Below are 144,179 nucleotides of genomic sequence, written 5' to 3' on the forward strand. Positions count from 1 at the left end.
AAGGCCCCCGCGCGGGCGGGGAGCCGCCAGCCCCACCACACCGACCCGCGCCACCGCCACAGCACCGCCGCCGCCCCGCGCAGCGCCCTCTGCAGGGCCATGGCGCCCGGGAGGAAGGGGCGGGGCTTCCCCACAGTCCTCACCGCGGTCCGGCGCGCCTTAGGCCCCCGCCCCTCCTGCCGCCGGGGCGCGGGGCTGTCCGCGGCGCTGCCGGTGCCCGGGAGCGCCCGCCGCCCGGCCGGTGGAGGGGGGAGGAGGGGAGGCGTGCGCTCGCTGCGCAGGCGCAGGCGCAGGCGCAGGCGCAGGCGTTAGCGGGCGGCGCGGCCGTTGCCAGGGGGACGCGGCGCAGGCTGCGGCGCCTCAGGCCGGGAAGCTGCTGAGGCGGCCGTGGGGGGGAGAGGAGGGCCGGCGCGGGGGGACAGGCGTACTTTCGAGAGCAGCGGGGAGAGGGATGTGGCGGCAGGGAAGGGAAGGGGGAGAAGTGCCGGTCCTGAGGGACGCGGCTCCGAGAGACTTCTCGGAGGGAAAAGAGGCGCCGGGGCCTGAGGCGCTTTGTCGTAGCCAAGGCAGGGTGAAGGCGAGGAAGGCGGCTCCCTCAGTTCTGTTTAGGGCATGATAGTTGCACACTGTTCTTGAGGGGAGAAATGCTCTGGAATTGTGGTGTAGGCTTTCACACCAGGTTAATTAAGCTTTGAAACGTTCCCGTGAGAGGGATAGTGTTTAGTGAAGCTGCGGAGAGGTTGAGTGATTTTCCTGAAGGCCCAGAAGTAACTTTTACCACACGGAATGAAGTGAGAGCCTTGTCTGCTTTTCTTTGTGGCTAACAGTGCTAGGAATTTGGGGGTGCCTTTGCTATATCAACTAAAACTCCCTTCAAATCTTCACTGTTAGCATTTCTGTTCCCTTTTTTCTTGTAATACTTTTTCTACTCTGCAGCTATTTAATACACATGAATATATCATTATATACTTTTTGTATGCACTGTAAAAATGCCTCTGTCAACATACATGCCTTTATTGGCGCTCACAAATAAGAAACTGAAAAACAGGACAATTTATTCAGAAGAGATTGAGAAGAGAAGTAGGTCTAGAAAAGCTGGAAACTTTTAATTGTTCCAAGGCTTTGAATAGAGGTTTTCTAGCCTTATCTCCTCTTATGAAACCAGTAAGTCCTCAAGTATCTAATGCCATGTGAAAATAGTTGTTTATTTGACATCTCTTATCAGTTCCTGTTTCAGTGATACAGTGGTCAACAGTCCCATTATGATCTCCAAAGCAAACTGTGGGAATTTATTTTGCTAATTCCCCTTTAAGTTTGCATTGAAGGTATCCTTAAATGAAAGAAATGAAACAGAATGACAACATTTTCCTGAAACATGAAAATAAATTTCAGACACTCTTGGCAATTGATTATGTACAGCGTCGCTGCAGTGTACTGAACAACAGATGACAGCATGGCTGAAATTGATGTTTTCAGCGTTGCTGTACCATAACAACTTTGTGTCTTGATAAATAAAGTATTACATGTCTAGAAAGTGCATCAGGTGCATTTTTTCTGAGCTAACACAGTTTTAGGTGATGCTATGGGCGTTTTTGGATAAGACATAGAAAAGGATTTTGGACCATTTGAAAACATTTCAAATTCCATTATATTTTTTCATAACTAGTAGCTCTGGTAGTCATTCTGAATCCCATGTGAGAAACTATATTGTTTATTCTTCAGGCTTTTTTGTCTCCTAAATAAACGAATACTATGCTATACCAGTTACAATTGAACATTAGAAGTAATGGTAATTGTATCAATTAACTCTAATGCTCACTTTTTGACTAGTGTAGCATAAAGTTCATTTTGTGACTAGAAAATATATTTGTGTGTTAAATTATTTTGATACAATACGTGAATTGTTATAAAATACTTGCACTATATTCACTTGTACTGTGCTGCTGTGACAAGAACGGTGGTATCACTAACATCTCAGCACAGGAAATTATATAAAACGTCGACTTTTAGTCTATTTTGACAATCCTAATGCATGCTACTTACAAGAAGAAGAATGATGCAAGTTAGCTTTTTTCATATGTAATATCGGATAACATTTTCTGCTAATATTGAAAAGCGTTCAGAAAATTCTGAGCATCAAAGATTAGAATAAGCATGCGAGAGATCTTTCTTCAGGCCTGTATTTCCAGTGCTGGTATTCCGGAGGGTTTGCCAGGTATCTATTTTGCAGGCTCTCCCGAGGAGACGGCAGAAAGCCCCTTCTCGCCTTTCCTGAACCGGTCGCTCTGCTGTCGGAGCCGCAGGGACCTAACGTCACTACGACGAGCAGCCGGGTGGCGGGAAGGGGGGCCGCACAGCGGCTGCTGCGCCACGGCAGCTCACCTGGCTGAAGCACCTCGCACCGAACCGGCTGCTCCCCAACTTCTGTTTTCAGTCCGACCGTCACTGCTGCCGCCCGCACCGGCCTGAACGGCACACGGCCGACACGGCTGACCGCTGGAAACAACCCCTCCACGGGCGCTCAGCCCCCTGAGGGCCGCCCCGCCCCGCCCCGCTCCCGTAAGGGCGGGCCGGCTGGCCCAGGGCGCCCCCTGGAGGCGGTGGCGGCGGCGCTCAGGCGTTCGCCGCGGCCAGCCCGGGCCCTGGCGGCTGGCGGCGGGGTCCTCGCGCGGCTGGCAGTGGGGCCGGGCCGCGGCGGAGCAGCAGCAGGAGCAGCGGCGGCGGCCGGCGGCGGCGGCGGCGCGGGGCGAAGATGGCGGACGTGCTGAGCGTGCTGCGGCAGTACAACACGCAGAAGAAGGAGATTGTGGTGAAGGGCGACGAGGTGATCTTCGGCGAGTTCTCCTGGCCCAAGAACGTCAAGACCAACTATGTCATCTGGGGGTGAGCGCCGGGGCGGCCCGGCCGTCGCCGGGAGGGGCCGGGCCGGGCCGGGCCGGCGGGGAGGAGAAGTTGCCCGAAGTTGGAGGAGCCGGGAGCGGCGCGGGGGGGTGGCGGCCTCGCTGCGGCCTCCCGGCAGGGCCCCGCGGCCCTGCCCGCCCCGCCGGGGGTCTCCGGGCTCGCTCCCTTCGCGGAGGGGTGCGTGGGGCCGCCCGGGAGCCCGCTCTGGCCGGGCGGTCTCGCCGCTGCCTTGGGCAAGGTGCCCGGGGCCCTGCTTGGCGACCTGCGAACCGACGCCCCCCGGGCACGGTGGGGGCCTGTCCCTGGCTCTCCCGCTGTCCCTGCGGCCCGGCGGGGCTGGAAGGTCCCAGCGGTGCCGGGACTTGCAGGCTCTCCTGAGGAGATGAGAGAAAGCTGCTTCTGGAAGTTTGTTTTCTTTTTGTTGGGTTGCTGAAGGTTATGTCTTTACCCCACTAGCTTCACTGGCTGGTTTCTCTTTTCACGAGGCTTGTCGCGTAAAGCCAGCGAGGGCTAAAGCACTCCTCCCTCTGCGGCCACCTGGGAGCTCTGTCAAACCGTGCGGGCGCTTTGTGCTCCTCGCTCAGCCTGCTTCTAGCAGAGGCCTTTTCCTGGGCTTGTCCTAATGCAGTCTGCTTCCTAGCTGTTCTTACTATAATAAACAAATGCTTCTCTTGTTTCAGTGGTAGAATTAGATAAAAGTCTTATTTTTTTAAAGTATTTAAGATTAGTTTTTTTACTTGTTGAGTTTTAGAGTTTCCTATGTATTGTTTACAATGCAAGAGAGTTCTCTTCTTCATTCTCCTTTCCCCTGTATTTAGAAGCCACCAAAGCTTTCTAACTAGAAGGATTTCAGTGAGTCTGTTCTAAACCGAAAGGAAAAGTAATGCCTTTCATTAAATATTACATCTGTTAAAGAGATTACATTATCCTGTGAAGCTTAGAAAAACAGAAGAAGATGTAGATTTTTCAAAACACTCGCAGTTCAGTCTGCGGCCTGGGATTTTTTTTTTTTTCTAAGCTTTCATAATTATGCTAAGACTCTTAGTATTGATTTAATATCCTGAATTTTATTGGGTGGGGAAGAAACCTACCCGTTTGTGTTAATTTTCTAGAAAAATTTTTGCATTTATTTTACTGATTTTATATTGCATGCAGTTTAAAACTATAAATGTGCAGTTTTATTACCTATTTCAAGTTTTCAGAAACTCATTTGAGATATATTTGCGCATCCTGGCTGAGTGAGGGGTGCTGGTATCTAGACTGAAGAGGAAGAAAAGTCTTTGCATAAGTAGATAGGTTTTAAAATTCTTGAAAAGTCTTAAATCTATTTTGTTAAGCAAGTATATTGACAGCTATCATATTTTCTTGCTTGAAGTTTTTCTGCTAAGCAGTAACAAGTAACAGCTAGCTAGACAGGCAAGTTTTGTTGGTACCCTGTAAAAAACAGAGAAACCGATATGCCAACTGAATTTTGCTGCCACCTATGAGAGTTTGAATTAGGCCTGGGCCCAATTAGGCCCGGAATCTTTAACAGAGGACAGAAGACAAAACCTGGAGGGGAAAAAAAAATCTTAATGTTTACCATGAATGTAAAACTGCCTTGAGGAGGGTTTGTGGGTGAGAGGAGAATGCACTGAGGAGAATGGAAGCAGTAGCATTATAATAGTTGTCTATGCCATCATCTGTAGTGATAGATCCATTATAGATTTGTTTTGGATTAAGTTAGCAAATCTTGGCCTAGGCCAGTAGCTTCTGAGCTTTCATGTAGGATCGTTACCAATTTTGTAGGATTGTTACCAATTTGCAGCACTTCTTGTGAACCACCATGCAACTATATCTGTCTAATCTTTAAATTGAAGACATTGCAAAAGTGAGACCAGTTCTGTAAGCCGCGCTCAGTAGCTTTGGGACCGCAGTTTAGGTGCCATTAATTTATGTAATTGCCATGCTTGTGCAGGAACATAGGAGGAACACCTTTAAAAAGCTTTTAAGATTCAAAACCTTTTCTATGCTGGTCACTCGACAGGATCTGAACTATGCTTGCAGTGAGCACTTGTTAACAGCTTCAGCTTTCGTGAAGCAAGGATGATTTCAGTCTTAGGTGTCTACAACATGGTTGCTGTATTTGCATCTCTACTAACAGCCTGGAGAGAGTAATCCAAGTCTGAATAGCAGTGGAGGCATTCTGTCCCTTCTGGAATTAGAAGTAGTTCCCCTAGATATTTAACACTGTTGCTCCTTGAGCAGTGAGGCTGGCAGAAGCCTGCACGGCTGCCAGAAGAGCTGTATTGCCCTGCACGGTCTTCTCACTGTGCTAGCACAAGTGTCAGCCACACAGTGAATCGGTCTGAGGAACTGAGCCAGGTTAAAATTAACCTAGAAAAAGAACCCAAAAATTTATTTTAATCCAGGTTAGTTCCTAGATTTAGTTCACAAAAAATAATTTTATGAACTCCTTTGCTGGTACAAGGAGAAGGCTAGACGGACCAAGATTAGATGTTTTCTTTGTTTTGATCTAGTGGTTGATCTGTAGCCGCTGAAGAAGGATTGTTTGTTTAGTTTTAAAACCAAAGAAAGAAAATCGGTCCAGCAAAGAAACTTACTTGCTTTGTTTACACAGTAGAGGGGTTTGTATGCGTAGAAGTTTTTAAATAGTAAGCAGCTGGTCATGGCTGTTGTAATTTGTATGATAGTCTGCATGTCTAGTCTTGTATTTTTGAAGATTACTGTTTCCCTTCATGGATGAGAGGTAGGCCTTTAGTACCAATATAAAATTTATACTTTGGAATATGAGAGGGGAAAAAAAGCAGTTAAACATGAATAAACTCCCAGTACCCATGGATTGAGGGTGAATGGATGAACTGGAAATAAGTATCTGGCGGTGTAACCAAGCAAGTGAAACTCTCTCTTGCATTACGCGTTTTCTTCATTTTTAAGTTGGAGTTTTATAAGTATTAAGAGTCATATCTCTTAATAAAATGAAAATATACTGAACTTTCAAGGCTGAAACTTCAGGAATCTAGTTTTTATAGGAAATAACTACTGAAATTAGTAGTAGGAGAAGCAAGAGTATTAGTTTTATTTTGCTACTTTGGATGTTTGTAAAATTGAGCAAAGCAAGCTACATTTCAGTCGGCTTGCTTCTAGTTCTTTGTTTATTAAGCAGGTTCTCGCTGTCTGAATCTGCAAAGGTTACAAATTGCTGCTGAAATGTCAGCTTAGACTGTTAAATTTTTCTCCTTGCTCTACAACTCCTTGCCGTCTGACACTTTCCCTGTAATATGCAGTATCTTATGTTATCCTCCTAATAAAACATCATCCTACAACCATAACAAGTGTAGGGACTTCTTGTGCATGTGGTTTAAGTGATGAAGTACCAGATGTGTACTGCTGGGCTTTGGCAATGCCTGTGGCTTTATAATACCCTGTTTTCATATTAATAGGGAACTGTTCAATATTCATTTTCTAAATTATGCCGCTTATTACTACAAAGTGTAAATAAACACTTGAATAGATGAATAGCTGGGCATTTATATAATGTTTAGTGAATAAGATACGCTTCAAAGAAATAATGACTTCCTCTGAAGAAGTGAGACTACCTAAAATGCCTATTTAAAGCAGAAATGTTAAATGCGTCCTGTGACATAGACTTTGCTTTGGAGTGCGTTCAATGTGAAGGAAGCTTTTTTTGCTACTCAATACCCTGAATGTTTTCACCACCTAATCAAAAGTAGCAGTGAACTGGTAAGATGCTCAAAAAATTCCTTGCTGAGGAATCTGGTTTTGTTGATTGTAATTGTTAAGCCAACTTTTGGATAATAGTTTCCTAGCAGTAAAGATACTATGCTTCTTCCCATGTCTGTTATCAACAAAATATAACCGCCCATGTGGAGACTAAGCTGTTGGAAGGAAGGGGCAGTGATAGAGAGATCCTTTATTCTACCAATCTCCCAGTATTTTAGGGCATTTTTCTCTCTGTGAATGAAGGTGTATTTGCTTTCTTAGGCAACATTATGAAAGTAATATTTTCGACCTTTCTTGTGGTAATCAGTTCTGAATAGGTTGTTGGACACTTTCAATATAGTTCATTTTAGTTTTGCTTAGAGGAACAGCAGTGCCATTGTCTCAGCAGTGTGGAGAAAATGGTCTCACACTTCTGTCACGTTTGGTTGGTGGTCCTGTAGCACTTGCGAGTTAAAGAAAGTTATGGTGGAGGAGTATTTTTATGATTTCCTCTTCCTTTCTCCAGTGAGCTTGCCACTTCTGTGTTAGGTGTTTCAATGCTGAGGGTGAGCTGTAAGAAAAGCCACTGAACCTAGAGGGGCAACTCTTTACTGTTCTAATGAAAATTCTTCTTTCTGAAGTTTCACACAGGTTTGGTCAAGCTTCTGTGACAATCATAAATTCTCCAGTTTTGACATGGTTTTCTGGTAGGCCGTCTTCCTCCGGCTTTGAGATGAGCCTGTTGGTTTGAGCTGCCTGGGATGGGGAAGGTGCCCTGTCCTGGCTGGAAGCCTGGTCTGCCAATTGATGTGCTTGTCAATTTCATGGTTGCACCCAGGACTATGAAACTGACAGAAATGTCAATTTCTCAGAGTAGTTGAAGTATTTAGGGAGCGCTTCTTGTTTTGGCGCTCCTGAGAGGCATTGCCTCCCCAGCAAAATCTTCTAGTAGCAGTATAAGGGGGATGGTGGGGAGGAGAGGGGAGTAGTTAAGTTTGATGCATATGGAGCAAACTTGAACTAGGATTTTTGTTTAGGATGTTTTTTTTAAGTTGCTGTTATGCAGCACAGATTCCTTTTTAGACTTAAATGGTACCTCTTTTCAAACAAGCCTTTTTGAAGCTGAGATTGAACTTGATGCTACTGCATCGCTAAGAAGTGATCTGACTTCAGTCTGTTGTTGCAGTTTTGTAGTCTGTTTTACTGATTTAGGGTGAAGTTAGTTTACAGTCACTCTTTGTCTCTTGCATCATTTTGAACCTTGTGCCCTGTAAAGTTCACTGAATTTGTATATCCTGAGTTCTTTACTGTGGTATCATTAGTGGTGCAAACTGTGTCCCATTATATCTGAAGAACATGCAATGCTATTTTTTTTCCATTTGCAGTTGAAATACATTCCTCTGCCTAGCTGAAATAAGAATGAATGTTTGAGATGTAATAGAATATGTCCTTTTGCGTTTCCATTTCTTTCCTGTTACGTTATACACCCACGCTGGCTCTTATTTCTGATTATGCTGTCCAGTTTTTTAATTTAGTTGGTGTAGAGGCTATAAGAACAAACAGTCAATACTTGTATTGGATAGCACAGTTGCTAATTCACTGGTTTGGCAGTAGCCTGATTATCATATTGGTGCCTGCTTTTTGAACTGTTATCCACAAGGAAGTGAGGATTTCACCAAATGAACATGTGTGGGTGAGGCAGAGATGTGGGGGTTAAATGTTAAAATCTTTGTTCCTTGATGTTACAGGACGGGGAAAGAGGGTCAGCCCAGGGAATACTACACTTTGGATTCTATCTTGTTCCTGCTCAATAATGTGCACCTTTCACATCCTGTTTATGTCCGTCGTGCTGCAGTAAGTAGACCATATGGTATTTTATTTTTCGTTTGTGATGAGTGAGGCGAGCATAGTTATTATCAGGAAATTGTGGTAGCCTTTAAGTGTCTGAATTTGGCTGGGGAAAGGGAAAAAGATACACAATGAAGTGTGTGTATGTGTATATGCATGTGTTGTGTGCATGTGCTCGTGTGTGTATACACATGTTAAAAATACAGTACTTTTTTGCAAGTTTGAGTGAGGTGAGCATAATTATTGTCAGGAAACGATGGTAGCATTTAACTGTCTGAATTTGGCTGAGGAGACAGAAAAAGATATACGATAAAGTGTGTATGTATTTGTGTGCATATGCTCACGTGTGTATGCATGTGTTAAAATACACTACTACTTATTTGCAAGTTTGAAATGAAGGAAGAAAAAGGCTGTCCTCCCTTTTAGTTTTATAGCAGACAGCATTTTTTTTGTTGTTTTGTATAGTTGAACATACACACACAGAAGCATGCAGGCTCTGAATGTAAACACTCTCTATGAAGTAATTGTATTTTTAAGCTGAGTAGCTATGGTTGCTTGGGAGGAAGGACACCTGTGTTCCTGTCTTGGTGTGAATGAATGGTTTTCAGTAAAAGTGAAACATCTTCAGCACGGGACACTGAGGAACTAACAGCCTAACATCAAATCTGCTTGCTGTCTTTTCAGACTGAAAACATTCCTGTGGTAAGAAGACCTGATAGAAAAGACCTGCTAGCGTACCTAAATGGGGAAACATGTGAGTAATGTTTTCTATTAACTTAAATGCGTAGTGCTTTTCATTGCTTCATATTTATGGGACATAGGAGGGTGGAGGAGGGGAAGAACAGTAAACAACAGTCACCTTGCAGCTTGACTGAACATATTGGGACTGCTCAAATGAAGCTAAGTTTTCTTTTATTTTTTAATTTTGTTCGCAACTTAACTGTTTTTATAGCACTTGGATAGGAGCTGCATTCCTATAGGCAGCTTTAGAACTGAACTGCTTATTTATTATTTATTAACATTTTGGGATTAATATAATCATGTGTTAGGATGCTCAGTGGGTTTTTTTTTGTTGTTTTTTTTTTACTTCCCTACAGATTGTGGGAAACTTTATCAATAAAACATTGATTTAGATACAGTAAGCATGTGTGACAAATTCTTCAGTGAAACAGAACATGTCAAATCGCTGCTTTTTCAGTATAGCAGTTTTTCCTGGTATTCTGTCATCTTAAAATAGAGAAAAGAGGTTTATCTGTGACCAGAGAAAGATAAATATAGCATACTGTTTTAAGTTGCTATGTTGTGTAGTTTTTCGTAGAATGTTTTAAAGTATGTTGGAATTTGAGATCATCTATAATAGGAGCAGTAAGCTGTTTTTATATTTTCAAGGGACCTCAGGTTGTCTTTCTTCCAAAAACTGGATGAACTAGTAGATCTTAATTCCAGATTGTAGATTATCTTTGTCGCTCTATTACCTTTTATGTGCTGTATACAGATCATAGAATCATTGACAAATTTGTTGGAAGGGACCACAGGAGGTCATCTGGTTCAAACCCCTTCTCAAAGCAGGGTCGAATGACCCAGAGCAGCCTGATCTAACGTCATACTAAGTTCTGAATATCTCCTCGTCCAATGTTTGACCAGCCTTGCTAAGAATTTTGTTTTCAAATACCTAGTTGGAATTTCCCTTGCTGTGGTCTACCTGCTGTCATTTATCCTTCTATACTTAAATAAAACTTTTTGTACTTAAATGAAATGTTGTGTTTGATTACAGCAACCTCATCAAGTATAGACAGAAGTGCTCCCCTTGAAATTGGTCTTCAGCGATCCACTCAAGGTACAGTTTAACTGAAAAAATAACCTTAAAGTATGTTTTATGAAAGCGTACTACAATCTTGTATTTTTAACCTCCTTTTTTTTCTTGTAGTTAAAAGAGCAGCAGATGAAATATTAGCAGAAGCAAAGAAACCAAGAATAGAGGTAATGACAGTAACTGTCATCAATACAAATTTTGGGTGGAGGGAATTGTATTATTTATCTGTTTTTGTAGCAGTTCAGCTTGGCTATCTATCCTCTAGGTGCACACATTATATCTGTTAGTGTGTACATGAACTGGAAAGAGTCTGAATTTAAGAATTTCATCCTCTGTTTTAAACTTGAGCATCTTAGTTGCTCGAAATTCTAACATGTTAAGTGTATGTCCTAATAGGAAAGGGAAAGCTTGGCCACATATGTCTGTAAGTACTTGTAAGTCAGGCTACGCTTGTGTACTACATATCATCTAGTTAGAAATCTGTCCATTAAGAACTGTGTGATTGGAATCTAAGTGTGATTTCATGACTGATTACTGTTATTTGCCATTCGTGACTTGGCATTGTAAACGAAATATTAGTCTTATCTCTGTCAGTGGATATGTCTCATTTATTTTACCAGTTACTTTAGTTTTTTTTGTAGTAGTATAAGAAACTATTGTCTTTGTGATTACTATTATCTGGTGCAGTGTCTTAGATAATTAGTTTCACAGTGTATTTGCACAAATATCTCTTAATAAAAGCAATGTGTCTTCTTGTTACACACGTTATTACTTAACTACAGCTATTTAAAAAAAAAAAAAAGACTTAATGCTTTTTTTCCTCTTTTTTTAAACTGTGTTCATCCAGTTAAGTCTCTTCTGTCACTTATTATAAATCTGTCTGTATACGTTTTTAGGGTAGTGAGGATTTGATCTTAGAAGAGGAGTTATTGAAAATACAGAAATTCTTTTTCCCATTGTTTATGCTAAGATGCAAGTGCGTAAGAACCATAAGAACTGTACATTCTTAATGGTACATGAGTGGGTGATTGCTATGAGATGACCTATTGATGATCTTAATTTCTCCATTACCCTCTATGCTTGTTATGCTAATATGTTTTGAAACTGCAGTTCTCCAACATCATGATTTGGAAAATCAAGAATTCTATGTGTGGTCATAATGTAATTATTATAATCTTTTGTTTCTTTACTGCTCTGCCAGCTCAGAGTCCCTATTTTTATAACCTGTCCAAAGATGATCTTATTGTAGAGATCTCAAGTCTCTCATGATGCATGAGCATGACTGGTTTTGCTGTGCTTCAGCCTCTTCAGAGAGCTTTTCAGCAATAAGAAAAACTTGATGCTGATTTAAATTTTGCTGAGGAGCAAAACAGATTGATCACAAGTCATCCCAGCACTAGGAAGCTGAAACGATGGCATAAAATCACGTCTTTCTCTACTGCTTTCTCTACTTACGTGTCTCAAACGCAGCTTGGGTAACCAGAGGCTTCCTTACTTGTGATTGCTTTTTAGGTACATTGGGGATGTCATTTGTGAAAGTTTTGCATTAAGATGTAACAGTTCTAAGCAATTCTTTTATTTAAAAAAATCCTTGATTAAATATCTAGGCAAGTGTGAGTGTCAGATAAGTTTACCTTAAATAGATGTATTGGTGTATGTAATTTTCCACAGAAATACATGCTTTAGTTGCCAACTTAGTCCTCTGGCTGTCTTTCTATTCTTTTGAATTGTTGTCTGAACAAGGCTTTTTAGAAGAGAATGGTAGTTTCCTTTTTATTATTCTAATTATACGTTGTGGTTCTTAGGAGGAAATTTCCAATAGCTGCACAGTTAACACTAGTGCATAGTTACAAAAATGCTTGGAAATAAAGACAGTCCTTGCTTATCCAAAAATTTAAACTCTGAATAGCCTTAATTCTGGTTTTATTTATTTTATTAAAAAGAGAATACTCAACAAATTAAACAGTACTGTTACTGCTAGGATGAAGAGTGTGTGCGTCTTGACAAGGAGCGGTTGGCAGCTCGATTGGAAGGACATAAAGAAGGTATCGTGCAAACCGAGCAGATCAGGTAGGAATACTTCTTTTTCCTATAGATAATACTTAAAGGGCTTGTAACAATTCTATTCAGGACGCCCGTTCTTATTTCTGTCGAGCAGCTCTCAGTAAAAGTGTCCCTCCCTAAGGTACTAGTACCAGTAGCTCTTGAAGAGGCAGTATTTTGTGCGACTGGTCAAACTACTGTTCCTGAGTGGAAGTTCAGAGCTCATAACATGGGATTATCTGTTTATCTTCAGAAGTGAGCAGACAGTTGTCTTTTTTTCCCCCTAATCTGCCATTTCTGCTTTCTTCTGCTATGGTGTTTGAGCAGTCCAATACAATGAGCAGAACTGCAAAGGGAAGCTGGTGATCTTGTGCTGTATTTCAAAGAAAAAAATCATGTCTTGACGAATTTGTCTTGTGTACAAAAGGGGGAAAACACTGTAAAAGCAGATTCAAGGATGATAGGACCTCTGTTTGATGCCTGCTCTCAGGAGCATGCATAGCTGAGGTTCTTGCTGAGCTTCTGAAGAGACAATAGGCTATTAGAAGATAACGTACAGTTATTGCCATAAGCAGTAATTAATATTTCAAGTGCTTCAAACTGGTCTCCTTTCCTTTTCCATTGTACTCATCTAGAATTCTGTAGAAAATGGCAACAGTCTTTTGGATCCTGTCTTCCTAAAGTCAGGCAGAGAAGTGAAATCCTAGCAAAACCTTGTTGATGCTAAGAATTTTAGGCTCAGTGGGTGCTTAGTAGGATACCAGATAGTTTATTGTCAGATACGTAAGTTCAGAAGTCTAAGATGAAGTTAGTTGCTTAACTCCCATTGTATTTCAACTCTCAGAACGTAAAATAGGAGTTGTACTTCTTGCAGTTAAGGTATATGAGTATGGATTAACTTTCTACTTTGTCTGTGTTGAATTTTGCGGATAACTAGTTTCTCAAGAATGCAGTTGGTCTATCAAGTGAAATTACCTGTGTACAAGAAATTCATGTTATAAATCCTTGTCTGTCCCTATATCAGGATTAAATTTATCAGTTAACTTTGTAGCAATTAATGTTGCCACGTTTTTATAGAATGCATAATTACACCTAAGCACGTGAAAAATTTATCTTTTGATTATCATCTTCCTGTCTGTCTCCTGTGTAGATGTATTTAAAAGCAAACTACAGAAAAAAAGAGATCTGATTGCCACACCTGACTAAAAATCAGAAGTATAACAATCTGTTCATTGTTATGTGTAAACTACTTTAATAATTTGAATGCTGGTTTGCAGCATCACTTTGGTTTTTTTGGAGTACCAGACAATGTGGCAGTGAGGATTACTGAATATAATTACTTTGTATTCTGTATTTATTGGGTTTTAGTACAGGATGTAAAAGACTACCTTTTAAAAGTGCAGAAAACATGGGCGCTGAGGTTGAGGTGTATGGATGTTGCTTTTGTTACTATATGTTTAGCAGCAACAAAAAGTTCCTTTTCCAGTAGATTAGCTGCAGAAATAGAGTGCTTCATAACCAGTGCTTGTTATATTAATTTTTCAAGGTGATCTCAAAAAAATCACGTAAAGCTGGATTAGATATGTGCAGTTATGTATGTCCAGTTCAGTCCTTTTTATTCTTCAGCTCACCTGGAAAACAGTAGGGTTCACTGGCAATCAAATTCTGCTGTGTGTACAATTAAAAGCAAATGCAAGTAAAGATATTGCAGTCTTGGACTGAGCCAACCACCTCAAATACAGCTTGATGAGGACAAAGTTACTACCATCTGTTGTTTGTTTGGCCTATATGCTCCGTTCTGGTAACACCAATCTTCCGAGTGGCCAAGTCCACATTGCAGAACTTCAGTGAGAAATTAGACTAATGTTTTGCATGCCTCGCAGCAACCAGAGTTTCATTGACCGGACACAAAGTGGTAATCCACTGTCAATAACAGAGAGCTCAAATTCAATTCACATTGTAAATGGAAGAATCCATCTTGGTGCTTTAAATTTGTAGTCTTCACTGCTGCTGTCTTCACAGCAGGGATTTTTTTTAAGTGCTGTATGGGGTCTTGTTACAGACCTGTATGGAGTCTTCTCTCAGAAAAATGGTTCTAATGTCCAAGTAATGTCAACTTATATGTAATTTTGAAGTAGATGTAAGGTGATTATGTTGTGATTTATGGTATAGTCATAAACTTTAAGCAGAAGGACCTGCACTGATTTTTTTCAGGAGAATCTCTTGTGCTATTATTCAGTCTCTTCTGCTATTTTTACTCATTTAGGTCCTTATCTGAAGCGATGTCTGTGGAAAAAATTGCTGCTATCAAAGCAAAAATCATGGCAAAGAAAAGATCTACTATCAAAACTGATCTGGATGATGACATAACCGCTCTTAAACAGCGAAGTTTTGTTGATGCTGAGGTGGATGTAACCAGAGATATCGTCAGCAGGGAGAGAGTGTGGAGGACAAGAACTACAATCTTGCAAAGCACAGGCAAGGTAATGTGCTAGTTATGAAATTATTTTTATGAAGCGAATAACAAACTATCTTCTTTTCTCATTTCTGTATCTCTAGCCTGGTAACTACAGACAGTTGGCGGGATTATGCTTGGGGTACTAGGTAAAGATAAGCTGAAAGCTTGTAGGCACAGTGACAAAAGAGTTGGTTCTTAGCTTGTTGCTGTATGCCTAAAATGCTTACTTCAGCCATTTAAAAGATATCAGATAATCACTTAATTCCTCTCAAACAAAGCTAGCTTAGCAGTTGGGAAGGCTATATGAAATAAATACCTCTAGGTTTAAAACAGACAGAAAAATCAGTGAAAAGAAGGGGATATAACAGGAGAAGTAGCAACAGGCAAGCACTGGAGAAAAGTCCTACAGTTACTAAGCTGTAGGAAACACTGAAGTAGGGAGAGAAAATGAATACAACTGGCAAGTGTTAGCCTAATGAAGCTTTTCTGTTTTTCTTCCTTCATGCTCCTTTTAATTCACGTCTTCAACTCTAGACTTGGTTATGTGCTATCCAGAACGTGGTTACAAGCACAAATGATGGCTTGCTTTCTTGAGTTCAGTTAGGCTTTTCCTATATTGTAGAGATATGTGGAACTAAATTTGTTAAGCAGTAAATATTTCTAATTTCTAATAGATTACAAATGTCCGTTTTCCAGAGTTTATTGTCAAATTGTGCCCTTTGCCTTTACTTCTTCTGTAAGTAGTACCACAGGAAAATGATGTTTGGAAGTAAATGAATTCCTAGTTTTTCCTTGTTGTATTTTTAGCAGTAGTTTACATAGCAGTCATTTTCACAACGTAGTCTTGTAGCTTTAGTGATGAAGTAAACATTCCTGAATTACAAAATTATTACTAGGGATGTGGCACCTATCTTTCTCTGCATGCAAAAGGAGAGCAACTGTTGTTGCTTTGAGTCCAAGAGGTTTGTAATGATCTGACTGCTAAACAGTTGATGATAATTGGTAAAAACCTTGAATGTCTTTATCATATGAAATGTTTATATTGTAGGAATCTGGGCGGCTTTTTTCTCCTGTAGTGAATCATTGATGGCATTCGTATGTCCACATGTCTCTAAGGGAGTCTTGCAAAGCCGGTAGGGAAAGAGTTTAATATTCTGTCCTGGGTTATCTTTGTAATAATCATGAGATGATCTAGTGTTTTAGGCAAAATCTAATGCGAGCCTCTTCAAGTAAACGGGAGAGAGGCGGAAGACAGGACATCAAGTTTGTTCTTGGACTCTAGCATGCAGTTACTTTGCCTGCTGCATTCCCCAGACTAGTCATAGTAGTGAGTATTTCTGTTCACACAGGAACTGTGGGAGCATCCATAATAGCATGCACAGGAATCATCAAATTTTAGTATTTCTGTTTTTGTATAAGAAACACTTGGCGTGTGGGGAAAAGATTCAGAAAAGCCTTTGTGAAGAGCCCACAGAAGCTGTTTGGAAACTCACATTTATTCTCTCGGGCAGATCACTTGCTTGCTTGCTTCTTGTCTCGTTTGAAGAACTTCAATCAAGGAAGCATGACATCCTTCGGCAAAAGCCGTTTTGACTTTTCTGTATGATGCTTGACTTGCTGATGCGCTTGCTAATTCTTTTTAGTTCTGCCTGGTGTGGATTTATCTGGAGTCTCTTGAATCCTCCTGGCATATGTTTAAAGACAATGTTGACTTCAGCAGTAAGTTGCATACCATGCAGTGTGTGACTGCTTCACGTCTGAGGCAGTCCTTTAGGACCACTGGGTGAATGGTGACAAACTGTGAGCACCCCCCCCCCCCAAATTGCTTCAGTCTCAGAGAGCTCCTCAAGCCCTCCGCTGCATAGAGAAAAGCCTCTGTGTGTGAACTTAACCAGACTTCTCTGTAGTAAACCCTCCTGCAAAAGGAAAACGCTAGGAAGGCCCCAGGACAAAAACCAGCAGCCTCACCAGCTTTCTGGCAGTTTTCCTCTCTTTCTGATGTATTTGGAAAGAGTACCAACTCCTTCAGTAAGATGATCCTCAGAATTCTGTTTAGCTGGCAGTGATCTAACTTTACATTTATGGAGTACTTACTATTTCTCTGTTTGGATACATTTTACAATTCTGAAGTTGGCTTTTTTCTTTGAATAGCCTTCTCTGCTTTATATAGCTGCCAAGATTGTGTTTTTGTTTTTGTTTTTTTTTAAGTCTTCACATTATCTGCCATTCTTTTTCAGATCTTTAGAAGTTTTCATGGTGCTTGCATTCTGCCCTTTTCAATGCTGCTTTTAATTTTCTTTTGATAAGCATCTTCATTGTTACATAGTTGCCCTTACTGAAGTTAAACAGTGGTGGATTTTTTCTGCAGCAGAGGGGGAAAAAAACCCACATGCAAAGTGTTGAATTTGAGTGCATTGATATTGTTGTTACAAAGTATTCAGGAGCTACATCTCAAAGTAGGTCCTAAGGAGTAAGAGATGCTTTTCCTTTTATGGCTTTTCTGGCCAGTTACTCCAAGAAGCAATTGCTTATGATAGCTAAATAATTAGTCTCCGCATCACTTCCCTTCTTGACTCTTACCCAGTCCTCAAGGTAACTGTAGTCTCTCACTGTTACCGTATTGTCGTCTTTGGAAATCTCTCTGAAATCTGTTTCTGTCCCTGTTAAGATTCGGTGGTTGGCAGTATAGCCCTAATACTTCAAGGATTTGGTATAGATTGCCATTCATTGTATTTACCTTCTTTGACTCTAAGCCTTCTGTAATGCATAGCTCAGCTCCTTTATCTGCATGACCCCCTCTACTACTCTTATATAGCTTGTACTCAGACATTGCAGTAATCCTTGGATATCTTTTTACTGGATTTCTGAGATCCCTATTGTTTTTAAAACCAGGCGTTTCAAAACCAGGTACCCATCCTTTTTGTTCTAAAATTTCTAGAACTAGTTTTTTTGTTGAGGCATTTTTCATAGTTTTCTATCTGATTGTTATGCATTTCTACCTTCTTTTGAAAATAGTGTCTGATTTAATCCCTAGTGAGTGAGTCATGCTGCACTATCTGTTTTAAGCATCTGTTGTCCTTCCCTAAGTAATCTTTAATGTAATCGTCTAGATTTTATGAATAAAGTGACATTTTTATATAATTGCTTTTCGCATCCAAATTCCATTTGTTTAGTCTAAGATTTCCCTTCCTATTGTAGTAGCTTCATTGTTTAGAAGTGATTTTAATTTCAGATTTGAGTAAAGGCGTGCAACATTGCTGTTTTGGTGAGTCAGTTGATAGTCTAGCCCGTTTATAATGTAGTCAGACTTCAAAATCTGTAGACGTGCTTAATACTAGAGCTGGTTCTGAATTCCCTTACCATTCTGTATTTTAACAGGCACAGTTGTTGGGGGCTTTAAGAAATTCATCTCTTATTTGACCACACTCTTCACACAGTCCAATTCACATGTTGATTTCCCAAATAAAAACAAAAATCAGGGTAAGGAAATCGCTGTCTTCAGACTTAATACAGCTGTAGATGCTGGAGAAGGAAGTAGTACAGGTATAGCAAGCAGAGTTTAGAGAAGAAAAAATGGAAATTACTTAGTATGTAAGTTGATATTTGGACAAGGCGTCTTGCTGCTGTACATGGCTCATTTTTCTGGTAGCCTTATTCTATATTTCATAAGCAAGCAGGTAATGAACAGTTAGTAGTTTAAGATGTTTATGTACACTCTGTTGGAAACGCATGAATGCGTTCTTGATATTGTAGTCATGCCATTGACTATGAAACGTCTTTCTAGAGTACAGTTTAAGTATGTCTTGTAAGATCTTATATATTTTAAATCAGTCTGAGCTGAAATGTCGTCTGGTGACGATATGTCAGAATTGACATTTACATTTATGAAACTGCAAATCTTAAGGGAGAATACTAGCAAAGACTTCTTCTGTAACTTCTTTATTGCAAGAACTTTTCTATATTGAAGTGGATATGTTCTCAGCTGAAGATTGAACCTATACATAGAATATTTACCATCAGAAGTGTTTAGTATATCGGAAGTGTTTAGTTCATCAGAGTATTAAATTTTGAATTGTTGCCTTGCAAGGATTTCCCTTCCTGACTATATGCATGTTTTAAAATAAATATCTGACCATTTCATAAATCAAACCATTGAATATTGAGGAAGAACCTTTATTTTGTGTTTAAACTGCAATTGATTTCTTCATTTCAGCTGTTTCCCTCTACCTTTCCATCTATCCATGGATGGAGTCGTCTTTTTTATAATCTCTCGTAGCAGGTTTCAGTAATCCTTTCTGGAGCGAGAACTTTTTTGTTCCTTCCCTGCTATAAATGTGCTCATAGCACTTGAATTCATCCTACAGGAACATGTGAAAGTAGTCTGAGTAGGAGTTTCAGCATTCATAGGAATATTTGCCAAAAGTCTTTTTGTCTCGGGGATTTCTGATGTACTCGGATTAAAAGCTCATCTTCCTGCATGCTCAGGAATATTTCTCAGATAAGCAGTGTGGTAACAGAAGAGACTGAGTTAGACATCTTTTATTTGTATGTGGAGAAATCTAGAACTGGAAACTTGGAAATGTTTATGACTCTTGAAAACTGCGCAGTGTTCTCATGGTATATTGTGTATCGAGCTTTTCTGATGCTTTTCTGAAATGTCTTTCATCTTTTTCTTTCTAGGGATTGTTGCTAAAACTTTTAACTAAATTTCAGGAAGCACTCATATGATGATTTCTTTGCAGGTGCAGGTATATCAGAATTAAATTTTCTTGAGTGAACTCTAACCCTATGTACAGGAGAAAAAGCATAATCCATGCGATCCAGCCTGTGGCAAGGCTGAAGAGTTACACCCCGCAACCTTTCCAGGTTGTTTCAGCTAATGAGCTGGAACAATCGCTGTGTGTGCTTTACATGTGTGAGTACAAAGACACACGTGTATGTGTCTGGGTATGTGCAGCAACTGCATGGGAGTTGTTCAGCTGCAGGATGTGTGGATCTCTTGGCCTCTTTTAAGGCATCTCCAAATCTGTTCTCTGCTGGCCTCCCTGAGCTTTTTGCAAGTCTTTCTAAGGTACAGCAAGGCACTAGGAGTTTTGAGTGACCCATAAGGTATCTTAAATTATTGTATGCCTGGACGTGTACCAGGAAGAAGATTGTTCATTTGGATCTATACAATAGATAATTGCTGGTATTTTATTATACTTACCTGTTCTAAATTGCCATTGTTGCCTGTAGGGAAATTTGCCCTTGTAAGGGGCTGAGCGAGAGCGCATCAGAGTAGAACCACAGAAATTAGATGTGGGAAATGTGAATTTGAGGTAAAAAAGAATTTGTAATGGAATTAGCTTTGTATAAGATTGAAGAATGATCAAATATGGGCTCCTTGTTCAGCTAACGCAATATTTATTTTAGTGTGTTACAGCTTGTTTCAGGATCACAGTTTTATCAAACTCATCCCTGTAGCTTAGTTTCATAACGCTTGAATTGTAAAAGGCTTATTTTTGTCAATATAAGATTGTTTCTTCATGTCCATATTACTTATTTGCTAGGTCTAGGTTGAAGCAAGTGTCTCATTTATTACTTCTTGATGCTTCCCTTCTGCAGACTGTCACGTTTGATTCTGTCTCAATCTGCGTAGTTAATCTTTTTCTTGAAATTTACTGTCCATGAAAATTAAGAGAGCATCCCAAGCTATAAGTTTTTAGGATTTCAAAAAAAGATTTCTTCTTTCATCTTTTCCCTTCTAATGAAGTAAGCCTGAGTGAAATAAAATGTTTATGTTCTGCCTTGCTCCTGGTATTTCTATATTCTCTTCAGAAGTACTTAGGTTAGGCTATGCAGCTGATATTTTTCTTAAACTTTATTTTGAAAGCTTAGGAATCTTCTTCTGTATTATAAAAAAAAATAGTGAACAACTCTTGTGGGGGAACCCTTCACTTTTCAGATGTAATATCTTGTTATTGTGGTTGTGTCATAATGTTCTATCTATCTATACTCATCTTTGGAAAAGAAGGTTGATATCCTGTGTATTGTGAAAAGGATGTTATGACAGAGGGATTTGGACTCGGACCTAACCTCACTGTTAGAGAACCTGACTGTGTGTTGTATGTATTAAATTCCATAATCTTGAAAATTCTTTTCTGCTTCTGGAAACCTTGCTTGTGCGCGTGGTGAGGAGAAGCTCAGAACTGAGTAAGATGATTGAAGTGATTACAGCTGACCTAGTTAGAGCGATTACTGCTTTCCCAGTATGTGGCCTTTACTGTGGATGTAACACACAATTGCAGACTTACCTAGTACAATGTCTTACTCTAAACTCCTTCAGACCGTTATTCCTCTATGGTTTTCTTTATTCCTGACATAGGTATTAAATTGCAGTACTCTCTGTTTTTTCCAAATGAATCCCATCTTTATGGTGGTCAATGTTTCTAATTGTGTTATGCCCTTTGTGTTATTTCCTGAAAAATATTACTACCACGGTTAGTGTTTACATACTTTATTTTTGAAAAGTTAAGGTCTTTTATTCATACCCATTTTAACAATAATGTATTTAAAATAAAAACTGCGAGAAAGCTTCTCTGAAGTTGCTTTCAGTTCTTATTTTTGTTCTGACATCTTCTGAGCCTTCTTGTCAGTGAAGTCATCTCTAAGGGGATTACAGCTTAGTTATAATTACAATTTCAGTGTTTTTAATATGTTTTTGTAAGTGGGAAAGATTTCACTTGATGTTTATAGCAAGATTGATATAGTATTTTAAACTAATCACTGACAGCTAAAAGCTCTGAGAGAAAATTTTGGAAGTTTCAAAGAAAGTTTTTGATTAAAAAAGCAATTTTATATATGGACTATAGATGGCAGAATTGTTCTATGTTTCTGAAATTCACAATAATGGTGAATTTACTAGCCAGACTGAAATGAGGAAGGTATGCCAAGTTAATTGAAACTGCTGTCCTCATTAGTGCTCTCAAATGGAACAAGCGTATGGTTTTAAAATGGCTGTGCACAAATGTAATGGACGGGTGTATCTTATGTTCCCAAACTCCACTTTATCCTATATTCTGTTACTTACTAAAACTGGAAGACTGCTATGTTACTGTTAGACAGTAGTGCTGTTTTGAATACAGGACATAGAGATGTGAGAGATCATGAAGTTTTTATTCATATCTAATAATCCTGTTTATTGTCTTGTAAATAGGTACCTCAAATTCACAGAAAGCTTGCAGAATAAAACATTATCTGAATGAAAGTTACAGGTCCGCTGTGATGTCACTTTACCATACTTGAGCACTTCTTCTGGGACTAAAAAAAAAAAAGCATACATTTTCATATCCTGCATTTATCGCAAAAATAAACTCAAACTTAGGGTTTTTTTGTATGCGGTGACCTTTCTTCAGCATATTATAACGTTGTTGCTCTTTCAGACTTCTCTATTAGCCTTTATTCTATTTCAAATTCTATTTCAAATTAAATATTTCAAATGTCTTTCATATAAATTCCTTTGCCGTAAAAACTTAGTGAATAAAATATAGTAATATGGAACAAATGAGGAGTGAAACTTACTGAAAGTATGTCCAGAAATATTTAGGGGCAGTAGCTGTATGTTTTTGGTGTAGTACAGTAGACTGTAGTATCACTTAACTTTTCTGACTGGAACATAAAGAAACGTTTCTTGATTCCCAGAGCAGCTTTTTCTGAAAGGTACTATCTGGGGTTTTTTTGGCTATTGTTTTGAATTTTTTCTTTGCACTTAGTTTTTTGCATGTGTCATAATCTGACAATTTGAAAATTTATTAATAAAACTGAATTTCTTACTAGGCCACGCGCTACTTCAGTTGTTTAGCTATGTACATTCTGGTACTCACGTGCCAATTTCTTATATTGCTACTGCCCTGAAAGCACAACTGAAAAGACCTCTTTATTTTGGCAGTCCTTTCTTAAATTTTGTGCGTTAATGTTTTCTGTTTCTAGCATATTGTTTCATGAATTACAGTAACATGTTACAGTAACATGTTATGTACAAGTCAAATGTGCGCGGAGAATAGTTTGAGAGGTGTCACGAGCTCTCTGCAAGGATACCCGTGCCATGCAGGGGCACGGCCTGAGTCAGTGCAGCTGAACATCTTCTCTTCTTTACGTGTTGCTCAGATCAAAAGAAGGAAGGAGATAGAGGTGCATGTCTGTGTAACTTGAAAAGGAATAGTAATTTGATCACAACGAGACTGTTCAGGATCATGTTTCCAGCTGTGGTGTGTAGTTTAAGAGCTCCTGTGTTAGGTGAAGAAAGATGCAGTGAACTTAATTTTTGTGAAACTTACTGGGTCAGAAATGATGGAGATTTTTATGGCCTGAATAAGAACGGTGCAGAAAGTATCAATAGCTCATGTAGCTGCACGATATGAAATGCAATGCTTTCAAACTATCTTCAGTTTAGAAGAACAAGGGGAATAGCAAATCTGCTTCAGTGTTGGTGAACAATTTATGAATTGAAGATCCTTTTAGTTAGTTAGAAATCAGGAGAGTGATGCCTTAAATAGAGGACTCGGGGATTTAAATGTGCACTTAAAATCTTTAAACTTACTTTACAATTTTGGTTCATGCTTTGATTGGTAAGTTCTTAATTCCTGCCATACTTCTGTGAGACCACCTGGATACTGTTGGCATATCTCACACCACGCAGCTTATAGGAATTACTGAAAATGAATGATGGGAACTTTGCGTTTCTGGTACAGCATCATGCCTTTCAGTTTGTCAGTGGCTGCAAGGGATTTCCCAGAACGTCTGAGCACAGCAAACGCCTATAAAGAAGCGTAGTAGGGCGCTTGGACAACGGACGATGTTTTTAGCGTTCTACAGCCCTTGACCATCCTGAGATGCAGGTCCAGCAAGAAATCCTTATTGTGAGCTCAAATAAGAGTCTGTAGGATCATTTCTAGGCTCTCTTGTCTCTGCAGTTGAAATACCCTTATGTAATATCTGGTACAAATTCTTTACATTTATAGGAATATTTTGAAGCTGGATAAGCAATGCTATGTGATGTTATATATTCACAATTTCATATGTCAGATTTCATATTGTATTTTTTTGTGGATAATTACAATAAAGTTTTTAAAAAAAAAAAAAAAAAGTTTTGCCAGCCGGATAAAGCTATGATTGTGACTAGAAGTCTTTGTTAGTGAGCCGTTAGGGTTATGGCTACTTACAGAAGTTAAAGATAGATTACAGAATAAAGATTGCAGTCTTTTAGAGCAAGCTATGCTCTATTTAAATAAAAGTAGTTTGACTGCAAAAGGAATCTTGTTAGTGATGCAACTTCACCAGCAGAGTAGGTTGGCTTTATTTGCTGTGGTGTTTCTCCTCAAACAACCTGGCGTTAATTTAACACCAGTGATAGTTACCACACTTCTGGTATGTTGATCACTGCGCTGGTGGGAGATAGAGCATCTGTGCCAGTAAATTTTGAAAATTAAAATACTGATGTTGCAGGCTTTCCTAAAGCAAACATTTCTTTCTTTTTTTTTTTTTTTCATAGCTCCTCCTCCTCTTGTTATCCTCTTTTGGCTACCATCCTTTTCCCTTACAATTTGCATCTGGTACATGAGTGGTCTTTTAAGGGGAATGAATGAGGATGGGAGGAAGAAGCTATCAGTGTAATCTTTTTTTCTTTTTTTTTTTTTTTAATAGTCTAATTAGATAGTTGCTGAAACATTGCCTCTCTTTTCCAAGGTCATGAATTATTATTAGGAGCAGTCATGGTTGGAATCAATAGAGAGAGCTTTCATAGGAATAGCAGTACTTCAGGGAGAGAAAAACAAAAATTGATGAAATTGCCCTTAAATACTAAGGATTTTCTAAAGCATTGTTTTTAAAGCACGTTCAAATTCCTTAAAGATTTAATGCAGCAAGACATAGCTTTTTTTTTTTCTGCTCTATGCCCCAAACCAGAAGATTTTGGTAATAAAAATATTGCATTTTGTAATAAGTTTAACTAAATTTAGGGCAGAAGCTAGGGGATGTTCACAGTTTGACCTCTTTAGAGATGAACAGTGAAAATTTAGTGTTTTTTTCCCATCCATTAGGGCTCCGCAAATCAGTCGGTAGCTGTAATGACATTCTTGCTCAATCACTTTTCTGTCACAGCAATGTAATCCTGTGTCCCAGAACAAGACAATGAAAAACAAGATGACCATCATAGTTTGAGTGTTTATTAAAACATTGTTGTTTTTCCCCTACTAAACAGATATTAGTTTTGGCCGTGGGAGACCTGTATTTTCACGCTGTCAAAGAAAACATCAGCAAGAACACTCTTTAATTCCCTGCTTATTAATGACTTCTTTTCTTAGTAGTCTGGAAAAATCCTGGTTTTCAGCCGTTGTAAATTAAAACGTGGTCCAGAACATGTACTTTCAGGTTACCAAAAACTGAGATGCTTGTATCCTTTGAAAAATCCAGAATTTGAAATTTAAGCCTGATTTTAAGAGTATGATGACTGCAGCTTTTGTGAATGAAGTATGGATGGGAAAGCTAATTGTGGTTTCTTTGCGACTGAAAGACGCTTTGACTTCTAGGTGGACAATCATTCTTTTAAATTCTTCCTTTTGTTAGTTAATTAGTTTCCCCCTCCTGAATTTCAAAAAACTGAGTAGTTTGCCATTTCCAAGAGGTGGTTTGTGTTGTAACGCAGCAATGGCTTTTGTGACTGATATGCTGCCCCGTCCAGAGGTGAGGAATATCTGAATTTCCAGTAAAAGCTTGTAGTTAGACTCATTTTTCGAAGAACAGACTTGAGTTTGAATATTCTTCTCTGAGACGTGCATGGCTCACAGCTCTTGAAAGTTTTTTTTTTTTTCCCCAAGATTTTTATTAGTGAAAATAACTTCCAATACAGTTTTGTGGGAGTTCTTTCAGTCTTTGTGAAATGAACTGCTTTTGTGTAGGGAATGGCTTTGCCTTTCTAAGTCATTTTTTGGTGGTCTGCCAGTTCCAGCCCCTCCACCTTGGAGACGATTGGCAACATGCTACCTGGCGATAGCTGAGCTAACCTGGAGCAACCTGCGGGTCTCCTAGAGTCCTAGAAAATTTGCGCAGCAAGTTGCTGTTGTCTAACTTTGGCATGTGTTTTGCAAAGCCCGCTGCGTTAGTTACACGTATTATGTGTCAGTGTAGAATACTGTGGAAGGAGCTGAGTATTTTAGGAATACTTTCTGCTCTTCTGAACGAATAACAAAGTTATTTTAGTATACCAGCTGAGAGAAAGTTTCTTTTACTGATGAGCCGTTACTGAAAGTTGTTGGTAGAGAAGGACGTTGTTGTGTACACATCATCGCTATCAACTCACAGCGCCTCTAGAGCATTAATATAATGACGAGTGTATGCCTTTCAAAAGATTAATTAGCATTTATGTTTTTGCTTAGAACAAAACAATCCTGGTAATATTATCTGGAGGAGCATGTTTAAAAGCTCTGACCAGCATGTGTGCAGTAGTGCCTCAGTGGCTTGGGATGGTCTGACCGAACAGCGCACGAAGCTGTAAGGAGTCTCATCTTGGTTGGATTTGTGAACGTAATCTCTCTACTTGCTTCCTCCCATTCGAAACGGGAGGCTGAACCGCTCAAAAAACTATTTGGTGCCGGTGGAATGGGATGATTCGTATAATTCAAAAAAAATAATGAAGGAAACGGATTACATCAGCATGGCAGAGGCATGTCTGTGAACAGTTAAAGAACAGTTCAACTATGTTTTTCGAGAGCTCTGTTGGAAAGCAGAGGAGGTGGCCGCCTACCTGCCTGGCCTTAGCTGCGGCAGGCAGGAGCAGGGGAGCCTCCCGAGGGTCGGTGAGGATGCGAGGGTCCGCAGGGGAAGGCTGCCTGGAGGAGAGATGCCCCCTGTACCGGCCCGGGGGGATGAGGCTGCCCCAGGAGAGCTGGGGCGAACGCTTCGGCGAGCAGCAGCCCGTGCCGCAGGAGGAAGCGCTCCGGAGGAGCTGCGGCGGGTTAGCTGGCAAGAGGAGAGAAGGAGATTAGTTCACAAGATCTTTGTTTTCATCAGACTGTGAAAAGTTTGTTTTAACTTCAGCTCTAATGAAGCCACAGTCAGATTCAAAAAGGTTTTTTTTCTTTTTTTGAGTATTTATGCCTTAAAGAATGGGGGATGCCAGTTCAGCCTGAAAGATTTGGTTATGATGGGAACCTGTCGCGGTAAAAATTACGTGAAAACATCTGTTTACTAAACTTATGTACTGGTTTTGTTTTTCTGTGAAGTGCAAGTTAACCAAAATGCTGTTTTAGTCAGCAAGGTTCATGGCTATTTGATGTTTTTTTCAGAACTTTGCCAAGAATATTTTTGCAATTCTTCAATCAGTAAAAGCCAGAGAAGAGGGCCGTGCGCCTGAGCAGAGACCGGCACCAAACGCAGCACCAACGGTAGGAGCAGCGCTTTGAGCGTGATGCCTGTGGCTCCCAAAGTGAAAGCGTGCAGCGTCTTGGCTTTGTTAGGTTCAAAGTCTGTCTTGGTTCAGTTGCAATGAAAGAATGACTTTCAAGCGTAATTTCACAGATACTCCTTGCCTGAAGTTACATTTATTGGTATTTAAAGAGTTGAATATATAGTGCAATTTGTTCAATATGTTCTTGTTACTTGGAGATTAAACTGTTAGTGCCAGCTTCCGTATGTACAAAACTCTGGCTACATCCTGCATCTATTTGCAAAAAAATATATTAGATGAGATTATTGCCATTTCTAACAATGTTTTGCAGGGGGGCGGGGTTGACAGGGTAGCAAATGTTTAGAAATCTGGAACATGACTCATGAGTAGGAACAGCTTGAACCAGATTTCTTTTGCCTGCGATAAATCAGGAAGGCAGATTTACAGTTTTATTGTTTAAGTCTATCTGGGTTTTAGGCAGGAATTGGTTTGTATTGTGATGTTTACTGTTGGGTTTTATAAAACCTAATATATTCTGTGAACTCAGTGGCAATCTGCTGTAAAAGCTATTTAATCTTGGATTTATTTTTGATACCATTGCATTTAACAAAGAACCAAATTTAAATAGCAAGATGAATTTTAGCACTTGAATATTTGCCTTGAGTTGAATTTCATAAATTGTACATGGGGCTATTCACATGTACCATTCAGAATAATTGTGACTGTGTAACTAAGTCATCCATGAAAAAAGAAAAGAATGAATTGGTGTTTAGTGTGCTGCTAGGTTGGCACAGTTGCTTTTTTTTTTTTTTTCCAGTGTGCTTTTTTTTTCCTCCAAATTTGCTTAGCTTAATCAGATTTGCCAAGAACATTGTGTGTATGTGGCTGAAGGCTTAACCATGAGTTGTTAGTTGACAGGGTTTTTTTCTGATTCTTGAGATATTACAAAAATGCAATGTTTTTGTAAAAACTTACAGATTCCATTTAATGTGGTTCACTACTGCTACTTCAGTTTTGTCTCAGGTTTTTGTCATTCCTGTCAGTATGTACTTTTAAACTTTCTATTATAATCGAAATAAGTTGATGCTGAAATGAAACATATCGGAAGTTTTCAAATGCATTGAAAGTCTTGCACAAGTTAACTGATTTTCTGCTCTTAGGCAGTTGCACGTAATACATTATGAAGTTCAAAAAACACTAAATACCTTTTAGGATATTTCATAAATCTTAATTTAATCTATTTTAGGATCCCACTTTAAGAAATAAGCAACCTATTCCAGCTGCCTACAACAGATATGATCAGGAAAGATTCAAAGGAAAAGAGGGTAAGTTGATCATAAAGCTGCTTGAAAAATTTGAAAATTTGGAATTGAAAGTGAGCAGTGGTAAGGCTGGAGCGGGAGGGCTGCGCCACTGTAACTGTGCCTGAAGATAGCTTTTCCAATAGGCGAATCTGGTAATCACGTTTAAAAATATTACTTTTTAGAAACTATTTCTGCCTTTTAGGAAGCAAACTGAAAACTTAAAACCAGAACTTGCTGAAAAAAAATGTTTGTTTGGGGAGGGTCATGTGCCACCAATTCAAAAAAAAAAAAAAAAAGGGCAGAACAAATGCATAAAATAACTTTTCCCCTCTGTCCACACCCACAATCACAATTATTCTAGACATGGTTTCCAGTATTCCACTGGAATAGAAGACAGGAGTATATTACAGTACTACATGGGTATTCAGTTTTGTTGTCTACAACTAGAGAAGAAAAAGCATAAAATATGATAGTAAGAATTTCATGCCATTAGAAACTTGTGAGGGGTTTTTATACATGTACCTTAGAATAGGTAACGTAGAATAATTTCAAAATCTGACTGTGTGCATCTCTGCAGTTACTAAAAGAAATGCTTTTTAAGTAAGCACTTATAAATGAATACATTGTTTAGGGTTTGGTCGGTGGTGTGTGTTCCCTGCCCTCCAGCATTTGAAACTCGCTATAGGAAGTTGGCCAGAAATGATATTCTCTTAAACTCTATACCCTGTAGGCCTCGATATACTTTTATTTCAGTCCTTTGGTTTACGTTTACTACTCTCATTGAAAATTGCATTAAGGATGAAAAAAAAACTAAGCAAGATACTTGCTAGCTTTTTAAGCATTGAAAAATAATCTACAAATAGCATCTGTGAAGCTTCATTGTTTAAAAAAAGCTGTGGGAAGTAGGAAAAAAGAGAAAAAGGAGCCCCTCCTCTGAATTTTTCCAAGCAGAATATGAAGAGTATTTCTACTAATATCTCTTCAGTTTTGTGTCTGTAATTTTTAAACTTCAAGGCTTGAGCATTTGCCAAGTAGCTTTCCTAGTATTACCATTTCCTTTTAAGAGTAGAAAGCAGTAAATATCTACAATGGACAGTATGAAATTAAAGTCAGAGAAGAAAATAAATAGACAAGTATGACAATTAAAATGTATCAATGCATGTTATCACGTTTTGGACTATTTTACAACAGGAAACACATTTTTATCATCCTTCGGTGAAGGGATGATCAGTGTCCTTCTAGATGACAAATTGTGTAGTTTCAGTAAGTAACCCAGGTGGAGCACATCCCTATTAAGCGGGTGAATATATTTTATGCTTTTATTGCGTCTGTGCAGTTCAAGAGGTCACGGGAAGTAACAGATTTTGTTTGGCAGGAAAAAGAAGCCAGAAGAGTAGTTTGTCCAGCAGGTCACCTGGGTGGTTTTAATATAGAAATTTGTGAGCAGAAATCCAAGAACAGTGAGATTAAATGATTGGCAGGGGAAAAAACCCCTGTTTCTGCCTGTGTTTGATATCAATGAAAAGCGCATTCATGCGTTGTGTAATTCTGAGGATTTTGAGGATTCTGTCAGTACTGAAAAGGTCTGGACCGTCCTGTGGGTCTTGTTCCAGTTGAGAGGTTCTTTTGTCATCATGGTAACTATGAAATGCCTGAAATGGTCATAGTCTACCTTAGCATAGTTATTTTAAAAAGGAACAGAGTGATAATGATGTGTTTATGCACCTTGCCTTTTCAGTTTCCTGACTTTGGTTTAGTCACACGCTGAGGTAATTGTGTATTTTAATTTTCTTGGTGTATTCAAAGAAATACATTCTTTCAAATAATTGATTTGTATTTCTAGTGCTAGAAATTTGCTGCTTCACAGCACTCCTCCGATAGTTGCATGATGATTGTAGCTAAATGCTGCTTGCAGTTTTATATTTTGTATGTTCTTTTAATACGCTATTATAGTATACTGTGCTACTATTATTCACAGACACTTAAAGTTCAGGCAGCAGGGAGGTCAGCTGTTTCTTTGAATATTTCTGTGTGTCGGTTTAATATTGGATATCAGTCTTATTTTTAACATAAGTGATTCAAAGCTTGTAGAGCTAAGATAGCAGGTTAAAAAAATGTTAGTGTGAGATGCATTAAGTAGACTCAGTTGCAGCCAAGTTTATCTACCTCTTGTGATGTGTTGTTATTTCTAAGGTGGTATCAGGATGCTTCTTTGGTTGGCATACTTTATAATCTGTATGCCAAAAGATACTGGCTTTGTTGCTACGGTTTGTTTAGGTTGCCTTACTATTAAACGTGAGGGAGTTTTGTAACTGTGAGATATTATTCTCGAAGAGCAAAGAAATAATCAGTTATACCTGCAGTCAGCTGAACTGCTTATGCAGTCCTGAGTCAGTTTGTAGCTTTCCTCCCGAACTGATGTCTTATTGCCGCAGCTTTGATTAGGAGGAAGGCTGAAACTTTGAGCTAATGTGATGTTTGTTCCACAGTACGCTCCAGGTAGTAATCTGTTTTGAACTCAGTACCTTATTTTTCCCTCATTTTTTTTTTTAGGTTTCTTTGCCTGAGAGACTCCTTTTCATGTGTTTGTTTCTGAAGTGATTCCAGAGTGTGAAATAGTGCTGGGATGATAATCTTGAGTATTTGCATTCTCTGATCCACTGAGTGCGTCTAAAAGTATAGGTGGAAATGTAACATTTCCCTGTGTTACTCTAATAATATCTAAGTCCCATCCTTTCAGGATGATTTGTGGAGTGTTATTCTTGCATGTCTGCTGTTGTTGCTGTCAAGGTGTCAACATACTAAAAGCCAATCACTGTAAAAATTAGTATTACTTTCAGTTCTATTTAGTATAAATTGGAAAGGGACTTGCTGTACATCATCCCATAACAGTGAGAAGAATATTCTTCTCCGTATCCAAGTGTTTCCTTTAGGAAAGCTTGCTGTTGCTTTCCTGCTATTGTCGTCTTGTGCTTGAATAGTTCATGTAGTTGGGTTGGTTTTCCAAACGTAGCAGCAGTTTTTCAGAAAAGGAGTATGTCAAGGTTTCAGTCGCTCCTAACATTACATGTTAGTAGTGGATTATAAAATGTGATTTCTCTTCTATGCATAGGTAGTAGGAATTCCAGAATACTGAAACTTGACTGTTGTCTTAGACTTTTTTATTAATTACATTAATTTTAAAGGATATAGGATTGTACTGATTTGTAGCAGAGAATATGTGCAAGGCATTCCCGTTTGGGACAGTCTCTGTCTCTATATTCTGGCTTGATGTGACCAAGTAATTTACAGACCTGTTCATTGCTGGAAAACATACACGGATTCATGTTGTGATTTTTTTTTTCTATTGGTACTGTGAGAAACTTAAGAACTTGGTGTTACCCACTGGTAAGGTGGTTATTGACCTATTTTATATGTACCGGGAATTTTGTAAATCTAGCTAATATTGCTTGGAAATATAGGCATGAAACTAACTTTTATTTTTTTATAGTACTGAAAAGGAGTGCCCAGTAAACTCCGAGTGAAATTCAGTGGTTTAATTACCATAGGTGTGAAAATGGGTTAGGGAATCATTTTCCAGGCAGTCAGCAGAGCTGTTGCTATCTTTGTTTCGAAAAGTGTACAGCTGGAAAAAGAAGTAGTTATTCAGTTTTACTTATCCACAGTTCAAACAAACTCTTTAACTAGAGCTCTCCGGTGTTTCAAAGCCATGAATGATCCTTTGTACTGCTTCTGTTTGCCTAGATTCCTTTCCAGAAACTCAGGTTAATTTAAATCTTTTTGAAGCTATTACTCTTTTGTAATGGGTCAACACGTAAGTTTGCACCCAGATTGGATGGCTAGAGCAGCAGCAGGTGCAGAATCAAAATGCAGTGTGACCTAGGTTGAGTCAGAGCCGTGACCTTTAAGCAAAGGGAAGGCACTCTGAGTATTAATACTCATATGAAAGGAAACGCAACATATGTCCACGCTCTAGAGCATATAATTAGTCTAATAAGCTGATGCGTTAGTGTGCTTGTTTTCATTTGCAGGTCTAATTCTTTTAAATGAGAGGAGGCAGTCAGGTTGATATATCGTGATACTAAGAAGGTAACTAGTGATGAACCACATCAAAAATGTATATGATTCTTTTGACAGCCTTTGGGTTCTTGAACTGTGAAATTATGGTGGTAATACACTCAATGAATGCAGGAGAAAAAAGGATCTCAATATTAACTGAGTAGTTTATATTTGGAAGCACTAGAATTGATTATTCAAGAGTAGTTACTGAGTTTAGTCCATAATGATTTAGTTTTTAAAGGCTTTTCATGCTCAAGATGGCTTTAATAATGCTTATGTTTATAAAAACTGATTACAGTTGGCAAATAGAAAGTTGGAATACAGTTTGACACAGTGCATTACTGTTGGATTTTGCTTGCATCATTTATTCTTCCGTGTTAGACTAGCATTTAAAATATTTAGTATGGGCTGCTTTATGCCTAAAAGAAAGGTGTATGATACGGCCCGTTTTGTAAACTTACTGAAAAATCCCAATGTATTAAAGACTCAAGTTTTCTTTTTAAGCAGTTTTTCTGCATCTAATCCCAAATTTGGAAATAAAGATCCAAAGTCTTGCCCTCATGATTATTTGTTTATTTATTTAAGATCTCTCTTTCATCTTAAATACTTACCCTTTCCTTTAGTAGTTGACTTATAATTTCAACTGCTGCTTCTGTTACTATCAGTGAAGCTGTGACTTTTGAAATCGCAGCTTTGGAGTTGCAAACAAATTCTTAGCCAGTCGGGAATGTTTCCTCTCTGTGCTGCTGCGTGACTCAGCAGCAGAGGTTGGAGCTGAGTTGAGGGGGAAGGAAGGAGGAGACACATTGCATTTCCCTTCTTAGTCAGAGGCTGTGATACAGCATTTACACAGATGTAAGCTGGTGGCACATCTCCTGATTGCTCTGTAGTCTGCTCCTCTTTCCTCCAGCCTGTTGGGCCAGTTGTATCCCAGGGCTAGTTTTGAGCAGCTCCACCAGGGAGTGCTTGAGGTCAGTCGCTGCCCTCTGTGAACATTTGGGAAGAAGTGCTGCTCTGCTTTCTGTCCTGGCCTTTGAATGTCTTTTATAGCCAGCTGCAGTGACCTGGAGAACAGCCACTCAGTTATTCTTTAAGTGGGAACGCAGCCATCGCTGGAGTTCCTGCCTTGGAAGCTTTTGTTTTCAGCTTAGCATACGCTGTGTGCAGGGAGTGGAGCTGAAGGTACTGTGTGTAGCCAGGTGTACAAACTGTTAAGATTTAGAGAGAGAAGAAAAAAAAAAGGCATGATTGTGCAAGTGACAGAGCTCTCACTTGTGGCAATATCTGAGTCTGTAATAAACGTGATGGCTGACTGGTGAACTAACACATGATAGATGTCAGACGATGAGGAAGAAGGTTGTATTCTGAGAAAAGACCAGTGTCGATGACATCAGTTGAGGGAGGGTTGCTGTGGTCATCTGGAAGCTGGCGATGCTTAACTCGCATTTACCAGTTGCTTAAGAGTTTGAGGTAGGAAAGTTCAGAGCTGGCAGGTGTTTGGGAGGTGGTATCCTCCGCTCACCCCACTACCTGCAGGCAGCAGACCCTGGAATATTCACCCTGCGCCTTGTGTTGGCCTTTTAGCATGACCCAGATCTACATCACTAAGAAAAGGTACTGTACTAGTATTTACTGATGTCTGAACTTTTTTTAACCACCTCGAGTAGCTGTTAAATAGCTTTGGGAGGCCCATTTAGCTGTCTGAAAAGCAGGGTAGAGTGTCCTTTCTCTAATGCTTGAGCGAAGAGTGGTTCTTTGGGATCCTAGTTGTTTGGTAGGAGGAAGAGTAAGCAGAAGGCTGGGAGCAGGAAGCCAGTGAAGACTAGAGCTATGTTTGGTGCCTCTTGTGGCTCATTAAATGGAACTGGGACAAATTGTACAAGGGTTTCATCTTTGTGCAAAAGATGAAACCACTGGTGGTAGAGCAAAGGTTTGTGCCCCACCAGTGCCTCTCTACCATTCACTTCACTTTCTAACAGTGCTACTGGCTCTTCTCTGACAATCAAGATCTGTGTACCTTTATTCCCTTTTGCAATACTACTGGAGAGTTGTGTGGGGGGAGGGTGGGGTTATTAAATCGGAGGAATGCGAGGTTTTACTGGGGACAAAATAGGGGAGACCGAAGGAAAGAAAGAAAAACCTAAACGGGGAACAAATGGGTAGGGCTAATACTAGAACCACGATTTGTGCCGGGGGAAAAAGGGAACTGTGATAGGCCAGACATGATGGGGGGTGGTGCTTGCTGGTCTTGTTAAGGGGTGTGTGTGTGTGCACTGGAGTTTGGGAAGAACTTCTGATTGAAATAGGTGGAAATTCCATGTGTCATGAGGAAGAAGAACCCATAATAGGCCAATCTGGAAGGGAAAGGGGAAAGAGTCCTTTGTTGCTGACCTTCTGTAATTCAGAGACAACTGTCATCTTAGATTATTTGCTCTGTTTTGTGTCACTCCAGGTCAGCAAAAGCATCCCTTCAAGTTAGGAGAGCTCTGCCAAGTATTCTGTAAGCCCCCAGGCAGCACCTGAAATATTAATATGTTTCTTGCCCAGCAACAGTGACCTATATAGTTGGAGAGAAAACTGTTGTCCACGGAGATGTTGGTCAGATGCAACTTCACTATCTCAAGTGAAGTTCTGTGAATCCGGAGCTGAGACTCCATGCATAATTACTCCCTGGAGATAGGGGGGAAGTAAAGGCAATATCAATTTTATAAATGGAAACTAGGCTTAATTTTCCTTTAAAGTAACGACTGCATTCGTGACTGTACCTGCATTTGATTTCTCAGAATTGATTCTATGTAGCTCGGGAAAGTTAAGTTTGGGAGAAGGGAGGCCTTGAGAAGCTGAGGTATGGAACGGCTGGAGCTGAGGTATCTTCACACACTGAGATCAAGAAATGGCCTATGGCGTGGCGGATAGTGCATGTAAAACAAAACACTCTCCGTAACTCTAGGCTGCTTTACTTGATAGTTGGCAAAAGACTGAAGGAAAAGGAAACAAAAAACGGTGTTTAGCAAGTATGCGTATCTCTGTGGTGGGAAGATCATCATCAGTTTTTAACTCTTAAGCATCTTTTGTCTGGGCACTAGAGAGTCATAAAATCTGGGGAACTTTTCTGCCTCATTTCCTACAACTGTCTCATAATCTTCCTCATTTAAGGAAGAAAGGAGGAGCGATGATAGTCTTCCCAGAGCATCTGCATTATTTTCAAGATTGTCTGAGTTTCAATTTAAGTTAATTTATTCTTGATAGTAGTAAGAAACTCTAATAGTCTTGGAGCATCTGTTATTTTTCTTGGACTTTTTGTATGTTCAAGGAAGAGCATTATTTTTTGGTGTTCAGTGCTTTTGTGCTGATGCATTGTGTGAAGGTGATATAAAAAATGACATTAATCTTCCTATTCCCAATAATTGTTTCTGCACAGTATCCTTTACCCAGGTCTAGTTGGAATCACACAAAAGCTGCTTAGGCATAGAAAAATGCTTGCAGTTCCTATGCCGATGGTTTATTGTGGCCAGCTGTGGCTTGACTGGGAGGCTATCATGCCATTTGAAGTATGAATGAATGGGGATTACCATACCATTTTAAGTACCAATGAATAGAGCTGTTTGTTGTTGGGGTCAATTGACAGCAGAGATATGAGGCTAGGGAATGTACAAATGGAGAAAAAGGTTTTCTTGCAAGTGCTGTTGCCAGCATGCAGGAGCTGACTTAGTGCACTGAGAATAGGAGGGCAGAGAAGGGCTATTGCAAAGCGAACAGGCTAGGAGCAGCAGGTTTAGTCACTGAGCACTTACAGACTTGTGGCATTTACCTCGGCATAAATTCTGCCTCATTAAAATTATTGGGGGGGGGGGGACCTTTTCAGTAACTTTGGTCTTGCAGTATTAATTTATGCAGATTCTGTGCTATGTATCATATGGTAATAATATTGTTGCTCTTCTGCACCCCAGAAGTGGATTTATCTTATTAAGTGGCCCTGCTTTTATAGTCTGTTTGTAAATCATTTTCTTAGTGAGCATATTTTTGCATGCATATAACTACAAGTTGAATATGTTATGTTTTAATGCGTTCTGGGAATGAGTTTTCTTCATCTTGTAATAATAAGAATTTCTGAGACTGCATGTAGGTTGCAGCACATTCTTGCCAAGATTTAAATGGAATGTCCATTCTCTGGGGTCATTTGAATGGTCTGTGCAGCAGGAAAAGTTTACTTTGGTTGTAGAAAGTAGAAATACTGCCTTAAAAAAAGGGGGGGGGGGGCACAGATTCTGTAACTACTAACCAGGTTTTGTAGTGTGAACAGAACCTAAAACGCTACCAGCAGTAAGACTTGTTCCTTGCAAAAATAACTTGAAAGCCATTTCCAGTGATGTCAGTTCAGACATGATGTCCCTCTGTTCAATAATGATTCACAAGACCCTTTTTTCCTTTGCAGAAACGGAAGGCTTTAAAATTGATACCATGGGCACCTACCATGGAATGACTCTGAAGTCTGTAACGGTAAGCTAAAAGTCATTTTTTAAATATGTTACATAGAAATGATTGTGTACCTATTTATTTCTTGTCAGCCTTGCCTAGGCTCTGGAAGGTCACTTGAGTTGAATAGAATTAATGAAAGTTATTTTCTTTAAAAATATGTTTTAATTTTGGTCTGTACATTGCAGAGATCTTTGTTGAAGGGATATATCTGCAGTTGAAAAGGTGGGATGGGAAGGCTTTACTGGAATTTTTTTTTTTTTATTTTAGTGGTAGTACAACCTTTTTGTGCTTGACTATACAAAGACTTTTGGTAGCCTTACGTATACCTATTAAAGACATGACTTCTTTCATACTCAGTTAACTAATACAACTCTACTCACAAAATTGAAGAAATAAAAGTAGGCTTTGGAGTATCTCTCCATTTGCTACTGTGAGTTTAATTTAATAACATAAATTTGTTGAGTGGTGGGAGGTTTTGACCTCTGCGTTATTGTTGACACTTTCTGTCATAGTGAGATTGACAGTTGTTTCTTTCATATGACTCCATGATATTGTTGGTGTGGATTGCTGCACATAGAGATGAGACAAGAGACCCTCAGACACGTTTCCTTTTCTTTGCCTATATTTATGTGCTTTTAGGGTAGTGGGTTGAATGCTCTGAAGCGAATGCTGCTTTGATCTGCTGGTAAGGAGGGCAGATGCTACAAAACTAATGTAGAGCCCGCATTAAGGTTCTTGCCATCTGCATACCCATATAAATCTGATGAATGGGCCACACTAAACACTATCCTAAATCTACGCACTACTTCTATTTTGCGCTCCTAATTTGAACGTAAAATAGTATCTAGAATGTAAATTTCGTAAAACCATTTAGCCTTTTTTGTTTCTTTTTTCTTTGTCCGATAAAAGCTCATGCTTAAGTTGTTCATTGCAAACCTCCTCAGTCTTAAAATGTTGCCATCTAGTTTTAAATTTTTAAAATATTTTAAGTAAGGAATCCATTTAGTTTCTAAACAGCAGTGTTTCTAATGAATTCAGAAATTCACTGGTGAAGAAAGAAAATAGTCTGTTATGCCAAAAGGTTTGTTCTTGCCCCTTGCACTTGTTAGTTTACTGACAAGTTCACTTGCTGTTTTATGAAGGGTCAAGCAACATCAATGCAGATTTCCATGGCATAATATATCTGTTTCAAGTGGTTGTTTTGTGACTTAGTAAATTGGTTGTTTAAATGTTCTGGGAGGGTGGGGGGGAGAATATAGTAAAGTAGAAATAGTCAAAGGTTTTAAACCTCATAGCATAAGAACTCTGAAAGTGAAAAAATGCACAGTAACTCTAAAACTAGATTTTTTCCAGAGTTCATTACAAAAATAATTATAAGGTTTTTTTGCTCTAGGCATCCTAGCTCATACTCAGTTTGCTACTTAAAGCTTTGAAGTAGAGTATAGAGCTCTCCTCGATGGTTTGCTTGGTTGAGGAAGAAAATACAACTAATATTAGAATATTAATAATAAGTCTCTTTTGCAATGTAAACTAGAACTTTTTGGAATAATTGTTTCTTAAGAAGTATGCATGACTGCACATAGAGCCTCATTTGGTGTCACAAGAAGTGTTTAAACTCCATCTGTCATTTAGACATTTTTCTAAGAAAGAGCTTCTGAGTGGTTTTTTTCTAAGTGAGTTTTTGAGTTTTCCAGACTATTAAAAAAGATGCCCTAAATGTTCACTCCATTCATAAACTGTGGTGACATATTGACTTTGTATTTTAGAGGGAAAGAAATAAATCTGTTAATTATGTGGCACAGAAATCTTCATCTGTTTTTGTCTAAACTTTGTCACAGTGATGGACCACATAGGCCTAACCCACAATCTTCAGATCATTTTTTTATATCAAATACTTGTTCTCCTACCAGCCACTAAACTTCACATTATGCTTTTTCACAGGTTTTTTTTTTTTTTTTCGTGTGGTTTGTCCCGATTTTAATACCAGACAAAACTGGCGGGAAATGGAAAAGTAATTTCTCCTCAAAAAGTGAATGGAAAAGTACGCTATATTCATTGGCTGAATCATAGGAATATAGAGGATAGCATTGGAATTACACCCTGTGTTATGTCTTGTCTGCTCTCCTCACAGTAAAGGGTAATATTCCGTTCCTGAACTCATCAAACTCTGTCTCAATGCAATTGAAGTGTTAGGTTGCTCTTAGAGGCTGCCTTCAAACCTCAGACCTCTGATTTCCAGCTGACTTATTAATGATGAACTCTAAAATGTTTATTCCTATGCCAGTGTTCTCCTTTGGGCTGAAATACCTCTTGTGCTTCTTCTGTGGTATTTGCTTTCATGATATATGTAGAGAGCAGTCATGTTCTCTTGCAACCTCTTAATTTTGCCTGGTGAAACCAGTCAAGTCCTCTTGTAAAATAAGCTTTCAGTTCCCGTGTGAGTAGTCTTTCTTTAGCTATTCCAATTTGAATTCATCTTTTTTTGCACATGGAGAAGTAAAATTGTACATAGTATTCCAAGGGAGATTTCTCCAATAGTTTATACAATGGCATTAGATAGCATTGCCTTGAGATAGATGAGTTAGGTGTTCTTCCTTATCTTCATTCTTCATTGCTTTCTCCTATTTTTGCTTTAGTTTCCATGTCAGTTATGAGCTGCCTGTTGGAAGAGATTGTATATCCTAATGTGATGGTTCAGTTGAGTGTTTGACGTTATTGATAATATCTACTCCTGCTTTTGATTTGTTTCTCTTGAATGTGGTGTTATTTTGGCTTCCTTGTCACACCTTGTCCTACACTTTATTTTATTTGTCTGAACTATGGTATATTGATTTTTTTGGTTTCCTTGTCATATATTGTCCTTTTTTTTTCTTTGGTCTGAACTAAACCTTTTGTTCTGGTGGCTAGTGTTTACCAAGAGGCTGATGAGTCATAAGCTTCAGAAGTGAAGATCTTGCTAGCAACAGCAACAACTTGGTAGACATCTATTCATTAGCTGGAATGTAAACTGTGGCCCACTGTCACTGGAGTTACCTGTCTTCTTCTCATGTAAAATGTGTGATCTATTTGTTGTTCCAGTTTTCCTGCTATCTTCTCTGTCTGTCTTCCACTTGCTCTCTACGCCTTATTGTAATTCTTTTCAATGATTTGTATGAAATGTGCATAACTTCTCTTTTGTATATGTGCTTGCTGAAATATGAGTTGTCTTAGATGGTTACTTTTTTTTTTTTTTTTTTAAACAGTGAAAAAACTTCTGCATTTTGACTGCTTTCTTTTCATCAGTGATATTGGAAACTTTCTTAGCATTCAAAATTTGTGCCAGAACAGATGGTGAATGGTGGGCTTTTTTTTTTTTTTTTTTTGAAGCAATGTCAGCTAAAATAACTTGTGCTGCTGGCAGTTCTTCCCTGTAACAGGGTTTTTGCTTAATTGGCACACTTACTCTCTCTTAGAAAGAACTGACTTATTTAATGAATTTTTATTGTGAAGGCATTATTTCATTACTTCAGGAGCTGTTTATAACAAGATATCCTCCTCAGAAACCCTTTTTTTAAAATACCTGCGACACCTCCCATTTCCCTGGACGGGCGAGTTTGGGAAACCCGTAAGATAGGCACAGTAGCTCTTGCTACCTTGCTGCCCAGCAGTTTCTATCGCAAAGTGGACAGCGCGCCTTTTAGAAACATACAGGTCTACCTGCAGGCTTCACTTGAAGCCTTAATCTCCTGTTAAGTAGGAAAATTTACTGTTTGAAATTAATCTAATAAGGGGCATAGAGCTAGGGAAGATGAATGTGTTAGTATCTTCGTGCCGTGTAGGCTGCTAGGGCATGTTGAGAGAGAATTTTAAACTATAGTAATTCTCAGGATGCTCATCTGTATTCTCAAGATGCTCTTTACTTGTGTAGATTAGACATGTTTGGGGCCTTATATTTCTGCTTTTTTCTCACTGAAGAGAAATGTTAACTCAGAGGTTAAGCCAGGGCCATTTAGTGGAAGCCTAAAAAGTAGATTTGACCTTTCTCTTGTGTTATACATAATGAAATTGAATTTTGGACTAATTATTGCTGTAACCAGAAAACATGAAGCTTTTAATTGCTACTCTAGCTTGAGGTGTCCAGATGAGAGCAAACAAGCTGTCTGCACCCATGGCAGAGTCCTGGAGAAGCTGCTTGTGAACTGCCTGTCCATCAAAGCTGGCTGTTAGAGCTTAGCACTAAAGTATATATAGTCCTCCAAGTTGAGGGCCTGCTTTGGATCGACGGTGTGCATATGCGGATAGCATTTGCTTCTCCATGGCAATAACTTGGGCTTTAGTCACTGTGGTGCTGGATTTACTCATCTTTGTGCTTTTTCTTTCTTGATTTTTCTGGACTTTAACTGATATGACAGAAAAGAATAGATCAAAACACTGTGGAATGCTGTATCAATTGGAAACTACTGAGGTTTGCACAAAAAATATTATTTTTTTCAGAATGATTTCCACCACTTGGAGTACTGAGAGTCCTGACTTAATCTTGAGGGATGATTCAGTGTTGTCATAAATTTGAATGCAATCAAATAAGATATGCATATCATTGCTTTAGGCCCCTCTGGAAATTACTTTGCCTTTCCTAATTGCTAAAAAGCTCTACTGTTTTTTAACTCCTGGTTTCTTTTTGCATTTGTAGTTGCTGGAGCTCAGAAGCTCCTTTTGTCTTTTGTTGTTGCCGCTAGAAATGGAAGCGGTTGTTGATCATCTACAGGCACGTGCAGCCGGAACTGTTGTCCTGATGTTGTTTAAAGGTGTGGGTGTAACAGCTCTTTTACGTATTAAGACAATATTCTTATCAGACAGTTTGGGGCTACACTTAAAGAATCGGGTAGTTAACTAGAGTCTTGGTTTGAGGCCTTTTGCTTGCACCCAACTCAAATGTGAATTTCTGCAGTGTATTCAAACACGTATAGAATTTCTTACTAGAGATAAAACTTAAAAATTTTTAGTGCTTCTAAGTTCTGTGTTAATGTTTTTTCTATAATTTAATGAAAATAATGTCCAGCTTGCTGATTTAACATGCCAGGCTTTACAATAATCTTTGAGTTTTAAAATTACACTGAGTAACCATGTGAGAGTATTGATAATAAAAGAACATATATTATGCTACAATTAAACACATTGCATAGGGACATGCATTTGTGTTAATATCTGTCTGTCTGGACTCTGGAAGCCGCGCTTCAAGCAGGCTTAATTTCAGAAGAGCTGGAACACTAGCTCTGATCCCCTGCGCTCGGAGGCATTTTCTTCATCGTGTTACGGTCAGTGTCACTTTTTGAGCGCTAACTAATCAGAGTATGTTCCTGTTACTGTGCCCCAAATCTTTTGAGTATAGTAGAATCTCAGTGATCTTATTTTACTGGAGGGGTTATTCAGCCTCTGTCTGTAGCAGAATGAAGGGGAAGGCTAAGAAGTTTCTGTAACCTCAAAGACTGGGAAATGCGTAGGGGCAGAAGCAATCGACATAGCAGATGCATGTATTTTATATAGAAGATTCCAGATAATTGGTATACTTCTGCGTAAATAGTTAAATCCATGAGGTCATATTCTATTTTGTTTTTAATTTATTCTGAAGAATTAACCAAGCAAAGCGTGAATCAGTGCCAAAACTTGGAATGGCTCTCTTCAGAAGCATATGGTAGAATTTCATGTTGTCCTTCAATATGCAGGTAAATAGCACTTAATTATTTAAAAAAAAAAGTTAAATATTAGATAGGAGAGAGATAGCTACATATCAGGGGGTGTTTTAATGTCATATTTTAATGTCATTAAATTGTTTGTGAGAGAGTGCTATTGAGGGAGGCATCTGGAGTGGTTTTGAGGGGAGGAGTCTACAAAACAACAGACGCTCTGAAAGCATTTGGAGCAGTCTCTGCCGTGGAGCGTGATTTCTGTGCTGCGTGTGCATAAGTTGGCCTTTGTGCTGTGTGCAAGGAGAGGAGGCACCCACTCCCCTCCGTGGGCTCAGAAGCACTCGGGACCTTCTCTATGCTTGCTATCGTAGATTGGGAAGTAGCTGTGTTGCTTTTTGTGTTTGGCTAGCAGATTTTTAACCACCAAAAGAGGCTGAGGAAAACTTTGTAATGATAGACCTGTCAGAAAAGCATTCTCTAGGTGATTCTTAAGGTAGAGAATTTTGAAAAGCTTTTATTTTCATTGGATTAACGATAGCTGCAATTTACATGTAACTATCTGTTGTGGTCCATGACAGTTAAGAGTCGGGAGGTGACCACTCGCTCAGGAAGTTCTTGAGCAAGAAACGGATTCAGAATAGTCTTCCAGCATCCTTATGCTGTTTGTACACTTACACTGCGTTGGGATAACAGACTAGAGGGCCCTTTTGCTGAGCTTGTATATCTATATACTCTAATGAGGGTGGAGGAAATGCGGCAAAGTTTTCTAGCAACTATTACTGTATATTAGAAGTGCCCACAACAATTTCAGTGGTTGGCATTTCATTGCCTTAGTCATATCTCAAATATGAAATAAATTATTCTCCCTTAAAGAGTTTTGGTCTAAATAGGCAAGTTGATAAAGATCAAGAAAATTACATACAAATGCTGCTTTCAAGAAAATGTGTTAGGTTGAACAATGCTGCACTTATTTTCTCAGAGTATTGTAAATCCTGTGCATCTGTGCCAAGATAGCTTGCCAGTGTACTGCATCGTATAATAGAACTGCCTGTTTTGTTCCTCACAATAGGCTTTATTTTATTTTGGGACTAAGAACTGCAAATCCAAGAAACGAAGTGAATGTCATATAACTAGTCATACATCTGGAATTTAAGCATTGCTATATTGGCCAGTATGTTACTGAATCAAAGAGGGAGCAAGACCTTGGGCCACCTAGCTGAGTTATTAAATGAAAGTGTCTGAAGTCGCTGTTCCGTGCAAAACTCAATTGTGTCAGTGGGCTAAGTGTGCTCGTGTCATGCCTGTCAAATCCTTGAGTGACTTAAATGGAGGAGTGCCATGTGTGAGAATCCAAAATAGTTCTGAGTACGGAACTTGAGACATCTAGGGAGCTTTACTGACAAAAGTTTGAGAGCCTTTAAAAACTCTTGCTGTGAATTTTAAGATGTGCTGCCAGACCTGTCTTGACCTGAAGATGGATGATACTAGCTACTTTGCTAACTATGTGGATGTCCCTTCAAGAAACTTTTCTGCCATGTATGCTGTGAGCTAGGAGTCGGGTCCTCTCAGAATAGTCCAGGACTCGCTTTCATTTGGAAACTTGACCCCAAATGAAAATGTCAAGCAAATTTTGTTTGTGTTCTTTTATGCAGATATCTAATTTCTGCTTGGATCCCACTTAGAGGCTTAATTCCTTTTGTTTTTCTCAGCTCTTGAGATATCTATTAATAAAAGCTTTATAAAACGTTGATCAGTATCAGCTGAATTTGAGCTACAGATGTTTATACTTTGTCCTGATTGTTCTAAACAGTCAAATTCCATGTTTCGCTCAGCTTATACCTTAAGCAATATTGTCAACATGTATCCTTCTACAAATTATCTCCAAACATCTACTAAGCATGTAATAGCTGCATCTTCAATTGACAGTAGAATTTGAGTGCAGTATACAGGCCTTGTGGACCTTTCTTAAAGACTGAGATACAAGCATATTTTAATCTGTTGCCTCTAGCAATGCAGATCAGCATGAAACTTGGCATTTTGCTGAGATAACCATGAGATCGCTAACTATTTAAAAGACTGGGGTCATAGCCTATAGGCTGTGTTTTCAGTACAGGTGGTTGTTTTTGTGGATTTTTTTTCTTTAACCCCTTTGCATGATAATGATCATTGTCACTGTTTCTAAATATTTTTTGATTAAAATCTAAGATCACCAGAAGTCAAAAGTACCAGTGTGTTGGGTGTTAAAACAGCATGTCAGAAGGCTTTGGTCCTGCTGAGGAGTTTATAGACAGATTTACCATCACCTTAGTGAACGTAACTAAGAATAAACGGGATTTTAAGGGTGACAATAGCGAGGAAAATGTAGCTATGTGAACTATCAGTAGTCGTTTTTATTCCTTGGCCACTGACATTGGAGGCAAACTGTGGTGGCAGGGAACCTGGTGGGTGCCTGGAGGCAGGGTTTAGGGTACCCCTAAGCAGTCCCCTCGCCATTTATCCATACTTGCCACAATAGTCGTGCGGGTAGCTCTCCCATCATCTTTCAGGAAGAGTTTTAGGAGTTTTGAATTCATGATACAGTAATTAAATCAGAGTTACAATTCAGTTATTTAATGATCAGCCCAGGCCTTGATGCAATTAATCTGAGCTAATTGATTCAAGATTTCCTTCTCTGTTTAGTTGTTGAGATTATGCCATAGTCATTAGGCCATGTGACACTTTATTACTCCTTTTGGATATTTGCTTAATGGGAAGAGATGCAATTGATTTTTTTGTGGAAACACATTTTTTCCTTGGAAGGATCGCGCCTGTGTCCTGTAGCGCCATAGCTGTACCGTTTTGAACATGGGAAGTAGGGTAGCCTGGTTGTTACCCAGCAACACCCACAGGAACATGCTTCCAAGCCCGCTCTTACGTGCATCTGACTCATACTACTTACTAGTACTTCTTAGTTAAGCCACAGCAAATTCTCTTTTATGGGCTCTTTAAATTATTTTTATCATTTCTGTATTTTTTTTTTTCCTTATTGTCAGGGACATCTTTGAACATCTTAAGGACTATTGTTTCAATTTATGAGCTTTGATCTGGGTTTACTCTTTTCAAGCTCCATCTCCTTTCCTTCACCTTTTTGCCTTTTTTTTTTTTTTTTCTTCCCCACTTCAGTGTATATTAGTGTTTGAATCCAGCCAGAGGGTATCTTAGTGCAGGAGACTTTCTTCACAAGTGTAACTCATTGCTTTTATTATCTTGCTATTACAAGAATATAACCCTAAGATAACATTTTAAAAGGAATATGTTATAGGCAGGTGTTCTTTAGTTCTTGCATCTGAATATGCAAGGCAAAGACAGTATTTTTTTCGGCTCTGAGCAGCACATCAGTCCTGCAGACTCAGAATAGAGACAGGTCTTTGGAGGCAAGTGTTAATGAAATGCTAATGTAAGTAATTATCCTGGTCTCGCAGTCTTTTGGGGGACAGATTATAAATGATGTCATTCGGCACTATTTGAACAGTGTAACATCACTAATGAGAAGATCCTATCAGACTAGCAAAGCAGGAGATATTTAAACCTTTAAAGCAGATCCTTTTTACACCGTCTGAGAAGGTAATTGATAAGGCTGACCATACTTTGGGCTCTACCTGTGATTTAGAGTTCCAGCTAAATCGAGGTGTTAATCTGCCTGTGTCTTTTCTGCAGCCACAAGCTATTGCAGTTGAATCTGCATTCTCACTTTTAGGATGTTTAGGTATGTTTTATTTTTCTTTGAAAGGGCAAGACTCTTTAGGCAAAATCCTGGTATACTCAGGTTTGCTACTCATAGTCCAGGTTACAGTCTATCTCAGCTTAGGCTTTCTCATTGGGTCAATGACTGTAAAGACTATATTACGAGCTCTGTATTAGTTACAGCTCACTCAGTACAGTAGCGTTTAAACAACCCTGGTCAAACCTCCTGGAATATACCTATGATTGTGATATTCAAAGCTGCTCTCTGGAACTGCATTTATGTTTTTACTGAGCAACATGCTATTGCTCAAACTACTCAGATCACTGGTCCGGGAAGGGGTAGTTCTGCGGTCTTTATTCAACTAAAACCTTTTTGAAGACCATCTTCAGCAAAGTGAGGTAAGGAGAGGCCTGCTTGAAGCCCCTACATGTGCAAATTTGCATAGAGATAAGTATTCAGAGATGTATTTTCTGTTTGCGTTTTCATTCATCACCTTCTCTTCTGCCTTTCTCTTTTATTCTCTAAGAATTACTGGGTTTTCTGGAGTTTTTTGGTTAGGGTTTTAAGCTACTGATAGGATTTTAAAAAAGTGGTTTCTAATCTTATGTGAAAGTGATTCTCAGAAGGGTTTTTTTTTTTGCTACTATTTGAACATATCTTCCTTCATAGTCAGTACTTAATATGTCAAACAGTTAAGGTATGTCCAATATTTTTAAAACTCTAAAGTTACCTAAAGCAGTTGGTAAACTGATAAAATTGATAAATAAGTGTCTTTGAGAGCACCTATTTATTTATTTTTTCAAATATATATTGTGAGTAGCTAGGGCTATAAAACTTTTGCCTAGACCTAATGTAGTATAACATTAATCACACGTTTTTATTTCACCTTATATTGTCATTGTATTTGGCGCGCTAAGTTTTAGAAAGTTGAAGTAACGAAAATATCTTGCTCTCTCAACAGGTTAAAAACAGACACTTTCCCTACATAGAGGTATATGAGTATTACAGAGGATTTTATACATAAGCAACAGATACTCTTTTAAAAATCAATTAAAAAGGAAGTGTGAAGCAGTGTGGTGTGACTAGACAAAGTGACAGTGATGTGATAAAATTTTAAGATTGCTAGTAGTTAACTCTTAGTCTAGGTGCGGTAAATTCATAGTACTTCTAATTTGAATAATCCCTTAAATTCTAGGTTTCCTTTATAGGCAATGAAAGAAACGAGATTTAGTTTTCCTTTATTATCACCTAAGGCCCTCTTTTACCCCAGTAGAGCAAGTATCTCCTCAGATCTCCCTCTGCCCAGAAGAAACTGCAGCTGGTAGTTGAGAGATGCACTTTCTGGTGGTTGGGTGCTGCCATATCAAGGAGATGAAGCATGAGAACAGCCTCCTTGTCCTTCCTTGGGAGCACTGATTTGAGCGTCTCATTTCTCTGGCCAGCAATTTTCATAAAATGTGTAGGAATGTAACTTTTTTTGAAATTCCTTTGTCGTTGTCGAATTTTATTGAAACTGAAAAAGCAGGTTCAAAGCATGCTGAGGAAGAAGGAAGGGAATGTGATGAAAAGCTATTAACAAGTTTGCCTCCTGAAAGAAAACTCTCATTTTAATTTAGAGCGAGGAGACTTAGGGGTGTGTCATGTAGTAGTATTAATCAGTCCTGTTTACTAATTACCTTTGGAGCAGTTAATATAAATTGGACAAACAGATTGCAATGTTACTAAATTTTAAAGAGATTACAGTTGTCATCAGCAAAGATAATCTCCCTGATTTGCTGCTTTTTATTGTAGTTATGAAGTAAAACGCCATACTTCTGGATAGAAAGAGCTTTATAATGCCTTAAAGTAAATATTTTGTAGCTAATCGTTCATCTGCTCACAATATATATAGTTGCCTCATACTAGTGTATAAATTGCATTCTCTTTCAATGTGATATCGTATGCTGTAATACACCACTAATTTAATAGTAGGCTTCACATGTATAATTTGAAGTCTTGAAAACAGTAGCACATACTTCATGTAAACTTCAAAAAATATCTAGACATGAACAGCAAGGGAAATACAGATTAAAACAGTATAATACGTATTTGAATGGTGAGCTACTCAAATACTGTTTTGGAAAATAAAATTCAAACTGATTCTGGAGAGCCTGGACTTGCTTTACATCTATTTTCAAATGGTAATCCTATAGCTGTCTCAGATTTCACATGTAAAAAATGAATATGCAAATCAACTTCCTGATTCATACCTGAAGTCCTTTGAAAATTGTATTTACTTGTTCGTTACAGCTGCCATTTGCGCTAATGAAAGAATAGCCTAATCAAGCAGTTTGTTCACCTTTATTTGGATGTAATAAATATTTAATTAGGGTAATTTTCGTATATACTTTTTTGTACTGTATGGCAAAAACACATATTCCATGTGTTCCGTATATTCACCCCTCTGGCAGTTTTCAGCAAGACTCTCAATGTCCTTTTATTTTGATCTCTGGAAAGCTGCCTGCAGTCAACTTTCATATGAAGTGGTGCGAATTCTAATTAGCTCGAATATGAACGTAGTCGTAATATCTTTTTAAACAATGAGTACCTTAACAATAACCCATATGCAGGGACATGTTTTATTGATGGAAATTTATAATATATGGAAAAAATTTCCGAGTATTATAACTCCATTATATGGAATGGAGATGAGGATACAATAAAAAGTAGTAAATGCTCAACATCTTCCAGGTTAAGATCAAGAATGTATTAAATCTAAACATACAGTGGCCACTAATATACTAATATGCTCAGTTATGAATTAGAATCATACACTTAAGAAAATCATATAACTTTTTCTGACTACCTCTCCTAAGTGGAATGAAAATGATTGATAAACCTGACATTTAATATTTGGCAAGCTTCAAGAAGTTTCTGCCTTATGTTCAGTAAAGTGATGCTTCTTTCGTGAAGCCATATTTAAACTGTATTAAAATGTATAGAGATATATTAGTGCTTCATATATGTAGTATAATATATGAACGTTCACAGGTTGAGGTTTTAACAAAAGATTGGCTTTTGCTCAACTAGGCTTGGCTGATTCCCCCTCCACCACGTTCCCCAGAAGGAAGCTAAACTAATTCTGTCTGTAAGAAGATTAAGAGCTGATAGGGTAGGCAGATTTTTTTTTTTTTTTTCCTAAGGGTGAAGAAAGTAGAATAAGGTTCTCCAGCAAGTCTGAAGAGGATGGGAGAAATGTTTTGCTTCCAGTTAAACTGATCTTCAGCAAAGATATATTTGTGCCTTTTGTAACGAGTTCTTTCTGGTGAGGAGAGAGGGTTCTTAATCACTTTTAAACTTGTACGTTGTCACATTATTTTGGTGGAGGAAAAAATGATGTATTCTGTTTTTACTTGTTAACAACTCATTCCCTCTAACACTGATGTGCAGTGAACTTGCTTTATTTCAGTGTAAATTTAGGTTTTACTGTGAATTTTATTTTTTAACTCAATGTTTTTTACTGTAAGATGTTAAAATGTAGACTTTTTCTACACAGTGAGGTTTACGTGTATCAAACTCTAGGTTTGGTTACTTTCAGTTCTTCTGATTAATATTTTAATCTTTTTTTTTCTGTTGATGAAGCCCTGACTGAAGTCATACTTATTCCTGGTTGCCAAGCTGCTGTATGACAGACTCATGGTGCATCCCATGAGCTTTCCAGCAGTATTCTCAGGCATTTTGTCTTGGATATAAACTGTTTCTTTACCTTTGTAGTCTGTAATCCAGCTGTTCTAGCCTCCAACCTGCTGCTGACCTGTGAGCTACTTAGTTTAGGAGTTCTGCGCCCATTTCAGCACTGGATCTCACTGGTTTTCCTTCTTATTGAGGGGTTTTGTAACAAGCAGATAATAGACTTTTGGAAGTGCCTTTGCAAACATACTTTTTGATCAACATGTGCAAGAGCTGTGTGCAGCTTCACGGGGAAAAAAATACCTCCTGTGTCCTCAACACCCTCAGTCTCTTCTGAAAGCCACTGAATCTCAGTCAGTGGCTTCAGGATCTTCTGGAACTTCTTCTCAGCCTTCTCTTGCAGCTGCTGAGTTGCCTAATACGGGACTTTGTTTGAAGTGCTACAATCTAAAGTTGTTTTTTATTTGTAAACTCTTCAGGTCTTTACAGGATGGAGCTGTTGCCACCTGAGAGTGTACAGTGGCTAAGAGTTATTCGGAGGTTGAGTCTTCAGCAGTCATCTCCGTTTTCCTGTTAGTGCGTGTCCTTCATAGTTCTCTCATTCAGGAATAAACCTTTTTTCCTTAATACAAAAGGTGATGTAATCTACTGTGGCAATATACAATTATTCCTTAAGGCTATATCTAGATCAAAGCACTCAAGCAAATTAAAGCAAATTACCAAAGTGTACAACATCAACATTCATAAGTTATAATGCATTAAATTGCCATTGGCTGGTGATGTCTTTAGGAATGAAATTACTTTAGTTAGCTGTAGTTTAATTTCCTTAGTTTACAGTGAGTGAAGGCCAATTTACTCCTGCAATAGAAAATGCATGTGGGAATTTAGTGCATTTAAATTAATATGCTTTGACTTCTCACCTTTACTTCAAGCTTTATAAACATTTAGAACCATGGGCAAGCCCATCAGAATTTGGAGCAGCTTCCCAGGACTGTCATATGAATTTTCTAGTTCCTCAGGCCCTATTTTTTAATGCTGTGTGTGCACACTACTAATCCACATAGCGCTAGAGAGTCTGATCTGTGGATCTGAATTTGAGGGAATCTGATTTGTGGATCTGAATCAGATCCACAAGTAGAATTTAACTCTCCATCCTCTCCAAGCCAGGTAGTAATGGCTGGATTATGTAGACCTGCGGTGGTATTCACTAACTAGTCTGTAAGGCTGAGCTTTTTTCTGCATGCATAGTTCAACATCTGGATTTCATGGGAATTTTTATTTCGGTAGTAGATTCAGTACTAAATTTTTAAAGTTTCCCCAAGGCAAATGTTGTTCTGTGCACATTTCTGGGGAAAAAAAAATTAGAGATCTCTTTCATTCTCCAGTTTAGTTTTGGTGGGAAGACCTAACAGCAATTGGGTTTACTTTCAGTTTAATGTGGTATCTTTGCTGGGATCTTTAAGGTGAGAAGGGAACAGGAAATTAGGTTGCTGTAGACATTTAATACAGTATCTATTTATTTTAGGTCATGTTTGGTTCTTTGCACTTTGCTTCCATTATTATTGTACAATGAAGCATCCATTTCCAGTACTTATGTGGATAAATTGAAGCCTGATGCTTAAAGTTTGTCCTTTTTCATTTCCTTCTGTAAGCTGCTTAGTGCAGAATTTTTTCTCTTACAGTGATTTCTTTCGTGCTTCTCCTGTCCAGGTATTCCCCTGTAAGTGTGACTTTCCTTGCTTTTCAGTTTTCAAACTAGATCATGCTTACTAAGGTGTCTCAATTTTAGAAGCTTAGAATAACGAAGAGTAATTACAAAATATTTCTGTTGGATTTTGATGCTTTTTTTCATTTGATGCAGTTATCGGAAATTTATTGCAGTGTGGTGATCTCTGTTCCCACACTTCATATATGGTCTGCTAAGGTATCAGGTTAAAACATCTCTCTAGTTTAATCTGTGTAGCTGAATTTCTGTGTTCTGTCCTTACATTTTCCGGTATAGGGGGAAATCCTGATAATGTATCTGTGAATCGCTGTGTAAATTCTATCAGCCTCTTAGGGAGGCAGTGTAGGTACTAATGGATCCTAGTCAATGTTTGTTTATTATATACTCATTGGGGATTTTTTAAATCTGTCATTGGTACACTGGAAAACCATTGAAACCACTGAAACGAATCAATTTGGCATAGTCCAACTAATTATATCTGATGTCCCTTTTAAACAAAGAGGGTTAATCTGCAATATGTAACCGATTCTCTCATGACAGCTGGAGGACTCTAGCTTATTAGTAAGCTTTGAAAATGTTGTATAGAAAATTCAAACTGTAGCTTGGTATTCATTAGAAACAAGCAGGTTTGTGTTTTCTTTTTAAAATGGGGTCTTTAAAAAGCTATATGTAGGGAATTCAAATGTCCATAGGTTTAAGGTGAGAATAGTTAGAAACTGCTCTTTGAGAGAGCATCAGAGGGAATGTTTTATCATCAGATAAATATTTTTGTGTGCTTCTGTAATGTTTGGTGTGGGGAGGGAGATTGTTACGGGATTTATTTGTAGAACGCTTAAATTCTTCTACTACGTTTTATAGGAACTGCTTGTCTGTAAGGAGTTACCACATTTTTTTAATAATAATTAAAAAAATCAGAGAAAACATTGAACTATGAAGAGACAGTTGGCAAAGAAAATTGGGAAAGCAAGGAAAGGTAGCTTTAACCATTACGAAAACAGTTCCATTTCTGTTGACTTCCCAAAAGCCAGGGACAAACAGGACATGGATTCTCGTGTCTAGCTGGACCACTGAACCTAATGAAGCGCTGAGTTACTTAGTAAGCCATGGTGGGAGGCAGTCCTTTTTTGCTATAGCAACACATCTCAAGCAACAGCTTTTCATTTCAAATAACTGACAAAGCTAGTGTAAAATACGTTCAGCCCATATGTAAAGTTATTTTTGCTCAAGAGTCTTGAGGAGTCAGAGAATGAGTGGAAATTGCCATGCAGCAGCTTGCGTGGTGCATCTGGCTGTACAGCGCGGAGGTCAGCTAGTCAGCCGCCCGGCGCGGTCAGAGCGGTCCAGCCTCTGGGTGCAGGCACGCCGTCTGACTGTGCCCTTCCTTGGGACTTCAGACTGGAGCATAGTTGCGTCCGCTGAACTGATGCAGAAGTACTTTGCTGTATCCTAGCAGGTCTATGCTAGCACGTACTGCTTTCTGGAATCCCGTTGTACACAGCGGGGGAGACTTTGGATGGCCAGCATTTTGAGAAGTTTTCGTCCTGGAAAACTTTAGCTGTTACTGGGTGGGGGGAAGGAAAAAACAGTTTTGCTCTTCAGAATTTCAAAGCTTTTTTTGAAAAGTTCTTAATACTTAATGCTGATATTTTTTTTTTCCCCATGAGCATTATCAGAGTAAAATAAAGGTATTGCCTTAGTACTTGAAGTACAAATCTCTAAAAATGTCTAAGGAATAGGGAATTCCTAAACAGTTGTAATTCCTTTCAAGCGTAGCTCTCTGTGTAAACACCAGCTTCCTAATGGTGTAAATGCATACAATTCCAAGAGAATATTTTAATAAGAAATGGAAAAAAACCAACCCTCTTTTCCCAGTGAAATCTTTTTTTACAGTGGAAGAATTGTAAATACAAGATCAGTAGATGTTTTTCTCTAGCAGAACTGGAAAGATTAAAGTATGAACGTCTGACTGGTTTGTCGTAAGGCAAGCCTTATATTCAGTAAAGGTAGTATTTCTCAAAAAGGCTTGATTTATGGAGTGTGTGCAGGAGAGGGTAGTTACAGAAAGCATGTGTTCACCTGTGTGTAAAGTTTTATTTTGATGAACAGGAGGAGAGATAGGGAAGAAATATAATTGTCTATTTTATTACAGTTCTTCCATTCTGCTCTGCTAATGTGAAATCTGGACAATATATCGTTTTAGTTCTTTTTGGCGGCTTCTAGTAGAAAATGGGGAAATGGTTTAAGGAGAAAAAATAAAATATGATAGAGGAAACCAGCTGGTGCATTTTTTTAAATGAATATGGCAACACTTACTTTTACTCCAGTTTAAAGCCTGAAAAGTACAGGGAGAAGGCTACCATTCATTTATTAGCATTAATGAAAGCTGAATACTTTAAGTTTTTTGCAGCATCCACTTCCCAATTGAATCTTGAGTAGAAATTCATATTTTATCAGACTTAGAAAGCAGATTTACCTACTTTCTGAAAGGAGATAATTCACAACTGGGTAGTACGAAGTAAATTATGGCTTTTTAACTTGAATAAAATAAATATCTCCCCTCCCAAAAGCATCATGACTTTCTGTTGTTATTCTTCTAAGTTTTTAACTGGCTTTTTAAACTATTTTCATTAACTTCTAAAACATAAACTGTATTGAATGTAGTGAAACAACAGAAGGCATCTGATGCATCTATTTTCAAAAATCACTTTATATTCGAAAGACAATTTTCATGTGACATCAGTGAGGGGATTACTGAAAATAGTTTTCTGTTGAAGGTACCTTTTTATTTAGGAGCAATGTGAATTTTTTTCCTCTGGTTTGCCTCAGTGTGTTTGCAGGATAAGCTTTGCAATTTGCTTTTTGAGGAACAGATGTGTTAGTTGTCAGCCAGGTATGTACATGATACTTACTCTTACTTTAGGATCTTAAGTACTGTTAAGAGCACATCTGAATTAGGATCTTGTTTCTTTAAATTGTTTTTTAACGTAGAAAAGTGTAACATTTTTATACTCAACAATCGATAAAATACAATGCTTTAAATTATTCAGAGGTGATACAATGGGAAATTGGTTATTCTCTGGATTCACAAGGTTGGATAATTGAGTTGAATTTTTATGTCTTCAAAAATCGATGCCTAGCTGGACTTTGGAGAAATGCCTATGAAAAGACTGGTACTTGCATTAAGTAGAAGTACTAAATTCATACATAAAACTTTAGATCGTCACAGATGGCGATTTCCAGTGTTTCTGTTTGGTTTTGTTATCTTGCAGCCGCCTATACATTATGGTACAACAGGCATTAATTTTGATGTAGTTTTTTTTTGTATACGAAATTCACATTTATTTCGGGATTGATGACAGCAGCATAGAAGTCCTGAAAGAAGCTTAGAATCTCTCTTTTATCCTCAAGATGTTTCTTAGGCCTCATCTTGTTTAAATGCAGGATATTTTAAATGTTTAATAAAGGCAGTGAGCAAGGTTTTTGTTTGTGTTTTCCTTGGTGACTTGTTTTGGTATTTTATTAACAAGGAATTTCTTGTGGCAGTCAGTTTTTCTTGCTTTCAGTCTCAGGCGTAGTGAGACATGGGAACAGTTGGCCTTTCCACAAGAAAAGATGGATTTTTTTTCTTTAAGAGTGGAGGGATTTAGTGGTTTTATGAAGGCATGGATGCTGTACACTTGGAATTTAATACAGAACTTTAGAAAGTGTTAACAGGGAAAGAAGTGGAGATACTTAACTTTTGGAGGACCATTTTATGTGGAAAAGATTAATCTTTTCCATCCTTGCAAACATGGCTACTTCCTCTAGTCTGATGTTTCGTCATCTGGGGAGTTTTAAACCTTTAAGGATTTCACGCTCTTCTCAGCTGTTTTATCTTTTTCAGTTGAATTAATTGCAAGACAGTATCACAGCTGATATGCTTAAAATGTTTGGATGACAAATGTGCGTTTGACTGGCTTGTCTTTCTAGTGAGGCAGCTAAAAAGAAAAAAAGGAGACTTCTCCATTGCTCCCAAACTGAGTATCTGTGAGATCATAGTAAGTGGTTCATCGAATGTTCGTATAAAGCAGTTAAAATGTCAGTTAAAATTAGGTAAAGCTAAATGGGCTAAAAGGAAACAGATGCTCTTGTTATGATGCGCTTGTCTTTGGATGCGTGCTTTTATATCCTTCAGTATGCTTTGGCCCACAGTGAGGTAAAACAGCTTGCAGTGGTTTTTTATTTCAAAAGGTATATATTGGTTACAGACAGGCCAAGGCTGTAGCAAAACAGCAGTTTCCTCCTCCTCCTCCTCCTCCTCCTTGTCTCCAGCGAACGATACCTGGGAGATGGGAGCAGCAGCCCTGTGCGCGCCCTGCAAAGCGCCTTCCTTTCGCTGCCGTTCCCGGGAGAACGAAAGCCCGTTGAGGAAAACCCTGTCAAAGACTTTGGCAGTCTTGACTTCTTCACCTTGGACACCAGCTGTGCACAACTTAAGCATTCAAATGGAAACCTCTGAGACTGCATAAAGCTCTCAGCCATGAGCATCCCTTATGCTGGAGGGACTTCTTTTTGAGAGCAGTAATTCAAGGTTACTGTCTCGGTCAGAGCAGTTTGACCACAAGCACAGTCTCCAGTGAAACGAAGGCAATGGCTAATGCGCTGTGGTTTGAGCTGTACAGCAGTTAGCTCATGAAGGAGAATACATCATTACTACCGTCCAGTTAGCGGTATCATGAAAACTGTCAGATTTAAATGCTTAAGAGAGCGCTCGTAACTGTTGCCATGGTAATATCAGGACGGCCGCATGGCGGTTCTCGGCTGCATCCCTGTTCAGCTAAATTCTTTTGCAGTCGTTTCACTGTGAAGGGAAGGTACCATATTGTACCAGGTTTTAGTTTCCTTATGAGTTAACCAGTAGCACATGAAAACTGTAACTAACACTTTATCTGACAGTGAAATTTAAATTCTACATGCGACTAATCTATTTTCCTTTAGTTTTGATTTGCCTGTGCATTGACGTTCCTATATGTAAAATATTAGCTGACCTGCCATTTATGGCTTCTGATTATTTCTTGTAATTACTTCTGTTCAAGCCCTGATAAAAGGCATGCCCCGCCATCACAAACTCACAATTTTGTTGCAGAGCCGAATCTACCTCAGACATCTCTTCCTCCAGAAGAGGAGAAGTATAAACATTTCTCCCTAGAAATTCAGATAACTGCTTTCTGATTTGGCCTCGCTTTAAATGCTTTCCTTTATCACTGAATCTGCCTTATTTTTTTTAACCTGCATGATGTTAATCAGCTGCCTCATTTTTGGTTTCTAACAGCTTCGCTTTTCCATTTTCTGACATTCAAGAGCTTTTTTTCACTGCCCTGGTACAAGTTCTCCGTAGCCCTCCCCGAGCCTGGCACCCAGCAAAGCCTTTGCCTTCGTCCTCGCCTTGGGCACAAAGCACAGCGACGTTCTCTCCTCGCTGACCTACATTCTGGCAGCGCGGCGCTGCGTGGCGGCGGTGCGGTCCCCCCCGCGCTGGCCGGGCCGGGTATGGGCCAAGCAGAGCTCGGGGGGAGGCCGCGCTGCGGCTGCAGTCTGAATATACGTGGCCCTGCTGTGTGGCTAAAGCGTGATCTGCAATCTCAGATCAGTTCGGTCATCAAGGGTGAGACCGCACGCCACCCAAATTGCATGCTGTTTTGGGAGACCAGCATCTGGAATTAAAAGGGAAGAAAACTCTCGTAAAACGTTGGTAGGCACAGTTACCACGCGGTAAGGAAGTGGTTGTCCAGTGTTTGCTTATGTTAATTGGTGCTATAAAATAAGTATTAGAAATGAGGTTGAAAAACAGAAAAATATCTAAACAACTGTTGATGCTTCTGCAAATTCAGTTATGAGCCCGTTCTTGCTCTTAGCGCAAATGTAAGAAGTAATAGCTTTTATATTAGCGTTTTCACTCTCTTCTTCCTTTCGTCTCCTAGTAAGTTTTCACACATTGCGGTAAGTATTTGTTCAAGATTTTATTGCACTGTTGGAGTCTGTAGATACTTCAGAGTGACGTATGATGTGAGGTTGTGTTGATTTACTGCATCAGGAGAATTAAATGGGGAGGGGGAGCCCTCCAGAGTAATGGCTTTTAGGCCCCTCCTCTGTCCCACCCAAGTGCCTGAGCTGGTAAGGTTTTGAAAGCAGCTAATACAAGCCTTAGCATGAGTGTTTATTCTGAATACGTTTTGTAAGTACGGCCCTTACAGTTTGCTATTTTATACTTATTGTATTGCAAATAAAAAAGAAAAGCTAATTTTCAGTTACTCTAATCAGCTCAGCCGGAAAGCCAGTCTCTCTTATCTCTCCCAGATAGCTGCCGTTCTATAATTTTGAACTTAATGTAAGAGAGAGAGATAATTCTTAACCTGTATGTAAAGATCTTACTGGACACTGAATTTTTCCTCAGAGGAACCACTGAGGCTTGGAAGTGCCTTTACCCCTATTTTTCAGACTAGAGCAGGTCATGAACTTTCCCCAAGAAAAACATGACATGGCTGGGAGGTAGGATCAGTCGTCTTACTCCAAAACTTGTAACCGTAAGTGTTCTGTACTCAAGTCTACTGATGTGTGAACTCTCAATAATCCAAATCACTGATTTAACTGCAGATGCGAAGTGTTGTTGGTAAATGATCACTTTTTCATGGGGCTTTATTTTGGTCATCTAGCTTCAGTGTGTCAATCTTCTAGTTGAAAGTTAGATTTATTGGGAAGATTAACAGAATTTCGATTTCTTCATCTTTTTACCATGTTTAATTTTTCTGGGATTTTTCTTTGCCATAATGATGGTACTGATGACGATGCATTTCTCCCGTAATAAGTTTTCAGCCATATTATAATTTTGTGTATTTCTTTCCAATCTAAAGCAAATGTACAAAAGAAGTAAGAACATTTTAAGTTAATATTACACAAAACTCCATACCTCAATCAGTAAACTGGTTATATCCAAATTTGTTACTGCATTGCACACATGTTAGACTTCAGACACAAACTTTCATCATCCTGTTGCTAATGAAAACGCATTTTTCTATCTCACTGAGCATGGAAAGGAAGTGAGAAACTTGTCAGAGATTTTAATGATATAAATTATTGCACTATTTTTAACATGAACTATTTTTACGTTTTACTAGAGTAAACAAATAGTTTACACACAAGCTAGAAAACAGTAAATACATTGAAAGAATGGAAGGTTGATCTTTCATTCTCTAAATTGCATATTTCATCATACGAGCGCTCCCATCTGCCTCTGAAAGTTTTGTAATGAACTGTGCAAGAACACATTGCTTGGATACAAAAAATGTAAGTAGCCTTTAGCTGTCTTGATAATGTTTCAAATATATTTATAGAGTGGTTTCAAATTATGTTGAAGCATGAATAAAACTTTTTAAAAATTGTGGTGGGCCCTTAACAGGGCATTAAAAATGGCTTTTTATATTACATCTTGCACTCCTCGCTAGTATTCTAAATAGCAAGAAGTTTGAGGTACAAAATTCACATGTATTGTAACATAATTATGCCAGACTTACACAGATTGGCATCAGACACTAGCTCCAAAGTGGAGTACCCTAGAGGTTGTTTGGCTGCCAGACTTTATAATTCAAGTGCCAAACTATTTAAGGTTTCATTATTAACCTCTTAGACTATACCCGGAAGCCAGTAATAGCATTTTGAACTAGCCAAATTTGAGAAAGTCCAAGTAGAGTGCATGACGTTGCAGCTTGAAGGTGCTGAAGGCATGAAACAGGGCTCATGTCCTCTCTGGGAGGATGGGCTGGATTCTTGGTCACCTTTACTGGGGGAAGGGCAACTGCTGTGTATGTGTAACTCCCAGAACCAAATTCCCTATAATAATAATAGATAGCTTTTAATACGCTTTCCAGCTGTCCGAAAATTGCACTGTTTTAAGCTTGCATATTGTTAGCTTAAGCCAGGTGGCTTTAATCTGGGATTTCAGCTGTGGCCTGTGTTAACTGGAAGGAAATGGTCAGAGCTGAGTGTGAAGAAAATTAGAAATGGATGTTGAAAGGACGCTCCAAAGTCTTTTTCTGCTGCAGCTTGTATTTGTGTTACACAAATGCCAGTAGTCATCACCAAAACTAAATGGATGCACTTTCAATCTAGTTTGAGAATGCCCTTCTTGTCCACAGAGAGTTATTTTTGCACACGTTTACTTTTCGCAGAAATAGACATTCACGCTATTTGAGGCATGTGGAAATGCACAAGCATGTAATTATTATACCTCAAATACAGCAGGTGACAAAAATGAGTAGTGCAGGATCACCAAAAGAAGACGATGAGCCAATTCCCATACCCATCTTCAGTAGCAGCTCCTAGTATCTTTTGAGAGGTCTAGTCCAATGTAATCCAGGAACCCATACATATGGGCAGACTGTGGGCAAACAGCCTTAGGGCTGTTAGGAGCGCTCAGTACTATGATCTATCTTTGCGTTACCAAGTAAAGACAAGTTATAAAAATGCTGTGGTCTCCATATTGTGCATAGTATGAAAACTAGAGCGTAAGATTTGGAGGGCAAACTAGAAAAGTCAGGCAATGTTAAAACCTGCCATTCATTTCCTCCTGAGCAGCCTTCCCATAAGAAGTGAAATCTGAAGGGCCATAAATATAATCAGTTTTATTAAATAATAAAAGTACATCAAATATTTTACCCGGTTAAAAAGTCCCAGTTAAACAGAAAACTAATCACAGTTCCATGATTTGCTGCTAAATCAGAGGTGGTCATTGCTAACCCGGCACTGTGGAAAACAGTAATAACCTGAATCTGATGCAATTCTGCAGTAACTTTGTTGGAAAATAAGCTTTAAAAGTTCCATTTGTTAAAAAAAAAAAAAAAAAAAAAGATGGAAACCTGTAAATAGATTTAACTTCTCGCATCTTATTTCCAGTGGTACGTGTTGTGATTTTAACTTTTAAAACTGCTCTAATTTTATTTTCAACCATATTGCTATCTGGAAATGTCAATCTTATTATGATCTAGTCCTCCGCATCCATAAAGTAAGGCATTTAACTTAATTTTCTGTGTTAGGCCTATTTTCACTTGACTCTTTTTTTTTTTTCTGGGAGGGAAGGGGCAAAATAACAGATTCAGTCTGTTTTTTCCCCGCTTTCTGCAAAATGGGATATTTCTGAGACTCTATCAAGAAGTTCTGTTTTGCATTTCTGATCTGCCTTTGAGCTACCTTAAAGAAGTTAATTAAGGAAATTAATTTAACAGCAAATTCAGTGGATTTGCATGAAGATGCCAAGACAAATGTTACCTGGCACCAGAAATCAAGAAGTCGCCCTAATGACTTCTAGAGAATTAAGTAATTTTTGGTCCCCTCTCTGAAGGGAATCTAGTTGAACACCAGTTGCATTTTAAAGGAGACGTACAAAGTGGTAGCCTTGTGAAATTCAATTTCATTTAACCCTCTTTCCTAACCAAAATAAGCAGCTTTCCTAAAACTGGCCCAACTGTAAAAGGGTACATTCGTAGTATTTTAGAGTTCATTGGTAGTGTCTTACTAAATTGTGAATGTGACATTACTGAAAGTATTATACATTAAAGAAATGTACGATAATTTTAATGTGGTATTTGAACGTAAGACTGATCTGCCCTTTGTGCGTTTCCTTAACTTGTCATTTTTCATATTACTAACAGCAATTCTAGATAATAAAAAGAAATCATTAGACTGAAAAGAATTAGAGCAATGAATGCACTGTTTTAAAATAAAATTTTAGTGTGGAAAATACGCTCAATTATATTTTATTGGCACATAAATCAGCAATTGTACCACCAAAGTGTGCATGCTTATTATTGCACATTAACACAAAAATCCTCATATGCCATCTTCTTTTTTCCTCAAATTTGCTGGGAAAACCTTTTGGTTATAGTCTCATAATTATTAGTGTTTTCAAGAACTATACTCCTTTTAAAATTAAAAAAATAATTTTCAGACTCCGTTATGTGATGGGGGATCAACTAAAGGCTGTCCCATTAAGCTCATCCAGTTTCAGTGTACATGCGTTCAGCGATATTTACAGATTGCACGTGGAATACTTTTAAATAGAGTGAGTATCGTCCTTCTTCTAGTGCAGTTTACGGTGGCGGTACCTGCCTGCTTTTTCTTTTGCTGCATTGGCACAGGCATTGTGCTTATTTTGTTGTAAGTGGTTCCAGTATTTGATCAGTTCGCTTGGTTGGAACTGATGGGAGGTAATTAGGTGGCTGTATTTACAGCTGGAGTAAGAAACTCGCCAGTGGTTGAAGACAAACTCATTGGGCGGAGGCACAGGGTCAATTCGCAGCTTTGCGAGACAGATCCCCACGTAAACATCCTCTAAGTGTAAACGTCTGATGCTTAAGGAGACCTTAAAGATCTTTTCTGCTAAATCTCCAGAAAAAACGTAACCGGTTCCAGAGCAGAATACAGGGTAACGTTCACTTGGATACAAATCAGGTGGCATATACCACTTACTATCCTTGTTCCTGTTAGGTGCATAACCTCTCATTAAATAACCTGTAAAATACTTGCGCCTTGGAGGAAGTTCTGGTTTCAGAAGCTTGTGTATTAAATATTCAGTATTGACAAACATATCACTGTCAGTTTTCATAACATAGGGAACACTTGGACAGTAAGATGCAACCCAGTTCATTCCCATCAGAGTTTTAATAGTTAAATTGTAATAAGTGTCTAAATATTCTTGTTGAACGATGTCATGGTATTGTCTGCTTTCCTCCAGTATGGCACGCTGGAGGTATCCGTTTAACTTAATGCTTAACCCCAGCAAAAAAATACGAACAACGTGGATACCAGGTGTCAGGCTTTCATTACCCCAGGTTTGCCGAATCGCTTGCCTGGCTTCCACTTGGCCTGGTTCAGCAGCGATGAGCAGGATTAGAAAAGGGCTCTTCTCCTGGCATTTGTCAGGCTCATTGATGACATATTTAAAATGATAAGCTGTTGGATGCCCGGCACCTTTCTCATTATAAATACTTCCATTGGCGCTGAGTGTGTTTTCTAAACCGGTTACTCCTTGTGGTGACAGGTCTGTGTTGTTGGCGTTGGTGGCGGTCTGAGGCCTGAGAGTCTGCGGTACCGCGTCCTTCCACCCAGTCCGTAGGGAGCTGAGGTTCGTCTCGCTTCTCATAGATCTAAAGCCTCGTATGGTGTAAGCCATGGGGTTTTCTTTGAAGCCAGCCCTGCCTGGCAGCCAGTCGTGGTGATTGAAAAACAGAAACATAGCAAAAAGAAAGACAAGCGAGATCAGACCAATAAGATGGGTGCGAAATAGAGACCGTTTGGTATTCCAGGTCATTTTTGCAAAGCAGCAGTGTCGCCTCCTCCACTGAAGCATGTTGTAAGAATCCAAGGTCGAGCAAAAGGCTTTGCCTCTCCTTCTGACCCCACTGCTATTCTTTGGTATTCATGTTCTGTTGTTCATGTGGAGTAATTCTCTGCAAATGGCTCCCTCTGCAAAAGTTTAGAAAGAAAAAAAGGAAAGAAAAAATCAGTTAAAAAATCCTTAATTTTACTTTCCTCACACTGTAGGAGGTTACAATGAGAAACTTTGTAAAAGTTGTAAGTGTAAAATTGAATACAATATTTTTTTAACCAGCCATAGACATCCTAAAAGCCAAACTTATTTTATCATTAGCATCTATTAGATTTGTTCGCTTTTAAAAAATGCGTTGCTTTCCTGGTTAGTTTTGGCTAATATCCTGGCTACCCAAGGGGGGGAAAAAAAATGTGACTTTGATCATGCTAGCAGAAAAACTGAGGTAGATTTAAATAGCTTCACGTGTACTGACTGTGAAATCCTTGTACAGCGTTTGAGGAGGACTGCATGGGAAGGCCTTCAGAGCAGATGGAAGGTTTATTGGCATTAATTAAAACTGATTTGACATGCAGAGGGTAGGACGGCTCACAGTTTCAAAACCCTTTCTGTAGAGCGGTGGTGTATCGGGAGCGGGACAGACGGCGCGAGGTTGCTGAGTGCGCCGCTGTGTTAGTCACAGCGCGCCGCTTGGCGGCTTTCCACCGGCCCCCACTGTGCTCCGAAAGTCAATGACAAGATGCACCCGTCAAAATTAATTTTCAGGGTCCGGTCGCCTCACTGCACTGCCCTCGGATGGTGACAGAGGATAACGTGTTGTGTCACTTCTCCGTCACCTTTAACCTTCCAGCCCACAGTGAGGGAGAACACTCTGCTTTTGTACCACACTCATACGCAATTCTTTTTAATTTAAACTGTTGATTTTTAGCAGCCAGAGATCTTAGGTAAGCGGGCATACTAACAGGGAGTAAAATTGCACAGCACCAAGTCATTCTTTAGCAAGCTATCTAAGTGTGATTTGTTGTTGCTGTTGTTCTCCCCAGGTTTAAATGCAACTATACTTCTGTTACACGGAAATGTCGAGTATTGTTACTAGCAGCTGTAACTATAAGAAAAAGTGCCAAGCTAGTCTGCGCTTCATTTTCTCCTAAATTTTTTTCATATTCAAGAGCACAAGCAATATGGCAGCTTCATGATGCTGCATATTAAGAGCTGATCACATCATCTCGTAAATGAACCTTTCACTGCACAGCAGCAATTCGTTTGTGATTTTCAATTTGCTCTAATTTATTTCCGGGCCCTAGGGTTTTGTATAGGAAAAAGGATGACAATCTAGCAGGAGTCCCATAGAAAATGCTATTTTTAATGTAAATGTGTAATTTATTAATTACTTTACTATCTTCTAAAACCAATATTTGGATTAAATTCTGCCTTTAAAAACCTAAGTGACATGTTATAGGGGAAATTACAGGTTTCTACACTTTAAAAGCGTAATTTAAAGAGAGATGGCAATTGAATGATACGTTATTGAATTGTACGTGTGACCGTTTATTTGATCCCCTTAGTTCATGTAAGGGGAGAAATAGATTTCAAAGAGGACGAGGACAGACTTGTACCAAGTCTTTATTTAAGATACTGTATGTCAGCCGACGTACAGACAGAATAACATACGTGTCTGTGGAAGACACCTCATTCGCAACGTTTGGAAGCAGGGAGGGTAGCAGGGTTGCGCTGGGTTGGAGCTGCGGTTTGTCTGACCGACCTCCGCTAGGAGGAGCAAGTAAGTGGGGATTGTAACTGTGGCGCGTAGCGCTGTCAGCGTGGCTAAAAAGGCCAGGCTGCTGCATAATTCTCTTTCTGAAATAGCAAAATATTTGCCTGGTGATACGTTAAGCTCTCCCCTGTCATTGTGCTGCATTGCACAGTGCTCACGTCTGTTGTTCTTAAGGTCACTGAAAGTATTTCTGGTTTTTTGACTGCTTCGGGACTGATGCCGTTTGCCTGAGCTGTCTTTCAAAAAAATACTTTGCAGATGTAAAACCTCAATGTCTGAAGTATGCGGTTGGAAACTTAGCCACATATTCCACACTATTCTATTTGTGCTTCTTTAATTCTGAAATTATACGGTGTAAAAGGAAATAAGCTCTGAACTTTGAGGGTTTCTGTTTATCTGGCCACCTGCACCTGCTTCTGTGCGCTTAGAAAGCAAGCGCCTGGGAAGCCTGCCCTCCAAACAGATACTTTTTAGTTTCTCTACAGTGTGCACTGAATTTTAAGTACGCTCCCTTATCTCAGAAGAATATTTCTGTGTAAGCAAACATAAATGTCACTTCAAAGAGTACCCTTACGTCTCGGGGAAATCAATTGTTTGATAGCAGTTTGGAGGGGAACAGTGGCGATGCTCGATTAATTATCGCTCCACTGCGTGTGGATGCAGTTTAGGAAGAAGGTAAAAACCCACGTTTCACGAGGAGCTGAATGCAGGGCAGCAGCTGTAATTCACCTCAACTTTGTCGTCACACTGAATTATTCCACTTCTAAAACTTCAGTCCTTAGATCTGAAGGCTTCAGCAAATTTGCACTGCACCACTAATTCATATTTAATTTTCCATTGAGATAGCATTTTGTTGTGCATATAGGAGCATACAGAAATAGCTGAAAGTGAGACGCCTAAGTTACGAAAATATTTGTGCAAAGTGGAAGTGGTTTTCAGGTGTTGTCTTTCCTTGATGCACTGAGAAGGTGTCCCCAAAATGGGGATTGTAATGGTTGCAACCTTTCTAGAGAGTGCATGCTCGCGTCGTGCACTCTAGATTTCTTATAATTCTAGTCTTGTCCCTCACTCCAAAACTTATTTTGAGGAGAGTCATTTCGAATATGTCTTTTTTATTTTTCAGGGTGGGAGTTTCCTAGAAAATCTTCAATCTCAATATGCCCTTTAAAAAGGCAGAGGGGAGGACCCCCATCTAGTTCTTAGCCTCATAAAAATATTGGCTGAAAAATAAAACCAGCAACTTGGTATCTTTCATTTTCTTTGTAATTCAGGTTCAAAACATTTCAAAATATGTAGTGGGTATTAAGCATCTGAAGTACAATAGTAGTAGCAAGTGCTCCTTTAAAAAAAAAAATTAGATTCAGGGATGAATTGTTAAAAATAATGTAAACAAATGTCAGCATACATTAAAAATAGTATCATGAAAAAGATTATTTTTTTCTCATTTGAGTTAGGGTTACTGCATTTGCTCAAATGTTGACATTTTCTTTTCACAGAAGGCTTAGGGACAGATATCCACCATTGGTTATAGGTAAAACTAAGTATACCAAGAGGATTTTATGCAGTCCCCTTGTCCTCTAAAAGTATATTGCTGCATGTAGCCCTGCGTTTTGAGCGTACGATTTAAGAGCTGTAGTCATTGACGTATTACGAAATGCCAGATATACAGGCTGCGAACGCCTCTGGAATTTTTATTTGTGATCTGTGCTCCTCTGCTCGTGTTTCCGTTCTTGTACTTTCGGTTGTGCTCTGTAATTATAGCTTTGCAGACTGAAGCAGTCGACTCCCTGTTCACACATCCCGGTTTTTCATATTTTGATTAGCTGTGTGGGCAAACTGTTTAATTAGAGGGAAAAGTTCAAAAGGCAGCCCGGGCTGGTATGCTGATAAACAGCAGCAGGAGTTGCCTATTAGGCCGCCCGTAACGTGCCGAAGTTCACTTACCGGCCGCGTTAATTCTCCCCACGAAACAGACCATGCTCAAGATGAGGTCTGTTACTCGGGTTTTGAGCTGTCGGGTATGAAAGTCACGGTGCTAGCTAGCCGTTTCGCAAGGAGTAGAATTTTTTGTTTTATAAGTTCTGTAAAGTGACTTTACCTTTTAAAGATCTTTAAAGTGACCTAAAGAGAGTGACAGCCGTATCTTGTTGCATCCTTAGATACGTGAGCTCTTTCCACAGTTGCAGTTGTTCTACTGCTAGTTAGTACTGAGCAAAGAAAGCACGTTGATATCGACAACTTAATGATTTATTGTAGCTATTAACAGATCCTGCAGATAAGCACTTCTGTGGTGTGTATTAAATTCCTATGGTCTTAGGTCTTAAATTTCATTGCTAATAGTAACCTGCCGTCTTATTTGTTTACTGTTATTGATGAAGTATTTAAATTTAAACAATAAACAGAAATGAATGGCAGTTAGATTGAATGTTTGTTTTGCAATCCAAATTAAACAGTATTTTCATACTAAACAGACAAACTATATTGTGCCATCATCACAATTTATCTGCTCACCCTCTCGCGTGTGCAGCGTAGGAAGGTTTCTTGTTGGGATGCCCCTGGAGCCTGATGTTACTTGTAAGATGTGCCGAATTGTACTGCTGGTAGCTTAAATCACATTCAGTCTTCTGCAGGCTCCCAATTTATTTGTGGCTGATGATAGTCTGACGTTTTGCTTGTGTTTTCTGTGTGTGTGGAAGGGAAATAAATGTAAAAAGATTTGAAGGTACTTTTAGCTAATGTAATTTGACTGCATGGTGTTTTGATGGTTCAGTGCTCTCAGTGTGTGTCACATCATGGCCATTTTACCAGTGCTTTAAGATTACTTCAGATAAGGATTAATTCTGACCTAGTTTGAGAGGATTTCCGACTGTTTGTTTTTCCCCCTAAACCGGAGGTTTTTGAGTTTTTAATTTCTCAGTTAAATGCAATCATGGCAGTAGCTACGTTATCCCTTTAATCTGCCTTCTCTACCCACCCCGAGCTTCAGCAGACTGTGAGCAACGTATTTAACAAGAGGAGGGAAGGGACACTGTGCTGTGTCGTGGCGAAGGGAAAAGCTGGGGGAATTTGTGCCCGCTGGTGTGGACGTGCTGTCCCTGGGCTCTGCAAGCCAGCAATGGTCATTATCTGCAACGGCTGAAAAGGCAACAGACAACTGAATGAATATCACACGCAAGGGTTTGACATACCTTCCTTGGTCAGGCCATTTATGGTGCGAGGATTATACCCACTGAAAATAGTTTTGGCACGCCATCACTTCAGCAAAAAAGATGCTATCGAACATGCGCACATCCCCCACCAGTCTGCTTCCTGCGATTGCTTTTCACAGGATCCAATCTGTCCATCTGTCTGCTCGTTGCCGTGTTACCTTCCTTGCTCATAAGTGTTGTCCTTGTCTTGGGGCTTTTTGTTCGTCGTTCAAACAAAAGGACAGTGGTTCTTGTCGCTGCTCTGATGGGGGCCGTCTGCTGTTCGCGGCCGATGCATTGGAGCTCTTACATCTGGCGTTTCCCGTGCCGGACAATGCAGCGCTCTGTTCTCCTCTCCCCAGTATCCATGTTTCGAGCGGTAACGTTAGCCGGGAGCGCTCGCACGTAGTGCTTCACTTGCTTTCAGCAATCGGGTTTGCCTCTGTTCCTTCCTTCATTGTTGTTAGGCAGTAACAGAAATGGTTTTGAGCTGCTTTACCCGAGGATTTTGGTCTGTAAAATCCATCCCGTAGCTCTTCAGCTGCTGCACAGGCAGGCAGCAGTTTAAATGTGGGCTTTGACAGATGCCGTCTTCTGACAGAGCAGAATTTAACGTCACTGCTTGGCTGAATCCCACGTGATTGTTTGCATTCATTTTGACTAAACCCAAAGGCAGCCAAAAAGCTTTACGGGCTCTTGCTCCGATTTGATAAATGATACGTATTCAGTGTAAGCACAATGATAGGTGAAGAGTATGAAAATTGCATGATTATTAAAGGAATGATTGAGGGCTTTTTCAGATTGTTTTCACTTTTCCTTGACACTATAACTTATGATTCTCTAGAGAATCTTTAGTGCTAGAGTCTCTGTCTGTATTCCAAAAGCTGTTCTGCAGTGCAAAGGAATTGCAAGCGTTGAAATGCCACAGCTTGATTTAACCCATTTGGCTCTCTTTGAGCACAAACTCTTTGTGCGTTGGTGAGGAAGGAAAAAAAATGTATTTCTTTGCTCATACCTCCTTTACACCTACTTAGCCTACAATAGCCGCTTTTTGTAATCTTGTGTCAATTAAGCTGCACCACTCGCTTGCATAAGCACAGGCTGTTAAGCTGCCTTTTTGTTTTTAATGGCTTTCTTCCTTGGTAAAGGTCGAAGTCTGGCATTGCAGAATTGGGGGCACTTGGTTTCAATTATTGATGCATCTAAAATGTCTGTCTTCTGCAACAGATATACCTATAGTATAGAATTTGCCTTTCTGGTACTAATGAAACTTGTGTCCTTTTCATTTCTGTCTTTTCAACGACTGCCCTTCTGTGGTGAAGCATCTTGTTATATGTAATGCAACTTATAAGTGAAATCTGTCAAGAGATTATTCAGAAATAGTTAGCAGCATATATACTCAGGTATTTGTTATTCCTTGCATTTGTCCATCCTGTTTTGAAAACCATTCGCTAACTTTAGCTCTTTAGATTGTTTGTGGCTAGAGGATAAAGATAAAAACAAATCAGTCTGTCATATGGTATCTTTGATTAGGTTCTGTAGTGCATTGGAGTAGGAATTTCCCTTTCTGGAGAATAAGGCTTCCCAAGGCAGTCAATGTGTTTTACTATTCTAGATGCATGTTCTGATAACTTTCTAGAAACAATCAGATTTATATCCTCCTAACTAAATCATCTGTGCATAGTAGTTTTTCTCCATTAATTTAGTCCTGTTTTTAACATGCACATTTCCTAGCCTAATGACAATTTCTGCAAAATCTGTGCTCTTATCGGAGATACTTTCAGGTGCATGGGCATATTGCCTAAATGTTGCATATAAATGTAAATACATATCAGTAAAGGCTTCAATCTGTTCCACCCTAAAAATCTTATATTGAAAAAAAAAAAAAAAGGAGAGGAAGGGTAAAATGGAGAAGAGACCTGGGAGCAGCACCACATGCTGTTCCAAGACTGGTATGAATAACTGAGAATTAGTAATTTGAAATGTGTGCTCTGTCTACTGAAGTTTCCTTTTAAACATGCAAACCTTTCCTATCTTTACCCTACATAGTATACAGAGCCTTATATAATCTTTTGCTATTTATATACAAATATGACACAAATATTGGCTAGCAGTAATGCCAGTTTGCTGCACTCCTAGCTCTGGGTAGGAAACGAAGCGAGATATTTGTATGTTTTACCTGTACTGATTCACATAGATACAAATAGTATTTTTGATTATCAGCGTGTAAGTCTACTTCTGATTTTGAATTTTCAGACAAGTTACATAGCACCGTACTTGGGAAACAGTCTAAATTTCAGCAGAACACTTATGGAAATCCAGAGTTTTCACTTACTGCTTCACCATACCTGAAGTGTCTGTGAGAGGATGTGAGATATATAGTATGTTTAAATATTGATATTGGGCAGAGCTGTTTGTATTTTTCTGTAAAAGCCCTTTAAGTATTAAAGGTACACAAATCCCAAGGGTCATTTTTCCAGATAGAATCTGTTCATAAGTAAATTTAGAAAATAACCGGCTTCAGTTCTGGCTTTTAAATTATGAGACCGTATTCCTGGAGCATAATTTTAAATCAGGCGGAACTGTTGCGTGTTTATGTGTAAAATTTATCATTTCACCATGTGAACAAACTGAATATGGAATTATTAAAACTTAATGAATGATTTATTTTACACGCGCATTCTTTGTTTTTAAAGAGTAAGCAGGTCTCTGCTCATCTTACGGCCAAAGTAAGGAAAAGCCAAGTTGCTTTCTGCCTTTGTATTTAACTGATGCAGCTTTAGGGAGTCAAAGTTTCGTGAAGAAATCCCTTTTTCTTTTATAGCACTTTTATACTGTCCTGTACAGTCCTAGATTTTTCAGGAAGGCAGAGCTTGCTTTGCTCTAGAAATATGACCTGAAGGTTTGGGTAATCTTGCTGCGGTCATAGGTTGGAATGAGCTTTATTTTGGCTAACTCTTACTGTGAAGGCTCAGTGGATTGCTTTTCCTTGATCCAAGGAGTAGTATGTTCTGTAATGTTACTATGGTTACATCTTAAATTAGAAGCTGTGATGCTGGTGTTTGAAATACTGCCATCTATTAAGAGTAAGAGGGAATTACAGTGACGTGAAGACGTGCCGCTTGTGTGAAAGGACCACAGTTAAGTTCCCATGGCCAGTGAAAGCCTGACTGCTCGCTGAGATCTGCCAAGCCAGCAGCAGATGCAAAGAGTCGGAAAAGATACATGTGTGCACGTGACAACTTTGAACTATGTGTGCATGCAAAACACAGGACCGTAGTTCTGAAAGTTCTTCAGAAAAACCTTCCTATGTGTAATTGTCTGAACATCAGCAGAATCATGCGCAATTGGTTTTAAGATAAATTAGGCCCTAAGGATGGTTAAGTAGAGGTCTGTTCTGACAACTTTCATGGAATGACACTTCTCAAAGATAAAAGAAGTTTCTGAAATGATTTTACAGTGTTACTTATTTTTACTTCTAAGAATTATTCTTTTCCTTCTGAAAATTACACATTCATACAGAGTGTCATAAATATACTTGGTTTTAACTTTGCGTTAAGAGTTACTATTGTCTATGTCCAGTGATGGTTTTCTCTTTGCTTCAAAAAGAACACCTCTCCAATATTTCATCTAGAGTAGAAAAGAGACTTGCAGAGTTTTTGTAACTTTGCTTGGCTGTTTTGTGATCACAACGCTTTTTCTTAACTATCACGAGCATATCTGTAAGTGAATGAAAAATGGCAATCTAGAAATGACCACAAGTGTCAGTATTGCCTGCCTTATTTTCTTTAGCAGATTTTCATTGCTGCTTAGTTACTTGTGAAGCCTATCTTACACTTGCTGCATTTTTTATAAATGGTCAAGATTTTGCACTAAATTTTAATCATATCCAAGCTATAAAGGTACAGTGACTCCATTAATGTTTGAGTTTCTTAAAACTAAAACAGAAATACACCAAAGTTCCTGTAGATCAACCTGAAATGGTGAGAATACTGGAAAAGGTTTTCTGTAATTGTAAAAATGCATATTTTTATGTTCCCTGATGAGTAGTTTATAATTGCATTGTCAGCCCATGAAGAATGTAAGCACATCCTCTAGTTTTGCGGAGCTGTGAAAGAGAGAACAGACAGGACGATCTTATCTCTTCAAGTCAGGAAGGTGCTTCTTATTCCATCTGCCTTGTATCACTGTGCAGGCAAATCTTTGAAACATTTTGAGGGCATGTCTCATAATTCTGAATGCTTGAATTTTTTTATTAATTAAATAAATTAACTTTTGAAGTATCCAAACAGTAATTCAATCCGTTCTCCTGCCACAGCTTGATGTGAAGAACTCAGGTTTGGAGCGCTTCAGAATCCCGTTAAAAACATTACAGCCTGCGATGAAAGGCCATAGTAAAGTTGCTTGCAGCTACTTTATTTCTTTTCTCATTTTGTATTATATGCAAATGTTGCATGTTGAACTACTGTCCCGGCACGTTTCTTTCCTCAGTAATGTGTTGTTTTCTCTCTCTATCACGTCTTGTCCTCTCCATATTCTGAATTTTCATGTCTTTTCCCCCAGGCTTTGCATCCAGTTATTGCCAATCTTAAGTGTTGAATGCAGATTTTTTCTAGGGGATGGACAACATAATTTCATTTGTGTTGTACAGTATTTTTGGTCTTGCGGTTCTCCCTGATGAACTGACAAGCCAGTGCCGGTAGTAATGTTTGCCCGTCACAAGCATTCATTTTGCGTTATAAAAAGAACTGCGACTTTATGAAGCTTTGATTCAGCACAGCAGGGGAGAGAAGGCCGACCAGCAGAAGTACCACACATTTTGAGGCAGTTTAAAGAACAGTGAAAGTAAACTTCTGTTTCCCCGTACCTTGGTTTTTTCTCCTTCCACCTGCCTGCACTATATGATAAGCTAGCCCTGCCCCCTTCCTGCCTTCCCCAACATGAGAATTTTGAAATGAAAATTGAGATTTTTACAAAAACTGAGGCTTTGGGGAAGAGCTGATACTACCTATTGAACCTTCTTTAAAACTGGAAAAGGTATAATTCACTTTTAAAACTAGAAATCTTGATATCCCTACTAAAAAAAATTCACGAAGTTTTTAATCAGAATTCTCACAGAAAGCACCTTGTGTCACAAATACCTACTTTCCTCCCTGGGTCACGGTTGAAACCTTCTGCTCATGCTATCTATATGTTAGCATTAGAATACCAAAATAAGTGAACTGGGTGAAGAGGAACTAAGCAGATGGCATCCTATGGGAGCTAATCAGTCACCTCTCCTTACACCTAAGGAGGCAAATAGATTGTTTCAGCTGCAGCAGCCTCCCAGCTCCCTGCCTACCCCCCCCCCCCTTCTGTGTGCCCAAACCCTTCCCAGAACGGGTCCAGAGAGACCTTTTCCCTTTAGGCTTTCTTCTGGCTTATTGAGACAATCCAGCACTGCCCTCCCAATGATTTCAAGATGTTTGGCCCATCAAACTCACTGCATGGACGCAGGCGTCCTGCCCTGCTCTCTATCTTGGATGGCAGGATGAGCTGCGTAGATGCTCGGAGCCTGTGGAAGGGGTTACCAGTTCTCGTTGCTCATCTTCTCGCTAAAATACGTTTTCCCTACGTATATGGGTTGTAAAAGTGAATGTGGAAGCGTTTTGTCAGCCTCGAAAGTTCATTGGTTTTGTGTATTAAGTTGAAATACAGAGATAGAGATAACTAGAGATATCTAGAGATAACTAGAGACAGAGATAACTAATGTTAAGTGATGTTAAGCTGAGCAGCTGGGCTCTCAGAGCTGTTAGATTGCCGTGTGTCCTGGGGTCAAGACTGGCTTTGACTCCTTCTGCCTGGCACACTTCCTCTGTAGCTTTAGCACGTCGCTTCCTCCAGCTCCATCCTGTAGGTAGCCTCATTTACAGCTAATTTGGTGGGACGTACAAGGGTTACTGCAGAAACCACGATGGTTTGGTAAATGTCTTGAATGCACACACCACCTTTTCTTAGCTCAGATGCTTGAACTAGGAAAAACAACAAAATCCGGAAGGATCCTCCCTGCGGTGTTCTGAGGGGTTCTAGCCCCGTTACAAACGTAAGCAGCGTTTGTTCGCCTACAACACAAAAAGCTGGGTCTTCACGTGGAAAGTAAGTCCCTTTTTTCAGAGCAGTTGCCTGCCCCTTTGATAAGTTGGGGGAACTAAAATTACTCCAAACGGCCAGCATAGCACCTAGTATGACAGACTCACTTCAGCTTCGCCACTCAGGTTAGTGTGTCTGTTTTTACTTAATGTTGTTCCGTGTTAATGACTTCCTCAACTGGAAGTGGCTTCTAGTCAGTGTGTATTAATGAACTGCTGATTTTAATAGGTCCTGACACCTGTTTATCACGTGCTGTACTTAAATTCATTGAACAGATTCCCTGTTATTTCAAAGTGGCTTCTGTTCTTGTGGCAAAAATCTCTTGGAAGTAAGCGTTCATGTGTATATGTTCCTGACAAACCAAGAATTGAAGTCAGTCCTATAAAAATGACATCCTGTACCCTTGGTTGCCAATCCTGTCCAGACTTTTTCTTTCCACTTTTGCAATTCACGTGAAACTTAAATGATAGCATCCATTTAGAGACTTCTGAGGAAATGGAAATTGAATGCTATGGTAATCGTGCTTTTTGTCTGAATAACTGTGTTCATAATTCCCTCTGGGATCTGCCTGCTAGTGTGGAATTCCAGTTTACTTCTGGGATCCTGAAGGTTTTTTTCATATAAATTACGAATATAGAATCATAGTCACCAGGACTCCTGTAGTCCTCAAATACATGACTTAGAGGAAATCCTTAGAGCTCAGTTTGTGTTGTGTTAATTGGCAGAGAATATTGGTTCAGGCCTGGAGAATTTGAATCCTTCCTGCCAGCCTAACGTGCGTTTCGGTGTTAGATTCTAGTTTGTTATTGTCTGCAGTTTAGTGGTTTCTAAGGGAAGTAGTAGTAACGGACACAGCTCCCTTGCATCTTGTCTGTCTCGAGATGTGATACTCGGAATCATTAATGGTTTCTGTAGGGACGTGTATATGTAGCAGGAAAAAACATTGCTGCTTGTATTTAATATAAAAATGTTCAGTTCGTAAAACTTGGCCTAAAAGTAGAGATTCTGTGCCTGTCTTCTAATAACTTTTAATTAGCATCTGCAGAGCTTTCTATCACTGATCTGTCTTACAAAGTAGGGTAAATTTATAGGGAGCATCTGTCATCTTTTAAAAAAAAAAAAAAAAAAAAAAAAGGAAGAAAGAAAGAAAAAAAAAAAAAAGAAAAATCTGTCATCCTCTTAAAAGCCCCGCAAATCTCATGACCTTGGATGATGGATTGCACATTGCAGATTCTTTTAAATCTTCTGCTCCGAAAGATTTGCATAACTGAGCATTCAGACTTCAACTAACACTGTCTTGTATTTTTTGGTTAATAGACTTTTGTGTTTTACCCATGTTCAAGTATTATAGCTTACAATTGCAGGAGAATAGAAATAGCTTTTGGGAGATTGAGTCTGCCTTTTTTTCCTCTCAAGCTATTGAACCTGCATCTTACTGTTTTCTTTGGAGTTTCTTATTTTGCCAAACCTAAAAAGATCTGTGATTTTATTAATATCAGTAAGAAGCGTAACAGTGGTGTGTTACTTCTGTTGCAGCTGTAAGCAAGCAAGCTAAGGAATAAACACTCCTCCTCCTTAAAGAATTTTACATGGAAAAAAGGCATGGATGCAATAATTGGGGTAAAGGGAATTCCTGCCTTTGAGAATCTAGGTCACCTCGTATTAAAAGGTCTCTTCACTGTGGAAAAAATCCTTTCTGCCACTTCAGCCTTTTCACAGTTGATCCTACACAGCGCTTCAAGTATGCACCTCATCTGTACTTTTACTCTGGGCTTACCTAGGGAGAAGGAGGACCTTTTGCTCACCTTTTCCTTATCTGAGGTGGGCAGGGGGGAAGGGACAGTAATAGGGGAGCTGCTGGACACAAGGGGGAGGGTTAGGGCAGGCCCCTTGTGTCTCTGTACTTCTCGTGCTGGCAGGTTGGTTGGGACCAGTGCCAGATTAAAATCGGATCTGTGTGTTCACGTGATAATGCACACGGTGTAATAAGCCTCAGGGAAGCTGGACCTTTGGGGAATAGCTGCATCAGCCGCCTCCGAATGGTCTGGTGGAGTCGGTTCAGGTCCCGTGGGCTTGGAGCTAATAAGCGCTGATGACTCTGTGCAGCATTGCTTGCTTGTTCTTGAAACAATGGTGCAGCATACATGAGATGTTTGCAAGATTTATAAATAGTAGCTCCACGCTGTGTGGCTGAGCTGTTTCTGCTGGCCTGGGAAGTAAGCTAGTTCTGTTCCTATAAAGCTACCCTGAGCTAATGAAATTGCTAAATCTAAGCCACTTCTGTGCTATAGAACGGAAAATCTGCTACCTACAATATCTGATCACACTTGATTGAAAGCCAACTGCAATAAAAGGCTGGAGTTTTGTTTCTTTTGAGGTTTGTTTTGTTTCCTTTTTTTTTTTTTGAACAGCTTTTAGAATGGTAGTGCCTTGTCATTATTTTTACCTCATTTTCAGATATTTTTTTTCCCCTTCAAACTAGCCACCAGTCTTATTAAAAACGGTCAGTGACAAACTTATGTTTGAGAAGAAAAAGGTATTTTTGTTTCTTCAGAATACACGTATGCATATGTAAAAGAATATGATGACGTAGAAATAAGGAAGAAAAATGTATTCTGGCATTGGGTCCTGCATAGTGCTGGATGTTTTTGTTTGTTTATTTTTCCAAAATGTCTTAATTTTTAAGAGCAGAGGACTGAAAAGAAATGTATGAGGTTTCTATCCTTATCACCCGCTTTTTGAACCACATGTGGAATTTCTGTGCTGTCCGTTCTCAAAAAGCGATACTGCTATTGTGCTTTGGTGTTTTTCTTGTGAAAGTAGAGCAACACCAGAGTCAAATGAGGAAGTGAGCGGACGAGTCTCTGAGAAATTGAATGCTCAATGGTGGGTGAAGCTCTCCAAAACATGTACAGAAAGTTCCAGGGTGTCATAACAGAGGAGTCTTGTTACATTTTTGTTTTTTTCTCAGCAAGATCATTCTTGGCATTGAAAGCCTTACTCTCTTCCAAAATGCTGTCTGCTCTCGGTACCTTAGTCCTTTTTATTTCCTGCCACCTAAGTGCTCAGAGTTTTCAAATGAGGGGGGATCTTATTTTGCAACAGACCACTGTAGAAAAGATCTCGTTTACTTTTTATCGCTGACACTAGGCTTTTCAAAGATGAAACAACTATTTGAAGTAACAGGACAGATGTCAGGGCTACAGGCGAGCTGAAGAGGGCTTGGTGCTTAAGGCCAGTTTCCTTCAGATACACTGTGAAATCCACAGGAGCGTTATGGACCACTGGTATTTGCTAAACGTGAGTAGCAGAAGTAAGAGTTGCACTGAACCTCACCTGTGTCTCTTGCTGACTAGCACACTTTGTCATGCTAGAAGGTGATTCACAGAGGGAAATTACTGCTTAAAAGTAAGATGAATTATGTGTGTGTGTATACATATTATTTATGTATGCATACAGACGTGTACGTGTGTGTATGTATAGAGAGAGAGAGAGAGAGAGAGTAGGGCCATTTAAGAACTACTAGAACCTGTTTTAAAATATGCTTTTGAGTCTGTTCCTGTAGTCAGGGGTTTATTTTCTCTGCAGTGATGGAGGAACACTGTATAAAAGCCATAGCATAATAGGAAGATCCTAAAAATTTGCAAAGGTTTTGTATAGCTCTTATCCCATCTCCATCTTTGAGCAGAATGGCCCCAGACTGTAGGAATGAGACCTTGTCAGTTGACCTTCATTTAAGAAGACTGCATTTTTGCTCTACAAAAAATAAAGCTGTGCTCTTCAAAGAACAGTCATATTACAAACAGCATCTTATAATGCGTAGACAGAAGCTTAGAGATAGACTATCTAGCATAAGGATCGTATATAAAATGAAAAATAAAAGTTGAATGCTGTCATCTTAATGCTTTGAGAAGGGCTTAATTTAATCCTCACTACTAAGGAGAGAAGAATAATGGGGAATTTAGATATAATGCCAAAGGAAGCTGAAAGTAGCTGAAGGCCAAATGGAAAAATTCCTCTTGTGTGATATGGCCAGAATCCTTCCTGTGTTTTCATATATTTCTTAATTTATTATGGTTGCAGTTAATTTTTGATGCTGTCATATAAAATCATCAGCTTTTATATTCCATAGCAAGGTGGTATGAACGATATGTTAACTCAGAATACAAATATGAATAGTAGTCTAGCAAATAATCTATTTGCTGTATAATATTGTAGCAATAATAAACTAATTCTCTCGCATGCATGCTGAATTCAAAAATTTCTTTCAACAACTCTTTCAACCTGAACATTAGTCAAGAAGCACACGAGCGGCGAGCATCAACGCTGTGATGGCAACATGATAATTAGTCTTCTGCCGTTTCTGTTAAACTTAATCTGTGGTGCATAAAACTGAAATACTTTTATGTTCTAAGTAACTTCCTTGTATGAGGCTTCTGTTACTAGATTCACGTATGTGAGTTCCTTTTGTTAAAGTAAAATAGCTGTATTCTAGATCCAAAGTATACGTTAAAAGGTTGTATAACTTTTTGTAGAGAGTTAGGCTTTTAGAACACAGTACAATTAAATTTAAAGATTAAAAAGTTGAACAGTGCACTGCTTATTTGTTCTTTTGGTATAAAACTGAAGTTTTTAGTTTGTAGTGTTGGAGGGATTTTTTTAACAATATGTTCTGGAATCTGTTCAGGAGTTACAAAGACTTAGAAATCTAGAAAATGCAGGATTTGGGGTTCAGGATGTTTCCTGGCTTTCTGCTGAAATGTTCAGTAGTGCAATTTGGTGTTGCGCAGTAGTGATACGTACACGATTTTTTTTTTTTTTTTTTAACATTTTAGTGGTGATATCTGTACCTAGGGAGGGAAACCTCAAGACCTGTGGAGTTAACCTGTTGCACTGAATGGGAAAATCTTTTAAAATGTGTTCTAATTTGAGTGTTCTTTCATAATTGTGAACGAAACCATATTTTAATTAAAACATTGAATTCTGGAATGAGAGTTCTACAATGAAACTTTCCAATGAAAAGGAAATTGGAGGCTTTGCAACTCCTGAAGTTCAGTATTTCAGTTAAAATCTAAGAGTAAATATTTTTGATCCAAAAGTAGATGCATCTTTGTCAAAAGTAAACCTGCTGAAAGCTGTTGTTTTATTTCCTACGAGTGTATGAAATCACCACGCAATTCCTCATTCTAGTTTCTAAAATGGCCTCCACTGAGTTTTTGATCACAGGTGGAAGTACGATTTCCATTAAATGCAATATAGCATAGGATGGTGGTTGCATCTCTGTCACCCATTAATTCCTCACGTTTAGTCTTGTAGATTTGCCAAGACACAAGCAAACCAAAAAAAAAAAAATTAAGAACTGTTACTTTACACTACTTGCATGATTTTTAGCCCTGTATCCATCCGTTCGTCAAAGTGCTTCATATAATGCATCAGCGTTGTTGGTAATCTTGAAGAGTTGAATGTAGATGTATTGTTTGTATTCCTGTGTTATTTTGGTAATTCTAAGTCCTTAATTTATTCTTAATAACTGAAGAAGAACATACCATTTAAATTTGTAAGGGTATTCATATTGTGTTTATTATATATGATCTATAGCATTTTAGCTTGCAGCAGCTACTACAGTTAGATAATTGCAAAATTTGGAGTAGTGCGTGTGATTCTTCTTCCTGTTTTTGTCTTTGTGAAGCCAAACAGAAGAATTTCTGTTTTGTGGCTTATATTTTAATTAGAGATGTAGGGACAGATATTAACAATTAACATTGCAGCCAAATGTCAGCTCAGGTCATAATGGTTTTCAAAATAATGCTTGTTTATATGGCCCTGCGCAGTAAGCGTGTACATTGAGGGCGTAAGGTGTTTTGTTTCTGTTGAAAATAGTTGACTTCTCTGATTCAGGGTTTTTTGTGAAATAAAAGTTTTTTCACAAAATAACCAATGACTTTGCCTATTTGGGGCAGATTATTATGGGCTAGATTTCTAAGCTTCATAGTGATAACAATCATGCCTAGGTCAGGTACCCTGAAGAGACTGAATTGGTCGATGAGGAGCAGTAGGTGGTTGAATGTGAGGAAAGGAGATGAGGAGCAGAATCTACTCTAATAGTAACTTAAGTGAGTGTGTTCTTCCTAACAGTGAAAGGTGTTTTTTTTTTTTCCAAAAGCCTTTGAAAAAGTTTGTTGCTAAAGTTTTTGTAAAGCTTGTGTTGCTGTTTACATGCATTTTTAACTGTGAATAATGCTGTGATTGTATATAGTGCTTGGCAGACAGTTTTTACATAGGCTTTCCTGACTGTACAAAATGTATATGTAAGGTTTAAATTAAGCATTTGAAAAAGTGGGGAAACGACTGAATTGGCTTTCTTGCTTTGTGAAAGGGATGGCTTTTGCTGCCATTATGATAAAGCACATTTAACCCCAGTGATTAAAGGAACATAAATCTCCCCAAAACTTAAAAAAAAAAAAAAAACAAAAAACCACAACCTATTTTACACCGTGTATGTATCTTTTCCTTTCTAATTTTTAAATGCCTTGAATTAAAACAGAAAGATCTGAAGAACTGGACAAAATGTTGTTTATTGTGAATTTGATGTTTCTTTGGTTGATTTTTATTCTTCAGTTTGAGTTTTCTTTCTTTTTTTTTTTTTTTTTTTAAATACTACAGTTGAAAATGAGCCTGTCAACAGACACAGGTGGGACAGTACAAATGCCTGGAGATAGTGTTCTGATTTCCTTGTGACTAGGTTAAAAACTGGTTAATGTTCAGTGTTCCCAATTTGGAGCATTTAACAGTGTGTGAACTGTAGCATATGCAAGTCCAAAACTCACCAGGCTTTCATACTGGACAAAAATCTCTTTCCTTCCTGTATGACTTTTTTGTTTCCTATATGTGCAATTACAATCACTTAACTTTCCTGTAAGCTGTGCAGCAAGTGGATTTCCAACAGGACTCTCTGCTGTAGGATCTTAATGTGCAACTGCCCCAGTAAAGTAGTATGAAAGGAATTTTGAAGAAATTTTGAGGTAACATAAATTTCATTACCAGCATTACTTGATTGATCTATACCGAAGTGTTTCTAGCAGCCTGTTTCAGTTGTAATAGGGCACAAGATTATCAACTTGTGTGGTTTAAAAAGAAAAAAGGCTACTTTTAATAGCTGTGACATGCCAATAGAGGGGCATCTGGGATTCTTCCAGATTCTGGGATTAGTCATGCTGAACTTGAAAGATCATCATTTGTCAAGTGCAAGAGCTTATTAGAGATCAGAGGCTCTACACATCTGCAAATTACAAGTATAACAAAGCTAGAAGTTTAGTGAAGCTAGGACAAAAAAAAAAAAAGCAACGTATATGTATCGGAGCTCTACAGCCAAACCACAGGTGCACGGTACAGTGACCACTCGTGCCCTTGCCTTATCCCTACGGGTCACCCCTCCAGTATAGTTTTCCCCAGGTTGTTCTCACCATGCTCAAGCCGTGCCGGGATGATTCATGTCCTCCCAGGCATGTCCCTGCTGTTGGGTGGGTTGTTGGGTCCACAGGCCACCTAACCTCTGGGTGAGGACTCAGCCCCACTGTTATGTGGCTTACTTTCTTTTCTCTTTCCTTTGCTTCCGGGCTTAGCTCATTATCCAATCAAACAATGTCAGCCCAGGGCTGCACAGCAGTTGTGTGAGCTCAGTCGGTAGCAGTGCGCATGTCAACAGATAACCCCAGGCCCGACTCTCACCAGTTTGAGCTGCTCTTGCACCAGGGTTGGACTCTTGCACCAGGGTTGGACTCCTGTGCGCATTCACCGGCAGGTCACCTGGCAGCAGAATTCGCCAGAGGCCGAACGCCTGGGGTGCAAGTCTGCGGGGTCGCATGATCTCCAGCAGGTGGCACTTGCCCTTTGCAGCCTTGGTTTGCTCAGCAGCCATGGGGTGGTTGGAGGGTGCGCCACTAGGCTGCTGCAACCCCACAGCATCAGAGGTGACGCTGGCCATGGGACACGTTGGGGAGCGCCCCAGAGCAGACCCCTCTTTCTTCTGCAGGCTGCACCATTCGGAGTCCTGTGCTTACCTGCGCGGTGCCTGACGCTAACTGCACTTGCGTAGTAGTTCAGCTGTTATTCTTGAAGGAGGAAGCCCTGAGCGGCAAGACGACCTGCAATTAGGAAGTTTTTCTAGCCTCTCTCTTGTTTCTGGCCCATGACTGTTTAGAACAGCCCTTTGCACGCGGAAGAGGTTTCGTCTGTTGGATGATGGTAGGATGATTATAATACAAGGTGTCTCATCTCTTGGCATGTTTATCACAACTTAACTATAGCCACAGCTAAAGCTCTTGATCCTGAAAAAGGTTCATGTTGGTTCTGAGCTCAGCAGCTATTCTAACAGCCAAAAAACCCACCCAGGAGCTCATCGCTCCCCTGTTTGCTTTGTGCAGCGGCCTCTCTAGGAATACTAATTCAGGATTTTCTCCTGATTTTTAAAGGCTCCCAAGGGGATTACTTGGAAAATTACCTCCATCTCTCTGACCATGACCACCCATGATAATTACGTTGCTTGTAGCATAATGTAATATCTAACCATAATGTAGGTTAAAATCAGTGTTAGCTGGGGATTGCTAAAGCTGCTAAGGTGTAGAAGAATAGTATTAAAACTCCAATTCCTTTCAGTGAATAAACAGGAGAAGACCATACCAGGACAAAGTGTATCTTGGAAAAAGTGGCCCTGGATAGTTTATTGGAAAAGCAATCAGGAAAAAAAATTAAGGTTTTTAATACCTTCCTGTGTCTCATTTCTATGACTGTGGCCTAGCACTGTTTTAGGAGCAGAATGCTGCATCACAGCGGGGAATCTGGGGCGAGAGCGTTATCGCTGAGTTGCATTGAGACTTTGAGTAACACCACATAGAATTGATCAATTGTTTGGATTTTTTGGAAAAATTTTCACATGCGCTAAGGGTCTAGTTGTATTTATTTAGGCATTTGCAAGGCTTTTAGAAATGTTCTTCTCACACAAAGCGTTTCACAAGTCTTTCTAGAAGTTACAAAGTAATCTTTTTGAAGTCCTTCATGTCTTGTCTTGTGCAAAGTTACTGCACACTGAATGCAGATATATGTGGGAACTTGCTATAGCTCCTACTGAGCAACATTCACTTTAATGTACATATAACTATTCTCTTAAATACCATTTCTGAAGTATGATCAGCATGCAAAAATAACAATGCTTTTTCTGCATATGTTTAATGTTCACATGGTAGCAGTGCTATTATGCCAGCAAATTGTGAATGTCCCACATGGTGTGATGTGTTTGGTGAAAACACACTCTATATAGAGTGTCTGGCTAATACTTGCAGCTGCTGGTGGTCTTGGAACTAGAGATAGAGGAATGTGTGAAGTTGAAACTTAGAGACTTTGAAACATTAGCAGATTTGTAGTAAATTCACATTTATGCGTGCCCTAGTTCTGTTGAACTGATATGACATGTTGTGATTATAGTATAAAAAACATCAGTAGCATTATGCAGCTTTGCACCTGACTCGACAAAGATAAAACAATCCTTTTGTTCTCAAACTCTGAGTTGGTCAAAAAGCTTATCGCCAAGTAATATTCTTAAGGCCTGCTCAGATCATTAACCCAAAGAAAAAGAATTCTAGGTGAAAAATATAGTTTTAGTGATATCTACTTCCATCTTTTCACCCTCTTCAAGGGAATGAATCCTTTAAATAAAGTTAGGTAGGTACACTATAGGTAGGCCTTGGTCTGATTCAAAAAACACCAAGTCAAAAGTTCTCTTCTCATGGTTATGAGCTGCTTCTCCAAACTTGATGAAAACAGTTTATCGCAAAGAAAATAAAAATGCTTAAGTGTTTACTCTGGCTTTTGTCATCAGCCTTCCTCTTCTGCTTGAAATTGGTATACTGATACCAGCAGTTTAAGTTGAAATTATTTGATTGAAGTAACTTCAAGAGGAAGGTCTTCACTGCGCTGATCTTTTGTGCAAGGATAAAGATGGGAGGAATTCTTGCACACTTCACTGAAGACTGATGAAGAACATTTTGAAATCTTAACTGTGAGGTTATGCTTTAAGTTTTAATCTCTTGGCATCTCAGTAATTGTTGCTTTCATTAACTCTTTCCAACAAGCATGGCCAAGAACTTTTTGTCATTTTGCAGGTTATATGTACTAACTTTAATAGTACTTTGAAAGTGTAGCCTCACCTATGACACTTGCCTTTTGAGAAGGCAGGACAGGCAAGGCGGTTAAGAAGATGAGCCTGCAGTTTTCTGTCTTGCAACTGAATTTGAATAGTGGTGATTTTCCATTTTCTTCAAATTATTATTTTTTTAATTTACTTTTCTTCAAAGTACTCTTCAAGTTATAGTTGGTTATAATCTTCAGTATAAGTAGTTTTTTATTTTGAAACGTGTACAGTTTTTACTGACCCATTTTATCTTAGGTCATGCTAGATGTTTAGCTGTTGAAGGAGGAGATGATGAAACACTCGTGTTACTTTTCTTTGGCAGTTGGTATCTAAAGCTTTCGATAAACGATGATAAGTTTTCCCCCTATTTAAATTCATTCTATAAAAACAGGTTTAGTTCTACTTAAATTCCCCCCTCTATTTTTTAAAATATAAGGAAGTTGACACAAGGTAAATAGAGGTGACCTTTTTATTAATATTACAAGCAATGGAAGTTAAAATTACTGTGATACTGGCAGTTCTTGCACAGTAGTTAAGATCCTGTTATCAAATTCTATTTTGTTTTATGGCATAATTTAAATTTAGAAAGGCAGTAAAAGCATGCAATTTAATATTTAAACATCTGTCTTGGGGGACTGCTTATGCAAATTTTTGTGCATAGGAGTATGCAAATAAGCTATACCAATTTCATGTGTAAATCAAATGATGGTGTGAAACATTATTTAAACTTAAAATATTCTTAAACTTTTCTTGATATGAATAGAAGCCTGAGAACTGTTAGGATGCCTGCAGAGTCAGAGCAACTCTCTTGCATTGTGGTGGTGCTTTGGATGATTCTTCTCAAAGCTTTTAAGCACTTTAAATGTTTAGAACAAAGCCCTATGTTTTTAGAATCCAAGCTATTCAGGTGCCATAGATAAATGTTTCTGTCGGGCTTAAAGTAGGACATCCAGACCAGATGTCAGCTCTGTACCTGTTTTTCATGTCATCTCGTTGTTTTCACTTTTGGTGATACTGTAATTTATATATACGAGATTTGATTTCTTTTAAAAAAGAAAAAAAATATTATTTTCAATTGCGCAGTTGTTCTAGATGTCATTGCTGTTCTTTGCACTAGCTTTACCAGCATGTTCAATGCTTGGGTAGTTTACATCATTCAAGGAATGATAGTATTGTTGCGGGTAACTAAATGAGTTTTTACATCCTCCTAAACTGAATAGGCAAATTGAAGGTTGTTCTTCTTAAGCATGCATTTTACAAGCTTACTACCCATATGCAATTTCTTTCTCACTTGAGATCTAAGTGTGGTAGTTTTACTATGTTCATTTTTATGAATAGGACAGACTTTGGTTGAATCATCAGTCTTCGTTCAGGGAGGATACTGAAACCTGCTTTACATTTTACGTGCGAGCAGTTGCTAATGCTTCTTCCGGAATCAACTGTTCCTTTTTATTTGTGGTATTTCTGTGTAGATGCATGTGAGATACCTAATAATTTTTAGATTTTTGGATAAAGCTCTTGTATTACTTTAAAAGTTATGAAGGAATAAAATAGAAATTAAATTTGCTAAATTAGAAAAGCCACAAGATGGCATCAAATTGTCAACTCTATCCCCTGAACCTAAAATTTTTTTAAGGGTCAAAATATTGCAAGCTTTGTGGATCTCTACATAGAAACCAGATGGAATAGTGCAAGGAAATAGTCTGCAATTTTTGACAGTTTTTTTTTTTTTTTGTCCTTCCTTCCATAATTTGTAACTTGCAAAGTAACAATGAGAAACTTTCATTAGCTGCTGTTTTTTCGCTTGTGTTTCAAGAGAGTAAACTAACTTGGGTGTATGTGAAAGGTGCCTCCAGGAAAAATTCTGCCAATGTAAAACATGAGGATTATGTGTAAAATATGTGGATTCTTTTCCTAAAATGTAGTATGATTTATGTTAAGGCACTTTCTGATTCCAGTGTGGAATGAGTGAGAAAAATTGAACTGTGGATGTTAATGCTCTTATAGACTTCAGAAAAATGCTAGATACCCTTTAGTTGTGTCCCGAAATGAGATTAATAGTGGTAATTACTGATTGTATGAATTAACAGAAATTACTGGGATGGGTTTTTTTGTTTGGTTTTTTTTTTCATTATTAGAGGTCCACAAACACTGCAGAATGCTTTAAGTGCTATTAAAAAAATTAACAATTTGAATTAAATACAACTATAGATTACCAAAAAATGTAAGCTTGCCAGATAAATTTTTAATGTGTGGAAAGTTACAATGTCTCAGACTTAACCATTCCAAGAAATTGATTTTTTTTAAGTCATTGAATTTTTCACATTATAACAGATTGAGGATACAGTGTATTAGAGGACAGACAAGTATGGTAAGAATCTGCCCTAAGTAATTTGCCTCTTGATAATATCTTGCAGCTTGTCCATATAATGCGGAGGTGGGTAAATGAAAATGAACGTTCGTATAAAAGGCAAGTGAGGGTGTTTAGTAAACTCTCTACAAAAGATGTGCAAATTCAAGGGACTTTTAACAATAGACTTGGAGCTTCTCAAATGTATTGTAAAGACAGTGCACTCTCTGACTAAACAAACCAGAGCGCATGGTAGTTTCTGAGGTTTTAAGACAAAGATGAAGAACTGTGATGAAACTATGAAGAAACAAGGGAAAGATGGAACATCCTAGAAGCTTAATTACGAGGGCACGCCATAGTAGTAGAAGTCCGTTATCCTTCAGGGTGTGGGGTTTTCCCACTGTATGGCTGACTGTGCATGGGAATCTGGAATTCTTCACGTGTACTAACCCGTTTTCTGTTAATGCCCCTACACTGATTTGTGAACCCAATGTTTTTAGGTGTTTAGGTGGGACAGCACTTAGCAGGAGACATGCACTAAAATGAAAGCAGTTATTAAGCAGGTGTTTTGTAAACACCTGCTGGTCTGGTGTATATGTACTGTTGCATCTGAGAATGATTCAGTGAAATCTGGGCAAGTATTAAGCTTTCAGTATCTGTTTTCCTGATTTTGTTCCATGTCAGCTTGTTCCATTTGAATGATTAAGTGCTCATATATTAAATGTAAATCATGAGTTAACTATATATAACTCATATGGTAAATTAGCAGAACTAAACTAAGCAACATGTTTTTGATTAAAATGCTGTGTTAAGTGGCCTTCTTAAAGAAGATTTGTATTTTTCAAATTACATGGTTTTGTTACTAAATTAGTTTGAATTTATGAATATTCATAATATGCTCCTTAACAGTCTAGAACAACTTATGCATAAGAATTAGGTATGTCATCTCTGAGCAAAACTGTTAAGTGTTTAGAAACTTTGAGAAAATGAATGTTCTTTAAATAGCTAAACAGTGATTTCTGCTCCTTCTGATGCTTAGGGTACAGCTGCACAAACAAAAGCTACTCTAAGACAAGTTGGAGTCTGAATCTGCAGTATGCTGGTTATTTAAGAACAACTTTCACATTAAAAGTTCCATTAGAAAATCTGAAATATCTTCTTGCCCGAACGTTGAGAAATAAGCTACTGTATTTACCAGGAGTTATTGTGTGCAAATAAGCAGTTGCCCCAGAATAGCTAACACACCATAAATTAACAGCAGTACTTACCTTGTTTGATTGAATGAGCCAACTCAATCAACTTTATTTCTTTATTCTTCTGAGAGAAATCGTAGTATTATATACCAATCTGCGGTTATGCTTGGTGTGTAAACAGAATGCGTATCGTAAATATTAGCGACTTGTCATAGGAAAACGTATACCTTTATCTGAATGCTTTTCAAGAACATTTATTTTGTATTTAAAATCAGCATCTTTTGTTTTCAGGACAGTGTGAAATGTTAGCAACGTTATCCTACTGATGACTTTCTTACAAAAAAACAAAAAAAAAAACAAAAAAAACTCAGATTTTACTCTCTACCTAGTGTGTCTTGCCATCGCATCAAGCATATCAACCATCACTGCTTTGTACTTTTGTGTGTTCCTTGTCTTAATGGCATACTTTTCTCATTACAAGCCATTTTAAAAAGCTGGGTTTGAAATATTGGAGAGAGCTACTCTTGCTATGTTGCCACCAGTGTTTAGGTGGCAGGAGGTGGTCATGAAGTCATTGACTATTATAAAGAGAGGAAAGATGTTGTAAATCGGTTGCAAATGAAGGAGCCTTCATGAGGTTTTGGCTTCAATACGTGACAATTGATCAGGTTCTCTGCTAAAACGCCGGAATACCTGCAGTCATGAGCTGGGGTTCATCCGTGAAATTATCAGTCTGAGGCTGTGATTTACAAAACTAAGAATCATAGCCCCATCCTGAACTGATTTGCAGAAATTGGGCTTACAAATAGAAAGGAGGTCGTAGGCATGGTAGTGGCTTTCTTGGCCAAAAGAAAGATGATGTTTCAAGTAGCTGCTGTTTCTCAGTTGCAAGGCTTCTCTCAAAGCTGGTCAGCCTTTGCTGCTGCAAGCTTGGCCAGCTGCTCTTCCTTTCGAGTGTGGTATTTTGATTTTTATCATCCTCTATCTATGAAATTACTGTGAAAGACCAGTGACAAAAATACCTTTTCTCAGAGGTTTTAAAAAGAAGTCTTGAAATAACGGTTTCTGACTCAGGTGGCTAGCCTAGATGTTGGTATTTTAACCATCAGAAAACAGAGTACTGCAGAAGTCAGGACTAATCTGTTTCCTATAATGCGGGGTTAAATCCGTACTCTGAAGGTTAGTGGGAAGGTACTGATTTTAAAAGTTACAGAAGTTGCTGACTGTACCAAATGCCAACACCAGCCTGTTGTAACTAACTGCGTGTCTTTTGACTGAAGCTAAGGGGAGAGATTTTGAGTAAATTCCTGTTTTCTGTGGACTTGACAAGTGATCTTCTGTTTGTGCTGCCCAGTTTTTGAGATAACGATCGAGCTTTAATTTTCATGGTGGAAACTTGCAAGCAGTTTCTTTAAGTGTTATTTAAATCATGGAACTTGAGGCTCCTTGCACGCAGTCCCCTGCTCATCAGGTTTTATTTTGAATTGCAGAACATGCTGTTACTTATAGATGAGCATGGAAACGTGATAACACTTTATTGAGGTCCTTTCAAACAGTTTTTCTCTGACCTTTCTGAGTATATCTCAGTTGTACATAAGTTACAGTGCACATAGTGTTTAAGTAATTTTCAGGTCAAATATATGTTTGGTTTCACGTTCCAAGGTTTTATGTCACCCTTGCAAATTGAAGTAACTGAAGATTTCATTTATTTTTTTACATTGTCAGTAATATACTTCATGTTCAGTAGGCTTCACAGAAATATTTGAGAACAGAATTTGTTTTTGCAGGAATTTAACGTTGCTTTGGAACCAGACATGTTTGACGTCACTTTTCTCTTAAATAGTGTGGTGACTGCAGAGTTAACCCGAATAAATAGTAGTAGAGGTCTTTTGTTTGTTACATTAGGGTAATTGGATAAGGCATGAGCAGAACCAATTATCATGAGTGCTATTTCTGGGCACTAAAACTCTGCAAGACAGGAATGCATTGCAATTTCTTGTTCCTGGTTTTCCATCCAGAGCATAAATTGATCTTGTTTTGAAATTTATATAGCCACGTGCTTATATTTACCTATTAACCTTTGGTTCCAAGTAATTGTAGCTAAAATGAAGCAACAGTATATATTAAAGAGAAAAAAAAAAGTTTCTCTGAATACAGGGCAAAAAATAAAAATGCTGATTGGCATATGATGCTCAAAATTTAAACCTATAAAGACTTATCACGTTATCTCTCTTCCTACAAGCCTAAAACAGGGACTGTTTAAAACATTAAAAAGAATAAAGTATTAACTGTTTTCTTTCTCTTCTTTTATGGAAAGATATTGCCTTCGTTTTCGTGATATCCTCTGTAGCTTTGTATTCATTTAAAAATACGTTTACCTGACAAGACGTTAGGTAAGACGTTACCAGCTGTTAACGTTACCTGTTCTCCCTTTCAAAAGGAAGGTGCTTCTGCCCGAAAAACGCAAACTCCAGCAGCACAGCCTGTACCACGACCAGGTAAGGTAACATTGTGCTTTTGTGAAAAGTTGTAATATAAAACTGGAGCTGAAGAATGAGGTAGGAGTCGTTTATTTGCGGCCTTGAACTGCATGTATTGGAAATAAGGAGTGAGTGATCTGGTTAATGTTTTATCATGCATAGCTTGAGACCTGAAATGGTCCCAGGTCGGGGCATTGGGTTCACTCTGAACTGTTGCCTGATGAGCCTGCTGAACAGATGGACTAGCGAAATTAAAAAGACAAGTGACGGACGAATTGTTTATCGGCATGGTGGTTCACAAATGCCAGGAGCTGAAATGCTTTTGAAATCCAGCTATTCTTTGCCATACTGTGCAGCATGGATCTTTACTAGCTAAAGAAAAGCTGAAATCCTAAAACTTAAGGACTTGAGTTTATTTTTCTCCTTTTTGCTTTTGAATTTCACTTGGAAGATTCCTTGTGAACCACTAAGGAACAGTGCTAGAAAGCATCTAGCAGTGCGCCAAGCATTCACAACAAGGTTTATTACTTCTGCTGGAATTAGTTGAATTAATGCTGATAAGTGATAAATAGCACTTAGCGTCCAAGCGCTTTAGTTTAAATCAGATACCTGTTGTGGTAAGCACAGCCCAAATATATAGTGAGAGATAGTTAATACCCTAAGGAGAAACAACCTAAACAGCAAAGCTGATTTCAGAAAGAAACGTATTACTTCTGTTATCTATATCAGAAATCATTTATATTTCTCTTAATAAATCATCATCATTACTTCTTCCCACTGCTTGAGACGAAAGAGCAGCACGTAAGATATTTGTAATGGAGCTTGACCTTAAACTGGACTTTTTGAAATCCTGGTCTAGTAGACTTTAGCTACCAGGTCGATTTTGGACATCAAATTGAATCTCAGACTGAGATCAGGGATAGAACAGCGTAGGTACTTTATCTCATTCTAATGAGAAGCCCATAAAAAGATGTTTAAAAAGAATGTAAGAGTACAAACAGTATATGAAAGGATCAGTGTTAGCAAACAGCTGTGTGCATATCTGCACCCAGTCTACATACTATACGAATTGTTGCTTTGGTGGGAGAAAGTCTCAAGTGAAAGATATTATTCAAGGGGGCCTCTTTTTGTTTAAAAAAAAAAAAACTAACTTTTTAAATTAACGAACCTGTTTAGAAGCACTGCTAGAGTGCTTTGTGGTCTTGTTTAGACTTCTAAGTGCTGTGAGTACATGCCCTGCTAATTCCTTGAGGTATATTAGTAGGATTTAACACTTAGTCTTATAAAGAATCTTCCCCAAAAGTCTGTTTCCGCATTGAATATTCTCAACATACCTAAATGCTCTAGTGCATAGATTCTTCTGTTTGGTTATTTTGGTCCTAGAAAGGTCATGCTGCCTGTCATATTTATCTCACTAGCACTGTTAAGCATAATAATGCACCTGGAGTTGACAGACAGCAGTATGAAAAGGGTAGAAATGGTAAGAGCAGAAACCTGACTGAATTGTCACAGGTCCCTACTGCTAGCTCTGACTTCGTATGCATTAACTGGCAGAAGTGGATTTTTTGTACCTTATACAGGTTATACTGATACTGTTCTTCTCTAAGGACAGTCTAATCCAGCATCTCATCTCCACATTGTAAACTGAATAGAGAGAATAAAGGAGAGGAGTAGTCTGAAGAAAGTGTATAGTACTTAAACTTTATTCAAAAAAAATATATATATTTTTCTGCCTGTTAAAATATCAGTTTTTCTGTTCTTAGTGGTCAAAGTATTTAAAACATGCAATCTGCATGATAATCCTATTTTGCACATAGAAGCATTAGTTTAATTAGACAAAACAGTTTTACACTACTGATTTTAAAAAATACCAGTCAGGTGCACTGTTGATTTGAAATTTTTGTGTACCTATCTAGAGTATTAATTTTCTGCTAACCTGTGACAATGTCTCAGTGCAGCTATCAGACGTCTTACAACTGCTTTTTTACAGGGCAGCTGATGCTATCCATACATTTGACTCCATATATTTGTTCATATTTTTTTTGCAAGAAAGCAGATATGTAGATATCTAGATGAAAAAAAAAAAATCACTGGATAGGTAAAGTTCATGTAGTTCAATATAGTGTCATCAATTATATCTGTGCATTTGACAGTGTCAGGAAAAGATAATTAAGGATATGGTCTCAGTATTTCAACAATGGCAACTATGTGGTGTGAATATTTATACTGTTCTAGCCAGTTTCTGAAACAGTTGGTCATAAATAAACATGAGCAAGTTGGTGTTACAAAATTGGAAGTCAATTAATGAAATTTGTCATGCATAGTAGCAGTTGAGATTTGAGATACAATGTGCATCAATCTTTCTACTACTCACTATTTTTCTAATTTTTTTGAATTAGGATAAACATTTATGATGAGAGTTATCAAGCACAACAGTTCTTTAAGTTAGGACTCCTGAAAACTCTGTTTAGAAAAATGATCTATGAAATATTTATTTGGAAGAAGGCAAGTTATTCAGTAATAGCACCAAAGGGAAGAAGCATGAGCTTTTCCAACGTTGGACTGAAGTGACCCTCATTGAGGAGGCACTGAACTTGGAAGCCTGAGATCAAAACATTTTGTTGAAAAAGAAAAGTTATTTTGTTGAGAAAAGTTGGTAGCTTTTTGCTCGAGTGCTACCACATCTGTCAAGTTTCATTGTTGCCAGTACCGAAAAAGCTCATACAACTTAGAAATTGCAGTCCAAAGCCAACCTGAGTAAGCCGGACGTTCAGATTTTGGTTGTAGAAAGTTCTGTATGTGTTGAGGAGTAGCAGCATTCTAAGGTTTTTATCTACAATAATAAGAGCTCATGAAAATGTGAGGGTCTGTAAAGTTTTTTTTTTTTTTTTTTCTCTTTGTGGCGAAACAGTCTTCATGTTGATTGAGCCCTGTTGAACTCCACGATCTACAAGCAGCTTGCTGTTGAAGATTGCTGGCAGTGTTGGTCAGTGTTACAGTGATCCAGACTCTTAGTGAGGATGGAGAGAGATGACTAGTTTCAGTGAAAGTAGGCAAGATTGTCCCAATTATACTTAGATGCTGTTTTCAGATGGCTAGAAGCTTTTTACCTTCTAAAAACTGCAACCCAAATAATAAATCCCTTCTTCAACTTGATATATTGCATCTGTATCTAACTATCAAACTATCTGTTGACTCCGATATGACTCCCGTGTTCTTTTCTGTGAGGAAAAACCTTGAAACGTTGCCTTGTGGCAACACTTGTGTTATGTATTAGTCATTCTGCCACAATTGCTGATTTTGTTTGTTTGGTTTTTTTTTCAGTTTCTCAAGCAAGACCACCTCCAAATCAGAAAAAAGGTGAGTCTTTTTTAATTATGTTCTCCTTTTTTGTGTGAACTGGTTGCGCGCCGTCTTTTGCTGGACCACAGGCAACGATATGAGGAAGCAGTGTACTGCAAGCAGCACTGCATTTTGCTAAATATGGGTCACTGCTGCAAACAACATTAGAGTCTGGAGACTCCTGATACAGGGGTACTTTTTTTTTTTTTTCCTCTCCTCTAAATGAAGATGTCCAGTTATGGAACAGATTTACTACAATTTTATAATATTTTCCCATAATTTTGGTGTGTAAAGCAAGAGTTTTATTTTGGGTTTGGGATTTTTTTGGTTGGCTGGTTTTGTTTTTGTTTTTTAGTACAGTTCATTTTAAAACAGGCAAGTGTAACTTTATTATCATATCTCCACAGGATCTCGAACTCCCATAATCATTATTCCGGCAGCCACCACCTCTTTAATAACTATGCTTAATGCAAAGGACCTTCTGCAAGATCTGAAGTAAGTAGCTGACTAGAACATACTGTATAAAAGACTGTTTTTAGATACAAAGGTACACCCAGAGTACTAATTAATTAAGGAGGAGTATCTGCTGTCTCATGACAAATTAGTTTTACAGACCAGGTTATAAAGGAAGCGCATACTTCTTGAATGGTAGGAAAAAATCACTCATTTTCAAAATTTTTTGCATAGTTGTGACCTCTGAGCCCAGTCAGTCTGAGAAAAAGGATCTACTGTACCAATTTCTGATAGCTGTAGTGATTTTCACTTACGTAACATCTGTGTACGCATGCTAAATCTGTCTTTGCCTACTTCACTGTGACCTCTCTGAAACTATAGTCACACAGTTGTCAAAATGAGGGAGACTGTCATCTTACTTAAAACATTTTTGCCTAGAGATCATTGGTAAGTGAACAGCTCCGTACTGAAGTGATGAGCATTTTTTTTAAAGTTCACATACAGTGAAAGATAAGAGTAAAGGATTACCTTTAAGAATTGATTCACTCACGGAAATGTTACTGAGTTGCTAAAATCTGTGTTTATTACTTGAATAAATGCACCCAGCTGATTCTAAAACTTAATTCATTATGGCTGAATGCAATCAACAGTGCAATCAACAATTTCTTCATGGTAATGTAAAATTTACAGTAAAAAGTAAACATCTTTCTGCTTGTCCAGTTAATTCTTCTGAAAAAGGCAGTCACTTTCACATAGTAATATACTGCTGCCGATTCTATCTGCCACAGGTTGGTTTAAAAAAAAAAAAAAAAAAAAAAAAAAAAAAAAAAAGGAGAGCTGCTCTTTCTCCCACCTTTGGTACTTTGCTTATCCTTTATGAGAATTTTTTAATACACGTTGCTGCTTTCAAATGTCAGCTCTTTGTATTGTAGTGCTTCAGCTTCCCCTGGAGTTGCCCTGGAACTTTTTAGAACTGAACTGTGAGATACAAAGTGCTTTCTGACCTCCAGCTATTCCTAGTTCCTAGATTACTGCCACAGACCGTCAGAGATCCAGTAGGCATGCTGGACCCTTGGTGCCACTTCCAAAATACTTACTCAGAAAGAAGTCTGGCTTTTAGTATGATAGCGTAATGTACAGTCACCAGACTGTAATTGTGTTGACAGAGGATGTTGCTTACTTGTGTTTTTGTGCTTTAGCAAAAAAATTATACCTGTACAAGCCATGGATTGTACTAAAACATTTTCTTGCGTTTGTGTAGTTCATCACTTTTTGTTATAGAAATAGCTGTAATGGAATAAAGTACCTGTATGTCACATGTAGGTATATCTGTGCTAGATTTGCAATGTTTTCAGCTCTGCTGGGGTAGAGTTATGGTTAACTTCAACGGATTTGTCCCAAGAGAAAGCTGATCCTTATAACGCAAAGAACGTCATTCAGAAAAAATGAAAAGAAGGTTAAGGGGACAAAAGATGACAGTGATGTGGTTAGCGTGTACAAGACAAAAGTCAAGGTGAAAGAGCAAGAGATGTTAATGAATCAAAAGTGCAATAATATAATTCAGAAGAGCACAAATTAACTCAGCCATGACAGTTCTAGCACTTTTCTAGAAAACGTGGCACCTGCCCTGAATTTTCCACATTCAAATTTATTGACGTAGTTGGTTTAGAAAGGACTGCATGGATTGTTTTTACTGTTCTGGCATGCGGAGTATTGAACTAGCTTTGGAACTAGTTTTTGGTAGTCTATAGTCTAATAAAAATATGGGAGGAGTGGGTGTTGTTTAAAAAAAAAAAATACAGCTCAAGTTCTAAACACAGTTGAATGTTTGTTAGATGGTCTCGACTTACTGTCCAACATTGGACTTGCCTTATTCTCTATTTGCACATTTTTTTCAGCATGCCTGAGTTGGGGAAGAATGTGTTGACCTGGCCTCAGTGAAAGACTTTAAAAGTTAATGCTAGCAATTGGTGTGAGTTTAGAGCTTAGTCATGAGCAGCTGTGCCAGTTCAGTGGAGTTTTACCAGTTACTTCCCATAATTTGATCTTGTTCAATCACTTGCCTGTAACCTTAGGAAATGGACCTGCTGTCTTTGTAAAGTGAGTGAGAATACTAATTTTTTTGTGAATGATCATTTTGCCAATTAACAGAGAGAGAATTAGGCACTGTTTCTTTCCTAGTTTGGGTATGAAAAGGGGTTCTAAAGAGATGAAGGTTGGTAGGAGGTCTGTTGTGTGTGTGTGTTCGTTTTGACCAGATTTGGGAATAGAAGTCCCGAGAGGCAGCTGAAAAAATGTCAACTACTGCACAGTCAGGCTTCAAAACACATTTCTGGTGCATTGGATAGTTAAAAGGGGGCCAACTACCAATGTATTGTCAAGGTGCCATCTGTTATTTTCTAGCAAATAATTCCTAAGAGAAGGTGGGATTTTTTGTTTGTTTTCTTTAATGCAGAGATTTCTTAAGTTTGTTATTAAAATCCAAGTAGTGATGAGGTAAGCCTTTCATATTTGTAACTGTACAGTAAATTCTACTGAATCTTGATTCTGGAGCACATTGCTTTTATTATACTTACTGAATAGATGGCTGTTTTGCTCCAAAATCTTGGAAGTGCTAGCATTATAGTTCGTAGAAGTTCTGTAAGCTCTCACTTGTTCCCGTCCTCAATGTGTATACAGCTGTGTAAGCATGTCCTTCAGTGCTTTCTTTACAATAGTCATATTTTCTCTTGTTCCTTGTGAGTTTGTTCCTTGTAGTTGTTCTTCAGAACGTTCAGATGACGACGCACGTGGTGCTACGTCCTGGAGAAATGCATTCAAAACCATTCAGATTTTTGTCGTGAATAAAACCAAAGTTATTGCAGTCCAGAAGATAAAGCCGCTCAGGCAATGTTCAGTTGTGTTTCTGTTACGTAACAGTTTCCAACTGACTGTGAACCAAAGAGAAGTTGGCAATAACCTAGGGTTAAAACGAGTTCTTAATCACAGAAACTTCTAAAACTCGAAGTGGAATGGAGAACGCCTGTATGAGCCAAATTCAGGGGTATTTCAGGTATCCGGTGCTGAACTGTTAGATTCTTCGTAGAACAGCAGTGTTGTGTCTCAGGTATCCCTGTTTGTCTGATTTGGAAGAGGTGGTTAAATTTACTGCATTTACTGCAATTTAACTAAGTTAAATTTACTTAAAATGTGTCTGTCTCTTCATACGTATTTAAAAATGAAATCCAAAAATGTGCTCTTTAAATTGCTGTTTGTGTGAATATTTGGTTATGCCTGTAATGTATAAATGGCTATTTATTTTTTGTCTACGTGTTCTGTAAGAATTTGTTCTTATTCAGTGCAGAGGATATGTGTTAAAGAAAAAAAAAAATCTTCTCATTGCTGTCCACCATCCTGTCTTTTGAGATTTTTGGTAATTTTTTGAAATTATTTTTTTGAAATGTGGCTGGGTTAGGTTTTTTGTTTGTTTCTTTTTTTCGCTTTTTTTAATCTCAGCTTTACAGTCCTGATTCCCATTTCCTTTAATTCTGATGAGCGATGAGAAAATCTGAAATCGTTGTCTTAAAAGCTCAGGAAGATCAGACAAATCCTCTTCTCCACCCAAGGTTATATAATACAATTTCTATCTGTTAGAAGCCTTGTTCTGCCACTATTAACTTCTTGATAGGAAGAACCATTAGGTATACTCATGATAAAAATTGCACCTAACTTCTGAGTGTTTAAGTTTGCAACTTTGCTAGAAATATTTAATTCAGATGTAATGTTTTGATAGATAACTTCTCTTTTTCCAACTTAGGAAAGTAAAATATTTCTGCTTGAAGATTTATTGGCAATTTCCACATGCTGCTTAAAAATATGATATTGCATCTGATTTTTTTCTTTTTCCAAAATGCTATTTTCTCATTGGATATGAAATGTTGCTTTAAAGGTGGGGGGTGGAAAAGAGAAAGATCTGTAATTTATTTGGGGGGGTCACCTCTTAAGCGTTTATTTTTGTCCTACAGAAATTCCGTAGGACTTGAGAATCGCATTATCCCTACTTTCCAAGTATGATTGAATTATCAGAGAAGCTAGCAAGCAAATAAATAAATCCAGAATTGAGTTTCTTTTTCTGTGTTACAAGAATTCATCTTAGTAACCAGATGAATCATCTGGTTATGTAAAATAACCATCATCAAAAAGAACCAAAACCTTCTCGATGAAAAATCCCACCTTTCTTGAGAAGGCATAGTTCTGATGGCGAGAGTTTGAATTCCCCAAAGGCAAGAGGACCTAATAAAGCAAATAAAATTTGCTTTATTGAAGCAATCATTTCTTAGTGTCCCCGTGTACCCTCAATCATGGAAAAGAATGAGCTGTTGCCACCCAGCAGCTTGTACTCTGGTTTCCCACCTGCAGGTGCATGGGCTGAAGTCAGCCAGGCATGCCACAAGGGTGTCGAAACAGCTCTGGCTTTAGTTTTGAGGTGCAAAAGACCTTTTAGTGTGACTGTTTTCACTGTGAAGGCTTATGAACTGTTATTTTTGTGTCTTTTTGCTGGACTGAGTCAGTAGTCATGGAGGCGTGGCAGGCTGGAAATGAGACCGCTTCTTTGACTGTTGCCAGTAATGCGGAGTTCCAATAAAGCTATTACTTTTCCTGTTGATTATGTCAAATAAATTACTTTTGTCTACTGAACGCTTCTTTATTCCCCAAGATTTGTACCATCAGATGAAAAGAAGAAACAAGGCTGTCAACGAGAAAATGAAACTCTAATACAGAGAAGGAAGGACCAGATGCAGCCTGGGGGCACTACAGTCAGCGTTACTGTACCTTATCGAGTAGTAGACCAACCTCTGAAGCTTATGCCACAAGACTGGTAAAAACAGATTTTCCAATTAAAACTTTCATAATTGGGAGAACACAGAACTTGGAGGGGACCAATAAAATTCTATTGAATTGCATAATAAGTGCACGTATGTGTAAAGGTAGATTTGGTTGTTACTGTATAAGAATCTCTTCTTGTTTCAGGTTACAATAATATGAAATTAAACTTCTTAAAAGATCTTACCTCAGAAGTTATAGCATTCAACATTTTAACAATATGAGCAGCATAGTTGTTTTTTAGTAGGTTTGTTTGAAATGTTCCAGAAATTTGAATGTGAGTATGCATGTGAGTTTTGTAGCTCTGGAGAATGGGATGTGCAGTACTGTGCAAGTCACTGAAACATGCTCTGAGAAGAAAAATCCTCCTTTTTAGTCGTCTTTCTGCATGAGACTTTATTGGGCAGGTGTAGTTGCAAGCCTTCAACATCTAGCAGGTTTTTTTTTTAAACTTAAAAAAAAAAAAAAAAAGAAAAGCCCCTCATGTGTCAGGCAGTAAACACTGGACAGAAGTTTTGGAAGTGAATCAGGTTCATTGAACTGGATTCAGTGATGGAAACTTGCCTGAAAGGAGAGCCCCAGCTGGGGAACGAGAATCATAGATGGCTTCTACTTTTACGAAAAAGCTGTAAACAGGTTTTGTCTGTAGTCCCTTCTCCAACGCTGTAAAAAGATACTTCTTTTTAGGAGCAGGAGACATAATGTGCCATGCTGCTGTTACTGCAAAGAGAAATTATGCTAAGGTACACAGCTTGTCTGACTTTAATGTTATCACAGGAATAAAAATAGGTGTTTTTTCCTTTTAAGAGAACACAGTATTTAGAAGTTCAAGGCCCTCAGCATCTCTTTCCGTGTTCCCAGGGATCGTGTGGTGGCGGTGTTTGTGCAGGGTCCTGCCTGGCAGTTCAAAGGTTGGCCTTGGCTGTTGCCTGACGGATCACCTGTTGATATCTTTGCAAAAAGTAAGCTTTTTAGTGTTTTGATTGTTACTTCGTTTTGGAGTATTGTTTTGTTTTCCCTCTCAGCTAATGCCTGTCGGCAGTGTGAAATAGGATGTTTGGGGGGTGGGGAGGGCTTAGGTCCTCACGCAGCTGGCAAGTGTCAGCTTGTGCCCTTTGTAACCCTTCTGCTATCATCTGTGGAAGCTCACGGAAATTTTATTTTCCCTCAGAGCTGTAGTCTTTACCAGAGGTTTTGAAATAGAGGCTGCTTAAATTTACTTGCCAAGCTTCTGAAACGGGCAAAAAAATATTGTAGAGTATAACACTTTGGAGAGAACAGGTTTACAAGCTCTCTTCGCGTTTTGGCACTTTTTTGAATGGAGGACTAATCGGCTACTGTTTTATTAAGAATGTTTCACAAATATGATGTGGTGTGTGACAAAATCTTGGAATTCTATGCTCAAATTCTGTGCTGTACGCTCAAATACTTTTAAGGTGCAAGCTAAATGTTAGCACTGTATTGATCTGGACAGATTTTTTGAGTTATCGTAATTAAACCGAGTATGCTTTGGGCCAGGGTACTTTTCTTGCGCAGACTACCAGACAGGTCTTCTGACTGTAACACGTGCAGGAATATCTAAAGAGACTGCAAGCTTCCATTCTGCGTTGCTTTGCTTCATGGTGAAGCTGCCTTAGAAAACAGTGTGAAGCCTTAGAAAACAGACCTTTTAGTCTCACATATGGTGTCTAGTGTTTTCTGAGCTATAGGTTAAAAAAAACGCACGCACGCAAAAAAGCCTTAGTTCAGTCTGTCCTCTTCCAGGTGGTATGATGAGCAAACAAGTTTGACTGGCCTTTATGCGTGTACATATGTGGTATGTGAAGCAGAAGCTGGAAAGAGAGCGCCAGCTGAAAAGTCAGATTGGAGGCTAAGAATAGGTCTGTGAGCGAGAAAGTAGAATGAGCTGCTCCAGGGGGAGCTAAGAGGAGGAGGAAGTGAAAGAGCCTGAAAGCAAAAACGAAAGAAAAAATACACCACGGGAGAGAATTTAACAAGAGAGGCTAATGAAAGAAGAAAATAACATTTCAAAATGAAGAAACAAATAAAATGGAAATAGTGAAAAGCAAAACCAAGAAAAGCAATGTCAAATATTTAAGCTCTAGCCAGTAGTTGCCCATTAGTTCCTATTAATTTTAACATTATGCATATATACATTTATAGAGGGCCGTAGGAATTGTCATGCTGAGCTTTGGCAGCATGCTTGATGTCTTTGCTATGCTAAAAAAAAAAAAAAAAAAAAAAAAAAATCAAGCTCCTATCCTGAATAGTTCAGTCTGAAGGTACACACTCTTACATTTGCAAGTGAAAGAAGGATCTCTTTCTTCTTACCTGGCTCATAAAGGTACATTGAAATGCACCTCTTCTCGTTTTAGGAATGCTTTCAGTTGCATTAAAGCTAGCTATTTGAAAAATATTTTCTGGATAAGAGTAGCTCTAGGGCTTTTTCTAATGACTTTGTTCACTCCTCAGAATAAAGATAATGTAAAATGAGAGAGCAGAGGCAGTTTCAGTCTAGTTGTGTTTGTAGACGTTTTCCCAAAGTTACCACTTAGCCCATATTCAGTGTCTTTGGCAATCCTTCTACATATAGGTTTTGGGTTCTACAAAAGTCTACTATCTCATCTGCAGTTTGCTGTTCTTCATGTAAGCTGCTGGGTCAGTGGCGATGAACAAAAATTCAAAGCTTATTTTTGGGGGAAATAAGAAGGTAGCTACCACAGACAATTCCTCAGTAAAATGTGTATTAGACCAGAGCCTGTCAAAGTGGTTATATTTTTTTTCAATCGCTATGAAACAAAGCGTTTTGTTAGTAGAGTCCCTAAAATCATTCTGCCCAGTTTTCTTTCCAACTGGACTGAGTGTTTAATGTTCATATAGCAAACAAGTTTTTTACTTTTGCAACTGCAAGTGAACATTTAAAATGAAATTCTGAATTATGTCACTTTAATGAACAAATATTTAACCTGAATACCATGTTAAAGGTCTTGTTGCTAGAGCATATTAATGCACTTCAATACTGATTTTTCAGGTTCAGCAAGCGGGTTGTCTATTGCTCAGTATTATTCAACTTTAATGCAGAGGTCCTGCTGGACAGTCATTAAGTTTTCTGTAAATGCACAGATTCAGTATATCTTGAGTTGCTTTCTCTGGACTTAGTTAAACCGTCCAGCATTATTTTTTGGGGCAAAGATAGTGTATGCATAGTCTTGATTTTCATTTACAAGGCTTGAAATTTAGCTGGCAATGGTATAAGCCAGATGGTCACTTCATTAACTTGCTAATTGCTCAAAATGGTAACTTCAGACACCGTTCTTCTAAAAAGCCTCTAGCTATATCATTTCAAAGAATGCCGTGTGTATGGAAAAGGAGGAGACTGATTTTTGTAGTTGTCTGGCTAAACCTGTAGGTGAATTCTGTGGAACAAGAGATCAGAGCCTGGTACTACAGAAGGTATGACTGCAATGCTTTAAAAAAAAAAAAAACACCACCAACAACAAACAGAAAAAAAACCCCACCAAAAACTAGTTCTTAAAAATCTGGTCAAATGCCTCTGCTTATCTTCTCCAATAACGCTATAGAAAAACGTAGAATAAGACTGCAGTCTCTGTACCAGTAGAAGTAAAGTAAGTTTTTAAATTTTGCTTCGTTACTGCAAGATGCTACGGCAGACATTGTGAGTGGAGCATTTCCTGTTGAACCTTGGGATTTTATTCTAAGTTATGAGTTCTCACTGAATGTGGCATAACCTGATGATCCCAGCCGAAGTTGGGTTCGAGGAAGCCTCTTCTCCACTATTTTATGTTACCTTTTATGTTTTCACAAAATCTGATTTTAATAGCCAACAGATTTGAACTATTAGTTCTAAAAAGTTTGTTTTGTATTTGTTTCCATTTCACATTTAACTTTAATGTCATAATTGTTGCCATATCAAAATGCACAAAGGTTTTGACTACCTTGTGTGCTTATTCCCTTACCTCACTTCCTCTGAGATTCAGTCCTTCATGAGACTGACTGCATAATTTTTTTGAAAAGCTGCAAACCTATACAAAACAAAATGCATCAAATTGATTACCAGATGGAAATTGTACAAGACTTAAAGACTTTGCATGAGGTTGTATCAAACGTATAATTTGGCCAAGCAAGCCAAGAAGGATCACGGGAAAATTTTAATACTCATTGTGGTTAATGCTTAGATTTTATGTCATTCCCATGCGACAGTACTTCCCAAGAGCAAAGTTAACAGTTAATATCATACCGTTACTAGCTGAGTACCAATTCAGAGGAAACTGGCAGTTACTGAATTGCTTCATGTAGTGTTTTAGGGTTGCACTGGCGTTCTGCTGCCAAAGCCTACTGCCCAGACTTTCAGGAAATACCCAGACTTCTCGGTGGTCTCAGAAGTGCTTTATTAACTTTTGGACAGCTCAGAGATGTTCAGAAAGAACGTCTTCATTTCCCAAAGAAAACATGTTTGAATTGGCAAGGAGTTTCTCCTGTTCTGGAATCTCTGCATCTAAAAATAGGGGCTGCCCTTTCACTTAAAACCATAATAACAGGAGAGCTAGATTTTGGCCACCAAACACTATATTTAGTTCAGTACTCTTTATTATGCAGTTGACTTTCTTGAGAGACAGGCTTGTTATATTTATTCTCAGACGTTACGCTGGCAAGAAAGGAGGATTTTCATTGTCAAATAATTAAACATTGTAAACTCATCTAATTATACTCTAAATGTTTTCCTGTTTCCTGTAGTTAAAGCTTTCCATCTCAAATATGATGAAGTACGTCTGGATCCAAATGTACAGAAGTGGGATGTAACAGTGTTAGAGTTAAGCTACCACAAACGGCACTTGGACAGACCAGTATTTCTACGCTTCTGGGAAACTTTGGACAGGTACACTTGCTGAAAATCCTTTACAGTCATGCTTGTATGCTGTTTTCTGGGAACTGAAAGTTACAGCAACAAGGAAGAAATCTGAACAGTCAGAGTACTACTTTTTTGAACTTTGCCCAACCATATAGTTAAATATATACCAGTGTCCTTGTAATATAAGCTATAAATGATGCACATCCAAAGCATAATGTTTATGGATTTAAAGGAAGAGTAGTTACCATTAACTGTTGATTAGTACTGTGATTCCCCACCTCCTTTTACACAGAAGGAAAGGAATAGAGCATTATCTTTCCAGTGCAAGTGTTCCTTTTTTTTTACTCCCAGCCCTTCCTGTGGACTGCAATTCTGAGCTTAAGAGCTCTGCTGCTTTCTCACTCCACCTCACTTTAATGACAGTCTAAAATAAGTGAGAAAGTACTTTAAGACAGAAGAGCCATGGAGCATAATCTTACCCTGATGCCCTTGAGTCCACAGTACCCAATACAAGAGGAAAGAGGTTAGAAAAGGTATGATGCATAATGAGTTTCGGACTGCTATTCCTTTTACCCCCCTTATGTTAGGAGCCTTCCAAGTGCTTAGCACTGCCTTTCATGAGAAGTGAGGGATGGAGTATCACCAGCAGTTCTGCGAAGAGCAGCACTGCTTCTGATCCTCTTCTTGCAGGCTCAGAGCCCTCTTGGTAGAGGAAGTTCCTTGTAATACCTCTCCGGTTGTACAGAAGAAACTTCCTTATCGTGAAGCAGTTAAAAAAAAAAAAAAAAAAAAAAAAAAAAAAAGAGGGAGGGGAAAGGCCATTTATTTAATGAAATTTTTTTTCATCTTGATTCCATAGAAAACTGCTTGAATGGTTAAGAGTGGACTTCAAAAAGAAAAATCCTATGGGAATTATCTGAATAATTCTGAACATCAAACTTCCTATGGCTTCTGTTCTAAAATTATGCATCTAAATTCCCAGAAAGAACTGGAGTTTTCTTTAGCTACAGTCTTCCAGTGTTAGAAGTCATATGATGCCTTGGACAGCATGAATTCACTTGGGGAGAAAAAGATTTTAGCTAACCCTCCTTTAGTAGGGACAGATTCTGTGCGTACTACAGAGCTAAACAGCGTATAAGACATTACATGTCTTCTGCAACTTCCTAATGCTGTAAGACGTTTTAACAGTATTTCTTGTTTGAGCAATATTATTCCTGAGAGTACAATTTCTGTAACTACCAAAAGAGTAGTAATGTTGTTTTCTGTTAATTTTGCAGGTATATGGTAAAGCACAAATCTCACTTGAGATTCTGAATCCTTCAGCTGCCATTTATTTCCTGCAGTATGGATCGAGAAAAATGAAAGAGGCTCCAGTTTGGAGACCAGAGGTCGCACTATAGGATTTGTCAAGAACTTTACGAACGAAGAAGGGTCACAGTTTAAACTTTTTATAAAATCTTGTTTGGATGCTTCATGCTATGGCAGGTGGATACCTGTTGTTATTCAGAAGCAAAGGGGTTTTGCTTAAAACTATTTTTTTAATAATGTTAGCCTTCTAGTCTGCAATCCAAATTGTATATTTTGATAGCAGCAGTTTCTTCTCTGTTTTGTTAAATTAGCCACATTTTTAAATAATGTTTTGTTCTTCATTAGAAAATAGGTTGATCTTCACTGCAGGTTACGACGTGTGTGTGCGTGTGCGCATGTGCGCACGTGTGTGTGTATATATGTGTGTGTGTGTCTATATATTATATATATATAAAAAATTATAGACACACTTAACGCACACATAGATGTTACCAAGGCTTTCTGAACCACTTAGCTTCTGAGCTTAGTTTGGGTTTTCTTTGCTTATTGTTTCACTTACTGAGAATATTTTGTTGTGAATGATATTACATTTTAGTCAATAGGACTTGCAAACAGAGCAAAGTGAAGATTGTTTTGGATAAATCAAAATGTCAACCTGTATATGTATATTCTGTCAGTCTTTGTTGAAAAAGGGATGATGAAAAATCAAGAACCACTTTTTTGGATTTGTAATGTCCCAGTTTACTAAATCTTTAAACTTTATGATGAATACCTTTCAAGTCATGTTAACATTAAATCTTCATTCTCCACACAGGTCGTTTTATTTAAACTGAAAGTGTGCATGTGTACATTCCCACTTATCAAATTACCTTTATATATGAGTCTAAATGTTACCTAGATTAAACAGTGAATAGAAAGGGAGAGAGTTTGGATTTTTTTTTCCTGAAACAGCCACCACGAGGAATGAATAATTTTAACTTCTTTACACTTATACCTCTAATACCGCCTCTAGTATTTTTTTCTTGTGATAAAAGTAGCCCCGACTATCTACAGAGGTTGTAAATTTTCTGATATGAGTGACTAACTGGCCCTCTAACAGCCCTACATTAGAATGGAAAATGAGCCTGCTCCAGTTACCAAAGAGCAGATTTGCTTCATCTGTGGTATGAACATAAGTGAGGTTAGAAAACCCTGGTATTTGTATGAATTTAGAATATCTGTATACCTATGTAATGACATGAAGTTGATGTTACATACCAGTCGATATACAGAATGATCACATACTCTAACACCTGCATGGGTTTTCCTGGGATAGAAAATACATGTTTATATTCCTGTTCTTGAAATTCAGAATCATGTTTTTTTAATATACTTTCCATGTAAGGTTGGACAAAGGTAAATTTTTCGATCTATTCTTTAGTTTTGCTTTTTATTTGATGTTACCTTCAATTGTAATAAGCTGGAAGGCACCTCTCCTTCAGAGGATTTTTAAATTGCCTTAAAAACTTATGTGAAGACTGTGAGTTATGAGGGATTTTTGGTCATACACTTTCATACCTGCTGTACCAAGACGACTATTTTTAAATTTAGCCAATTGTCTTAATGGAGACTAATTTAAGGGGGAGGAGAAAAAAAAAAGACTAACCAAGATTGGAAGAAGTTCACACTGGATTTCTGAATGAGTTCTGCATAGTGACTGAGAAGAGCAAGCAACACAGAACTTGTTTAAAATATGTTAGAAAGTTCCCCTAATTTGTATTGGAAGTTTGGTCTGTGGAAGTGACTGTTTTCTTCTCCAGTACTTAAGCATATTAAAATTTATCCGTGTCATATATGAGTGAGCTAAAATATCCAGTACTTTGTTTTAAGCTGGGCTTTAACTAGAAAAACTGTAATGGTATCAACACAGCAGTCAGTACCATGAGGAAATGGAACATCTTAGGGGTTTTTTTTTTTTTTTTTACTGGATTAAATAGTGTGGTATCATACACGTTTTTTTACTCTGAAATGTTTCCAGTGTAACTTTTTTCAGAATTAATCACTGCTTTATGGCCCATGTTGTTTTAAAGAAACTACTACAGTGAACAGCAATCTTCTAAAGGAAGTTTTGAAGAAAAATGTGCTTTACATGCACTACAGTATACAGACTATACAGTGCTCTTAAAATATGCAAATTAACTTCTCTCTCTCTCTCTCTCTCTCTCTCTTCCTGCTGTCTTCCATGTATATTTTAAAAGCATGTGTAATCCTAGGTCCAATGTGTACAGGAGACTGCCTGATTTATATGCAGTTCTTATAAATACTGGGAGTAACTCCCCTAAAACTAGTGAAGTTACATGGATGTGAAACCGGCAGAAGAGCAAAATCCATGGAAGCTCTTTGTATGAACTGTGACACTTTCTGTGGGTTAAGCTCAGGCCTTTTCTGTACTTGCAAAAAGCTTACAACACAAGTTGTAAAATGCATATTTGTGAAGGAGATGGCACCTGTTTTTGCATCTTTGTTTTGTCAGTCATAAAAGTAGCAATGTTTATAAAATGAGCCATTTTGCAATCAGATTCCTGCTGACATTATTGGAAGCTGAATTAGGCTGGAGACCTAGCTTGGTCTTGAAATTAGGTTGGAGACCTAGGAGAAGAGCCTTCCTGTTGCGTTCCTGAATATCTGCACGTAGATTATGAAACCACTTGGACTTTAAAATACAGATTTATAGCAGCATTTTGCAGCACTGCTGGGTTTTTGGACAGTATGTTATCCTTAATTTATCTACAAGTTAACATAGAATAATAAAGAAAACCAATGTTAAGAACTGGAGAAGGTATAGGATCAGACATCTGTTTTAGTGAGCTGCATTCTTATTGTTGAGCAAATTTGATGCTCTGCTTAGAAGTATATAAAGTGTGTAAACTGTACACAATTAAAATATATAACTAAAACTGTGAGCTAATTGACTGACTGCAGTGTATTGAATAGTTGAACGATACTAGCATGGGAATCAGATACCAAATAAATATTTAAAGTGTCACAACTCCACGCTGTTTCGTAAGTACTAAAGCAAGATGACAACTGCCTTGAAGTCTGCTGTTGGGCTTCCATACTGTCAGCAGGTGATTCTTTCTATTAGTGGCAAAAATATAGGGGCCAGTAGGGATGTTTGAAATAATGATTTTATATTAAAAACTGAAATACTTAATTTATACTACTTGAGTTTTCTGAGTGCTATCCTGAACAAAGCAGACGAGGTGAAATTTTTCATAAGGGAATGTAGGGCAGCTGCTTTTTAAAATGGACTTGCATACCTGAAGAAAGTGCAGATCAGCATCTTCAACTGAGTAGGCTTAGCTGCTTAGTTATTACCTGGAAATTTTTGTAGTGAGATAGTTTCACAAATATGTGCTAAAGCCAGTGCTTGAGCTGAACAGTTTATAGAGCTGTTCTACAATGCTGTAAACCTTTTTATTTTTGAATACAGAGGAAAATGTAGATAGTGGATTATGTGCGTTAAGTTGCCCGTGATCATAACTTCAACTCCTTATTTGATATTTGTCAGATAAGCCTTTATATGAAAACAAATTTGGCTTTGGCTTTCATTTGGTATGCAATCAGTGTATAAAATACTACCATTCTCTGCAGGAACCTGCAAAAATAAGTTTTATTAGTGTAGCTTTCATTCTTTTGCTGGTGAAATATGCACTTAGTTGCTAATTCTTGCGAACACTATGCAGAAAAAAAGAAGCTGGTCAAAATTGATGGCTTAGATAGTGGTTTTAAAATTTAATGTCATGAATGCATTTTAATTCAAAAGCCATAACTAATGCCAAGTACTTTATTAGAGCAATGTGTTCATGAAAAATTAAAATCCCTGCCTGAAGAAACTGTTGGCCAAGTAGGTTACAGTTCAGCTAATCTGTGGAAAAATGTGCTGCAAACTGGAATCTGTGAATGTCATTCTGACTTGTTCATTTGTTGCTTCACTGTTGTTTTTTTTTTTTTTTCTTCAGAGATATGACAGCTTTGGTTTCATTTTCTGAACAGAAACATATTTCAGTAGCACTTGCATAGTTTCCCTTTTTAGTCTGCTGTGTGTTCTTTTTACCTTCAGACTGTTAACATGTGATGTGACATTTCTGAGGCAATGATCACTTTAAGTATGAAGATGTTTAAGGTGAAGCTCATGTACTTGACAAATAGGTAGTTTCTTAATGGAGCTATCATCCAGTGGAGTCTCTTGTTGGGCTGTCACTGGCTTCTCTGCAGTTCACTCTTCTCGCAGTGGTGATGCTATCATAGAGCATAAGTTTAGGAATAATGACATTTAATCAAGCAAAGTGCGTTTGGGTAGGTAGCACACAGTGATAGGCTGTGCTTCTGGACTGATGTACTAAATTCATTTTTCTTTAAACAAATTTTATAAGATTTTTATAAAAATGCAAAGAACAATCTCAAATGTTTGAAACTTTAATGCACAGACTCTTTCACATGTAACTTTGGAAAATATGAGGTGGTACATAAAATCTGTAAGAAAAATATCATGGTTCATGGCTTTTATTTGCATCTGTAAATTCACTTTTGCTCTAGTTTGATTTAGTTCAAAGTCAGAAAAACTTACTTTGCAAGGTTCATGTGTGTATCACTGAAAGCTGCCAGCGGTAAATCTTTAGCTGCAATTGCCTAAAGGCTTGGTAGAAAAAGTTTGACAAAAGTTAGGCTAGAATTTACCTGTGTTTTTTTGAAGGTCCAAGTTAAAATGAAATTTTCAAGACTCTGATGGGGAAAGCCACCGTTGAATGAAAGGAGAGGAGAAATTTCTAGTGAGGTTAAACCTTTAACCTCTTGTGGAACTGTCTTAAACTTCTGCTGACTGACTGCTTTGATAACTGTAAAACATTTTTGGAGCTTTCTGCCACTTGACCTACTACTAAAGATCTGGACTATATGATGGATATTTTTGTGGAATTAACTTATTAGTATAGTTTATATGCTATAGTTTATATATAGCTATATTTATTAATATAGCTCAATTCCATCTTTTGAAAGATATTAGAGAAAATATTGAGAGATAGTTTCAAAGACGGGATGTCTTTCTGTATGCAATAGTCAATGCAGTCTTGAGAGAAGAAACAAAAGAAAGGCTGTTTCTCTTCTTCCTGTCAATCTAGACCCACCTTGTAGTTCTCTAGTACTGAAGGTTTCTACCAGTGAAATAGGATTGTTATTTAAAAAAAAAAAAAAGTAAAATTCAGAAAAAAATGCTTGTAATTTTTCTTTTTTTTCTTTCATTTGACCCTTCCAAACCCTTATCTTCATTCCTGACTCGTTCTTTCTGCTTCTGTTTCCCAGACTGGGACTATTCCCAAACCTGTAAGCCTTCTAAAGACCTCAGCACAGCAAACCTTCATCCCTTTTTCTTCCACTATCCCCCTCAGTGCACAATACTGCAGAGAAAGCACAAGAAGCAGAGGCTGCTCTCCTACTACCTATCAAAGAGAGTTTGATAGAAAATTACTTCAATAAAAATACATGCAAGTATGACCTATTAAATACTGTCATGCTTCTCTTCTTTTTTTTTTTTTTTTTGAACCATAGTAATGAAGCTGTGGGTTTTTGAACATAGAAATACTGAAGGCGTACTAGTTACTGTCTTGCGTTAATTATTATGCCTCTAGTTAGTCTCCACAACTGAGCTATGGTAATGAATTTGCATTAGAGCTCATTATTTAGTGAAATACAAGTAACTCTCTTCAAAGGCCAAAAGCGTATCAAAGTTGATTCAGAATCAACCCAATATCTTAATTCTCCAAAATGTCATCTTTTTGGCAAAAGTAAGGGAGGGAGAGGTGAAATGTGAACTCTTCTAGTATTCCTGCTTTGAGTTAGCAAGGAAGAGAGAATGCTTGGTATAATAGGGGAGGGGCTGTATTTCTTCTCATTTATTCAATATTCTGCATCACTTTGTAATGCAGAATCTGGGAGATAAAAACCACTTTCTTGAATTGTTGCTAATCCGTGTATATCACATTTTCAAGGTCTTAAACTGTAGATTTCTCCCTGCTATAACAGGTGTGTCTTGGGAGCAGAAAGGTGAATGATTATCCTGAGCTCTGTCAGTCTTCACCTGGAACCTCAATGCTAAATTACCTGGTGGTATTTGCTCAGCAGCTGACAAATGACTGGGGAGCACCATGCTAGTTTTCTTCCTAACTGATTATGTGTGAGGCACATCATCTGCTTTAACAAAATTCTGAGCAGGGTGGAAAATTAAAAATTGATACTTCCTTTTTACATGCTATTCAACATTTGTACTGGTCAGAAGAACTGTGAGGTGACCACAGAAACTCATGCTAAACCCAGGGTTTGATTGTTTTCTAGAACTATGGAATAGCAATAAATTTTGCAGCGTGCCCTGAGAAGTTCAGACAGTCACAAAGATAGTGTAAGTGAATGGTAGCTCACCAGCTGCCTCTTCATAGGTAGTGGGATATCTCAGTTCACCTCTGTCTCAAGTGTTCTTCCTCATTGCAATCACTGCAGTGTTTCAGAGGAAGTGGTTTTTACACGTTTAAATACCTTCTTCTGTGGAGGTTCTCTTTTTTATATGTAATGAGGGAGATGAAGTGATAGTGCTACCCAATTTTTTGCGAGATGCTTGGAAATAACAAATACTTCTTTCCTGCATAATCAAGCTGTATAGCATCTGTTGAAACAGAGGAGATGGTAGGTCTATCAAGCGTTTTTCATTCTGGTATTCTGGAGAAAGGTGTAATGAGTTTCTTAATTTCAATTGACTACTGGAGGTATGTGTGTCTCGGTTTTAAAAATACTTAACCCCCATAACAGAAAAAAAAATTATTTAGCATTGCTCCTCTAGTTCACAAAATAAATGTCTCTGCTGAAGATCCTGCCAATAACACGATGAGGCAGTAGAGCAGAAGATGAATTCAATTTGTCCAGAATGTCACGTATAGCCACTTTGTATTCTAGGTATTTTTTATCTTTCATCTCCCTAACTTTGTTTAAATTCACTTGTTGCATTTTGTATGAAACTTAGTTTGCAAATTCCCCTGAAGAGATCTTTTTTGTTCTGTAATAAAACTTGTATGAAAAGGCCTCTATGTTTAATGCATGATGGAAGTAATTAGTCTGGTTGCTGAAAAATTGCTAGAAAGGGAATAATGGAATTAAAGAAGCATAAAAATACCTAGACAGATAAAGCTTCCTAAAGTGAGATTACTAAACTGAAATATTTTGCCAGCAACTCTCTGTGAAGGATACATAGAACAAATTTACTTCTGTATACAGTGGGTTAAAACCCTAAATGACCTTTCCAGTAATCTTGTTTTAGCTTTATCAGGTAAAATGATCCTGCAGACTGGCTCAACTATATGAAATAGGCCTCTCTTGAATTTGATTAATTTTCCCTTTTAATCTTTTCCTCCATCTTTGGTCAGCACCTAATCTGTTTATCTGGCTTCCCATTCTCCCAGATATCAAGGCACTTGGATAATCTTGTAAATACAAAATTAATGCACAGTTATTTCTGTGTTTATATGCATGTATTTATATTGACATTATTTTTCTGCTGTGAAGAAATGCACATCCCTCATGATCCACGTTATAATTTTTTACATCACTACTATTGTAGCGTACCCAAATAAAAATACAGTGAAATTTTTTACCAAACAGAAATTTGACATTCAGACATGACATGAGGCAATAATCAATGTGATAACTGAGCCATATAATAAATTATAGGTAAGGAGAGCTTAATTATAGGTAAGGAGAACGTTTAGTAATTTGCCTCTCATGTGGCTTATTTCTGTGGTTTTGGATGCAAACGCAAGAAGGCTGTGTTCTCTGACCATTCCCAAAAGTAAGAAACAACCTCTGATAAATTTAGCAGAACAAAAATAGGCTAAAGGCACTGAATACGTTGGGGATTTATCCTTTTAACAGGAGATGGCCTTGACATGCCACGCAGATTTTTTTCAAGTGTTCTCATCCTTCACACAGGCTGCAAGTCAAGATGGTACTAAATGTGTCACCATTAGCCCAACGATTCTTTGGGCATCATATCATGCAACATTTGTTTTAGTGTATTTGTTTTCTCATATTCGGGAATCATGGTTTATACTGTTATTTCTGTAAGTAGCACCTTCAGATTTGTTACCAATCATATCAATTTGTTCTTCCAGACAGGGCGGCAAAGCATGCATTGGTTTTGGAAAGTCAAATGACTTAACCTGATTAACATTTGGTAAGATTGCAGAGTGCATGCTATGCACATGTATTAGATGTAGCTGAAGATGTGGTTAATCCTGAAAAAAAACTTGTACTTCTGATTTTCAAACTTCTGTTATCACAGAATAACTGATGCATTTCTTTTCAAATTTTGTTTTTAAGGAAAATTGAAAGCTATTTTGTTGATTCTAAGTGATTTAAAAGGCTTGTAAACAAAATAATCATAGCTTTTTGTTGATCATTCATTTTGTAAGAGTTAGCAACTAAACATATTGAAGGAAAAGTAAAAATTACATTGGATTAAACGGAATGATAGATACATGGTAGGTCAAAGGAGACTTTAAGGCAAAGACTTTAAGACAAAGGAGATAAAGGTAGCAAAATTGTCACGCAGTCTTTTGAAATGGTGCTTGTTTTCCAGACACTTTTTTTTTCTAAAACCAAGAAAATAGGAATTTTGATACACAGTCAAGACAAAATATTTTCTAATTTTTAGCTTTTTTTTTTTTTTTTTTTTTAAGTATACAGTGACTCTCGTAACAGAGGAATAAAATGTCCGTTGCCAGTCATAGTGTATCGGGGAAGAGAGGTATTCTAGAAAAATTGAAAAATAGGTGGATTGTGGTCAGTGCTGGATTTTTTTTTTTTTTTAAATTCAACTACCTAATGAATGAATCATCATCCCCATCCTGTCTCAAGCTATAACAGTCCTGCATTCTGTCCACTGGTCAGTAAATTCACAGAATTTACTTCCTGTTTTCTCCTTCTGAGACTTTCTACTTTTTCTTATTTCTGTAAAACTAATTCAGTTGACCAGTACCATATTGCTAGCAGCCACTGACTTTATCATATCTATGATGAAATTTTTTTTTATAATAGTAAAACATTGGCTAAAGTGGATATCTGAAATACAGAGATAAGTTTCTGGCTTGCTTTAATGTAGCTAGCTCTTAATGTTCCCTATCACAGATAGCAATGCAGTGTATGGCATGGTCTGCAGACTAAAAAACTCTTTGAAAACCAGCAATAATCTTGAAGCTTTTAGCAAGAAGGCAGAAATGGGAGTTCCACTGTGCTATAAAAAGATGGTAAGTTGAGGAGATTCAGGAGCATCAAAGCAGCCATCTACGTTCCACAGTGGCTCCAGGCAAACATGATTTATTTTAACTTTTTTCATTTGCAGTGTTTTAGACTCTGGAGGTTACAAAAAGTGTTATGAAGTTTCCTTGTTTTCTGAAATGACAGAAAAAGCCTGTATGGGAACTTACAGCTTAAGATTTCCGTATTTAAAAATGATGCCACTTTTTTTATCATGCTATTTCCTTTATTAGAATGTTCAACAGAAACAATGTAATGAAGTAGCAGTTTTGACTCAGCTAACTATTGTATCTTCTTGGCTTAGCTAACTGACCCTGCAAAACCCTAATTTAAGTCATGAGGTAAATTGACATACCTCTTCTTTTATATTAGCTGAGTATGTAGCTAATAACTGCTGAAGACAAGGGTTTTTTTAGTATTGGAGATGATTGCAATGTAAAAATTCTTAGTTTTTTAAAGCTAGGAAAATCTGTAAGTCCACAGCGTATCTGAAAAGGCAGCAGTCTGCATAGGGCCATAAATGATATTGTAGGTATAGGGCCATACAAATGATATTGCAAAGTATCGATTATGAGATGGATTGCTTTATATCTTTAACTTTTCTAGAAAATTGTTGATTCTATCTAGTGACACCGGTGCTTGGTAAATCCTTTGTCTTCCTATGAAAGTAGCAAGTATAAATATCATAGCATATCCTTGGAAGGCAAAAATTTTATCCACTGCTGTTGGAGACTATGAATGATTGCTGTGGACTTAGCTTCTAAATGCTATGTCTTTGTATATTTTACAAAGAAATTGTATATTATTAACTTGTAACTTGCTTTATTGCATCTTTTATCTTGCTCTAACCCCTCTTAACTTCCATTATTTGAAGCAGTGTGTGCATCTTTCAACAAAATGACAAACCTGGTTTGCTCAAGTTACAGGATGAAGTGCACATCCTAGTGTCATGCAGAGCTAATATGATTTTACTATAATTCTCCACCGATGTCTTTTATATTTACAAAAGAGCACAAAGAATAAAAATTAATGATACTAGATCAAGTAATTCCAAGGCTAAAGTTAATACAGGAAGTAAAGTAAATACAGGAAGTCTACATAGTGTGCAAAACAGGAAAAGATCCATAAATATCCCTATGCACACCTGGGCTGTTTTACTTTGGCCTGCCTCTCATCTGGCCCCCAAAACAGGATGCTGCTGAGCTGCTGGAGCGCAGTTAGGCATGCTGTGGAGCTCATTTTCCAGTTTTATTTCATTCAAAGGGATTGTAGTGCCTGGATCGTGCACTCCAGGGCTGCTTTGTGATGAGGGTGAAAGCAAATGAAGCAGGGAAGGGTCAGGAGATTTGCTCTCCATCTGACTTCAGTCCTATTTATTTCGCTGCTGGAAGAGAAACAAGCACTATTTTTTGAGAATTTGTCATTTGGCAATAGGAGACATGCCTTATACACAAACTGTAATACTTCAGGTATACGGTTGTAATCACCTAGGCAAATCTGAATTTGTGTAGCTCGATAATTTTGTTGTTGTTGTTCCCAGAAGTTTTAACTCGCAGCTGATTCTAGGTTTAATGGTTATTGTGGAGGGCAGTAAGGCAGGTTACGGCTTGGGCGAGCGGTGTTGTTGATGGCAGCCAGGCCCCCTTCCTAAAGACCGAAGCCTTGAGCAGGAGTCTGGGGTGGATGCTCTCCAGAGGTGGCTTCCACGCGCGGTTATTCTGTGAGTCTACGATATTTGCCTGAGCACAAAGTCTTGGAACGCAGCCATGAATTAATTCCTTCAATTTTCCGCTTTTATTTGTTTAGTTAAGATTTTCAAGAAATGTCAGAAGTGGGGACCTTACCTTCCTCCTTTCCCGGCCTCCCCCCCGCTTTCAAGAGAGACATTGGAAAAACAGGAGTGGAGGGTCCCCCAGAAGGTTTACGGCTGCGTACAGAGAGGTGGACGGGACGGGGCTGGTTCCGCCAGCCGCGGAGGCGGCTCGGGGAGGATGTCCCCCACCCGCGGTCGCCGAGGGGGCAGGGGGACTGCATGTCACCACTGTCCTCCAGGACCTCAGCGACAGCGGCGGAGAAAGCAGGGGGGCCCCAGCCCAACACCGAGTCCTCCCCCCCCTCCACCACCGCCGCCTGAAGCAACCGCCTCCGGCCGTTGCCTCCTGTCAGGCGGCCTCGAGCGCGCGGGCGGGGGGGAGGGGAGGGGGCGGTGCCCGGCGCTGAGGCGACGGCGGCGCGCGGGAGCGGCCGTTGGGCCGAGGCGAGCCCTGGGCCCGCCCTGGGGCCCGGCCCTGCCCGTGGCTGCGGGCCCGGCCCGGCCCGGCCGCCTCGCTGGCGCCCTCTGGCCGCGGGCGGGCCGAGCCCGGGAGGAGGCCTGGCGCCGGGAGCGGGGCTGCCGGGCGAGGGCCCACGCGCTGCGCGTGGGCCTTGGCGCCCGTCGCTGCCTGCCGGCGCAGGCGAACCGGCTGGTGTGCGTCTAGCGGAAGGTGACGGTACTTAAATACCGTTCAGAGTAATCGCCTAATAACGGCCAGGCTGATGTGCCTGTGTCAATATTAACAATCAAATTTATTTCCTGATGATCCCCCCCCCCCCCGGCCCTGCCAATTACTGGCTGCGGTTCATTCACACGTCTCAACTTAAGCAGCAAAGCACTTTGTGGAAGAGTTGCTTAATATATATATGTTTTTTTCACATCCGAATCAAGTAAATTGCTTCTTGTAATGTACTTTAAATGCGAGGCTGTTCCTACAGAATTCTCCTTTCATGGAAAAATGTATCCTTATTTTCGTCAAGTGTTAGCCATCCTTTTTTTCCAACCATTATTGGGAGAAACACTTTTTTTAAATTGATATCTGAACATTAGATGAATAATCAGCCTTTTCCTGCCCAATTCTGTGATCTTCCCTCGGAGCAGTGCAGTGCAATTTTATATATGGAAATCAAAAGTGTTCTACAAAAGCCCATTTTTTTCAACCAGATATCTATGGAATATTTCATGGATGACTTTCAGAGGTGCCAAGATGATTTAGATGGACAACTTCCAGTATCATTAGCCCTAATTTATTTTCATAACCTCTACATCTGAAACCTTTCATAAGCAATTTACTTTAAAATGATAATTTCTTACAGAAATGGTAGGACTGAGCCAAGTATTACTACAAGTCTGTGTGCTTTTTGCAATGGTTATGGGAGATTTAAGTGTCCTTCGCAAGCCGTAATGTATTTATTTTCACAAGATCTCTGCACGGGGAAGGGTTGCATTTATTTGTAGATGGGCAGTGGAGGGAGAGAGGCAAAATATCACTTTGTGCACGAGCATGGGCTACTTGGGCACAAAAATGAAGTAAATTTGAGAGTTTTAGCCCCAGATCAGTGCTGAATGCTTAGAAATGTATAATATACTCACAGAAAAAATGGAGTGTTGCGAAGAATGAAGCTAACCATGAATTAGGGCCGAATCTAGAGAACTGAGGTGAAAGAGAGATTGGGGGAGTGAAGTGTGAACTGTTAAATGACAACATGTTTGCTTGTGTTTCTTCCACTCACCCTCCCCCCCCCCCCAATATATCAACTTTATATGAAATGACTCTTTTTATTTAAAAATAGACCTTCAAACTACAGAGATCTCTGTAAGCAGTAATCTGTATGTGTATTGTACGTATATGCTCTCAGTAGAGTATTGAGTACTGTAACAAGGATGAAGGTGGGAGGTGGAAGCGGGCCACGCTACCAGAGCTGCTGGCTGTACTAGTGACTCGCTGTGGTTGGAATGGGGTAATCCATTTCCATAGCTGCCTGACTGATGTAGCTGAAAGGCATGGTGTAGAAAGAGCAGGCCCTTTGACATTTTTGGCTGCAAATACTGCCAAGTAACTTTTCATCCCCCTGCAGTCTCACAGTTTTTGTTTTGTTTTTTTTCTATCACGCTGTTCCCTATGTCTGCAAAGTCTTTCCTACCTCCTAACAAGTTGCAAGCCTTGACATGTTATTGTATGTTTTCTGCGTTAATTGAAATACTGCTCTATCTCTAGTGCCTAGTTGCTACTGTTTGGAGCGGGAGATGCTCCCTGTCATACGGGTGGGATGCATCCAGAGTTAGCATCCACCATTCCTCATCTAGATCTCTTTCTGTGGCTGCATCTGTCCTGTCCTGGGATGGTAAAGGTATTCAGACAAAGCTTATGCTAGTGATCAGCAGCGTGCAGGGCGTTTGAGGCTTTTGTAATTTTTTCAGGTCAAACCAAAAAGGTTGGCCTGAAATTCCCCCCCCTCCACCCACGCCTATCTGAAAGTAGCTGAGCTCTGAGACTCATTCAAAAAGAATCAGATCTATCTGTTGTCAGTTTGCCTCCTGGATCCTCTAACTTCTGGTGAAGGAGCAGAGTCAGCCTATGCTTTCAGCTCCCAAGTAGGAGGTTCTGCTATCCCAAGGACAATTTTTTCAGATTTCAGGTTATTCTGAGAGAGTTCTGTTCATCTCTGATAGCCATAGGGTAATCGGGTCTTTTAATCCCAAACCTGGTAGTTAGTAGTCTCTGCCTGATATCTTTCTCGTTCAATACAGGATATGTGCCTTGTTCCTCTCCAGCTGAAAATATTGGCTGATGTAAGACAGAAGGTAGCTTTGATAGTCGAGGTGACAGACAAGACAAATGGGGTATCAAGATAGTTTCATGCATCTATGAACGTTCTGAGATCTTATTTTCTGCTCCCAAATCTCACACAGGACTTGAAGCTTCACTGGTCCAGTCTCACTGTGCTCTGTCTTGCAGAATCAATCTCTTTGTCAGAGAGTACTTGCTCCTCATCAATAAAGGTACTTTTCATTAACAGCAAGATCTCTGAGATGCATGCACCTTGCGAAGTGAACTAGGTCTTCAGCTTGATGTTCTTGAACAGCATTTCTCATTACTGGAACTGAGGACTGAATTAACTCCCTTGTGCGCTAAGTGAAACTTAATAGAGCTGTTAGTTATTGGCCTACTAGTTCCAGGAAGCATCTTTTTTTTTTTTTTTTTTTTTACCTTATGTTTTACAGTTCCTGAAAAGGTTAACAGTAAAGGTGCCTGTGCCAAGACCGTCTTATGAGGTAATTGAATATGAGTATACTTGTTGGGTCTTCATTTTAATCACTGATAACTTACCTCACTATTGCGCCTTTCTATGATGATATCTTTCCTACAGCTATCACTTCTAACAAAGGATTGGAGGAGATTCAAACCCTTCTGCTGAAATGTCTTCGTACAGGATTTTTCTTCTCTCTCTCTCTCTCTCTCTCTTAGGGCACTTTTTTTTTTCTTTTTTGCATGTTTCCTGATTATTCTTTTCTTACTCTTGATACTGAGATAGTTCTTCATATAGGGGAGGTCATGAAGACTTTCTCTTACAGAAATAGGTCTTTCAGAAGACTGTTTGCACTACTAGCTGATGAATCCAAAGCTATGGCCATGTCACAAAACTGTTTCAAGTGAACAACAGAGTTTGCTGGCTTGTGATAAGAAGTGGATCCTCTGGTCCCTTGGTGCGTTCATCTGAGCTCAGGCAACTTCAGGAACCTTCCTGAGAAGCATCCCCATTCCTAACATCAAAGCGGCTATTTGGGAACTATCTCCAGGATTTCATCAGGCTTTCTGCTATCGTTGAGGCACCGAGAACTGGTTCAGTGCTGGGTGGAGCAATTCAATTGCTGTTTGTATGAAGGACTTCAAGATCCCCTGTCAGATAAATAAGAGGATGTAGGATTCTTGTTTGCAGTGTTCCATCGCATAAAAGTGTATCTAAACTATTGATCAAAGTCAAAACAGAAGTTCTCAACAGTTGCATATTAGTTCTTCAAGAGGCACATGAAATAATGAGTTTTAGAGATCAGCTAGATATAGGAATTACTCGATGAAATTCTATGATTTGTTCTGTGGGAACCTGAGTAATCATCATAGTCTCTTCAGGCCTTAAAATCTCTTTGGAGTGATTTGCTGTAGTGTACAGAAAAACAGAATCTGCTGAAAATGTCACAAGAATGTAGTTTGTGCTTGAAGTAGTTTGAAAAAAGCAGAACATATGAAACATTTACATAATCAGGTTTATTTGGACAATGCTGGAATGAAATGTAGTAGAACAGATTTGTGCATGTTAAAAGTAATAATTACTGGAAAATGTGTCTTGCACCTGAAATATGTTGAACTGGTTCCAGAGTTGACTCATTTGATTAAGACAATCTATTCTCTTTATAGGGAGATACAGTGGATCAAAATGAAGATGTGAGTTCCTGTGCAGGAAGATGGGATAAGGTAGGTACTCATTTTCAACAAAGGGGGCATTATCTAGCCTTCCAGAGCACGTTTATCTCTTGAAGAACAGTTTGTCTTGGGACACTGGTTTCAGCTAGGGGTGTTAATTTTGAGGTTAGAGCAGGTACCTTAATTTGGTTTGCTTAGTTGTTAAAGTAGAAGTTAGAGGTGAATGCCACATGTGCTATTTTTCCAAGCACTGTTACAGATGTTATCAATAACTTTGTGCTTATTAGCAGTTTGATATCTTTGTATGTAATATTTTAAAATGCCCTCCCCAAACTTTAGTTAGATATTTCGTTATATATTTCTAATTGTTCAAAAGTAGTAGTCAAAAAAGGTTTAATGCTTTGGATTTCTGTAGTTAGCATGATGAAGATAAACAACCAAGCTTTTCGCATTGCTATCATTATCAAATTGTAGCACTAAATGGAGGACATAATCATACTTAGAAAACTGCCATTTACTAGAGACAAGAGTGAAGAATTTGTGAAGTGATATGGTCCTGATGTGTGCTATACTTCACAGGCAACCGAAATTATGAATAACATGTATCTTTGTATTGATCAGGAATATTACTAGCTGTGAATATTGGGCGTCAGGGTACTTTACAGGTGTGCACATTACCTTATAACTACTCCATTATTTTTACTTCCAAATTATTAAAAGACATGCCCACACAATCCACTGTATGTTATTGATGCAGTAGCATCATGTGTGAAAGAAGACTTCTGTTAATAAAACCAGATTAGAAGATTGCAATGTTTCTTTCTCTGCCTGTAAAAATTCCTTCCTTTCCCAAATACATTTAGAGTATAGACTTTAGAAAAGGATGTAAGGCAGATTCTTCAAAACACTGTAAAAGCAACTGTTAAAAGCTCTCAGCTCTAGCAGTTCTTCTTTTCTCAGGGGCTGAAGTCTGCTTCTGGTTATTCAGTGTATCTCTGTCTTGCACATAATCATTGAGCAAGTCAAAGGAGGCAGGGCAGGCCACAGAAATAAGTGACTGAGATATGTAACATCTAGAATGTGCCTTTCTAAGCTAAGGAATGAGATGGGAGTTCTCAATAATACCTAATTGCAAGAATAAAATACTTTGAAGCTGACTTTTCTGTGGGAGATGTTTTCGTTGTTTTGTAACTAGGAGGGTGGCTTCAAGCTGGGTCTTCCCCCCTCCCCAGAATAGTTTCTAGCTTATTGCTCAGATCAGGGGAGTTTCGCATTTGAATAGAGATGAAAGAGCTTCATTGGCATCTAAGGCCAAAGATGGGCTGCAGCTGATTCATGAGGTAAATGAGCTTTTGTGCCGAAAGCAGTTCATGCTTTTATAGTAATAGGATCTAGCAGTCATTGGTTGAGATAGCAGCAGTTGGTGCTATTGTACTTCACTTACTTAGGAGATGGAAAGTGGTTTTTCATTCAGAAGTAAAAGGTAGCTTTCACAATCAAATCTTTAACATATGCATGTGGCAATATTGGTAGTTCTTTGTGTAATGCAGAATTCTTCTGATTCAGCTCTTCCTAAAATAGAACCGGCACTTCATGGTAGAAAAATATGTTTTAAATATAATTTCTATCAGAGACTAGTGATTCTACATGGCTCAGTTTTCTAGAAAACTGTCAAACTCCGTGCGGTATCCTAACAAGGGCATCCAAAATCAATTTGCTAAATATTTTGCCATCCTCATAGTTCAGATAGCTCAAATGAAATCTCAGGCTGATCTCAAAACAGAGAAGGGGAGTGGGGAGAGCTGCAGCTGCGCAGCCTACCCTTGTTTGCAGGATAAAGGGAGTACTTCAGTCTCCTAATCTCTAGGGCTGTCGCTGTAGTGCTCTTCCTCTGGCACTGCATTCTCAGGGGAGGGTTAAAGAAGCAGAAACAGAGAGCAAAAAACACCTTTTAAAATGACAGCTGTTTATTTCCTGTGCGTTTCTGCTGCTCTGCGAAGCATCATGGGATTAGAGGCTGACAAAGCTTTGCTATCCCTGCAGTCTGAGTACATTTAAAAAAAATAACTTTGAAGGTCAATCTGTGTATCACAGTTATATCTCAGCTTCAGGAGCCCTTGCAGACCTTGCAAATACTGAGAAATTCTTCTCTCTTGGGAGCTATTTCTATACTGTTAGGATAATTTCCTTCAGTCCTAGTTTCAACAGCCTTTAAATACCGAGTCTTCACCTTTATATCACCGCTGTCCTTTCTCAATGTAGATTTGGAATAATACATAGTCTTTTACCTAAAAGAATTCACACTGAGATGCTCACTGGGCTTCTGAAAGATTCTGTTAAAGCAGTTCACTGGCAAGATCATAGAAAACTTTTGTGTAGAACAGAAGAAGAAGGATGAGTAGTTATACAGAGCATTTTTAAACTGGTAGTTTCTCCCTGCACCCCCCAGGAATTAGAACAAATATGTTTTCAAATTCATTAGTTTCTACTTCACAGAAGTATGGTGCCAAATAAAGATGGCTCTTTGAACAGTCGTTTTATCAATGTTTTCCAGTGTCTGAAAAAAATAGGTAGAAGTAGTCTTAACAGGTGACTTGGAAGGGTATTAATTTCTGGTATAAAATCATAAACAGAGCACAAGAAAAACAACAGGTATAATAAGCTACTAAATAAAGGCAACAGAGGAGAAATCTGAGAAGAAAAGCAGAGGGAAAAGCAGAGGGAAATAAGGAGTGATTTCACAAATGGCTTGGAACTTGATCATTATCAGTATTTTAATGTAATGAATGTTACCTTTCATATTTGACCAATGTAATAGGAGATAATTCCTAAGAATACATAAAAAAATGAACTGACTAACCTTACTTAATGTATTTATTTGGGCTAAATAGATCATAACGTGGCATTTCCCAAAAAGTACTGGAGACATTATATGAATGTTTGATTGTAGATGCAGGGCTTTTGGAAATAGCATCATGAGTTTGAAAATGCAGTAGAAATTACAGACTAGGTTGCCAGTTTCACAGCAATTGTCATAATCAAACAGCAAGATACAGTTGTGTGCTGCCAGTCCTAACGGGGTGGTCTGAGGCAACCCAGTGATGGGATGAAGGCAGCTCAACACACTCTACTGATCCAAATATACATTGAAATTAAGATCTAAAATATCTAATGCCTCCTATGCTTAGAGGGTATGCTTTTAAGCTCTTTGCAGTGACAGGCACAGCCATAGCTGGCAAGTGATAGTGAAGAAAACATAGGGACCAGCACCACCTATCTAACTTTGTCTATCTCCTCCGCCTGGCTTGGCGTGTTCTGCACTGGGGCAAGTTCAGCTCATGTGCGTTGGTCACTGAAGCACTGCAGAATTAAGCACAGCTATGCTGGACACTGGCGTTTTGTTGCTGTTTTTATCTTTGTAAAATGAGGTCACTTTATACTCAATGTAATATGGTGTTCTTAACTTCACTAATTTCTGTGGAAGATGAGCAATTCTTTCTTTATCAGAAAAGGATGATTGTTCCAGAACAATGGAAAACAGTTTATTTGAACAGTTTATTTTCATGCGCTGAAATTCACAGGTGATCTCTAGAGGAAAAAAGAGGCTATTTTCTAATCCAGCTTCTATTCAGCAGTATGCAACTAAATTTTTGCTTCGGTTCATTTCCCTGTTGCGAGTATATTGGAGCTGTGGCTTTTTCTACACCCTCTTCTTACGGAGTGGAGGCTGTGAGCACATTTTTCAGCCTCACACAAGCATGTTTTGTCCTGTGATTATGAACGTGAAGTACTAGAATGTGTCAGACTTTTGATTTGCATAGAAATTAGCGTATGCAAACAATAGGAGAAATGAAGGACATACCTAGTTTGAAAATGAACTTCACCTTGAGATTTAGGAAGAGAAAAATGCATGTTTTTTAATAGCTTTATTTATACACCTTTAAGGCACAATAAAACTCTCGATATTCAAACAAGAATAAACAGACAAATGCTCTCTAAAACCTTAGGATAAAGAAAGAATCAGTGCGTTAAAGAGCTGAGAGGAAAAGAGGCAAAACTGTCATGTTAATAAAATCAGACATAGGTGCTAAACTCAGTGGAGTTAGAGAGATTTTTCTAGTGATTTCTAGGGGTTGTGTATAAACTTTTACTATTACAATGTATATGCCAGGTGCTTCTCTGCTGGACCTTCAGACGACCTGCCATTTCCATGTTTCAGCCCTAAGGACTAAAAAACTGACAACCCGTAAGATTTTAAACATGGCAATAAATTTAGGAGTCAGGTTTCTTTATTTGCCTTCTCCTTTGAGATTTTAAAATGGAATTCTGAAACATTTTTTAATGTAAGCTGAAATTCTCTTTTAAGCTCAAACTCTTGAAGCTATAGGAATAGCAGAAAAACAGCATTACAGAATTTAGAAGTGTTGGCTGAAATGCTGGTCTAAAATTATATCTTGAGCCAGCACTGGTACTGATATTCAAAGTGGTCAGAATCTTTGGAAAGAATACTTTTCCAGTGGAAAATGCTGCATTCATGAAGTGTTTCATAGGAGTGCTTTGGTTTTGTTTGAGCTTCCAAAAGGAATCGGGCCGGTAACTTGGGTAACTTTGAGAAATCAGCTATTTGGAGGGTTAAAGCCAGAAGGAAATGTGGTGTGGGGAAGAGAAGCAGATTTTTGCTGCGTTGTTCTCACCCCTTCTTCCCATGTCCAAATTTGACCTTTGTTTGAGAATGGCATTCCCACACTCAAACTAACGCTAACCCTTCATCATTTAAAATTAGATTGCTCCGTATCAATTCCCAAATTATAAAATTGTTTCAACTTCAGCTCATATTCCCATTTATGATAATGGAAAGGAAATACGTGGTATTTCTTCCAAACTTTTCTTACTTGCAGTACACGTTCCTCATTTCAAGATTTTGTAAGGTCGTTATAAAATCTGTCCAATAAGCCTTTTTAGGGAAAATACTATAAAATCTTTTCCATAAATTTTTTTGGGGGAAAAACTGCAATGATTTTATTGCTCTATTAAAGAATTGCAGAGAAATCTCTGAACTAAAACATTAAACAAGGAAATTATAAAACAGCTTTCAGGGTCCTATGAGGAGCATGAGAAACTTTAAAATCTTCAAAGGGATTTCAGCAGGAAATGCAGTGTTATGACACATACTACTCAATGGTCGAAAGTTATAGCCAGAGCCCTAGAGAGAAACAAACTGGTGGGATCCCTGGCTGCTTTTTTGCTGTGCTTGTTCTTCAGGCTGCAGGCTTGTGGTTCCTAGAAGGTCACTTCTAAAGATCTTAACATCGGCATCTGTTTTTGATGTGATTTATTAACTCTTGAATTCCCAGAGCATGTACATGAATACTTTTGACTGTTAAAACTGTGAAAACAATCTTGCAAGTGTGACCCAAGTGTAATTTATAGGTTCACCAACTGGAGAGGTAGAAAAATCCCCTTAAAAAGAATAAAAAAGAAGCTTTCTTAGTTCCAGTTTTCAGATAATCTCTTTCTTTGTTATTCTCATTCCTGTTTGAACTCATTGGAGATGACAAATACTGTGTCTGATTACTTAAACTTAAAGAGCATATGATTGAATATTTACACACTTAGCTGCAATATAGATATCAAATAGAGATATATATATATATAGGTATCAAATATAGATTTGGTGGAATGTTATCTGCCATTCGTAGAAAGTTTAAAACATTTTTGTCCTTGAACGATGAGAGATTGCTTCAGGTAAAATTAAGCTAGGTTTCTAGAAATTTACTTGGTGTCCCAAAGGATTTATAAGAAGAAAGGAAAGGTGGGTACTAACAGAAAAAGATACAACCAAACCAGATATACAGATGCTCTTTAGAGTAAGCCCAGTACATGGAGCAGAAATACCTCTAAGCAGATGAAATCTTACCATAAACTCCTAATAGTAAACTGTGAATGAATAGGAAATTGAAGATACCACGTTCCCTGAATAAGGAAGAGTTCTGTTGTCACTGAATAAACTAAAACACATGGTAAAGGCTAGTTACCGAACTGCACGGCCACCCAGGATGACGCAGCTGTGCAAGTATTCCGGTTACAGTGGCTGTGTTCATACAACGTATGGTGTACTCTTGTAGCCCAATAAATATGGAGTTGCCTTGGCTTGTAACTGGCCACAGGCTTTGTGTTAAACTAACAGTGCAGATTTCCACATCTGTCGGGCTTTGCTTGGGCTTGTCTTGGCCTGCCTGGAGATTTCTTTTACATCGTTTAGCTATAACAGCAAGTATTGACCAGGGGACTACTACTGACCTTGTTTTAGCTTTTGCTTAGCTTTGTATATCTGTGTGGCATAACAGCTAATTTTATGAATATATATTTTTAACTAATAGACAGTAATTACAAGCAGGTATTCTGTGTAGGATGAACTATCTATGACCCTAGACTAGTGTAGAGGAGTACAGGCTTGGGATCATAGCAGAAGCCTTGAAAGTATGGGAACGTGATGATACCGAAGGCCTGACGGCTAAGAACGACTCACCCGTGGTCCGACACTGGTCACCAAAGCAATGCAGCCTTGGGAGCTGGGTTAAAAACAATTTTAGGGGTAATGAAGTGAACGGCAATTATCCAACATATATAGTAAACTCAAATGTAGTGCAGATGTGCAGACCAGTGAAGAAAGACTGAGGTGTAGAGCACACTACCAAGCATGTAAAACTGACCCCAACCGGAATGAGGAGGAAGAAAACAACCACCTCAACATCATGCTCATCCCAGCAAAGGGCTGATCGTGCTGATGACTAGTTGTTAATATCCCCTATCCCCAGAGCCATCAGCCTTAGGCGAGTGAGTGTAACACCTGAGAAAAGGGTAGGTATGAGAAGGTCTGTGAATGTATCATGTTAACTATGTATAATTTGAACTATAAGTGTTAGTATCATGGTGACTGAACTAATAATAACTGTTTGATTAGACTACTAAATTAGACCAACAATAACGTCTTGGCTTTGCGTATATGGTGTGTTGGTGTTTTTCTTTTGCTCATAACAAGACTTTGAGTGTAATCAGCCGGTGGGAATTCAAGGAACCAGCTTTCTAACTTGCTTGTGACAAATTGTTAAGAGTAGTAAAAACTGAAAAGGAACAGAAGAGTCACGGAGGTGACTTTTAAAAATAATTAGTGACTTAGGTATACCACACACAACATTAAATGACACTGTTTAATTATATTTTTTCATTTTAAAAGGAATACGATATTACTAAATAATAATTGCAAGAACCTGCTGAGCTTTAGTTACAGAAAGGATATTAATTTGTCACCCCTGTGAAACTAATGCTTGAACTGGGCGTTTTAGAGGAGTTGGGCTGAGATAAATTTAGTTCTGGAATGTACAGTGTTAAATATTGTCTTGAAAATTCAGATACCTCTGAACTGAGGAAAAGGTGTTCCCTGTGAAGTCAGATAATTGCCAGCTTAAATAAAGTCTTGCATCAAATGAGTGGATTGGATTACATGGAAGCAGGCAAAACAGGAGCCTTGAGGCTTTCAGCATCTTTCTAGGGCTCTGTCTAGACTACCTCTCTTCTGTGACAATTGATCACGTTATTCAGTCCTTTCTCCCTCTCCCCCTACCCAGTCTGTTATTACTTTTCATATCAGTTTTGCTCCACGTTTGCCCTTCTTACTTTCTCTCTCATTGCCTTTCCTATCAATGTCCTCTTTTCCTTCATGTCTCTTTGTTTAGCTTATCCCTAGCTTACTAACCTCTTCTGTCTTCCAAAGAAATAAGGATAAATCCTTGATCAGTCTGCTTTGTGCTTATATCCCTTTCTCCATGCTTTATCTGTTTTGTCTGTTTAGGCTGTATGCTCTTTGCCGTGATGTGCTAATCTTTTACAATGTTTACAATAGTGAGTCCTCGCTCTTGGCTGGCCCTTAAACATTAGTTTTATGATTACACTTAAAATAATTAGAGAGGAATTGCTTAAGGGTATATGTAAATGCTAAGCGCTTAATTGTCACTTTTGACTTTGAAGAATTCATTTGAATAAATGAATATGCTCTAGAATTTGAATGTACATAGAGGACTGATCACAGCGTCCATTATGTGTGGATCTTTTTTATCTAGATGCTTGTTGCAGGGATGCTAGGTATTACTGGTGTCCAGGGTGGTCTCTTCTGATTCTAGGTTGCTGTTGAATTGCAACCATACCATTTCAAAGAGAGGAGGTGGTGATACTGCTTGCTCAGAACAAGGTCAAGCACAGCAGCGTAATGCTGAAGAAGTCTTACAAAATGCATCTTTTCCAGCAAAAGTCTGGTGCTCCTGCTACAGCTCTGTTGAATATCTTTGCTCACTGGATGAGCGATTGTTAATGAATCTTTCCTCTGGCAGGTGTTTCTGCAGTGTAAATGGATCACTATTGTGTTTTGATGTTGCAGGAAACTGGAAAGCAGAGAAACAGAACTGACTGAACTGGTATGCGATCTAAGCAGATGAGAGCAATAGGTGACCTAGGCAATAGGATTTTACTTTGATAACTCCTTCTGGAATCAGCTCAGCCTGCTATGATTGTATTACCCCTGTGCAAATATCCCAAAACATCAAAGCATGGTTATTGATATCAACATGGTGATTCAGAAGTCTTTGACAATTTTGATAAAAATTATGTTTTATTCACTCTTTTCTGTGTAATTTGTTCCACCAGGGAAATCTTGTCATGATCCCCAAAAGCAGATTCCTGTGTGCTTTTCTTCTCTATGTGAGCTAAAGTGATTAATGGTAGCAAAGAAATGAATTCCGAGAGCATGAGTTAAACTAATGGGAGCTCAGCTGTTATACCAGCGGTAAATGGAAAGGGAAACTTTTCATCTTCCTGATGCTGAAGAGCTCTGCTTCATCATCCCCTTTCTCTGCTTGTTTTCATTGCTAAATTCTCATTACAAGGAGTAGGAGCTGACATCTGCCAGAGAGAATTCTTATGGATGACTGTTTTCCTGGTAACATGGAGGAAGAAGGAGGAAGACTATATTAAGACACTGCTTTTCTTGGACTTGAAGGAAAAAAAACAATAATAAAACTAAAAAAGCTTCTTTATCCCTTGGTAGAGGGAAAATATATATAAAAATTCTTATAGCTCCGTTCAAGGGGGAGTCAGAGCTGTTCAGATTTAGTGGTCCCTCTAGTTTTTCTGCTTGTATCCATATTCATGGATGAAGAGGGATCAGAAAGATGATGTGATAAACAGGTGGAGGGATAGGCAGGTTAAGAGGAAAGGAAAATTAAAGGCAAGGAGAGATATGAGAAGGAGTAACAGCAGAAATGAGTGGAGGGAAGGCACGTGCTAGGGTAGGGAGCAAAGGCAAAGACAAATCCAGCTTTCATCTCCACAAGGAATTCTTGCAAGCTGTGGAAAATGGATAAATTAAAAATTGTAGAATAAGGGGAAACTGTGAAAACAGAGAGAGGGAGAAGAAAGATAGATAAGCTCTTTATGCAGACAGCAAATCCAAAGGAAAATAAGACCTGGACGGATGGGTATTAAGATGTACAGAAATGTTTTTGCCCTGGCCTGGGGTTTAGCTAACTGAACAAACCATGAAAAGCTGTTGGACATGACATGAGAAATTTCTGAACATAACATGTAAGGGAGTGAGGAGCTGAAAAAAGTTGCTGATAGTGCGGTGAGGATTTCATAGATGGCTAAGGCGGAGTTATGTGTGAAAGAGCCAAACTTCACACACAATTGAAGGGAGCAGTGGGGACCTTTGGGGAAGTGTAATCTTAAAAGGCCAACAGTACATAGGTAACCGTATCAGTACTTATCATAAGGTCAAGATGACCTCGATAATGGGATCAGAAACACCAAATCTGGGTACAGGTAGTACTGTGGGGGATAGTTGGATTTGATAGGTGGTTAATGAGGAGTTATGTGAGAGAAAGTGAACTTCACAGATAATTGGAGCGGAGTACTGGGAACCTTTTGGGGAATTAAATCTGTCAACGCCAACAGCACCTAGGTAACCATGTCAGTAATAGCGTATAAAGCTGAGATGACCTAGGTAACAGGCTCAGAAACACCAAATGTAAGTATGGATGTAGCAAAATTGGAACCAACAGGGAGAATGTATTTAGGGGTAGGTCATATGTCTGGGAGGAGATAAAAGGCAGATCAAGGTGAATGGGGGAAGAACAAGCACGAGAAAATAGAGAAGAGGGAGGATAAAAAGGGCCAGTTAAGTGTAAGTGGACTATTGGTCAGTACGCTTGCCTAACTGAGCACTGCTCCTGAACACTGCAGTTTATTTTATCTTCTTACTAAACTCTGCTCCTGACATTTCTGTGCAAGTGTGCTGTCTATTCTGTATGTGCATGTGTATGCAGGCACAGTACCGAACTTCAAGCTGGACTGTTGGGCAAGTAGGATGAGAGCTTTGGGGGCCAGCTACGGGAGGGAAGGAGCTCTGGGGGCCAGCCCTGGACAGACCAAGTGTCTAAGGACAGCTACCACAGGGATCCGTGTGCGTGACAGGTAGCAAACCCCTGCTCTGATCCGAGGTACAGTGTCAGACATCTCGTGTTTAGTGAGTGCTGTCTGTGTTATTGTGGGTGCTGGTGAAGGCACTGCTCTCTGGCTGTACTGATCTGCATCACTGACTGTCACATATGTGTATCTGCACCTTTGACATACACACTCAGTCCTGCCACTGGCTGTACCCACAAATGGGAACAGCACCAGCCACCTCTGTCGGAGTGGGACAAGAGGAGGTGTGGGTCTCCGAGAGCACCAAGGCAGTCCTAGCGGGCCAGGAAGGGGACCTTCCCTAAGTTCACAAGTCTTCTGGATTTGGCTTCACTTCACAATGGGGAAAATGTAGTGATTATGTAATCACTACATATGATGTATGTAATGTAATGTGTTACATAAAGAGGGTAGAACTAAATGTGAATAATTATCCTCTAGCAGATGTCTGGACTCTTTGGACAGTGTGTTCCATCAGTAAATGTATCAGTGCTGGCTGCCATAGTACCTTTCAGAAATAGCTCCCTCCCCACTAGGAATTTAAATCCTTGCAGCTGGGTACATGGGTGTGACAAACTAACCTCAGCTCAGCTGAGTTGTTTAACTCACCTGAAGATGCTACACATTGTGCCAGTTAATCAAATATTGTGAAGAACAGGAAACTTTCTAAAGGTGCCCCAGTAGACAAGCTGAAGTGAAAGATGGTCTTAGGTTCTTTTTATAGTGAGAGGGCTTATTAGATATAAGATCTATTCTTGACCTGGTCAAATACTTCTTTTTTGAGACTTAAAGCAGAACATTTGGATGCATTACTGCCTAAAACCTTTCCTCTGTGAACTAGAAGTACCTGTCAAGGTGATGGGAAAGGAAACTAATGCTTGCTAATTGTGGTTAAAGTATCAGGTGAATATGAACCATAAAAGCATAGTTATCTTATATCTGGTGAGATGGACAATTACAGTTTCATGGTAGTTCGTTACTAAAGTAATACGTTTCTGTAAGCCCTGAGCAACAGCACTTGATGATACTCTAATCTCTTTATTTTAATTTCTATGTTAGTGGTACCTCTGATGCAGGAGCAGCTTGTTACCTTTGTTAGGATAATTCCAGCCATCCTAAAATGTATGGAATAATAATTTTAGCTCATTCAGTGATACAGTGCAACCTGTTGAACTCATAAAGGATTTGGTGACATGCAGGCTTCCTAATCATGATGTCAGTAACATAAAAAGAGGTCCTTTGTGACCCAGTAAATAAGAGTGACAGTCCACTTAGATGCCGTGCATGGGTTGTCAGCTTCAATTCTTGTCCATGTTTCCAAGTGTTCAAACACGCGGGGATCAGAACATGTTCTGAATAACTTAAAGTATGATTTAAAATAGAGTCTAACAAAATCTAATGGAGATCAGCACTCCAGTCTGACTATATCTTGTGCTCTAAGAATCAGCTATTCAGAAGAAACTTCTGACTGTCCATATTTTTTTTTCTCATTGCTTTATGCATGCACAAAGTTGATGTAAAAAATATGCCAAAGGCTATCAGCAGAGTGTTTCTAGCTGTTTTGTACTAACTTCATAGATAGTGTAGGTGCAAAATAATTGAGAAGCAGGGCATTTCCCTCCATTTCCTTGAATTTTGACCAGATGATCACCATTAGTAACAGTAAGATGTTTCATTTCTAAAGTTAAAAGCATATAAAGTCAAACTGTTATTGTTATCTGATCTAATCCATGAAGCAATGTAAGCCGTAGACCTTCCCTTCAACTGGACTGGGGGATAAACTGGGACATATTTTTTGGAAAGAAACCCAGTCTTGATTTAGAAAGTCCACATAATAGAGAAGGCAGCGCAAGCCTCAGTAAGCTACCTTAGAGCGGTCTGAAAAGAGGTTGTGTTTGTTTGTTCACTGTTTTCATCTTGCCGCAAAATCATGTTTTGAGGGGGGAAAAAAATCACAAGGAGAACTGAGAAATTTTAGTGTCTAAAATTAATAATTTTGTCTCTACTTAGAGGTAGTTTTACCTACATTTTAATATAGTTTGTTTGATAAGATAAAACTTCAGAAAAAAGTATATCACAAGTCTGTTGCAACTGTCCACAAAAACCACTGAAAGTTCAGAAAAGTTAGAGGTAATTGTACCTTTAACATGATCACAAATATACTAAACTAGACATTATTATGGCACCTGAGCAATCCTATCATTCTCTACAGTAACCATCTAATAACCAGAGGGTTCATTTTCTAAACGTTTCTAACCTGGCCTGTATGATACTGACCTCAGTTATGTATTGCGTTTCCCTTCCGTGCCGCTCAAATTCTCTTTGGAGAAGGTTTAAAAGGTGGAGGGCAAAGAGAACCAGGTGAAAAGGGATTTAAAGGAGCTAGTTTTCAGCTGCCTTTTAATAGACCAGAGTAAAAGCTGGAGGCCCTTTCGAAACAAGTTTTCTTCAGATTTTCTGCAGACAATAATTCTGTCTTTGCTAAACACTACAAAAAAATCCAGACAGTTATAGGACATGGTCATGAGAAAATATCTGTTTATCCAAACATATCTTATGTAGGAGAGTTAGTGAGTTCTAATTAGATTTTTTTTTTCTGAAAAATGCACTATTCTAATATTTAGGTTTGAAAAAGGTAGTACCTTTTTTAAATAGCATACTTTTAAAATTTGCAAGTAAATATAGTCATTTAAGTTCATAAATATGCATTTAAAAATTCATCTTTCCTCAGTTATGATTTGGCTTTTGAAAACTTCAAGCCATGCTGCAGAACTAAACAGGACAAAAACAGCGTCAAGGCATGGGACTCTCTAGCGCGGAAGAGCAGATAAGGCTGGAGAAGCAAGGCAGCTGACTTAATGAAGCCGATATGCCAAACTGACAACTTTGTGCATATTAGCATCCTAGAAATTAACTGCCTAGATAGAATGAAATGATGGTATCCAAGCAATAGCATTTTAGCCCTTAGCTGTTTTGGCAAATGGTTAATTAGATCATCTATTAATTTATTAGACTCTCAATGAATGGGCTAGTTTTGATGTGCTTGGTCATTGCGGTGTATCAAAAGTTTTTCGAATTAGTGAATGAAAAAGAAAAAGGTGTTAAGGGGCTTGCAGTCAGATGATAAATTAGAAATCTCCTTGGTAATGGGTGGGGGACCTCTTAGTGAGACTTTTTTAATTAATGAGCTTTTGTGCATCTCTTTCGCCTTGCAAATATGTACTCTGCTTCAGCTTCTAAAGATCTAACATGCTCAGGTTTACTGTGATTGTAATTACTGAAATGTAAAGTTAGGAAGCTAATTCAACTAGAATTAGCATTCAGCTACATAAATGAAGCATTCATAACGGGAAAATGGAGTCTCTGTAGTATTTGATGGTGGGTTGTCAGGTTTTTTGTCACATAGTAGGAGAAGCTTTAAAAACTTAGAGTTGCTGCCTTCAATTTATCCGAAAAAGAACGACAATGATCAGGGGAGTTTCTCTGCATCTTTCCAATAGGATCACTGGCTACAGGTATAAATAGGGCAGAAACTTTTGTACTAACATCGGACACTTCTGACTTCATTCGTGACTGTTCAGTGGCATAGCAAGTATTCTATCAAGAACAGAGAGGACTGTTTGTTTCTCCCATGTATTTTAAATTTTTTCACATTATGCACAGAATCAAGAAAGGCATGTGGAATTGCAGAGAAACAGATAATGTGGTCTGCTACTGTGTATTATTTCATTTACAGTTGAGCACTGCGTTATCAATTCCTTGTTAACAAGTTAGCTTGCTATTTCCTGACCAGCTCCAGAGAATGGAGCAGGCTCCCGCTGCTGTTCATATATGTTGGAAAGGAAGTAGATGTCAGCAAAAAGGAGACTGTCCAGATGCTGACTCTCTGGAGCGATGATGAGGCAAGCTCAGCAAGCATATCTATGAAGAGAGTGAAATCTTCATATTATAGTGAGCTCAAAGTCCCAGACTTTCAGCTTGTGGTTTTTTGTTGTTTACCACTAAGTTTAATACACATCCTAAAAATAAGTCTTGCGAAAAAAATTTTCTCTTTTGAAAACAAAGTACTGAGTTGGAATGACAGTCACTACATGAATTATTTTGCTCACTTATATTGTCAGTTAGAGCCGTCATGTCTTATGAAGAGCATTAAGAGAGTTTATCTAAATATAAGAAATATAGGTGGACAGCAGAACTGCAGAGGCATGGCACTATATGTTTTGCTTTGTTTTGTTACAAGAATTTTCAGATTTGGATGGCTGAAACTACTATCCAAAATTATAAATAAGCAATATGATTTTTGAAAGTACTGAGTACCATAATACCTGATGACTTCAGGGGGAAACTGGCAACAACTTTGTGTTCTAAAATTTAATTATATTATTAGTATTTTGAAAGCTTTGCTCTCAAACATAAATGCAAAAAAAAATTTACAGTATGAAACAACCACAGTTTTCTTTATTTAGACACTTTTTTGAACAGGAGTCTGTAATCCCTTCACCCCATAAACCTAGATGTAAGCGTGCCCTCAACCCTCTTGGGAATCAGCTGCAGGTGTACTTGGGATTTCTACAGACACACTAACATTTATTGCTATGTATTTTTTATTGCCGCATAGCTAGAAAGGAATAAACAGCACAACAAAAAGTGTCTTTGGGAGGAAATTGATCTTTCATAATGTTCTATCTCAATTTGATTCAAAGAAAGTGATGATCAGGTCTTTTAAACATGCCATAGCAACGCTGTGCAAGTGAGAAGTACCCGCTAGATAAAAAGAAAATCAATGTAATGGGAATAATAATTCCACTGAAATATGATTTCTGGAAACTGAACATTATGCATTCTGATTCTAGCTTTTAAATGCAAGCTATCTCTGTTCTTGCGATTTAGAAATAAGATCTTACACATGTTCTAAATAAGGATTTAACACTGATACTGAACTTGACAGTGGAGATTACAGTTCAAACTGTAGCTTAGTGAGCATAATAGCAGTTACTTTCCTTCTTCAAGGATATTGTTTCAGGACTATGCTCAAGCATTGTGTTCTGATACATATTTGAAATTTAATTCAGGTTCTATACGTACACATGTTAGACTACTTGTCTCCTCACATCTTCATGTACTTGATTTGTTGTGTGGCAGAAAGAAGTCTTATACCACGTTTATTAAGAGAGAGGAGTGATTCCACTATGATTACCTTCATTCTTAGATGTAGGCAGCTGCTTACACGCATTTATATGCTGTTCAGTTTTTTTAAGAGATGATTGTAGTCAGAATACCACTGTGAACTTTTCTCAGAGAACTGACTGTTTCTACAAAAGCTGCAGTGGAAATCTGCTGACTCCATGGCTCCATGGGACGTCGCAGGAGTCTGGGCTCCTGGGGAGCCTGCCAGGGGCTGGGGCTGCCAGAACTTCAGGCCTTGGCTGCCCCGAAGATTGCCGAACAGACTCCGAGGCACCTAGCTCCTGTACAAAATGTACTGCAAAACAGCAAAGCCTATTATGGAAATTCAGGTTCTCATCAGGATCTGTGGACTGGCCGACTGCTGGGGCAATGTGAGTTGCTGACAATTAGGCCTCTATGCCCTTGGGAAAAGGGGACTGCTCCAAGGTGACTTCAGTCACTTTTTCTCCAGAATTAATGTATGTGTTTAAATAAAACATATTTACATATGAATATACTCTCTCTTCAGCATCTTCAACATTTCTCTCCTAGGGTTAGGCATCTGCTGTCACTTAGGAAGAAGGTTTATGCTGGTGTTAGAGGCCATGTATAATACCAGTGGCAGGGGAGTCACTTCACTTCACCTGTTATCTGGGCCACATGCTTCTGTGCTAATGCAAGATGATAATTTTCCAAGATGCATATATGCTTGTTTATTAAAGATGTGAGTTATCCCAATAATTCAATAATTATCTTAAAGTTAAGTTTACTGCGTGTTCATTTGTAAGGTCTGCTATTTTTCCACAAGAAGACAGAGGCTCATGTAGGGAAAAAAAAAAAAAAAAAGGGTAGCAGATAGTTTGGGGGAACTACTGGAAAAAACATTCTTGTTTTTCAAAGAAAGATCACCTTTCAACAGACGGTGCTTGTCAGTGATATGTGTTAAGTGTGTTTTCTTGAAAGTGACTGGAAGGCTTTGATCCATTTGGATGCAAATGGAAGCTTTTTAATCCCCACTGAGAGGGAGAATTCCTCAACTCAGGTGCAGTGTTGGGTTCATGCTGCTAAACTGCTTCTAGGACTTGAGCTTGGCAGTTTGGAATGTTATTCATGACGCTTTGCCACATAGACTTTAGGCTAATTGTTTATGGCTTCTATATGCTTCCAGAAGTGCTTTGTAGCCATAACGAGTACAAATTAGACTATTTATTTAGAAATTGGCAACTATTGCTGTACTGGTCATGCCTGGATATCTGATCCCAAATGTTAGCTGATACCTTGTCAGAGATGTCATTGCTGCAGTTCTTGAGCTGGTGCCATTGGAAAGAAAGGTACGGTATTTTAGGAAAAATAATCCTGCAGCTGGGGCTGAAGAGATGAGCTATACAGGAAATACGTCGCCTAAATACTTTTTCTCTTGAATGTTTGCTTGCTTTATTCATGTTATCTTTGCTTAACAGCTGCCATTTGACTTTTCATCTAAGGTCTTCTCGTCTCTTACATCTACACCGTAAAGATCAATAATTTCCTGACTTACAAAATAGCCTGATCATTGTTTTCTTACAGGAAAAATGGACCATTTACCTGTGAGAGGATTAATTTAGTATCTTCTTCCAACCTTCTAAGAGAACAAGAATCCCATATTCCAGTACTGCAGAGAAATTTTTGTGCAACATAAAGCATTAAGGATTTTTTTTAACTAAGCCAGCAAGTAGTACTTCATGTAGATATACGTGCTAGCTATTATTTCCTTCTTAAGCAATCTTCAGGGAAACCCATGCAAGTGAAATAGAATAGAGATGTTACAGATCAGTTCTTGCAGGTTGTCAGCTGCTCATGGCTTAGACCTCTCCTTTTTTCTGCTTCGGGTTAAGTTACTGCTTATGCTCTCAATGGCAGAAAGGGCTGGGCTACACCAGAAAGCCATTTAGAAATTGCAGTGACTGAGGACGGAAGCAGCTGTCTGGTTAGTATGTTCCCTCCAAAAAAATACCACTTAGGCCTGCGTTTCCAGGACTCATGCCAGTTTCCTATTGATTTGTGGGAGAAGTTCATGGCATTAGCTGGCCGTCTTTCCTTGTGACAGTTGTGAGCACGTAGAGCGCAAAGGAAGGGTGGGTTGGAGAGTGGTTATTTACTCTGGGATATGCTGTTTACGTGGTCCACTATGTCTTTTCGTCTTCTGGGGAATGCTTTCTGCCTTTGTTTTTCCCCTTTAATATGGGATATACTGGAGAGTATAGAAGTTCTTGGATTTTAGTCCTAAATTTTATTAATACTTTCTCTAATATCAGTGCATTCATTGGCGTGCATGGAATAACTAGTTATACACTATGAACATCTGTGATCCAGAACTATTTGCAAAACTTTGATAATGCCGAAGTTACGAGTTGCCTTCTTATCTTTGGTTGTGATGTCTTCAGATCCCAGAATGTCAAGAATTAAAAATGTATGAACAGCAAAATCCAGGGTATGGCAAAATGATCTCAGTTACTCAGCAGGCAATGCTCTTCTAGTTGAGGCTGTACTGAATCAAGACACCTCTGTGATGTTAGAAGTGGCTGTGCTCCCAAAAATGCCATTTTCATACGCCTTTTCAAATGATGAGGCTTTGACTAGATGAAGTCCATGAATATCTGATGGCACTTTCAAAGTGTCGGTTATAAGCCCATTCTGTTTATCAGTGCTGCTTTCTCTGGTTCAGCTGACTACGGTGTTTTTAATTTTCTGACCTGAACCAGCATTCGGCATTGTTGAGGGCTCCTAACTCCGAAACCAGCCCTTTGCTTTTCTAATCTCATTCCTAACTTTTAATACCATAATTAACCTGAAGATACCAGACCAATTAATTTTCCAAGAGACAAATACTTTTTTTTTTTTTTGAATAAAATCAGGTCCTTGCGTGTGTTGAGATCTTCAGAATGTAACAGCAGGATAGGAATGCATTCACCAGCAGTGTCATTTGATAGAAAATTGAAGGATTTATTCGAAAAAAAAATCTGTTTTTTGATGTTACTTGAGTAATTTGCTAAGTATGGTCGATAAGTCAAACAGAATGTTAGAAATCATTTGGGAAAGAACGCAGAAGAAAACAGAAAATAATCGTCATGGTATTGCATGCTTGATCCACCAGCTCAAAATATTGACAATAGTAACAATATATAACAGAGAACTGTAAAATACAGAGAAGAGCGCAACAAAGTGGTAGAACATGTGGAATAGCTTCTACACTAAAAGAGACCAAACATTTTTAAATTTTCCAGCTTGGAGGGAAAAAAAAAAACCTGAGGGCAAACAATGCAGGGTTGTGAGTAGCCTAGAAGGATTGAATGGGGAATGAGTATTTACTATTTTTCACCACATGAGATCTAAGCAGGACGAAAAAAATTAACATAGCAGTCTGATGAAAACTGGCAAAATACAGCAGGGAAACATGATCCCTAAGTTGTCTGCTCCTGCTATGGTCACAGTCAGGATTCAAGGCTTCAGTATGGCTGTTCTAATACTATGCTCCTACTGTGAGGTAGAGAAGTGATATAATACTCAATTTATACAAGCCCCTAGGAACTGTGTGCCTAAAATCATGATGGGAATTTGAGACAGTGCAGTACCTTTAATCTAGGTCTTTCTAAATCCTAGGTTACTGCCTTAGTTATTGGATTATTTTTTCTCTGTGTCTTGAAAGAGACTTCAGAAAGGACTGGGTGGTGTATCTGACCACATAGCTGAGCCTTGCAGCTATGAAGTTTTAAGTCATCAGTTTGTGTTCAAACACTGTCCTTTAGATGTTCTGCAGGAGACAGAAAGCAACTCCTCTTCATACTGTTCATGGCTTGACACAAACATCTGTGAACACACTTTTTGTATTATTCTGGTCTTATCTCTGCTAGACGCTTGTTTACCCAGGCTGTTGGGCTGCTTTGGTTGGGCTATTATTATTTGAGTATTATAAAAGCTAAGGGCTTAATTCTTAACTGTCTTTTATTACACAAGTACTTGAGTCCACTGCTGAAATCTGTAATACTTTGTTTTTCAGATGATGAAATGATGCACCTAACTCAGTACCTGAAGTCAAGGTAGAGCTCTAAAAATGTTTTTTAAAGATAGCAGGGGAAGGATTGGTTAGGAAAACTTTAGAATAGAAGAAAAATGTGTTCCTCTCCAGCTATTTCAACCAAGGAATAGATGTATTTATATGCTCAGTTTGTGTCCTACCAGGAATGAATTCTCCTTGCAGTTGCATGTTTTTTCTCAGGATTGTCAGGCAGCTTTGCTAGCAGTACTTTTTTTGTAGGTATACCTACACATAGTATTGCAAACCTGCCTTGTATGTTTTGAAGTAACTTCACAATTGTTTTATTTTCACGTGCAAAAGTCTGTCTTAAAGATCTGAGAAAAACTAGGGATTGGTATTTACCAGTAAAAACTCATTCTTACCTGAATTCTTCTTTAGAGGCCTTTGTGCTTGTGCAGAATCTCCGCCCAGCGATTCTAAAGTAAGAATCTCTTTAGGGAAAGAATAGTCTGGCCATCCCTAGTGAAAATGTGCATAAGCCTTTATCGCTTCAAAAGCCAGGAAATCATCAACAAAGGCTAATTTTGCTGACAGGGCCTGAGGCAAGTAATATTTTAAGCATCATCAACATAACACATTACCGTTTGATTGTCCATAGGGATCTTGCTGCTTTGTGTGAGATTGTGAGAGAGAATGATTATACAAGGATAGTAAATATCACTCAGAAAGCTTGAAAAATACTTTCCCAAGTTATTTTTCCTCTTTTAGCTTCCTTTTTCCCTTGTCCTCTTTTTCTTTCCTATTTTAAATGAGATGGACAGATGACAGCATGAGGACTCGGCAAACTTTAGGACGTATAAGCAAAACCAGTCCTCATCTTAATGTAAGCATTAGTGTCAAGAATAAATCAAAAATCTGAATCAGGAAATGGAACAATAGATATTGCTGTGTGAATATAGCATAAAAAATGAACTGTGAAAAAGAGCATGGAAAAGAGAAGATAATGTGCATATATGATAATCCTGTGTAATATAAGAGTGTAATACTGTATCACCAAGGTGATATTTTTGAAGTCTTGTACTCTAGAAGTATTGTGAAGTTTAAACACATTTAAACACTTTTTTTTTTTTTTACAGAAGCTCTTAATGTAAAAGTGTAAGCCTTTATTGTTTGGACTAAGAAGTTTAATTCTGTTATATAAGACCTATGTGAACTTGTCTTTTTACGCAGTTTTTATATATAGAGAGACAGACTAAGACTTTAAGTAGCTGTGGATCCATTATATTTAATTGACTGTGATTCCCAACTTAGAAGCGATGTACTGCATATAAGATCATCTGATATTGTGTGTCTGCACAAACTATAATTTTACACTAGGTTTTCTGTCACTTAACAGGAAGATCTAAACATAATGTTGCCATTCAAACAGATTATTCTCTGTCTGCAGACCAAGAAAGTTGAGAAATGTTTATAGTAGATGTTGTGTTACAAACAAGGCCTAATTTACAAATAAATTACTTGACGTAGCAAAGGCCTTATGAATATGTTGTAAGCATGTAAATAGTTTCATCCTGAAGTTAAAATTTAGCAGAGACATTAGACACATTATTCACAGTTGAACTGGCCATCATAGTCCTACGGAGTAGGTGATAATGCAACTAGAATATGGATTTTGTCCCTTGCTCTCTTCTCTGTATTTGTATTGTCTCTCCATTTGCATTGCTTAGATATCTCTTGTTGATCTAAACTTGATGTTAAATCTTTTTCCCTCCCCTTTTCTAGTTTTTCTGTTTCAACTCACTATTTTCTTGACTAAAGACATAGGTAGGGAAGATGGAAACAAGGATACCAAATATTTCAAGGTCACTTTGACATCCTAAATCCTTCCAAGGTGTCCAGTATGTTGAAGTCTGCCCTAGGATTTTATTTGAACTTTTATGGCAGTTTTATTCATGAGATTATTATTTAAAAAAAAGAAACAAAGGGGAAGGGAGAAAAAGAAAAGAAAATCTTTGGGCTATAACAACCCTGTCTACTTAATCCCGTATTTCACTTACTATCTTTGACCACAGTAGAGCAATCTTCTAAAGTTTCTAGTCATGCTGCCTTCATTTTTACATTAAAGCAATCCTGTAAAAGTCACCATAACAATCGCAACATCCATGAAGAACATTACTGTACTATGACAAATCGATTACTGAATCCTTTGAAATAGGCAATAAAAACATAGATGCATTTTTTTCCAAGGAATTCATTCTTTGAACAATTTCATTGTAGCTGAAAAGGTTCCTCTAATAGTCATGGGGTTTTTTGGCTAGAGAGGAATGCCCTGAAGTCTCCATGCAGTACTGATTTTTGCCTTGTCTTTTAATAAGCGTAGCCTCACTTAAGAAGGAGCTTATAAAACAAGTTGCCAAACAGTCAGTTACAAGGGAAGGTAACAGTAATATAATATATGAAAACAGGAAACTGTTCTGAGGCAGCCAAATAAATGGCTTGCATCAAGCTTTTATAATTATAAGACTTTATGTGATATTTGCTAGGATAACCCTCTATAAACATAATGGTGCATGAATGTAAGACTGAGTCTCAGTTGTGTATCAGGAGCACATGGCAAATGGATTTTGCAGTTTCTTCTGAAAATCTGAAGTATCTGATATGGCATGACAAAACTAAATTATTCAATGAGGTGAGGAAATCACTGTATTTCAGAATAACTTTTAGTTGCCAGAAATAAGTGACCTCCAAAGCATTGAAAATTGGTTCATTCGAAAACAACAACAACAAAATCCTGTACCAACTTCCCCTCTTCCTGTTTTAGAAATTAGCACAGAATCTGTAATGGTATAAGTAAATTTGATAGTACACCTTTTATGTGTAGCATGCAGTGTCTTTTATTCAGGCCAATTTTTTATGTAGTTTTCATCTCCATCAATCACTTGCGTGAAAAGAATAAATAAATGCTGAAAGACAACATTCAGTGGTCTATAGGTTTCAAATTTGCGTACAAAACAGGTAATCTGCTCCTCCTTTACACCCAATAATTTTAACCTCATCTACTGCTACGCCACTGTTTGACCCTGTGCTTCTGAGTAGCATTATGAATCATATCATAATAAACCTTCCTTTCATGCAAATTCACTCCTAGTCTGGGGTAAGTTATCTTGGCAGATGAATTTGCCCATCTGTTTTTTCTGTGTGTGGGCTGTAAATATTTTCATTGTCATAAGGCTTTCCAGAAAAAAAATTGTTAAACTGCTCTTTCATTGAAGATTGCTTTATGGTCCGTTAAAACAGATTGCTACTGGAAAGTGCAGTCTTCGTTTACTAGGTTGAACTATAACTTGTTTATCGGTGCTGTATTTTGTGAGAATGTCTTGTTATATTTATTAATTCAGGCTGGGATTTTTAGAGGACATGGAGGTGGCTAGTTCCTATGAGTGTCATCTTTATAATTGATTACCCAAGGGTCTCTGTCCTTACCGATCTACACAGATTTCAAATTTCAGGATTACCCTAGAAGAACAACTGCTTGTTTTGTTTGTGTGCTTTTTTTTTTTCCCCTCCTTGAGCTAAATGGGT

At 38.5% G+C, this 144,179-nt stretch overlaps 3 protein-coding genes across 4 annotated transcripts in view; 1 reads left to right on the top strand and 2 right to left on the bottom strand.

Moving 5' to 3' along the window:
• Nucleotides 1-150, bottom strand: part of GLRX2 (glutaredoxin 2) — a 5,570-nt gene extending 5,420 nt beyond the window's left edge. The window contains exon 1 of the mRNA XM_068952076.1: nucleotides 46-150. Coding sequence (XP_068808177.1) covers nucleotides 46-101 — 56 coding nt within the window. The 5' untranslated portion in view covers nucleotides 102-150. The remainder of the gene's footprint in view (nucleotides 1-45) is intronic.
• A 2,503-nt stretch (nucleotides 151-2,653) lies between these two features.
• Nucleotides 2,654-106,138, top strand: CDC73 (cell division cycle 73). The gene is made up of 17 exons (XM_068952082.1): nucleotides 2,654-2,883; nucleotides 8,373-8,478; nucleotides 9,157-9,226; nucleotides 10,247-10,309; nucleotides 10,400-10,452; nucleotides 12,267-12,355; nucleotides 14,595-14,811; nucleotides 27,107-27,205; nucleotides 28,454-28,532; nucleotides 37,006-37,070; nucleotides 90,454-90,511; nucleotides 93,818-93,853; nucleotides 94,243-94,330; nucleotides 98,985-99,146; nucleotides 100,013-100,113; nucleotides 103,907-104,048; nucleotides 105,299-106,138. The coding sequence occupies exons 1-17, from the start codon at nucleotides 2,753-2,755 to the stop codon at nucleotides 105,333-105,335; spliced, it is 1,596 nt and encodes a 531-aa protein (XP_068808183.1). The 5' UTR covers nucleotides 2,654-2,752; the 3' UTR covers nucleotides 105,336-106,138.
• Nucleotides 60,477-68,940, bottom strand: B3GALT2 (beta-1,3-galactosyltransferase 2). Of its 2 annotated transcripts, XM_009669749.2 has the most exons (3): nucleotides 68,156-68,939; nucleotides 67,479-67,648; nucleotides 60,477-63,330 (listed from the first exon to the last, which is right to left on the bottom strand). In XM_009669749.2, the coding sequence occupies exon 3, from the start codon at nucleotides 63,212-63,214 to the stop codon at nucleotides 61,946-61,948; it is 1,269 nt and encodes a 422-aa protein (XP_009668044.2). In that variant the 5' UTR covers nucleotides 63,215-63,330; nucleotides 67,479-67,648; nucleotides 68,156-68,939; the 3' UTR covers nucleotides 60,477-61,945. The 2 variants fall into 2 exon arrangements, with proteins under 2 accessions (XP_009668044.2, XP_009668043.2); XM_009669748.2 differs by lacking the exon at nucleotides 67,479-67,648 and having other exon boundaries at nucleotides 68,156-68,940.
• Nucleotides 106,139-144,179: the final 38,041 nt, after the last annotated feature.

This window comes from Struthio camelus, chromosome 8 (genome assembly GCF_040807025.1).
Source record: "Struthio camelus isolate bStrCam1 chromosome 8, bStrCam1.hap1, whole genome shotgun sequence".
NCBI classification, from domain to species: Eukaryota; Metazoa; Chordata; class Aves; order Struthioniformes; family Struthionidae; genus Struthio; species Struthio camelus.

Bases quoted from the DNA above. Each gene is read 5' to 3' on its own strand.
- CDC73 (XM_068952082.1), top strand. From the start codon at position 2,753: ATGGCGGACGTGCTGAGCGTGCTGCGGCAGTACAACACGCAGAAGAAG. The intron at 10,453-12,266 runs GTAATGACAGTA...TGTTACTGCTAG, and splicing joins CAAAGAAACCAAGAATAGAG to GATGAAGAGTGTGTGCGTCT. The intron at 94,331-98,984 runs GTAAGTAGCTGA...TTATTCCCCAAG, and splicing joins GACCTTCTGCAAGATCTGAA to ATTTGTACCATCAGATGAAA.
- B3GALT2 (XM_009669748.2), bottom strand. From the start codon at position 63,214: ATGCTTCAGTGGAGGAGGCGACACTGCTGCTTTGCAAAAATGACCTGG.